This window comes from Scatophagus argus, chromosome 9 (assembly GCF_020382885.2).
Source record: "Scatophagus argus isolate fScaArg1 chromosome 9, fScaArg1.pri, whole genome shotgun sequence".
Lineage (NCBI taxonomy): Eukaryota > Metazoa > Chordata > Actinopteri > Scatophagidae > Scatophagus > Scatophagus argus.
Window position 1 is genome coordinate 8,836,089 of NC_058501.1, and position 139,154 is coordinate 8,975,242.

A 139,154-nucleotide genomic window follows, 5' to 3' on the forward strand; every position below is an offset into this window, starting at 1 on the left:
GTAAGGCAGGCGCTTTGTGGTGATGTAGATCTGTGACAAACATTAACAGAAGAAAAACGGTCAGGGCATTCTGCAACCTATAAGCCTACAACACGGAAAATAGGCAGAGAGAGTTGCTGAAAATCAATTATTATTCCTCAAACGCTAATCACATTGTGTGTAAAGCAACACCCATAATCTCCAGACCTTGTTCAGTGGGTTGTGAATGCCAGCAGCCTCCAGGTGGGCAGTAATGTCATACAGAAGAGTGTTGTCCTCTTTAGGGTAGGGCAGCGATGGATCCTGGTAGTGAGCTTCAATGTCTGCCAGCAGAGACCTGGCAAGGTCACAATAAGAGTTGACATATGTGAGGTGAATAGAAGAGTTTGAAGAAAATTTTGAATTGGAGCAACAATCATTTTTCAAATTAGAAAAGGTCACATCATATATTTTCTTCTTAAATCCAACAGCAAGAGCATTTACATGAAGCTAATAATATACTACTAGAATAAAGAATTAAGAGTCTCTCTATCTCTCTCTCTTATACACACACACATATATATATGTACACACATATATGATGGCTTTGAGGTAGTAAGACTGGACTGACTTGTTGAGGTTTTCCAGGGCAGCAGCCAGGTGTTTGGAGTCAAACTTGCAGGAGTAGTTCAGCTCATTAGCAATCTGCTGTCTGAGAATCTGCATCTGACCCACCTATAACAAACACATACTGCATAATTAAAGGCATCATATGTGAGAATTGTTGGTTTAAAACCAGCCATTCAAAGTTGCTCCCCTTCATGACTAGACTGAGAGCAGCAGTGGTCAAGCAAGTTAGACAGTGAATGAGGAGAGGGTGCAGCATTAGCGTGAACCAAGCTCTGAAGGGATTACTTTTGTATGAGTCTATACATTGTTCCTGCATTTTATGCCTTTAACATTATTTTTACAGCACTGTGTTTTTATTGGCACTGACAGATGGTCTACAATGAAGAGAAGCACGAACATAGAGGAGACTGGGAGGGGGTCAAGATGCAAAAAAAAATTGTAAACACAATTTGAGCTCATGTTTTGAAAAACGAAGCATGAATATTAAGTATACAGTATTTATAAGTATCACAGTATTAATATATTTACAATATTAATGATTAATTGCTATTCATTGAAAAGTACCTTCATGATGGCTTCCAGGTATGCACCCCAGATCTTCTGAGTTTTGGCCACAGCACTGGCATACACTTTGCTGGCATTAGCTGTTGCAGAAATAAAATAAATAAATAAATAAATATATCATATAATAATAATAAATATATTAATGTTTCTCAAGAAATAAAAAGATCCTGACAGGCTGTAGGATTTCTTAAATAAATACCTACCCACAATGCCCTGGACTGGGTTGACAGCACCCAGTATGGCTTTAAAAACATCCACCACAGCTTTGTCCCTCAGGATGGTCTTCTGAAGCATTGTCAGGAAGTTCTGATGGGAGAGGCAGGTAGCAAATGTGCAATACAGTTCGGTCCATATATATTGGTAAAACTAAAAGTTTTTTGGCCTTTGTACACCACCACACTGAATTTGAAATGAAACACTCAAGATGTGAGCAAAGCAAAGACTTTCAGCTTTAATTCAAGGGGTTTGTTGCCACACTTCTGTCAGACCTTGAATAAAAGCTGAAAGTCTTAACTTTGTAACTTTTGCCCATTTTTATTTCAATAAGAGCATAACCTGAGATATTGTTATGCTAATTACCTGAAGTTCCTTGACAATCATGAAGCAGAGAAGACGGTCTAATCCGTTGAGACCAAATGTTCCCAGGGTGTTCTGGATCTCAGAGAACAGCCTCTTGTTGGTGACCTCTTGGTGGCTCTTAAGGTCATACCAGGTGTTCATCTGGTCGATGTAGGCCGTTAACCTGTAAAAGGGAGCATTATTTATCAAGAAAATAGTTTAAGATTCAGCATCAGATAAGGTCAAAGCTTGGATCTCCATCTTCAGATTAAGGCCCAGTTGTTCTGACAAAAAAAAAAACACTTCCTAAGATTTTAATAACGGTTCTATTTCAATTTCACTGTTATACTTCAGTGCACATACTTGGGGTCAGTGATTCGGAGGATCTCCCTGCAGAGACGACCAATGAAGGTGGCAGACTCATCCACAGGAGGAAACTTTGGAATGGGGATGTGGGTGGACTGGTGCACACTTTGCCAGTCCTGGATCTGATTACAAGCAAAGAAAGAAGCAATCAATCAACTCCAGTCACTGACAAACGGACAAACAACCAAAGCATCTCATATTGATTAAAGAAAGATGAATGTCTGTACTATTCAGGGATGTGGTCAGAAACAGTAAAAAGCCTGCTAATGGGATGAGCCTGACCTTGGACCTAAGGAAGCTGTTGCATTCCTGTTCCACATTGTAGTTGATGATACGGGACACTTCCTCCTGCCAGATTTTAAGGCCATAAATGCTGACGTAGTCCTGAATGTACTCAAACGACCTGTAGAACCCATCCATGGTGGCTGCCATCTCCTTCAACTTGGGCATCAGCTCACTCAGCTAGGAGAGTAGAAGATTCTTTAATTTCATCTTTCCATTTTTCAGAGATTATAATGAGCCACTAAAAATATGTTCTACACTGTATTCTGGCCAAAACCTATCCTGTAGAAACTACAGTAACAAACAGGCAGTAATCAACATATAGTAGATCAGATGTCTGACCTTAGCCTTGGGGTTGAAGATCAATCCCTTATGTAGAGCATAAGCTACCCTCTTTACCAGCTCCTTCCTGATGCCATCCTCCAGGAGCTGCTTAGGATCCACCTAAATCATCACACTGTGTTAGTAAAGTAAATTTCACTACAGTAACTTATTTTGGACTTCTCAGTGGCTGATGTCAACACCAAATCCTTGCTTGCATTTTGCCATATAGGCAAAGGTGTTTTAATATTCTATGATAATGGTAAAAGTGAAGGTAGAAGACTGAAACAAGTTCAAATAACTTAATCACATCATTTACCTTAATGATCCCAACAAGAGTGGTCTTCATCATCAGGATCCCCTCAGTGAAAATGGAGATGTCATGGGTAAATTTGGCTACCTATGATCACAGGAAGCAGAACGGCAATTAGGCATACAAACGGCACAAGAACCTTCAATTAAATGATTAGTGTAATCTAAAGAAAAGATATTCTACATTGACTTGACAAAAGAGATGCCAGTTCATACTGTACTTTAACAGTATGTGAAGAAATTTGGCATGAAATTCTATTCAAAAGAATAATCGCTCTAACAACCGCTTAATTTCAGTGCATTTGACTCGAAAATATGCCGTGTCAATATCAGCCTCACATATTCTATATAATGCAACTCAAGTGTGCACAATCAGTTTTCATATAAACCTCCTTTCTGAATTTCTATTTCACATCAAAAGCTGCAAGTGAGATTGAAAAATATTCAGAAGTGCCAGCTGGTGTGATTGCCTCACACTCACATACAAGTCGACATCAAAACAGAGCAACTCGAGGCCTCTCTTTCTGCTTTGATTTAATATAATATTTTTCTTTTATTCTGAACGTGCCCAGAGCAACACACAAATCGCAAAGCGTGACTGTTTCAACCGTAACAATTGTTTTACTTCATAGCGAGCCCCAAGCTGGGAGTAGTCCTTCAGCTTGTCCTTATCTAGCCGTGTGGGCACCTCCATGATGTCATGAATCTGAAGCTTGATGATCTTGGCCAGAGAGGTGAACATGCTCTCTGGGATGATCTGCAGCACCTGAAAAAAAAAGATTACATACTCAAAGCTGAGCCCCAATATGAATTTAAAGTACGTCTGAGGGTTTGTTTTTTGAAACAGAAGACTTGAGATTAGTCTTCAAAAGCAGACGGTGCACAAGGCTGAAAAGTCTTATGTACAGCTAGGAGAAGTAAATCCTCTGGTATAAAGTAACATGGCATGTGGCTGATGAAACCAGAAGGTAATAACATCTTAAGGTATACATCCACTAAGTAACAGTTTTGGGGTAAATTTGCCAAATAGTTTGTAGAATAGTTGTAGAAACATTAATCATGACTGCAGCTGTTACTGAGCAACAATTTACAGCATTCAGAGCTCACTTGTTAAAACGGGGAAAGCATTTTAAAACCAAGATCATATATGAGTGCCACAGGAAATGATGAAGAGTGCATCCTCATATCTGAAAGGTACCGTACCTTTCTTACATAAGCCACCAACTCCCCAGAGTAGAACTGTGAGACACTCAGCAGGTCAGCACTGTTGGCCTGGTTGATACGCAGCAACGGAAGGTCCAGTGCAGATGCCAGCTGGTGACACACACACACGCATTATTATTTTATCGTCACAGGTAGTAACTCACCAAATCAAGGCAAACATACAGAAATAATTTATAATCTTTTGCCAATGTGTGAGCATGTGTGCAGGGTAAAAACCTTCAGAAGTGTGGCTCACCTTGAGAAATGTAGCTCTCAGTTTGGTAACCATGGACGGATTGACTCTGATGCTCTCCTGCATAATTGATGTGAAGCTGCAGAATAAAACATAAGACAGAAAAAAGTGGTGAAATCTGCTATACAGACAAAACAAAACCTAAACACAACTTAGTTAAAAGTCAAAACAAGAGCAGCACTGCAGCCCTATTGATATTTTATATGAGAGGCTTAACAGACTGTCTCACAGACTGTCTACTGCTACTGAGGAGGCTTCTAAGAAAAAAAATAACACGAACTACAAAGAAAGCAGTTCCTAATATGGCATTAAGCTAGTGTGGCTTTAATGTTTATAAGTGATTAAGCACCTGTCAATTATCTGCCACGCATAGGACAGGTCTCCAACTATCTGCATGGTTATGAGGACCTCTTCTTTGATATTGATGGTGCGGATCATTTGGTGCAGAAACTTCCTGGTGTCAGCCAGGAACTGACACACCTGTAGGTTGGACTCCAACTGGTGGAACTCTTGGACCTGAAGGCCATGACAAAAACATTGTTAAAGACACATGTAACTGTACTGCAAACACATAGCTGTGTCCAAGGATTGAAGGTACTTCCATGGGAGTTCTTGATGTTTAACAAAACAATTAACCATTAAATTTCTGTCTCATGTGGATAATTTGGTACTGGCACAGAAGACCATCACCATGGACTAAATAACTGTGTAAACAGTTATTGGTGGCTATATAAATAAACATAACCCATTGACATTTGACATTTTTTAAAAATCACATTTAGGACGTATCTTATTCCATAAGAAAGTGGCAGGATTAACAGGAGAAAATGAGGACACTAAGCAAAACAATATGAAAAGATTCAAATAATGTTAGAAAATTTAAATTCTAAGGTCTTCAATGAAGTGTCAGCAAATCAAATATTAATGATTAGCACCAGCATCTGTTGGATGTGAAAATGTAAAGTTGCCATGAAATATGATCCATCTTGCTCACCTCGACAAGAGCCTGAATGAGCTGCACTGTCTTCCTCCCAGCAGCTGTTGAGTCCTCGTAGTTCAAAGACTCAATCTGCTTTGAGATTTCTCTGAACCAGGCCTGTAAGTTCTCTGTGAGGAGTAATAGAGCTGTTTAGTACAAGTGGAAAGAGAAAGTTATCAAAGTATTCTTCACAAGTGATGGTTAAGAAAAATGGGTCTCTCTAGTGGAGCCACAGAGTCGCAATGATAGAAGTAAGTATGACTGATGTAAATTTAATATGCTTCGTCCTGAATGTGTATCCCTGATGCATTTTGTTCCTACCTCAACATTTTTCTCTAACCTGCTTCAAGCCTAAACTCTTTTAAGCATCTGTGTGCACAAAATGCTGCACGGCTGAGGTTCCTTTCAGTCACTGCCACATCTTTGCTGTGTGTTATCCTTCATCTCACCCACCCTAACAGTGTAACTCACCATTTTTCTCCACCCTGGTAAGAGGTTTGACGCCAGAGAAGACTTCGGCCAGTTCAGTCATTCTCTCTGACCCCTCCTTCTTGTAGCTCTCCCATTTGATCTGCTTCTCTGACAACATCTGCTTAAACATCTGGAAGAGGGACAGCACAGATGCCGAGTCGATGAGGAGGGATCAGTCAGATGAGATGTGTAATGAGAACATTAAACTTGTGTCCTCTCCTCGTCATAAGACTGACTAGCCATATGCTGTCTGACTGTACGCTAATCGACGACACAGGGGACAAAACTAATGAGAAACACAGTTGGCTGGTTCACTTTGGAATTATTCTGGCATTAATTTCACACTGTCACACTCTCTACAGAAGAGAGAAGCCCGGTGTGTTGCTTGTCTTTCCATGTTTTCCCTGTCATTGTTCACATTATTGAGCATTGAAGAGAAGCTCTCACCTCTTTGAGTGTGAACTCAAACTGAGCAGTGTCCAGCAGGAGCTGGAACAGGATCTTGGGGTTGTACTTGGAGTCGTTGAGCACTTGGTCTTTAATCTGACGCAGTCGCTTGTTGTTTGGATCATAGGCTGGAGGATAATGACAAAGTGAGTAAACTGTAAATTAAAAACCTATTTTTATTGACATTGTATTTCCAAAGATTCACAAATTTGGAGCTAATTTATAATATGAACCTTCCAGCTCAACTAGAAATGGACAAAATTGTCTATGTTTCTCCAAGCTACGTTGGATTCCAAAAGGAAAATAAGATTATTGGGAGAGATCATTTTCTTTTAAATCTGTATGTTGTTTTCTTATTGGAAACTAGTGCATGTTGTGCCTCTGAAGTAAAAAGCTGCCCAATATTCTAACCTGACTCTGCACAGTGCAACATCAACCAGCGAATAGCAACATTGCAGTCCCTCAGACAGTTGAGTAGTTTGGGAATGTTGTCCAGGATGATCTCTTCCCTGAGGAAACCTTCCTTCAGCAGCTGCTGCACCTGAGGCCTCAGGCTCTCCATGCCTGCTGCATATCGAGTGGCCTAAACACACAGTGATGGGGTGAGGGTGTGGGTTGGGAGAGATGAGATTCAAAGCATCTTTGACCTGAGATGATAAATAATACATTCATTCATTCACTCGTACTAGTGGCTATTAGGAAGCATGGTAACGTTTGCAGATGACACACTTGTTCAGTTGCTTCTTCCTGCTACATGTGCTGACCTCTTCAAGACTACACCTTAGCACATGTCTGCTCAGTTTCAGCTCATGTACATTCACCATCAAACTTTAAGTTTAAACACGTCTTTTCAAAGTCACAGATTTGAGTAATACTCACGCATTTCAATTTATATTCTGCACAGTCACATTGGATGACTTACAATTATGCGGCCGCAGTTATCAGTACCTGCATACAATAGTGTGCCATACTGAAGGACTATAAATTGGAAAAGATGAAGACTGTGTGACACTGAAACCAATACAGACTGATTAATACCTGCTCTTTAATGTTGGCAGAGTCTAAGGTGTAGTTAAGAGCGGTCTTAGCAGCTTTGTATGGTTCCCAAGCCTCCATCAGGTTCACTGTGATCCCCATGTAGATACTGATAACCTGCAGACACACAACCCAAACACTTCAGCGCAACATTCAGCATAGAAAAACAGTGGCAAGCAAGACAGTGAATGGCAAAATGCAACACAGTGAATACCATAACATTTCATTAACGTGTTTATATCAGTTTCAACATGCACAGTTCTACCATATAACAAATGCCTTACCCAGTTGTCAGGGAAGTACTTGTCCACTATCTCCCTCATCTTGGCCTGCTGGGTGTGCAGTATGGGTGGGCTGAAGTAGAGGCACACATACAGCATGGCTGCCTGGTTTGCCAGCGCTGTGCTGCGATGCTCTGGTAGAGGGTATGCAGACACCTAAAGGAAAGGAAGAGATGTGATTTTAGGTGCAGATCATGACAACTGACATGGTCTAAACCCACTCAAATTGTAACAGTCTCATAAAATTTGCATCAAAGGAATACTTAGCTGTCATATGAAAGAACCAAATTTTTTCATTCTGGTTTCTAAAAAGTTCAGAATGCTGCTTGACCCAATGTTTCTCACTTGGTTGTATATGTCGTCCGAGCGCAGCCTGCCAATGACCATATTAATAAAAGTGGTGCTGATGGGAACTCTCTGGAAGTAGCTTTCTGGGTAGTTGGCCGGCCGTTTGGCTCCTGGCTGACTGGAGTAGCCGGTGCTGCGCAGGAGCTTGCAGATGTCATCCAGGTTGGAGTCTGCTGATGAACGAGCAGCACTGGACAACATGTGAAACAATAAAATAGTTGGACACGATTTAAATAGTAGTGAGGAGAAAAGCAGAGTCTTGCTTCTTGGTATTAATTATTGGTATTGGTAAAGCATATTTTGATTCTACTAAATGATTTTGCAAAAATGAATTGAAATGTTCCATCTTAGACCACTGCAACAAGAGAAAAAATAAGTGCATCTGCATCTTTATTATAGTACACTTACAGGGGTGATATATGAACTTAGATGCAGATGAAGATCAGGTACACCAACTATAAGGTTCACTTTGTCTAATATTTTAAGCGAATGCAGGTAGTCAAGTAAAATGACTCAACTTCGCTCTAAGCGAGGTAAAAAGTGAATCGAGCACTTCAAGCCAGTGAGTCAGCAAGCAAACATGGAATGTGTGTGTGTGTGTGTGTGTGTGTGGGTGTGTGATTCACAAGCGCACCTGTATCTATAGTAGGAAACAAGCATCCTCTCTCTGACCTCCCCTTCAATTTTTTGGTCAATAACCAGCAGCATGACTCCATAAAGGTAGAGAGCCTCACACTGAGTGGAAGAGAAAACATGCACAATCAACTTCTGTCGTGTCTTGTCGGTTAGTGTTAATGTGGAATATTAAGGACTAGGAAATGAAATCAGTTCCCGTTTTGTTACAAGACGAAAACTGATTTGCCTTTGAGTTACTTACTAAAAGCTGTTTCCCATCCTCATTTAGAAGCACAGTCTCCAGGGTTTGCTGAATATAAACACCCTCATGTAGGTCATCCAAATATCTAGAGAGGAAAAAATAATAAAACAACGCCTTATAATATTTATCATGTTTGGTGTTTGAGAAGAGTGTGAATCAAGGTCAGGGACTATGTTTTCATTACTTATCTCAAAAGGCAGCTCAAAACATGTTTTCACATTCTAAAAAACTTTTACTTTTGAATTGATTGAACTGAAAGTGAACTGAATAATAAACAATCAAACAAATAAATAAGCATGTCTTGCCTGTTAAGATCAACTATGTATTTGTGGACACTCTCAAAAGCCAGATAGAACCTTGACAGAATCTCAATATTGTTCTCTCTGAACTCTTCATCCAGGTCTTGAAGGTCAGGTTTGGCTTCCAGCTTGCTTTCATAATACTCTGGACCCTGACGAAGACACGACATCACGAAACAAGTGCACTCAAAACTGCGAAAAATGTAAACACAGCTCCCAGCAATGGTAGAACTCTTTTCCAACAAGAAAGCAATTATTTTGATAAATCTTACACACAGCTAAACTGTTCATGTCCTGAACTCTAGAAAAACCCTACAGCAGGATAATGACTACATTACCATGAACATGCATCACATGCTTCCTTTCCTCTCCTTTACATGTTACTGAGTTGTCACTTCAGCACTTGTATGTTCATATTTGGCCCAGGGACTAGACTGTATCTAACTGTTCAAGTGCCCTGATGAAATCCATACCTTAAAGTAGCTGAAGTCACAGATGATGTCTCCATATTTCTGCTGGTCGCTCTTGTCCTTGAGTCTGAACACTGCAGGGATGAAGTCAGAGAGGCGCAAAAGCTCAGCAATGATGGCATTCCCTCTAGAGACTATCCTGAGGATGGCCTGGCCACACAGGTTGTTTTCTGCCAAGAAGTCCACCATCTCGGCTGGAGGAGGAAGAGGAGGATGGAAACAGTTGTACTTGATCCTGTGTTTGTGCAGCAGACTGACTGCTTGAATACGCCAGCTGATAAATGAAAAGCAGAATGTTTTAAAAGGAAGGAATATTAAAAATGTTTAATGTAGTTTAGATTTTTTTTTTTAGTTTTAGTTTTTTCCAATTGGGAAATTTTGTTCATCCTGCTGAGGGGAGGCTTAGGTGTTAACTTACATTAATATTACCTTTACTATAGCGTTATAAGAGCAGCCTACTTTGCATGAGACCGCAGATTTTCTCACTGGAAATACATTCGACAACACTAATGTTACTGTTAATCCTATTATTTTTGTAGCGTTTTAACACCCCTGGGTTTCACAAATTCCAGGTTTCCCGAAGACACATTGAAACTCAAAATCAAACACTTTTGTTTGGTTTCTAAATGGAAGGATTCGAGGAGTTATTATATGGTCATACACTGCTAACTACCATTAGCATATAGCCTCCTAGCTACTTTGATTAGCTCTGATGCAGCAGACTACAACATATGAAAAGACGTAAACATATCTTGGTACGCTAACGTTTTGCGTCTGACTTATTTACTTTAAATAGTCGCAATTTTTAAAAGTCAAAGACTAAAAAAATGTTATCTCTTTTACCTCCTTCTACTCCCTGTTTACTTCCTCATGACCAACCACATGACTCTGAGGCTGGGTGTGTTTGATTCTATTCATTCAGTGCGCCGGAGAAGAGCGCTGAATGATCAAGTATGGCCCATGTTTTGCCTTCCAGCTCTGAAAATATATATGTTCTGTTTTAGAAGTTAATATTTTTTATTAAGTAAATGGCTTACAGTGATTCTATCTGCTAATGTAAATCAAAGACATGTATACTATCCTGAAATTCTGGGTTTACCTCCACATTGCACATCGAAACTCTTGAGTCCTAAAACTCAAGTTCTATATGTTCCGCTAGATGGCGACAGAGATCCACTATACGATCAGTTTCTCTATCTCACCGCGGTTCCACTGCACTGAGGGTCTGTGCAGATTTCTGGCTCCACGGGGATGTAGTGATTTGCAGGGATTGAGTAGTGAGAAATAAGCCTGAACAGAAATTAAACCAACCTACTGTGGAAACTCTTAGAGATAAATCCACAGGGAAGAAATATATCATCCTACAACTATTTTTGTAAAATATATTTTCTTGAAGACCTCCAGTGTAACTTTCCTCTTACTTTAACCGAAATCCACTCGTTATCTCTGCACTAAAAATCATTTGGCTGTAGCAACAATGAACCCTGCTTAAAAATACTGGGGTCTAGCACCCACTGTGTCTGACACGGCTGAAAAAAATGACAATCTGGATGACCAACATGTGGTCAACATGGGTGGATAAGCATAAGCCCCCGTGTTCCCTTCAAATTCTGATGGAATTGGACTTTTATTGGCAATAATTCCAACACACTGGCAGGCGCTTCCTTTAAGCAGTGTGAACCAGAGGTTAATAACAGTCCTATGGAGAGAGCTGTTTATTTGACCTGTCACCTGTCTGCGTGGCAGGGTGTTTTATCTCAACCCTGATCCAGTTTATGTCTCTCTGTGATGTGGTAGATTGTACTCATCCTTCAATGTTCATATGGTGAAACTATTGTAAATCAACACTGGTGCATCACTTTAATTGTGTTTTATCTTTGATATGCAAATGATTCTCTGCTGGAGGGTGTCTTTACAGATTATGTTCATAATGCTTTTACTTTATTCATCAGTGCAGAGAGAGATGATTGACAGGAAGCTGGAAGACAGAGGGCACGACATATGGCAAGGTGAACTGCGTTTAACATTCTGAATAACAAGCTTCTGATCTCGCTGAGCCAGTGGAGCAGCGTTACTTCAATGCATTTTATAGTGGGGACGAGGGAGAAAGAGAGACAGGTGCAATTTAGATTCATAGCTCGCCTCTTCATTGACCCAGCTGTCCACAAACTACACATCTGTGTCCCTGAGGCCACTGGATTTATTACCCGTTTTCTATCACGCCAAGGTCACATTCTCAGCGGCACCTGGGTCAGCTATATGGGCTTCCTGGGAAGCATCATGAAAGGTTTTCACTAATGAGGTCTCTTAGTACACATCGTCTTTATTAACCTTCTGGTGCCTTCAGGGTCCTCACTTCTTGTTATCGTGATTAGTCTTTGTAGATCTCATTTGAGAATTACTTTTATCATAAAATACTTGATTGTTTGTGATGGATCAGTTGTATATGCAGGTAAAGGACACTATGCATGCACGGCAACAGTGAAAAGTTATCCCTTGAGTAATAATCCAAACACATATTGTATATTCATTTAGCCATCCACTGGAGAGTGACCAATGACCCTCATGTCTCTGCCTTTTAAGAGAATTGACAGATTTAGTTTTCATTCTCTGAGAAGGCTGGCGGCTGTTGAGGGGTAATTATCATTTGTCATTGAAACCCTTCAGTTAGCTGACAAATGATGACCGCCTCTTACTCCGCTGGCTACTTTCTGCGCTAACAAACTCACCAAACTAGGGAAGCTTTACCCTGAGATTCGTAAACTGGTGGTTATTATCAGTATGTGCCAGTCATGAGTGGCTGATTTTAAAGCCTTGTGTCAGAATGTGTGCAAAAATTGCAAGGATGTCCATCTGTTTTTGCATGTGCCTAAGTACATTAACAAAAGCATGCATGTGTGTGCATGAGCCCCCATATGCTGTGTGTGCCCTTTATTAGCGACAAGTTGACTCTTTTCAGGTTGGCTAGTGATTAAACCTTTTCATGGCGAGAACTTTCACACTACTGTGAACTGTGTGAGGTGATTAAAGGCTGCTCAATTTGCAGTCAAGTCCCACTGCTATTCTTCCTCATTGATCTTTTTCAGGCCCTTGAAGTGAGAGCTGCATGCAGCAAGCTTCTCTCATTGAAATGCTCTACTCTTTCTGTCTCTTCGCTCTCATGTCAGAAAATATTTCACAGACACGTATCAAATCTAATTACAGCTCAAATTAGCTGCCATGTAAACAGGGGGTGTTTAATCATGTTGGAGAAAGTTGCTGTGTTTCATTTGATATCATTTAATTAATTTTGTTAAGTTCTTTTATCTTGAACAGTATGCATGCAAACATACCACACACAATTCCAGAAATGACATGTGCTCCAGAGAGCCGATCTTTATGATATTTGATATATAACTCAAGTAAAGGTGCATTAAATCAAAATTGGAGCCCTGTGGTCTTCTGAGAATTGCATTGTTTTACTATCATTTCAGGAAAAAAATCTACTATATTAACCACCTAAAACATTTAAGGGAAAATATTTTTATTTGACTTTCCTTTCAACAAAGAACCAAAAAAAACATACCAAATATTAACCCCCACTTACCAACATGCTCACAGTGAAAGTTTTAGAGACAAGAGGCTGATGAGAATATCATAAGTTTTGCAGGTAGCCAAAGCACTGGAATAAAGCAAAACAATTTGACCTGATGGTCGTAGGCTAGTCTATGAAAAATCAGGGGATCACCAGAGTTACTAAGATTCTTCCTGAGGGAAACATGAACCAGAAAACTAACCAACAGTTACTGGGACATTTCAACAAATGACAACCTGGTGGTGCTCAGGAAAAGTTACTGAAGTCATTAGGACTCATCATTGTTGGAAAATGAACATCTGTAAGTTGCCATGGTGATCAGTCCAGTAGTCGTTTTGATATTTCAACCAAAGCAGTGGACCAATAAGACCAATAGAGCATGAGATAGCTCTAACTTTCCATAGAGCTATCTCATGGCTAATTACAATTTTTGACTGGGACCCAAGGTTATTATTCTTTTATGTTTTCACTAATACATCTTCTATCTCTGTCCTGGAACAGGGACTGATCCCTCCTCGTCTGCTCCTCTTAAAGTGTTTCCTCTTTTTTCAGTGCAAAATGTTTTTGTTTTTGTATATTTTTTTATTTTTGTGGGAAGGAGGTTTTCCCTGTCCGAATCAAGGGTCTTAGGATGAAGAGTGTTGTACAACGCTCAGGTTTTAAATTTGTCATTTGGTCAGTATATATAAGACTGATTTGACACTGCTAAAGCACAAATATACTTTCACACACTGCACAGAAACAAGAAAAAGCCAGGAGGAGAGTTATTTCATCACCAATACCAGATGCCAAAACACTTCCCAGAAGGATTTTACAAGGCTAACAAGTGGTTTCAGGGCAAAAAGCAAAAGCTGATTGTGGTAATGCTCTAATATCAGATTTGATCAAGCAGCAGATGTTACATTTACTGCAAGTCATTGCTGCTGTCATACTTATTAGCATACAAATGGTTTCTCGGCCTGTGGAGACCTAAAAGTTATTGCATGTGTAATTGAACCTGATCTCTACTCTGTGATTGAGATGTTCCAACACACTTGCCGCTGTGCACACAAGGTGGTGAGCATATTGTGGAAACTCACGAACACACCTACACACACACAAGTGTCCTCCACTCTTCATCTAATTTTGTAACTTTGCTTTTTTCCAATAAATACAAACACTAGAAGAGAAAGAAGAAGAGGAAGGGGAAGAAAAAGATGATGATAGTCATGGCAACTGTTACGGTGATTATGATCATGTCATCAATCAAAACAGTAAACTCCAGTCGTCTGGTCCTGACAGTTTGTTTACAGTTTAACATACAAATGATGAAAACTGTATTTTTTGACTAAACAGCATTAGTGGATCTCTGAAAGCACTAATACACATATGATCCTAATAATTATAATAATAATAATGATAATAATCACCATCAAGGACAAGTAATTTAACAAATGTTCTACATCCACACAATGATGTCTCAGATTTTTTTCATTATCAATAAGGAACAGAATTTAAGTCTTTTATGATCTTTCACTCTGAATTGTAACAGTCATGAGGGACTTCATTGCTACTTTAGTCGCTGCCATTCAAATTCATGTGACAGGTCTTCAGAGATGCGTCACCTTGGAAAAAGAGTAAAAAAGTAAGAGTAATACATAATATGATGAACAGTAATTATGGGAAATACACTTGTAGGTGTAAAGGTAACAAAATACTTCTACTGGCACCTCTAAAGCTCACTAATTAACACATTATATCTTGTTTACTTAATCCATACAAAAACTGAAAAATGAAAGCAACAAGCTGCAGTTTTGGATGTGGGCTTGTTTGGTGTAAGTTATTCTGCTAAGCTGAACTAACTGGCTGGGTTCATATTCAAAACATACAGAGTGGTATTGATCCTCTCATGTATGTTTTAGCAATAAAGCAAATAGGCGTATTTCCCCAAATATCAAAAACTATAAGACTAAACTACATGGCTGCTAGACATGACTTATTCTCACTGCTTGGACCCATTGAGAGTGATCCTACTGGATCTTTCTCCACTGAGACAGTGACACGTCCATTTGCCACGTGAACCCTTCATTTCAACGTTCATCTTGTTGCACTCAGATGTGATTTGTGCACTTCTGCATCAACACAGATGGATGAGGCCTCTCACCAAACCTGTCAGTCTCAGCCAAGGAGGGACGTTAATTTACCACAACCAAGGCTATGCTCTACATGTGTTGCACACACACACACACACACACACAAGGCACTTACACAACCACAAATGACTGTGTATGTATGTGTGTAGTATGCATATGTCTGCATGGCTCTTGCACATATTCTACATTTGTATTTTTATGTGAACATGTGACTTGAATTTTAATAACAACTGTGCATTGAATAACTGTTATTGGCAAAAAGCAAAGTAGTGACCTCAAAATGTATTCAGAAGGAAATAATAAATCTCCATTTGGCTGTTGAGTTGCTTGGTTGCTGACTTGCTGGCTGGCTGGGAAAACTATGCTGACCTGGGTGCATCCAAATTAGATATTGGCATGGCTGCATGTATTACACAGTGGGAGAGCTGCTCTGGCTCAGTCACCCTGCTGCTCTAAATCTGGCCAGTGCTCAGCTCAGCAAACACAATGCAACAGCAGGGAAACTGCATCTCCACATTCTCATTAAGCTGCAGATAATAGCTAGACAAAAGCAGAACCCCACAGATGTTTTTAATGTTTTTTTTTCTTTGCCATCATGTTTGTTTTGAAGTGAGGCATCCAAATAAGCCTACCACAAGTGCAATTCTAAGTTTCAGACAGTAAAGTGAGGGACTGTCCCAATTCCACATGAATAGTCCACTTTAAAGAGCTGGAATTAAAATTCAGTGACATATAAACAATGCACATCTGATCACTGTGGTGGCAAAAGCTCAGGAACATCCATCTATTCGCAGGCGCTGGCGGCACACTCCTCGTAAATTAGTTAAAGAGATGAAAGAGAGAAGAGTTGGAAAAAAATGCCAGAGAAGAGCAGAGGGGATGATAGAGAGGGAAAAGGCAGAAGGGGTGGGTGAGACAGAGAGAGGAGAGACAAAGACAAAGGGAGGAGGTAGAGAATGAGGAGGTGGCCATCATATCCCTCCCTGTCTTTGATCAGTGGTCCATGGGGAACTGAGGCAGTGCAGATAGCTGGTCCACAGCTCCTGAGGAACGCAGCTTCACATTCCTCCTTGCTCTTTCCCCGCTTCTGCAAAATCACTTCTAGTCTTTCAGACCACAGCAGCTGTGAAAACACATCATGGCTTACTACATGCCAGAAAAGACCTGGCTAATGCACTGCAGTGCCATTGTCCTGCTGGTCCTCACTCACTGGTGCAATTCATCTCATGGCAATCTCTGTTCTCTTACCAAGGGCTCATCAGCAGATCAAAGGTGTGCTGATGAAGAAGCAGCACTGTCCAGTAGAAAGCATCAGGAGGTCTTAAAATCCAAGAACCAAATCTTACACAAAATCAGCTTTTTGGTATTTAAACAGACATAGTCAATCTCTCCTCTGCAGAATCATTTGTTTATACAGGGACCTGAACACAATATAATGATGAGCAAAACAAATCTGTGCATTTTGCATCATTACAACCCTGCGGTCAGTCTAACTCCAACTATATTGTAGTGATATGATTTGTTTTGATTGAAGTTATCTCAACGAGCATTGAACTTTTGACTATAAATACAACTACCTTATGTGATCAAGCAGCCTATTAGTGTGTCTGTAGGGCATTTCCTATAGTCATCTGGAGTTAATATAAACACATGCTTACAGTAGCCCAAGAGTTATTTAATTTATGCTGAAATCATTGTATATTTTATGTGACAACTGGATAAATTCCACCTGAAGACGCAAGGTGAGACAAGTAGGCCCAAGTATTTCACTGTCATGCACCAGTTATTTGTTACTATAAAAATGTACTCCAGATGGTTCCCCATTTAACTATCATGGACTTCCAAAGAAAATCTGTAATGAAGAATACTATATCAATACTATACTATTTCAGTTTCTGATATGGTTACAGTTTCTCTCAACTGCATTGGCTCATCTTTTGAAACAGCCTTAACATTCTCTAAAGTGTATTTGCTGTTTCAGGGAACATCACAGCTCCATTGCAAGCATCAAAAAGTAGTAACTCACCCCAAACTTTTTATTCATCCTTCAAAACACATTTAATGTGTGTTTAAAATTTTGCAATCTAAACATTGTATGCAAATTTGCATGCAACCTTTGAGAATAAATTAGCCAGTGTTAATAAAATGAAAAGTTGTTTTGTCATCATGTGAAATGCATTAGTCAAAATGTTTAGATGTTTTTTTTTTTCCATCACAGCAGTGGAAATGATTATACTTATATACAATTCTCTATTCTCTGTAGATTTCAACAATAGATAAAAGTTTACAGACAAAAGTCAACACAGTAAAAGACCGTAGTACCCAAAAAAGGAAATGCATATTTGTATATACACAGTAAACACAATGTTTAGCAACGCGTTAAATGTGCTGTAAACAGAAAAACAAAGAAACAGTAAACAGTTCTTTATTGTCATTCGAAAGCATTTTGCCAATTTAGCAGACATCACAGACAGTTCATATCGTAGATATTTCTGGAATCGGACAGCTTTTGATAACTGAATGTATATTTTTTATATATATATTGCATATTACGGCTCAAAAGATGAAGAATGTTCAGAATTTGTGAATAATATGAATTTCACTAAGAATCAGCTCATAAATCCTTCAGTAAGCCATGCGAAATTGATTACTGTGCAAACTGTAGACAATCCTCAATCGATTGCACACCTGTGCCAAAACACCCGCACTTTGCTGGAATGGAGGAGAAATCCCAATCTGTTGTGAACAACAAACTATCTGTTCAGAGATTTGAAATTGCTGTTTTGAGGGCACATAAACTTTAAAACTATAAATAGGAAAATCAAAAATATGAGCTCGTAGTTCCCTCAGGTAAATCAGTGCATAAACTGCTCTATCCTCAATCCCTGCTCGGTTCTGGACTCTGGATATGAATGGGTGAAATGGAAGCCCCGCCCGCCTCGGATGTGACGCGAGCCAATGGTAACGTATCGTACGCCGTGGAAGGACGTCACATCATCATCAGCAGTCGTCCTCACTGCTGTGCTGCTTTGCTTGGCTTGCAGTCTGCACAGCACATCTTGTTTTTGTGTGTGTGTGTGTGTGAGACACCACTTGAACACTTTACACGACTGGAGAAATTTGTCTAGGAATTAGCCTGTTCGTTTTCCGGGAATAGCGAAGGATAATTTATGCGAATGAAGAGACATGGTTTTTAGGGGTAGAAGACAGACTGCCTGGCTGTCTTTACTTCCAGCCAGAATTAAAGCTACTTTGATGCAGCGGCATAGCTAACAAGCTAACTAGGAATGTTTTCAGAAACTAGCCAGTTTGTTAGCTTTCTAGCTAGCTAAATTGACCGGAAAATACGCTGTCGAGATTTAGCAAATAGTTCCAAAGAGACTTTATGTTTCGACAAGTCCAAGAACTGTGGCAACGTCTCAGAGTGGGTATGTTGAATGTTTAGGGCTCTAGTGCCCGCTTGGTTGCTAGTTCCCAACAGGGACAATAGTTAACTGTCCAGGCAACAAGTCTGGAACACACTGCTGCTTTAACGTTAACTTACTTAAGTTTTTAGATTTAGATTAAGATTTTTGTGCAGTGCAGTTATTTGGTAGCGTTGGTTGTAGTTGGCTAGACACGAACATGCTGTGGTAAAGATGAGTGTTTTGTACAAAGTAAATGTAATGTTATTGAGAGGAAAGTAAGGTGTCACATAAACGCTGATCCCAGTATTTAAGTGGATCACTCTGTAGTATAGGAAAAACTCGTGTCAGTTAGTCGATAAAACTGTTGACGAGGAGACGAGGTGGATGAACATTATAAATCGCCCACATGCTTTGGATTAGTTCCCGGACTTGTGAAAGGCATCTGAAGCAGAAGGTGGGAAACGTGATCGCACAACCCTTGCAGCCCGGGGGAAGATGGCGGAGCGTTCCCGCAGGAGGTGGTGAAACCAAAACTTGGGGACTTCTTGGATTTATCGCCAGACATCTTATCCCAGACCATAGGACACATGCAGGCCAAAAAACGGTATTTAACTCTGTTCTCCGCCGGTGCGTGTCTTATTCTGTTGTTTTGTTTTGGGGGGATACAAGTCCCGCTATCCAGACGTGGTCCCAGCCGGCGTGATGACCGCAGCCTCACCGGTTATCATCCAGGGCTGCGGTGGCGTCGCTTACCCGGCTCCCTGCAGCCTTACAGCTCTTGGGAGGAAGACGGTGATCACAGTGAACACATATCTCCTAGGCAGAAGAGGGACGCTAACTCAGGCGTTTACACTGGAAAACGCTGCAGAATGGAATCCTGTTTTGATTTCTCCCTGTGTGAGAGGAATGGATTTAAAGTTTATGTCTACCCCCAGCAGAAAGGGGAGAAGATGTCAGAGAGTTATCAGAACATCTTGTCCTCTATTGAAGGATCCAGGTTCTATACACCTGATCCAGGACAGGCATGCCTGTTTGTCCTGAGTTTGGACACCCTGGACCGAGACCAGCTTTCGCCCCAGTATGTCCACACCTTGAAAGCAAAAATCCAGAGTCTTGCTCTGTGGAACGGGGGCAAAAACCACATCATCTTCAACTTATACTCTGGTACCTGGCCAGACTACACGGAAGACATTGGCTTTGACATTGGGCTGGCCATGTTGGCCAAGGCCAGCATTAGCACAGAGAACTTTAGGCCCAACTTTGATGTTTCTATCCCTCTATTCTCTAAAGAGCACCCGAGGACAGGAGGGGAAAGGGGCTTCCTGAAACATAACACCATTCCCCCTTACAGGAAGTACATGCTTGTATTTAAAGGGAAGAGGTACCTAACTGGAATAGGTTCAGACACAAGGAACGCTTTATATCATATTCATAATGCAGAAGACGTGGTCCTCCTCACCACCTGTAAGCATGGGAAAGACTGGCAGAAGCACAAGGATGCACGCTGTGACAAAGACAACGCAGAGTATGACAAGTAAGTACTAATTTACAGCAGCAGAGTGTCTCATTCGTTTTAATTTCACACGAAACAGTTGTTGGACAGGTCTGTTTTGTTCCCTTCCCACTCTATCTTGTCTTTCCATCTTATCCTCATGTTTTTGTCAGCTTGGTGATTTTATAACATGTTTTTCCTGGTTCGGCTGAGACTATTAGCCACTCTGTCCAAATCTAAAGAATGGTAAGTGTTAGCATAATTTGTCATTATACTTCCTAGAAATGAGGCGGTATAATGATAGTGTTGGTGAGTGCAACGTTGTTTTAGGGTTGTCTGGGTTTAAGTCCCTGATTTAATTATTTTTCAGTTTGTGCATCTTACTTACTCAACAGCAGTGGAAATGCTTTAGTGGACAACAGTGACTTGCTGCTTTTAAATGGTCCTCATATGACATGACTTTATTTACCAAATTACACATCAGGAGGCGCAGATAAGTAGATTAGCTTTAATGTCAGCCACAAGAGCTTCTTTATTAATGTAATTCAGTTGATGTCCCCATCTGACTAAACAGCCGGCAGTGGATGAATCTGCCTCTCTTTCGACTTTTCCACTTTTCCGCCCATCAGTGTGTTATAAGTCCTGATCCTCTCCAGCAGAAATTGTCAACACCATACAAGATTGCACACATTCAGCTGCTCTCATGTTTGACATAGGTAATAATTTTATGAGTAAGAAAATGGGCAAATTTGGTGCAACAGCAGAAAAGTTATATGATGCTCAATAATACTGTCTCTGCAACAAATCTCCATTCCTGCAGAAGGCAATATTGCTTCTCAGAAAGTTGTTCTGTGGTCATCACCCAGTCCTAAAGTTAAGCCACACTGTTTTCTGTGCCCTGTCTGATGAGCAAACTGGCGTCTGTCTCCCTGCTTTGGCTAGTGGGATTCATTTCGTGTCCCCCCAGACTGTGCTGTGTTGTTACTGGTGACTGTGTGGCTCTGGGTGTTTGACTGTGGCTCTTTGGAGTGGATTAGTGGGGACAAAGCACTGGTGCCAGTAAGGGGAAGCCACTCTGGCCCCTGTTTGCTCAGTCATTTCCCAGACAAACCCAACTACATCAGCCAGGAATGCCCTGGCCCCAACTCATGTCCTGTGTGACCCCTATGTTGTTTGGGGCCTGCTGTGATTGACCCCCTTGTCAACTCTTTACCTTGCTGGTGTCATTTGTTCATATTGGATAGCAGATGATTTCATAGTATGTTATCAGGTCTGCTATGAAACCAGGCTGCACCGTGGATTACGGTCAGAATGAGCGAGAGTTCTTTTCTCTGTGTCCTTGAATCACAAACTGTTCCTGGTGTGTTTTATATCATGATGTCTATCGTGTTCGCCCAATATTGATCTTCAGAGGAATTTCATGTTTGTGTCTGCTTCTGCAGGTAGGTATATCAGCTTATGAAGTTCATTCTTTGGCTCAGCAGAACACCCTTCTCCATATCACTCTTAAAATGTGAGCCGTCTGACGTCTCGCTGCCCTTTTCTACCAGCTCACTACTTGCTACCAAGCACTGCCAGTGAGTGATTTCACACAGTGAAAGGGGTGGCATCAGAGCCATGACCCAAAGGAAAAATTAAACCTTCTATCATTAAGTAGCATTGGGAGAGAAATAAGCTTTGGGTATCTTGCTAGCCCTCACCGGCTTAGCTTCATTGCATGGTTACAGTATGTTCAGTGATTCTCAGTCTGTACAGCCTCAGTAAGCCACATCATTATCAGCCAATAGGCTGTGGCTTGATTCCTAGTCCACTGCAGAATTCATGTTAAATTGAATAAAATTGCTTTATTGACCCTGTCCTTACTTCCTCCCTCGTCTAACGTTGCCAGTCTGTATGTCACTTATATATAATGTGGCTACAAAAAGTTTTTGCACTTAAATGGTGAGGAGCAGACATTACTGTTATAAATACAAGACTTAGCATTTTCCTGTGACAGTTTGTGTGGCTGTTATCAGGGCCAGGTCTTACTCACATTAGATGTGATCATGGATCCAGTTAGCCAGAACACAGCCTGATGTACTCTCAGTCATGTTTAATTTGGATCCCTCAGTAGGCATCATCTGGATCGCTGTCCATATCATGGGAAGCACAGTTGTGCAGTTTTACACTGAGTGTAAAGTGTTGATAGTGTTGACTTTAGATCTGTTGGATCTAATCAGACAATAGCAGTGGCTCCTCAATGTCACATCTTTGGATTTTCCAACATTCGGTCAGTCATAGACAAACGAGGTTGTATCATCAGATAGATAAAGCCTTCTTGACACACAGTCACTGCAAAGTCTGAAATTAGATTTAAAAGTTTTTGAAGCAGACAAATTTTCCATGGTGTATGTACATAAAAGAGACAAAGTAAAAAGTGCATCTTTCAACAAGTTGTACATTTTTTATGAGAAGTTTGTTTGGACCACCCCGGGAAACAATATCTTGTACTGTCCAGTGATTTTGCAGAACAAAGCTTGAGGCTGTTCGTAATCATTTGTTGCACACTCTTTTTAATGTGTGTGTGTATGTGAGTGTGAGTGTGTGAATGATAGCCCACTCTCACATTTTACTGACTATTTTGACTGAACTATGATGTCCTACCTGTTGTGTTTAAAGGTTGTGACAGGCTGAAATAAATGCTGACTGTCAAACAAGAGCTTATGTATAACATTTAGTATTTTCATAGATTGCTTGGCATTACCCGTGTGCAATACTGATGGCAATGTTACATGAATTATTAATCATATTTAATACCTCCAGATTTTTTTCAAACAGATGTGGCTGGTCCTATAATATCAGTTGTAATCGGTCTTCCAGAAAATGTTTCACATTGTGGTGTCATTACAATAAGGTTTTTACTGTGTCTATTCGGAGTGTAAGTTGGATGTGCATTTGCCTTTTTGCGGATATCCAAATGGTTAATATTATATCTGACAGAACTGATTCATCAGCCCCCAAAAGCTGAATTATTTTCAGTCAGTAATCATAACCAGACCTGTTCTATATCCCTGGCCTGGCATGCAGCCTTGCAGGGGCTTTTAAGGGGGTGAGACTCGAAGGGACTAAAGAAGTGAATGGGAGTGATGCCAAGGAGATTAATATTTGTTTTCAGATCAACTAACTTTCAACTATTCTAACAGCACACTAGTTCAAATATTTCCCTGGTTTAAGCAGTTATTCAGTTATTCAGTTATTTGTACAGCTCTAGGTGTACTATGTTTTTGCTTATACAACACAGTATCATTTCACGTACATAAAACAGGGATCAAAAAACGGTCTTCAGGTTTTGCTGAGATTAGGTTCAGATGCCACTCTGTGGGTAGTACTGCAGGATGATACGTACAATTATGAGTGAGTGGCACTGTTCCGTTATACAGCCCTATGGGTCAGACAGTACAGTCTGTGGTCTAACTGGGTGGAAGTAATAGTTTCTGTGCCTGGCTGTGGCCCTTTGTGCAACAAATCCCTCTTATCCTCTTCCACAGACAACAAGGAAGTTGTGACAGACTGAATGCAGTCCTCTCACCATAATTACCATGTAATGGCCATGTCATTTTTGTGTGATAGTTCAGACTTTTTTTTCCCAGATGTTTTCTGTAGAAAGTACAGTGTAATACCAGTTTAGAGGAAAATTCTGTTACATCTTGATGTTACATGCTGTGCTGAATGTTTTGGTTGCAATTTTAGTTTATTTTTGCTAATGTATAAGGTTTAAAACTCTTAGTCTTGGATCTTGAAATTTCAGCCTTTTCACAGCTTAGATAACATACTAAAACTAAAAGAAACACAGCAATCTGTCTTTTGTACTGGGGATGTTTGATATTTATTTGTCTGATAACAGGAAAATTTATATCACTAGCTATTGAACAATAATGAAATTATAGCCCATAAATAGAGCCGAACACATGACTATGTCACCTACACATTCTCACACAATGGGTGGCAGTATGCACTTTCAAGGTGTATTTGCAATCCACCAATAAATACACAGAAAGAAGAAAAGAAGAAGTTACAAGCACAGCATGTTCTTGACATCAAACTGCTGCACCTGGGTAGAGCCACTCAGTAAACTAGAGAGCCAAACGTGACATTACCAGTTAAGATGTTTTTATAGTTTCAGGGGAAGTCTGCAATTTGCAGTATATGTTTTACAGGTGTTAAGTTAGAAATGAAAATGTCAGAGTTTTGATACAACAAATCTTGCAAGAGTTCTGCAATATTAAATCCATTTGTGCTAGCTACATTTAAGCCTTTCTTACCCTCAGGTGTGCAGTAAAGGAGTTAAGTTTTTTTGTTTTTAGAATTACTGTACACTGCTGTTTACTTGTACATTATATATGTGGGAAAGATTGAGTTGAGGGGTATTATAAAAAGATGCCTCTTTTGGTCTTGTGAAAAGTTGTAACGACATTGTTGTTTGTATGTACATATCTTTTTTGAAATGTCTGAAATGATCATAGGGCATGTTATTGAAGGAATGAAAATGATGAGTTATGTTCCACATGTTTGTGTTTTGCAGGTTAGCTAGAGTGTGTCTCAATTTTTCTTGTTTACTTGTCATATCCCTGCTGTTTCAAGCCAGTGGGTACAGTCAACTTTTTGCTTTCCTCTTCACCACACTCTGTTCTTCAGACATCTGCACTCAGCCACTGTGTACAAGCCTGTAATACAGCCAAAGGAGAGAAGAAAAGATACAGCAGGAGGCAGGTCAGATGCAATTTTAACCTCAAACTGAAAGCCCTCTCACAGCTTGTTTCCAATTAAGAGGCCCTGCCAAGCGAGAGAGTAAGAGAGGGATAGAGTGAAAGATGAGGGGAGAAACACAGAGGAGTGAGAGGCAAGCTGAGAGAGTAAGTTGGAGGGAAAAATAGGAACACAAAGAGGAGAGCAGTAAGAGTCTGAGAAACTGAGAGAGAAAGTAAAAGCAACAGAGAAGCTGAAAAGAGAAAAAAAAACACATGCCAGCCATCCAGCAGTGAGAGGTGAGTGCAGTAGCTGGTTGCTGACGTTGGTCTGCTAGGTGTATTTATAGACTTGCAGGGTTTTAATCCTCAGTATTGGCCAAAGCCCCTGGCAGAGGGCTGCTAGCCAACTTGATGCAGGCTGCATGGGGCTTGGGGAAAATGATAATCGTTTGGGGAAGGATGGTCGATGCCTGAGTTCCTGCACATGAACTTAAAATGCCGTATTTTGCTGTCTTGTCTACTATTTCAGTATACTGAAATGGAAACTGAAAAACTACCTTGCACAGAGTTATACTGTTTATTGTGTGGACATTTTTTCTGAATAACTGTATATTCTTAAACGTCCTTTTTTTTTGTTCAGTGTGCTTCTAGCCAAGCACAGCTAAGTAATATGAAAGATTGCGTTGCATCATGGTGTTGAAAAATCACAAAATATAAAGCTCATAATAGAGATAGACTTATCAATCAATGCCCATAGGACGGTTTACGAACTATTGGCATCAGTGGGACTGGCATCCTATAGCAGCCAATAGCTGCGTAGTCTCCACTGGGCAACTTAACTGGATCACAACTTAATCACAGAGTAGTGGTATTACACGATAATGGGTCGCTTAGGTTTATTTTTGGCATCTTCAGTTTTTTTCTTTCATCATGTATCTTTGTTACTTTCGATCTGCTTAATATATTATCCATTTAAGTAGGCTAGTAGACCTCTGAGCTTCTATGTAACGAAGGCATCTGAGGAGATTTTCTTTTATTATTTATGTGATAATAGTCTGTTTTCTCTGACTGAAATGGAAGTATCATTTGGAAAACCTTGTAGATGCTTAGTTTAAGTAGTGCAGTTTAAAACACACATGTTTACAGGGGACCGATTGCTTGGCCTTGGCAGCAATCGATGATGCATGGTGTAATGAAGCTTTACCATAACAGCAGTTTTGGAACATTAAGAAAATTGGAGTGCGGTCACTTTTGAGAGAGCTACACATCATACACTTAAGCTAATATTGTTTTTTTGAGGTGAACCTTCTTTTAGGTGTCTAAAAGGTGTTTAGCTGCTCTTCCCGCCCACCACAGTACATTCAGTTATCAGCTTCCTATACCGATACTCTTGCTGTTTCTCAAAAGTAAACTGGGAGCGTCCTAACAGCTGATTACTATAGGTATCTGGTTTTACTCTACTCTTACCATACAGAGTGCTGTTCTCTGCTTGGTTATTCAACACTCACACATTAGTATTGAACGTGTTGTGTGCACAAATTGCACCAAATTTGACGTTGCACATCCTTGGGTCCACCAGCCAGGTGTGAAGTATATTCTATAAACAGTTCTCAAGCTATTATAGTTAGATGACATTGCTTTCTGTATTTAAGATGGTCGCCTTGTTTTTGGGTTCCCCATTTGTCTGCAGTCTGTGTCTATTATGCAGTGGTTCTGTCTGATTTTATAGCAAAAATGTCATTCTTTAGTGAATCAAGTTTGTGAAAAGGTCCCTTTTCCGGAAGGCTCCTCCAATTTCCACCCTTAATAACTCAGCTCTGCCAGTAAACCAGTTGGCCCTGCTGGAATGAGCTGAATGATACAACAGACAGTGAAGCAGGCTGGTAAACCACAAAACCACTCTGCACAGATTTATATGTTTGCTATTCATCGACATAGACCTAGAAGTGACACTTGTATAACCACACAATAATTTTGGAATGGTCAGTGTTTTGTATGCTGTTTCAGATGTGTTGTGCCAGTCCAGTTTGTGAAAATGCAGGCTGTTGAGCAAGTGAATGGCCTAAGATATCTGAAGATGCATTTAGTGTCTCAGCTTGGTTTTTGGGGTTTTGGTGCTGCTTAGTTCCACCTATAATGTGTTGAGTCCCACGAAGAAAAATGCTGGCACAATCAGCCACCGACAACAGCGAGCTGACATGAGCTCTCTTATGAGTTTCACGTCTGTGGCTGCTGCTGTTCATCTTTTCCTAATGATGACAAACAGGGAATGTATGTCAGCATGACTCACTGAGCTTTGTCTACTTTATCTTTACCTCTGCAACTTTTATAGCATAGTCGCATTAGTGAATGTGTGTGAATTTTAAGTAGTTTAATGACAGTTGGATGTTTGAAAGATTGTTTTTTTTTTTTATAGTACTGTTTCACAGTACATGAAATCCATCCACCAGAAGATGTATAGTGGATCTTCTGACAGATGAATACTTTGAGGGGATTTATTTAGCCTATATGTCTAATGGCCCATACCCATGAAAGGCTGAACTAGATGGATGGTGCACGGTTTCCTATAGAGCCTGGGGATTACAGACTGCTCATATTTAGAGAGCTCATGGTAAGTGATAGCTATGGAAACAAATGCAGGAAAGTGGATGACTGAGCAGGCAGGCTATCACACAGCCATATGATATTCATTGTTAGTCTACATAATGGCGTCAGGTCATGCAAAAAATTACTAAACCCACTTCTGAGTGAAGACAGAAGGCACGTGGGGCTGACCTACTGAGTTAAAGCTCATTCTGTTTACTGACAACATCATTGCTTTGAGTCATGATGATGACCTGTGCAGAATGCCACCACCTTGACCAGCTGTCATTTTCTACTGAACCAGCTATTTTTCAATGCTAAGGGGCCCAGAGAATGATGATCTATGTTTGATTTAAATATATCAAAAATTCCAAAAAAAATTACTAAACTGCAGATTAGAGATGCACTGGGACTTAAGTAAGTGAGCCTACTATTATAGTGTAAGAACCCTATAAAAGTAGTAAGGTAGCGCCTTTCAATAATAGGGCAGTGTGTAATATGTAAGTTTGGGCAGTGTGTGATTATGAAAGAGAGAGCGAGTGACAGGCCCTCTGCCAGTGATTGTTTCCTGGCATTTTAAGATACAAATGAATGCGGACATCACAGGCTTCAAACATCCATTAACTGCTGGATATTAGTGAAGTTTGGAGGAGGCTAAAGTCTGCTTTTACATGCATTGAGGGGAGAGGTGATGAATGGAGGGAAGGAGACATGAAAGAGATGGCATCATTAAATTAACAGTGCAGGTTATAGTTTGTCAGTACATAAAGGCTGTGGCATCTCAGTTCAGGACTAAATTGAAGTATGTTGCCTCCCACCTGCTGGAAAGGTGAAAGGGGGCTAGTTCCCAAGCATGAATTGACTTCGCATGTCCTGCAGTGCCACAGCTGTACATGTGTGACATTCATGCTGAAACGATATATTGTGCAGCACTAGTGCAGCCTAGTCTTTATCTGCATTTTGAAATCCTGGGTTTAACATAAAGAAAAAGAAGATGCACAGCATTTGGATGTTGATTTTACATTTGATTGTCAACATTATGAGCAAAGCTTTAAATTATTCAGTACATCCCTGCTGTAAATAAAACAACACGCATTTTTTAGATGTTTCATGTTCGTCAGTTGTGAATAAAACAGGATTTGTATTAATGTGTTTAGGCAAGTCTGCTTATGCATTTGTATTCTTTATTTGGATAATTTACAAATGTCTGCCATCTGTAATGCATTTAACTGTGTCCTTACATGTGTGTTTGTGTGCTGTGTTCATATGCGCATCTGCTTAATTCCAGAAACTCCAGAAAGTGAACCCTTTCCCAGAAGGCTTCACTCAACTAGCCTCTCAATTGATTGCCATCTCATTTTTCACTGCCAGGATTCATAAAGGGAGGGTCGAGGGTGAACAGTTGGTGTTATTATCAGTATTCATGTCCCATCACTCAACACTATTACTAGCAGTGCCTGTGAAGTAGTTAGTTCTACATTACTTTGACTTAAGCTCCAGGTCAGTGACATCGTGTGACCTGGTACAGCCTAATTTAAGAAGGGTGTAAATCTGCTAGTTGTGGCATCATTTTAGTCTTGTGTACTTGAGCATGTGCTTGAGTAGTTGCAATTGTTTTCTGCACTTTCATTCTGTTTCACGCACAGTCTCATTCAAATTCAAATGCTTGAATAGGTTTTGACCATGCTCTTACTCTTTTCGGAAGCTACTGTAGTTGTACAGAACAGGAGGCAGTGCCCTTTTTTTGCCTTGCCAACCATGTCTTGTCCTTGCCAACCATGTGCAGGTGATGTACTCCACTTGGAATGTCAGAGTGCAATAAACAAAAGGGATGTCGACTGAGTGAGTGAGTGTGGTCCATTCCAGAAAGAGGTTTTCTGTCATCATGTACAGGCACATATCATTTCCTTGCTCCTTGTCAGATGTGATTAAGTTAGGCTGGATGAAACAGTAAGGCACAAAACTGGGGTTGCGACCTAACAAACTTGTATCTGGGAGGAATAGGATGTGGAAATAGTGAGACATAAATGGTAATGAAATACAAGCAGCACTTTATGGTGATGTAGATGACCTTCGTGAAGGGTAGTAACAGAGTATTGATCTAAAATCCATTTATATAGCGTTTTGACACTTGGCCCAAATGGAGAGGGTTGCTGGGCCTCAAGCAGCTTTTTTTTTGATACATTTGCTGTTTTGTTAAAGCTGCTGTTGTATTAGGGGGCTCTCTGATCCACCATAAACTTTTGGTCTTTGAACTGTTTTTTGCTACCTCTGGTGCTACTTGCTGATATGAACAATGTGACTGGTTGATTGCCTGTGAAAAATGTCAGTGCCAAATCTGAACATCCCTTTAGTGACTCGAAATGTGATAAAGAATCTAAAAAATGACAGAGAGGATTTAATATTTGATAGGTTTCTCTGCCAAAGTCATCTTAAGTGCCACTGCTGGAGCATCTAGGGACAAAGGAATTTTATGGAACTGACGCATTATTCAGCAAACCACTATTTGCGTGACCCACAAGGCACATATAACTCGGATAAGTTGCGTGCTCGGTATGACAGGGGCTTTCTCAATTATCCCTCATGTACAATGAAATATGTTGTGAGAGCTACATGCAGAATTAAGCGGCACTCTAAAAACCAAGGCCAACCAAATCCTATGGGCCTTTAATCCTTCAGTCAGTATGGAGAGTAGACCTGCCAAGCGCATGGACATAGCTTCTAAATCTCTGTAACTCTTGACTCAATGCCACAAAATATTTTTTAATATTTCATTATTGTTGAAATTCAGGAGGGGGATTACAGTACAATAATAAATAAGATTAGTATTTCTGTTTTAGAGATTTAGGGAGAGGAACTGACTGACTATCCTGAAGAGTTGAGCCCCATGACAGTGATTGTCTTTGTATCTTCTCAAAAAGTATTTTGGCAATCTAACATTGTCACTGTGTGTGACCATGTTGTGCTGTGTTAATGTAACCACTCTTGGCAGCATTGAAACATTACCAGCCACCATGTTGCAGGGCTTGGCTGGATAGTAACTTGGATCATCAGATAAAACTGGCACACACACATACACACAGACAGAGAGAGACAGATATGCTCTTCCCCACTGTCCTCTTTGGACTCAACGTCAGATAAAGGCATCAACTGGCACTGTGAGAGGAAGGGAAGCTCAGCAAACATGATGATAACCCCGTGTATGTGATTTTTAATTCCTCTGTGAAATGGTGGCCTTTATTCAGCCTGTTCTTTGTCACAATCCAAGACTAAGTGGCCTTTTAGACTCACAACAATGTCAAACACACCAAATTATTTAGAGAATAAGAGCAACAGATTTAGTTGAATGAGAAAAAATGTGGAATTGGTGGAAAACAAATAAATATTTACTGAGGTTCTCAGCAAATGTGAACCACTTTTCTGTGTGGAAAAGTTGCTGTGATTCAAGCTTCCTGTTGGCTAAGCTTCATGCAGTTTCTTTGCTTCTCTCACCCACTGAAATGTGTGACTTCTGCTTGTGAGGTCACAACCACAGGGCAAGACAGGAAGTGTTGTCTTTGATCTTTCCCACTGTTCAAAACTAATTACCTGCCTGCAGCAGCAAATACTGCCGGCCATGGAATTCATTAACAGATGGTAAACCTTTGTTCTGGGCCAGTGTGTCTGCGAGGATACAGAGGAATTCAGATGCTTCAGAGGTACTGTTGTACGGTCTAATTCAGGTTAACTTGTCCTTGCGTGTAACATTGAGAGGCCAGTAATGATGTGCGCACCAGCATTTTCCCCATCGATCTGATGGCATATCCTCGTAAAAGTAATAATTGGTAAAAGTAACACTTGTTGGAAGGAAAAGGTTACAGTATGTAGATGGAGGGGAGAAAAAAGTAAGATGAACTGTGTAACTGATGTTTACAGGCTTTTGAAAATTGAACCATGACTGTACAAAAGCAGTTAGAACTGAATATTGTTTACATGGTGGTGTGTGTGTCCTGCTGAATAAAAGGTAGTGATTGTCACAGGGTATGACAATGCTTTGAGTGAGTCATTGTAATTACAACCGTTGTCAACCCATCTCATCCTCTCTCTGCCCTTACTCTGACCTCACTCATTTCTGAACACTGACAATATAACCCATTTTACATCCTGTGTTGGGCAACAGTTTTGAATTTGTTTTTAGCTTTCACCACATTTGATTTTTACAATACTTTTATAGTATGTTTGCATTTAGCCAGTTAAATTGGTTACTGTGTCTGTTGTACTGATCATCTTGTTCATGATGAAGTCATTTGAAAGCCCTAGTAGTAGTTCCTGCCAGGAAAAAAGTGAGCACATGAATATATAGCCAAAATGTGTCACATAGTACTGCTTTCTGAAACGGAAACCTGTTAAAGACCTCTGTGGATGTTGATGTTTCAGCGCTTTGAAAAAAATGTAATTCAGCAGCAGATACTCAATGAACAAGGCACCCCCCGTTCATGTTTCATTTTGAAGAGCATTGCCATGTGTTAGCCAAGTGCTGCAAATTTCTGCTAGTTGCTGCAATTTTGTGTATCCTTTAGAATAAACTGCAGCATTTTTCCCTTTTCACATCATCATTAGTGCTGCATCCACCCTGTAATCTCTCTTTCTGTCACCGAGGCAATGGGGCTTCTCTCTCCTCTGTGGTCTCGTAATTGTGAGGTAATCATCTTTTCCCTCTTGAGAGCTAAAAGACAGTGTTTACACTTCATTTTTGGCGGCTCAACTTGGCGAGACGCTAATTTACTCTCTCAGTCAGCAACAGAATGAAGCAGCTCCTCTCACTACTTCACACTGGCTTTGCACTTATAGCCATTCTTTTCCTGGTGCTTTTCATGGCAGTTGATGATCAGCAGGTTGCATAAACTCCATTTCTGTCTTTTTCATGTGGTATTTTTAAAGGGCTGTTTCACCCATATTGCGAAAGTAACATGTTTTTCACTTGTCTCTAATGGTATAGGTTCATGTATTGTCATTTTAGTTGTTTAAGTTTTGATCCGTCTATGAGATTTGTGCCTCTTCCCCAATACCATTAGGAAAATGGTTTGTTTGTGAAGATATTTCTGGAGGTAAGATAACAGTCTGTCAGAGGAAAGTGAGAAAAAAATGTCTTTTAGTAATTTGAGTGTTACTGAAATGGGTGCCCATTTAGTGATCTTTAAAATTGTTTCACTTTAACTTTGGGAGAAAAAAAAATGACATCATCACTTGCTTCTCGGTTTGTGTGACATTGGATGGGGACAGTTAAAATAATCCAAGCTGGCTTGGCAGTGATATCACCTCTACTGACCTCATCTGTCGGCCTTTGGATATTCATTTTTTGCATTATCCCTTGCAGTGTTTTCGGTCATAGCTGTCACATGGACACACACTTATGGTTGCACTCATACTTTGTTCAAAAGTACAGACCCACTGAGATGTAAACAACTAGCATGTGTAAACGACACAAACTCTCTTCTCTTTCCTACCCCTCAGGTCCTACTTTCTCCCTGGAAACACTTGGATAAACTTAACTAATTCCTTTACACATTTGCACATGCAGCCACAGTTTGGCTGCCGCATTGCCCCTCAGATATTGTCCCAAATCACACCCATACACAAATAAACACAAAATGCTTCAAACTGACTTTTCAGTCCAGACAGGTTCTAGCCTCAGCAGTCAGGCTTTATCTAAATCCCTCTCCTGTCATGATGGATTGGATCAGATCAGACACAGCCCATGAGTCCATTTGATGTTGCATTGATAGCAAATTTAGTTGATAACATCCCATATTCTGAATTAAGAAAGACATTTCAAAGTCCCCTTTTCCTTGTCATGGCTATTGTCACAGTTGCTTTGTCAGTGAAGGACCGAGGCTGCCTGTAAGCTGACAGGGTTTTTCACCCTGTTTAAAAAAAAACAAACAAACAAACTGATGTTTGAATAATCTGTCCATGTGCTGATACATTCACAGCACTCAGGTACACAGACTTGCAGGGATGCAGGAGGCAGTTCTGATTACATTGCCATATGTATTCTGATCTGTTTGTTTCCATCTTCTTTCTGTTTTTTTATCCTCCTGTTTCCCATCCATTCATCTACCTTCTTAAGTCTTTCCATCTCTTCCTTCATCCGTCACTGCTTGGCCCAGGAACAGAGACATTCCTGGCCTTAACTTATCTCTCATGCAAAATAGCCATTGCAATAGTAGCACCAGCTAGGCGTGACCTGCTTCAGAAGTCAGTTACTGACTGACTGACAGCATTCCTTCAAGCACAGGGACCTCTCAGATTAATCTGCTCAAGTTCCATCTGTCTTCCGTATGAGACATGTATTGGCCATCCTGAGATTTTTGTATGGTGCATATTCTTTTATTTAGATGAAAGGTAGCTGGACCAAGAGATCTCTAAGTTTGTCATTGGATCTAGAAAAAAAGATAAAAAAGGAAATAAAGATATTTACTTGAAAATTCACTTCTCAGAGTGAAAGCCAGGCTATAAGCACATAAGTAGAGTTGCCACAATCAATTGAAAGGAAATAATTTGCCAACTATTTTGATTAATTTTTCGGTTTTGAACTGTTGGTTGAATAAAACATGCAGTTTGAAAATGTTACTTTGGGAAATTTGACACATTTTTTTGACATTTTAGATACTACATGATTACAGTTGGTTTATTATCTTGAACATCATCATTAGTGGCAGCCCTACACATAAGGACTGCACCCTGTTATTCAGACCAAATTTCTATTCTTCAGAATCCTTCTCAGCTGTTGCCAAAAGAGAGAGGGAAGTCTCTCTGTGGTGGTTGCAGTCAAATAATTTGACCTAAGCTGTCTAGTCTGACATCTTTATGTTGCGATGCCATTAGCCCTGACATTCCAGCACTAATGGCTGTTCCATTAACAACAATCATTTCATTATCTCCAGGATTCCCCTGTTCTGGTTTTTGTTGTCCGCAGAGCACTTCAAAGCATCGTTCACATCGACCTCATTTGTGCTGAAAGAGGACTGATTAGAGATGTGGGCAAAGCTTTCTCCAAACTCCTAAAGGATTCTGTGAAATTCAGCAGCTCTTTCATGGCCCCAACATTTTTCTGCATGGATGTTGATAAATCTGTGTGCTTTGGTCAGTAAGAAGGAAGGATATTTGGAGAGATGAAAGATTTTTGCATTTTGGTTCTCCTAGTGAAAGATGCTGTAAGCTGGATGGAGACAGAAAAAGACTGCAAGAAAAAGAAGAGTGTTAGAAGACTCCAAGCATAGCAATTAGGTGAATTAACCTGTGGGTCATGTCAAAGTGTGGTAGAGCTTGAGACCCCACCCTGTGTGTCTGTAAATGTTTTATAAATCTGGTTGGGAACTTATTAACCAGAGGAAGGTGAGTGAGCCCAAAGGATGCCTTAAGGAAACGAGTAAAGGCGTTTCAAAAAGCTGTATTTTATCAACATCCTCTTTTCTCCATTGACTAGGTAGAGCAGATTGTGCTCCTTAAACGCTATTAGGTAGCAGTCTTAGTTCCTTTGGAAAAGAGTCCTCTTTGAGTCTAAACAGCCATGAACTTCGATCTGTCCAATATGTGTAATGAAAACAAACAAATGCAGTGATTGTAGTAAAATTAGTCTACTTACTGCTGCTCCTTTTCTCAAATATGGCTCAGAGAAATAAGGTAGTTATACCTGTGTTTGACTGCCTCTCATTTTTCTTTTGCCCTGTCTTTATTCAGAAAATCAATTCAATTTCTTTGCTATTCTCATCTTGACTAGCATGTTTAGACTTTACTTTGATTTTTCTTTTGGATCACCATGGAAATAAAGACTATGTACTGGATATTTCCCTCCAGAAGGTGTATTCACCAGTACGCAACTTAGTGTGACAACATCCGTTTATTCTTGAAAAAATTAGGTTAAAACCAAAACAATAATTAATTAAGCTCATTTATCCTTCAGGTATCATGACACAGCCAGGCTTGTTTAACCATGTATAGTTTTTCTTTTTAATTAATTTTTATTTTCCCTGAAGCTCTGCTGCTATCTACTTTTTCTTGTCTCAGCAGTGTACTTATAGCCATTCTTTTCCCAGTGAGCAATCCTTACTCAAAGCAATGTTAGCCAGCTCCATTGCTTAAAAAAGTTGCTCATCAGTCATGGCTGCAGGTCAAACAGTCAAGATTAACTATGCCATTAAGCACAAGATAGTGCAGTGAATCTCATTCAGAATAGTATTGGCCATCAATCTCCGACGTGCCTAACCTGAGGCCACAGGAGTATTTTAATCTCCATAAGTTCAGGCAAGCTAGTGTCACAGTCCTCACTGTTGCTCTGGCCACTAAAATGTGTGTCCTCCTCTCTTAAACTTTGTACATATTGCATTACATTGCATAAATGAAAGCATCACTGAGTACACACGCGCACACACACAGAAATCAAACATTCTGTGTATCGGATGGATGTACCAGATCCCTACAAATATAATAAAACTGTTGCTAAAGTATAATTTTTCCATATTCTTCGGGGATCACTTTCTACAGGTGTCCACACACTTTCTATACGAGAGACCAGTCCGATTTCTCATATTTATTTTGAAGGTTAATTAACCCCATGTAACATGAGTAGTATTGTGTTTGTTTTTATTTGAAGTCGGTGTGTTTTGTGTGTGCATAAGTAAGGCACCACAGTCTTCCCTCTTTGAGCCTGTCACTGTGGGTTATACATGTCTGTCTTTTGGTGTGCGGTCTTGTCAGGGGAAACAAAGCAGCTGGTTGTACGAGGGTCTGGTAGTGTCTTGAAATATTGATGTCACTCTGAGATCAAAATGAGGCTTTGTGTGTGTGTGTTTTTTGTGTGTGACATTCTTGCCATGGGTGGCCCTGGATGTGTTGGGCTCAGATAAAGCATATGGATGTCACTGCAGTTTTTTTTTTTTGTTTTTTTTTTTTAATTCTTCTTTCGCTTTCTCATCCAGTGATACTCATTTTCATTCGGTGCTTCTCAGGCTGAAATTCCTCACACAGTGCTGGCAACAGCCAACTGCCCATCATCTTGACTCAGTCGTGATAGAAGAGGAAGCAGAAAATATGACGTCAGTATGGGATGTTAGTGGGGTGAGAAAGTGGCATAAGATTAGAGCTGTCTTCAGTTTTTCCCTATGAATTTCATTGTAGGGAATTCTTGGATGCTGAGGATTCCCCTTGTGACTGAGATTAATGATGACTACGCAATCAACAGGAGGGAGTGTTTTTTAAAGAGCCCATGTTGTCTTTTGATTTTTCAGGTGGCCATTTGAAAGCATTCTGTTCACCTCATCTAGACTCCTGGTCCTTTTGTGAACCTAATCATACAGATAAAAGTTCATGCAGTAAATTAGATCAGCCACGCTAGTATATCTGTGATGATGATTGACAGAATGAGGTCAGTTTACTTGCTCTTTCCGCATTAACTTATGTTATATTTTTTTCATTAATTTGTTTGCTCTTGTGTGAGTATCTTTGAAATGATTTTCATGTATTTTATTTCTTCTTTTATTTTGCAGGGGTCAGGACAAATTTGTGCGTGCACGCATGTGTGTGTGTTATTTTTAATCATTCCAAAAAACAGATGAAGGGAGGAGGACTGCAAAGTCAGGGCCATATAAACGGAGCAGTCCCTCTGTGAGCAAGTAGCAAAAATTCCACCCTCTGATTCCATCATCTTATATCCTGTAGTGAGTAATTAGGCCTGTATCATTTTAAAAATACTACTAAGAGATGCACTATTTCATTAAGATTCATTTTAGAAAAAAGCTTCTGTGACATGGTGTGTAGTGGGTTAACAAACAAATAATTAAAGATGTTGTTCCAGCACATGAACAGTTTGACTTGTCATCGAGAAGCTGAAGCAAAGGCTTCTTTGATTTGAGGCCTTCTTATGAGTTATGTGGTAAATGTGTATAGTCTATTGCACAGATTATGGGAGACAGACACATTTGCTGTTCTCCTCAGGCACTTGACAGAGTGAGCCATGATTTTTTTTTTATTCCACACTGTCCTTTCTTGTTGCTAGGAGACTGGTTGGTCTTTTTTCTTTACCAAGCTCACTTCCTGTTATTCTTTTCACTTTCTATGAATCTCGCAGTCCAACTTTCCTACAATATGAATAAATGATATTCAGCTACGTCCATGAATGAATGAGATTATGCAAAGATAGCATAACAGGAGATTTCCCATAAGATTAAAACAAATGTGTTGGTATACCTTTTTACTGCTGGGACCTTTTTGCTTTTCCCAATGATAAACCTAGAAAATTGAGACATGCCAGTTTTAGACTTTGTTATTCATTATATGACTGAGTAGTGATTTGCTGCATCAGTATCTTCTGATATTATTCTCTCACCTTGCCTTTTGTAAATGTGGGGAATTTTTTGTATTGAGATTAAAATTTGGTCAAGCACATCTAGCTCTATGAGTAGGTGCTTAGACCTCAAATGTCCAGTACATATTATGTATTATGTCCCTGCTTGTATGATATACAGTATTTTCCATCTGCCTGTCTTCTGATGAGTGTTCAGATCAAATGCATGGAAAGAAAAGAGTTAGTTGTTAAAGTTTCTTATGTTTGCTATAGAGATATTGAGGATGAGTCTGTGAGCAGTAACAATTGATTTATATCATCTTTGGATTACTTTTTGTTACTTCTACATTATACTTGCTACTTCCAGTCAGCGTTTCCAATCAACACAATTTATGACAATTACTTTCTTATAGCATTGGAAGTGAAGCTGTTAGAGGCCATTACCCCTCTGAAACCCACACAAGACTTTAAAGTTCTTTTTTATTTCTCTCATTCCCCTTCACTCGCTCAATCACAAACAAAGCCATCATGTAAAATATCCTTTTAACATCTTTCTACAAGATGGTAGTTTCTAACCAAGAGCAAGTGGATGGTTAGAAAACATTGGTGGTGTGTGTGGTCCCTCGGATTGAACAGTTGGTTGAGGTTAAATCCTCAGTGAACATGTCTGTGTCCACCACCATGTGTTCTCTCAGGCTGAAGCTTGCTGCAGTAGAATACATTGTTTTGCAGCTTGTTTTGACTATTTGCATGATCTCAATTATTTAAATGATCAAAATGTGACATGTTAATAGATTTTGATCTATCAATTTCTAATTAGTCTAATGCCAAAATTGTTTTCCATTGTATTGTGAAATGACACTCATAATAATGTGCATATGTTTTTGTAATGATAGTGCTACAACAGAGTATGATGGTTCTGTCTCATTTTTATCACACTGTTTAGTTCTGTATTATTCTTGTGTATTTTTTGTTAGGACCCCCATAAGCTTCCACAGAGTGGTCATTAGTCTTCAAAGCTCCACACATAAACAATAATAATGTGAACAAACAGCAATTTAAAATCATACAACACTAATAAAATAAGAAATGGCAAAACAAGCCTAAAACAAAACGCAGAATGTAAGACAAGTGCTGTATGAAACAAAACAAAAACCTACAAATGCAAACAAAACAAAATTGTCACCTCAAAAAAACAAAATAAAAACAAACAACAAACAAACAAACATCCATGTGAGATAACAGTCTTGACAGTAATTCTGAGTTCTCTTACAGCATTTATTCTAGTGTTTTGAATACAGCAGTCACCTGCATATTGGGGCATTGAAAATATGGGCCAAGGCAGGATATACCTCATATGCAGAGTTCGTTGCTGATATCATTGTGAGATGAAGGTTGAGACTAACTCCCCTCTGACATCTATCCTGATTTTCTTAACTTTTTTTTCCCAGTGAGACCTGCTGAACCGCTGTGTACGTGTACCCTTTCAAAGTCTAAGGGAGAATGAAACAGAAATACACACCAAGATGAGAGTTGGTTTATGAAGAATCTATTTTTTGAACACTCATCTTTAAAGTCTCCTCTGACATGTGGTAGCACACTGTGAGACCTCTTCTCCCCACAGGCAGCCATCTGGAAGAGTAGAGAAGAATGGAGGCAGGGATTGCAACATCTGGTCTTTTTGGAGTTTGCACTGACAGAAAATGTGATGGATGGGAGATTTACACCCAGCCTAGCCCAGATATAGACCTATACTTTTGTTGTTATGGGCCTGCAGAGTGGTCAGTTATTACATACCTCTGTCTGGATTATTTGTTTGTTGTACTTCGTGATAGTCTGTCTGTGATGGAGTCATAATCGAGCTGTAGTTTCATAATGGATGTACAGATCAGAGCGTCATCTCTAAAAGCTATAAGTCTGTAGTATTATTTTCTACAGCTTACTGTGTTGATAATGGACTTCTGTGTATATTAAAGTGTATTACTATAGATGGTATCAAGCTTAACTGTAGCTTTTATGCTTTTGTGGCTGTTAATCTCTAACTACTTTCCTGTAGTTGTTAATTGTAAATGTGTTTAAAGTGGGATTATCTATTAGATATTGCATAATCACCAAAGCTGATTTCAACATTGCACTTGATATTTTACACTGCACTCATTTTGATTTGATATGATAGTACTGCAATTACTTAGAGTGGCCTAACAGAATTCCATCATCTACACTTTAGGCCTCACAGAGAACAAAAACCAAAGAAAGGATGATGTGTTGCCCATCTTAAATTAAATTGATTTTCTCATTTTTTCCTGAAAATAATACATTGCTGCTCATTTTTTTTCTTTGAAAATAAGAAAAAGAGGACTAGATAATTAGTGTTCTATTTAACAAACTTGTTTGTAAAATTAGTATTATTTCTCTGGTTTCCACATGTGATAATGCCAGTTGAGTTACTTCCAGTTTCCTGGTTCTTCGGTAAGAGTTGATGCTGTTAGTTCACCCGACATTAAACATGTTGAAATCAATATATTAGTAACAATGTCATTCATAATGTTGTTGTATTCATAAGTATATACTGATCAGACAGCTTTTCGGGAGGCATTTTACTCAGCTTAGAGTGTGTTACTTGATATCATAATAAGCTGTATAATAATATAAGTGAGAACTACATCTGTATTGCTGTGCACTACGTGTACATCATGACATGATACTGATGTGTGTCTTGGCTGTGTGGAGACAGTACAGTAAAGTGGATCAGTTCAGGTCTGCAGTGGTAGAGGACTTTACCTTAACACTGACACTCAGCAGCACGCTTGGAGATGGATTCAAAAGATGATAAGGTCAAGGCAATAAATCTATGTGCACACATTTACAACAAAGAAGAGAGAAGGAGAATAGCCCCACAAATTATAATGCATGCAAAAATTATTGCTCACCCGTACATCCGTATTTGCATTCTCATGCAAACTGGGGGGCATCAATTGTTTTAAATACAAGTGCAAATTTACATAAATGCTTGTTTACAATAACACATAGAGAAATGAAATTGCACACTTTCAGTCCTATCTGATTAAACCCAGTCCAACATATGACAACCAAGCAACACACAAACATGCACTCTTTTGCACACCCTCACCGGCACTTTTGTAATACTGACACTGAAGGAATTCCAAGCAGCTCCTTAATCCAAGCAAGTGCTGACTGAGGCTTAGATTGGATGGAGGGAGTGAGGAAGAAAGGGGTGATGTTGAGATTTTCAGGTGAGAGGGCAAGGGGTTTAATGATGGGTGGGGAGAAGGGAACAGAGAGGAGTTGAGATCAAAGAATGGGATTTTCCCTGAAAATACCTGTGTTTTCCAGGTATTCCGTTGTTGGCAAAAGGAGGTGACTCTTCTGTTCTGTTTTCCATGCTGCACTTATATTCTTTTAGGAAACTTCTTCATATTTGCTGGTAAAGTTTGTTTTTTTTATGATGTATTGTAGAAGTAGACTGAAAGGTAAAGCTGAATATGCTTATTAAATATCAAGGTTCTGTATTTTAAATTGAAAAGTTACTGCAATTTCAGAGACTGTTGACCACCAATATAAGACGCACCTACTAAATTTGAAAAGCAAAAAAACTAGGGCCGCAATTGTCTATAAGCCTCAGGTGTCCATGTTGTCAGTCTCTCTTTCATTGTCGCTCTCAATGTCACTTTCATCTCGAGGCAAAATCCATAAATTAGCCGCATCATTGTTTAAGCCACTGAGTTCAAAACGTGTGAAAAAAGTAATGGCTTATACTCTGGAAATTACGGTAGTTATTCTGTTCTTTGCTCTCACCCTACAGGTATGACTACAGAGAGATGCTGTACAACTCCACATTCTGTCTGGTACCGCGAGGACGACGGCTGGGTTCCTTTCGCTTCTTAGAGGCTTTGCAGGTCAGTGATGCATGCAGAAATCCGGCTCACTATAAACTATTGAAGTGGAAATTTCAAAGAAGCATTTTGCAGTCACAGTAGGTGGAGCAGCACAGGTCCTACTATAAGATTAGGTCCCAATTAAACCCCAGTCAAAGGCAGACCCACACGTGCCCTGTTTATACCTGGTATTAACATCCATCTTTAGTGATCCAATCGCAAGTGGACAGCTCTAAGTACAGGTCTAAATATACCCGAGATGCACTGAGGACGCATTGACTGTAAATTTGTGAAATTTTATAAATACAGTAAATTTTAACACATATAGACTTCTGATTTGTTGGTCATGTGAAAAGTCCCCAGACGCCCTTCAGATAATCGCTTAGTGATGAAATCAGAGCTGTCCACTTGTGATTTGATCCCCCAGGATGGATGTTAACACTAGGTCTGAATAGGCTCATAGAGTCTTGTGTGCCAGTTTTCAGTTTTCTTAAGTGTGTAGTTTAATGAAACAGTTTTGGCATCTTTGGTTGGCAGCTGAAGGTATTGAGCAAACACAGCTGAGCTGGTTCAAGAAAACTTGCAGTGCGTCATCAGTGAAGCTATGGTTTTAATAATAAAGCCTTTAATCAGTGATTGAGAATGGAAAAAGTGATGATCTGAATTACTCCCAGTAGCCAGTCTTTTTTGTTATTGTACAGACAGTGTTGATCCAGCTGCAACTGACTCAGTGTATTGACTGCTCTATCTGCCATCTTTTCTTTCTTGTTGTTTTCCTCTTTACAATTCTTTCTTTGAGTTTCTCCACCCCCACTCCATGAGTCATCCCCTCCTCTTCTTGAATATTACATTTACTCTTTTTGCAACCCCACATCCAAAGACATTAGGACGTTGGTGCAATTTTGCAAACAAAGTGTTAGCCATAAACAATTTTAACATGTATTCTCAAGCCCATGTATTAATATCTTTTAGACAGTCATGCGTTTCAAATAGTAATTGCTTGTGAACGACTGAGCCATTAATAAATCTGGTATGTTGCATTTGACATTGATTTCTGTCATCATGGAAAGCCTTTTAAATGCCTTTTTGGCTTCACTTACACTACATATGAGTATGAGAAACATTTCACATGTAAGGTGTTCTTGTATTTTGATGAATATGTACAGGAGAATAATTTCAAATTGCCTCTGTACAATGAGATTTTAGGCATTTAATCATTTTTCTTCTTCAGTGACATACAGTACAATGAGTATTTCCCCAACAGTAGGGGAAAAAAGTTAAGGGAAATGTAGCTCTGGGGAAAAACCGAAAGAGATTTCTGTGCAATAAGAACAGTGACTTTTGAGTTCATTGTGATTTTTTATTGATTGAAATAGGAAGATAATTGCACCACTGGGGAGCTAGGAGTGAGGCAAGGTAAGACAGTGAACTGATGACCATGTTGATGCAGGAAGAGAAAGCAGTTCGGCTGCAGTTGAGGTAGTGAGCAGAGGTTGCCTGAAGTTTAAGGCCGGTCCAAAGCCTAGAGGCAGTAGTTCATTTTTCTCACAGTCTTATGCTGGAGGACAGCTGCAAATATGCAGACACTGGAGAATTGAGAAAAGGTGAAGGCAAGCCAGGAAGTGGTACAGTAGTCAAGAGTGGAGATGTTGTTGATGTTGGGGGAGGAGTAGTTGCCTGATTTGGCTGATGATGGAGAGTGAAACCTGTGCCCATGACAAGCAGTAGGCTAAAGTCACACTGAGGTTCTCTTTTACATTTGTTTGTAAAATGTAGTGGGTCTGTTGCACTGAGTTTTGGTAATTGATATTTGTTCTGCTTGTGTGTGTAATGTGATGAGTTGGGAGAGGATCGGGCTACAGTCTCTAGTAGATTGCTCTGTGAGAGCAGGTAGGTAGGGAAAGCGCGGGGCTGTTTCAGCAGATTGCTGCCTTTGCAGCAGGAGATTACACTAGCACTGCAGCACTCTAATGTGGGAGTGTTTGTGCCTGGACATGCATGCGCATAGTAGTGACCAAGGCCAATCAGTGAAAGGTACCCCTCTTAACAGATTAAATGGCTGGTCACTGCAGGCAGGACACAACATGTACTATCCAGCTCTTAAAAACGCACACATGCACACTTCAGCTTTCAGGATAAATGCGCATAAGCTTTTGCACAAACAGAAATGGATAACCGGAGTCACAAGGACATACACACATGGATACACACTTCAGTACAATTTCAGTAATCTCTCAGACACAGGGGTTTAATGTTCACATATGTTTTGAAGTGTATCTTCCTTAATACTGAACATAACACTCGTTTTGTGAAGCCTATTGCGTTTCTGTAGTTAATGAAATGTGTTACAAGATGAGTTGCCCCTATTGGTTAAATTGCCTGATTTGATTGTTTGGGAAATGGACCTTGGATAGTGATGATATGAGTTTGTAGAGCATAAGCCATTTAGTTTTATTTTTTCTTCTTTATTTTTGTCTTTATTGCCTGTAGATATACAAACAAAACACATTTATATTGTTAACTGACAGTGTATTTTGTCTGTGTGTGTGGCTTTCTATATCATACTTACAGGCAGCTTGTGTGCCAGTGATGCTGAGTAATGGCTGGGAGCTTCCCTTCTCAGAGATCATCAATTGGAATACAGCAGCTGTGATTGGGGATGAAAGGCTGCTGTTACAGGTAGAAACTTAATACAAATCTTATATTGGATTTCTCTGTTATTCATCAGACCTGATATTGATAAAGTGTTGGTAACACAGCAGCAATATTTGTGACATCTCAAATATTTTGGAAGCAAATCTTGGTCCGGTATTCAGCTTTCATACTTAAAATATACTGACATGTGTGTACGTCTATCTCAGATCCCATCAACAGTGCGCTCCATCCACCAGGATCAGATCCTGTCCCTGAGACAACAGACGCAGTTCCTGTGGGAGGCCTACTTCAACTCTGTGGAGAAGATAGTACTCACAACACTGGAGGTACACATGTACACTTGTGTGTTCATGTATTTTTTGTATATACAGTATATGCAAATATTTATGTATACACATGCATAAGGGCTATTTCATATTTCAAGTGGAAATAAACTTTTTCCTCTTATCATTTCCAATTAATAATATCATTTGTGCTGCTGTCACAAAGACAACCAGGTGGCTATTCGCTTGTAACAACTAGCATCAGCATAGGAAAAAAGCATGAGGTAGTTCATTCATTTAGTCTATGATGGAGATGCAAAAACAGGTAGAAATGGTGCTGGTTTTTGTGCTGCAAGTATTTCACTGGCACTAACCCTAAAAATAGTACTGGCAGCTTCTGAATAGGGCCGTGCGTAATATGTTTGTGATTTTGAGAGAGAGAGAGCAAGTGAGTAACAAAAAAGTGGAAGTGAATATGAGTGGGGCAGAGGAAAAAAGTTAGCAGTCAGTTGTCAATAAATGGTGCTGCTTCTCAAGATGAAAACAGGTCCTACCTAGTGAAGGAGAGGTTTATAGGAAACCAGTTTAAATACTAGTCTTTATTTTATAACCATTACATTGTGCAATCACCTTTTACTTCATAATGATACATTAAATCTCATTAATTAGTGTGCCAGTGTTTCTGCACTTTATAACAGTACCACCTAATATTCTCTTAAGGTTGCATCATTTACTAATATATCTGCTGCTGCAGTTGTCTGAAAGCATGCATTGCTGCTTGAACACAAGCATAAAAATACATATAGGGCTTAAATGTATTAATATATCATCTGTTCATATAATTTTTGGAGTGATTTATTTCTGGCCTTCCCCATTACTGAATTTATACCGACAAGCTTTCAAGTGCAGACTGTGTAGTTGCAGATATAACAGCCACAATAAAACTGCTCCAGACTAGATTGAAAACCAAAAGGATGATATATATTGTTAACTGTTGCTGTCATGTTTTTGAAGCTGTTTCTTGCTGTGGCTTGGCAATCAATCATGTCAGTAGTTTGTTCCTGTCAGAGTCAGTTTATCTGTATTCTTCCTGGCGAGTAGCAGGCTATCATACTGCTCTGGGGCTAGAATTACAAACAAGCAAAGATGAGAGCAGGGAGGAATGAAAAGGGATAAAAGAGCAAGACAGCAGACAGGATGTACAAGACTGGCTGTAAGTAATTCAGTATTTTTCACTGCAATTCGAAGTCGTGTGTTTATGCTTCCCTGAACTCACCATGCACTATTAGCAATGGCCAGCAATAGTACAGGTACAGGAGATAAATTTATCATACTTGTGGTTGATGTTTATTTCATGTCATCAATGTTTGAATCTCTTTGGTTTAATTTTTTTTTCACTTTTAAGCTACAAATCGAAATAGTACTGCTGATTTTCAGCTGTGTCACATGGAAGCTGTATTGCTGACTGCAGTTTATGCCATTAGTTGCTGTCTCGGTTTTAGAGAGGCCTAGTCCCAAGAGGTAGGAAGTCAGGGCACTGGAAGGTAGAGCTGGGAGTTCTCTGTCAGCAGGGTAAAATTACAGCCCCAAGAAGCTGATCTCCAATCTGTTTACACTCTCAGTAACCCTGTTTCAACACATACGATAGTACAAGACTGGAAAGAGGTCAGTTGGCTTCAAATTTAATCTGTTTGTGAGCTACATATTAACAATGGATTCTAGATACTCTTTACTGTAAACAAGGTAAAGCTGCACCTCCAGGATCTGTTTATTACTGCAGTAATCCTACACGAAGTAAACAGGATTTACTTTGCTCTATAGCTACTACATAGCTCCTGAGAATGCTCAGTATTTTAATAAGTTATCCTCTCACTTTGTAAGTCTTCCTAGAGCCTGAGTGGAGTGGGAATCAGTTGATGCTGTTAGCTTATAAACCCACTCACACTTGTATGTGATATTGCGTTAACAAACAAATAAACTTGTAAATTTATGGAACAGCCAGAGCCAACACAATTCGTTTTGAAAACTAAATGAAATAACATAGCCATTACTTAAATGTTATGTATTTTGATTAACCATTATAAAGTGTAAAGTGACTCGTATAATGAAGATATATTTGGCTGTAAAACATAAGCCAAAGAAGCAGATCAAATTTCTTCATGGCAGCTTGTGTTTTTCGGTGATTTCCCCAAATTCTGTCGTTTTGCATTATTATTCACAAAGTCAGTTAAGTCTTGTTAGCGCATGCATCTTTCAAAGCCGCTGCTGTTTTTCCCTGTAGTATCTAGACTTGACTTGCATGATGAGATTCAGCATTTTGAAAAGAACAGACATTACACCTGCCAACAGCTAAAAGAAAATGAATTTTTGATAAATGTTTCCTCAAATATTTCACATAGCTTTGTCACTGTTTCTAGTCTAAAGTCGGTATCAATGATAGCTTCAATCCAACTGATAAAAATCTTATGGGGATGATGTGAACTGTGATATGTTTGAATTTAAATGCAGAGACAAATATGAAAATAATACATCACAGCCCAGAATTAGCTGTCCAGAAGAAAACAAAGAAAGGGAAATTAAATAATGGGATATGAAGTTGCTGTTTAAGGGAAGACATGATGGCATAATAAAAAAAAGCTCATCTACAGTCTGCACATTTTTGTTTATTTGAAGTGACTCATTATTTCAGTTATCTTCAGAAGTGCTAGAGGATCTGTGTCTACATTCAGTTTCTAAGCAGCATGAAGACTGGGATTATTACTGTGAATTGACAATTCACAGTAGTTGTACAAATACTGTACCTTGGTCTCGTGATACTTTTGTCTATAAATCCCAAATAAAGAAGGAGCATTGCAGATTTTTGATTGATATTTACCAATTACAACTGAACAATTTAGAAACCTGACTTCTGCTCTCCTGTTTGCTCAGATCATCCAGGACCGCATAATGCAGCACACATCAAGGAGTAACCTCATGTGGAACAGTCTGCCTGGAGGCCTTTTCACCCTGCCTCAGTACTCCACATACCTGGGAGAATTCCCCTTCTTCTACGCTAAGCTGGGTGAGTTAATTATTCATGCACATGCTGCTATGTGTGAAGAACCGCATTAATGGAATATCCTAAGGTTCGATAGAAGATTTTGATTTTATGATACAACATGGGAACAGCTGGTGTGTGGCAGCTGTTGAATCCTCATAAACTGTCGTGAATCGGTGACATTGCCACAGGTAATGCAATATATGTTTATTAATTCATAATTTGTCACGGAAACATTCACCAATGTTGTATCTCTGCTGGGTTAATTGGCCAGCTTGTTGCTGACTTTGGGATTTGCCTAACTGGCACCTTTTCCTTTAGCCTAATTAGACCTTGTCAGTCACACAAGATGCCAAGTAAATACACTGTGAAGTAAACAAACACAAACTAAAAGATGCTCAAAGCTGTCAAAGAGGTCTTACTTACAAATGAATTCTACTTATAGATCATATAACTGCAGGTTTAATGTAAATTAAATTCCACATTCAAGTGAGTGCGCTAAGCGACTGACTGTGATACAGAAGATTATTGTCATGCTTGACAACCGGACTGATTTGGATACCCTTTCTTTTTTTTTTTCTTTTTTCTTTTTTTTTTAAATCTTCATTGTGTCTGGGCTGTTTTCAGGTGTTAAGCCATACTCCAAGTTTACAGCAATCATTCACGTGGTGACACCACTGGTCTCCCAGTCCCAGCCAGTCATGAAGCTGCTTGTGGCTGTGGCTAAATCCCAGTACTGTGCTCAGGTAATTTAAGACCCATAACACTACACTACATCGCTCACCTCACGTAAAACTGACAAGATCCATAGTGGTTACTACTTGACGCTGATGTGAACTATAATGTTATGCTGTTATGCTGATTAGGGAAATTTTTAGCAAATTAAAACACTGAGATTTTTGTACACAGTGTTTCAAGACAGAAAGCAAACTGGTGAAAGCTGCAATAGCAGAAAAAAGGCTGATCTGTTTGTTATGTCAGGTTTATCACATTGCTGAATGGCTGGTGTTGTCTTAAAACTGCATTGGAAACTCTTTCTTTTATTCATACTGGAGATGAACAGAGGTTGTCTAAATTATGTACATTGTACTGTACATTACCCATTAGTGTGGCATTTTTCAAATTCGCCAAAAATGTGAATTCAGTTTTCCTGGATTTAAACTGTATGGCTAGCAATTACGCGTCAGCACACTTTGTTTTAACTTTGAAAAAGATACAGTGTGTCATTTTCATGTAATGTAGGTGGTGTGACAGTTATGGAAATCTGCAGTAGAGTGAGGAAGTTGTTGCTGTGTCTTCCACATAATTTGGGAATAAATAAAAACAGGTCTTTGAGCTGAAACACACTGCATTACATTACATTACACTTCATTTAGCAGATGCTTTTATCCACTTTATTAACTTACAAAAACATGATCTTATGTGGGTTTTTGATCTGCATATACATTGAAAAATCTGACAGGGATTGTCAAACATGAATATACTTCAGTGTGAACATATTTCTCACTAGGTGTCCATGTGTAGGTATGTAGATGAATATGAATGTGTTCAGAAGGATGACTGTGCTATACTTGTTTTCCCATTGTGCAGGTGATAGTTCTGTGGAACTGTGACAAACCTCTTCCTGCCAAGCACCGCTGGCCTCCCACCACAGTCCCTGTCATTGTTATAGAAGGCGAAAGCAAGGTAAAAAAAAACAAAACTTTGCCTTATACGTCTCTCATTAGGAAGTGTCACATTCAGTACTGGAAGCCTTCAGCTGAATTCAGCTCAGACATGCTCAGACCCCCAATGTTTCTTACCAAGTTGTTAAAGTGGTCAAAGTCTGTGGCGAATTTAGCAGTTTCAGCCCAACTGTATGTCGCTTGAACAACTTTTCTTTCCAAATTGTCAATAGCACATAGAGTTTTAGACTCCTCACGTCATGGGATCAATGCAAAAAGCAAAGGCATTAAATGTCTGCCTCATGTGCAAGCTTCAGGCTCACTTTCACTTGTAGGAGTTTGACTGCTATAATTTATAAACTTACTATACAAAAGCATTTAATATTTCTAAACTTAAATTTGGAAATCATTAAGATAGTGAACACTTGCTTTTTCATTGTTTCTTCATGTAAACCCTCAACCTCCTTGCCTTAATATGGACGACTAATGTAATAGTGGCATTACATAGTCCATATAACCAAAATGTGCCCATCAGCTTAAACCTACTGCATGTTTTTTAACTATTGAACATGGTAAGGTAGAATTTATCAATGAGATCTCAAACAATTTAAGGCTAGATGAAACAGGACTGAGTACTAAGAGCAAAAACGACTTGAGTTTTAACCACAGTTGCACAGTTAAGTTGCCCACTGGGGACAAATAGTGTTTTGGATTGAATTGAATTGAATTGAATTGAAAGGTGTTGTGCTGCCAATCAGCAGCACGACAGCTATAAAATCAGAACTTTAATACTGAACAGTTTTCAAACCAACATGAGACAATTAAGTTCTGAAAAACTAAAACTGAAACTGAAAAATTATTTAATTTTTTAGATATGTGATTGGCATGCAGTATAAGCCCCATAGGTTGAGTGACTGAATGATGTTAACAAGGTTGGGGCTGACATTATATTTTGAAAAATTACTGGCAACAGTGTATACATATTTCTGAAATTGGAACCCACTTAATAAGCACTTGTAATACAGTTATTTGCATAAATAAATGCCAAAAACCACAGGATGTAGGGCTCATCAGGGAGGGAAACACACTCCACTGCGTTTTGATTTCTGTCTGGTTTTAGCTCATCGGTGAAACGCTGTAGTTCTGCTGTCACTGTTGTTGTATGTACTAGTATATTTGACTGACTCTGCTGTTAACACAGTGAGATGAAACAACTCTGCAGCAGAAACAGACATGAAGAAATTGGTAGTGCTGCTTGTCAGGCTGATGTACCTCACTTATGCATGTATGGGTCCTGATAATATGCTGACTTTTGAGCTGCATTTTAAAAATACTGCCACTCCCTTATAACAAGAAGTCACATTTTGCATTCGTGTCTGTGTTTTGAAAATCTTGCCAGGTTATAAGCAGTCGTTTTCTGCCCTATGACACCATCCCCACTGATGCTGTACTCAGTCTGGATGAGGACACTGTGCTCTCCACTACAGAGGTCAGACTACCAAAAAACTACAGAAGTCATTTACAGATTTTTCTTTTAATCAAGAATACATTCTTTAAATGTTTTTGTATTTATGTATGTTTTCAATACACTTCCCTGGAATAATGTGCTCCTGAATTCTTGGCCTCATGTCTTCCCTCCCTTTCCTTATCTCTGTCTGATCTCGGCCCAGGTGGACTTTGCCTTCACAGTGTGGCAGAGTTTCCCAGACCGCATCGTTGGTTACCCAGCCCGTAGCCACTTCTGGGACAGCAACAAGGAGCGATGGGGCTACACTTCCAAATGGACCAATGACTACTCGATGGTGCTGACCGGGGCTGCCATCTATCACAAGTACCGACACACTACTGTTTTTACCCATGCTTGCTTCTCTATTGTGTTTCACTCATCTTTTTATTTCATTAAAATTCTGTTTCCATTTACACAAACACAATTCATTCTCTCACTCTTAGATACTACCACTACTTGTACACAACCTACCTTCCAGCCAGTCTGAAGACCATGGTTGACCAGATGTCTAACTGCGAGGACATTCTGATGAATTTCCTGGTGTCCTCAGTCTCGAAGCTACCACCAATCAAGGTCACCCAGAAGAAACAATACAAGGAGACTATGATGGGACAGGTGAGGCAGAACATTTATCCTGTAAAACTGGTTCATTTTATTTCACACCTCAGTTTGCATAGCATGTACTCCCAGAGATGGCCTTGTTCCAAAGAGATGCAATACATTCTGTAATGAATAACCAGGATAAAGATGTCTTGATATTTGTCATAATTTCTGTGCACAATAAAAACCAAATAAGTGTGATTGCCCCTACTTGTCAGTAAATATTCTTTCATTGATACTGGGAGAACAACTGATTACTGTTTTGAAAAGAGACTCATGTTTTCCTTGATTATTAAAGGCGGCTGGCCTTTACAGAACTTGTCCCACTTAAACCCTAACAGTGTTAGGGTTAAAGCTGTTAAATCTGAGCATCCCTAATATGTAATTTTCAATTGATATTTATTTTCTTACAATAGAATACAATATGGCGTCCAATAAAAAATAAACCTCATGAATAATTACAACAGGCTCTGAAAGGTCAGAGTAATTTATGATGCATTATTCATTTTGTCTCTCTCTCTCTCTCTCTCTCTCTCTCTCTCTCTCTCTCTCTCTCTCTCTCTCTCTCTCTCTCTCTCTTTCTCTCTCTCTGCCTTGCACTGCCCCCCCCCTCTTCCTTTCTTCCCACTCTATCACCTCTTCACACCCATAGAGTTCCCGGGCATCTCGCTGGGCAGACCCGGACCACTTTGCCCAGCGTCAGACCTGCATGAACAAGTTTGCCAGCTGGTTTGGCACCATGCCTCTGGTTCATTCTCAAATGAGACTGGACCCAGTCCTTTTCAAAGACCAGGTGTCCATACTGCGGAAGAAGTACAGGGACATTGAGAGGCTATAACCCTCCAGAGCCCCCCCGCTCCCCGGACACACATAGACAGAGCGAGGGGGCAGGTACATAGAGAAACTCTGAGCCTTTGCATGGATGGATCAGTGCAGAAGCAAATGGGATTGGTTACAGGGGGAGAGGAGGAAAAGAAAGTAGAACAGATGTGGATGACATCACATTCTTTGGTCTCCTTGGTTGTGTCCTCCACCGTTGCTCTTTTCCTGCCTTTCTTATGTGTATTGGGGGATAACTGAGCACACAGGTCCCTCTACATACACACAAACTGAAGGACACCTGAGCACTTTAAAACTGCTCGACTTTGAACTGAAATGGTCAAAGTCAGAGGAAATCATAGCTCGCTGCTTCAGTGTCCCAACAGTGACAAACCACTCCAACCCACTGAAAAAGGCTGTCTTGCTCATTACGCTCTGTACAAGTTTTTGCAGACAGAACACTATTGATAATTATGACTATGAAGAGGATAACACTATTTTGGATTGTGTTTAGCTATTTTTTTTACACAGTGAAAGAATGGCCAGCACTGCTCTCTCTGTATTGTCTTAATTAAAACCAATAGCAGGGTGGGTGAGGAGAGGAATGAAAACTCCTCGATCACAGATATGATGATGGCTGATATTCACAGTGCCTCAAGTTTATCGAATGGCAGTGGGATCTGGGTTTGAGAAAAAGACTTGGTGCAGGATGAGCACCTTGATCCTGCTGCTTTTTTGTTCTTAATTTGTGATTTAATTGATGAAGCAATGATATTGGATGAAATTTTTCAGGTCAGCGTTCACATGTATTCCTCTCTGAAGAGTAATGAACAGTTTTTTTAGTCAAACTGACAAACACAATTTTCATTACGTGACATTCTGAACATTTTCTTCCTGGTTTTAAAAAAAAACAACAAAAAAAGGTCTGACAGAACTAGTTAATTTCACAAAATTTGCTGTGTGGGAATAGACATCCACAGGAACTGAACAGAAATGCACAAACATTCAATGAAATTCTTTATTTTCATTTTAGCTAGTAGTCTTCATGTCTCCTTTTTCACTCGTGAAGGCTTATATGACGAGCTAGAATTGGTTCTTGGATGTGTGCTGGCCTGAAGAACAATGCAGGATCTTGCCAAGCTTGCCAATTGAGCCAACCAGTGGTGTGTTTGAAACACTAAGCACTGTGAAAACCACGGAATGGATCTTTTTGGATTGGTTAACAGGGGATATTTATATACGGTTACTGTCTCGATGCCATAGACCCAATTTCGTTTTGTCCCGTGACCAGCTTTGGCAGTAGTCCAGACTGACAACTACTTGACACGAGCTTATGCTACTTTCATCTAGGACCATCAAACAGTGCATGATGTTGCCAGAGATGGCATCTCACTAAATAGACTACTAGCTTTATTTCCCCCCCTTGTTATGATCAAAATGACAAGAATCTCACTAAACATTTGTGATGCTGGCGTAGAGAATACATTAGTGTCTTGGAGGAGATATCCATTGTCATGTAATTATTCTTATTTGTAGTATTTCTTCAACATAAAATTTAAAGTGTAATTAGAAGCCTTTAAATTTCTGATATATTTGCTGAATGCCAGTTTGTATCTCTGATAATCACATATTTAAACAGCCACACATTTCTGAGAGATTCACATTGGCAATTTGCTGCTCAAGTATGTTCCATAATTCAGTATGTCTCTGTCTCTGTATGTTACTTTTCTCAATTGTAGACACACGGGGCAATTCTGTACTGAATGCCAGGTGTCAGTGGAATATGAAATTGGGTTTTTGCAGATGGATCATTAAGTTAACTTACGAAAGAATTTCTAAGTGTTTGGTTCCATTAACAGTCACCTGCACTGATATATCATATCGGGTTATCTGAAAATGTTAATGTAATTTGAAGAATCTAGAATGTGCAAGCATATTTTAAATCACTGTACATCATTGATACAAAGTTTATCTGACCGTTTAGTATCCCTGCAAAGCCAGCAGCATTTCCATCGAAATCTGACCACAGCTGCCCTGGCGCCACCTTTAGTAGCTTCAGTTTCATTTTTTGTGGAAGATAAATTATCTTTTTGGTAAGGTTCACCATTCTGCACCCTTGGTCTCAGTATGTGCCAATCAATCGTGTCATTTTGGTTTTATATTTTTTAATCTGATTTGTGGAATGCCATGCATTCCCATGTTTATTTGGTTCATTAAAAGTGTATCCTGTCCGTATAAGAAAGTACAGTGTGTGCGAAAGAGGAAGGAAGGAAGGGAAGAGCGAATGTGTGATAGACTGTGAAATCAGAAGAGAAGAAAGCTACATGGTATTTTACACTTCTGAGAATGTGCTATCGGCTTGACAGCAAATATACGATGCTAGTATTACTAAACACAGCGCTATCAAGACAACTGAATATGGTTGTAAACATTTCAAAAATGAACTTGGTGCAATATTTAGGATGACATTTTCTTTGTTTTTTCTCCTTCCTTGTGTTGTTGTTTCAGAGGGCAGGGGTTATATATTGATGTGCCTTCAGAAGAGATCCACTTATGTTCTTTCTGCCCATCAGCCTTGTGCAAAGAATAGTTCCCTGTTTTCATTTCACAGTAGGTTATTATTTTGTTTTCTTTGTCAATATCCAGTAACACATAATGGCTCCCTAAATGATACTGTTTAACGCTGGAATGTGACTTATCGCTACACATCTGATACTGACATTCCACCTTTTCTGTTGTAGGAACTCAATTTTATACATGTACTGCCTTGTGTTACTAAACTTGCAAGGGGCTCTCTTCCTGGTTGTCTCAGTTATAGTAATACATGTAACACACACACATAATTCTCCCATACATAGTATTAATCAGACAGGATTGTGTCTCATCTGAATTTCTGTCTGCTTCCTTCACTCTGTTCCCTAACCGAAGACCTAATTTTATAGAAATTAAAATGGAAAGACAGAGGAAAAATCACAATTTTGTAAAAGAATTTTATAAAAACAACACAAAAAAATCAGTAAATAAAATGTTTGATATAAACTGACTGTGTGTTTTTCATCTGACCATTCACTGTCATTCAACCTTCTTTGGTATGTCTACTTATTGTTAAAATTAGAACATTAATTTTCATGTTTAAAAACTACAGCACACTCTCAAGACATAATCACCTGGATATACATAAAGTAGTTCTTTTTCCCCCTGTTTCACCTGGTTATGCCTCTTCCTCTCTGACCTGCTCTCAAATCATTTTCAGGCTTCCCAAACATATTTTGCATGTTGCATTTATGCGCTGTGCTCACTGAGGGAGAGCCAAACTAAATAATACCTTTAGCTTCCTTCTTGTCCGTGTGTGAACCTCATCCTATGCCAAGAAACTGCTGTGTTTACATAAATCTGTGTCAGGATGATTGGTTTAGACACGCTGCATAAATAACAGCATCTATCCAGGATGATCCCATGGTGCATGAGAGCTGCCAGCTCAGCTGGAGCAACGGCTGCAGGAGAGATTGCTACCCCCAAAACATGCTCAGACACCAAACTGGGCTAAACTCTTAAAGCAAAAAGGATTTGCAATATGTAAAACTGGACCAGTGCCCGCACAGGATAAATTACCTAGTGGCACCAAAGGAAAACCATTTGGACAGTTATGTCGAGACCACATCCACTCTGTATGTTCTGGGGACGAAAACGGGAAAAACACATTCAAGGTCCAGATGTGTAGAGGCTTTGTTGTGTAGAATGTTTAGAAGTAAGTGATAAACCATCTGGTGAAGCTATACCACACTGGTGGGCCAACAGTCTGCTTGTATGATTTATTGGTATGCTAATCAGTTTGACATCTCTTAATCCTACTGATGAGATGTGTATCTGCAGTGGAGGCTCTTTCCTGCTGCTGGATTAAATACTGAGACTGAAGGCCAAGTTTGACAAATGTCCTTCAGTTCTGTCACTTTTTCCAAAATTCTCAGTTGCATTTGCTGCCTTGGTATCAGGGAAATTATTTCGTTAGGTGGTATTTGTAACTTAACTTTTTAGCATTGCAATCAAAAATACACCATATGATTATTTTGTCACCATATGTTCCCTGTTTCGTGCTGAAATGGTATTTGGAGCATTACTGCATAAATTGAGGTATATTTTAACTAAACCTCTTGATTGCAACTCTATCACCAGTATTAATCTAGATGATGCATATGAATTATATATAATTCATATGTGTGTGTATGCATGTATTTATGTTTTTTTCTTTTTTTTATAGAAAGCTTAGCATATAAAGTTAAACAAAACTTCCAGTGACAGTAATGATAGTACAACTGAATGTCATACAGTGCCTCATAGAAAAGGTCTGTTACAGAAGAGCAGAAGGGGCTCCCTGTAGCGATATAATGAATATATTAAAATGAGGCTCATCATGATGCTTTTATCCAGAAACAATTAATTTCACTGGATTAAAGGAATCTAATTCTTCAATCAGTGGTTGCCTGGATAAAAATCTGTCAGTTCTTTTAGCCCACATCTTTTCTGAATTCGTTTGTGTGTTAATGTAAGAATGCTTCAATTAAAGATGTTTCATTTCATACAGCTGCACAGATAATCATATACTTCTGTTCTGGTATGTGCAGATAAACAGATGTTCAGGCTTTGTGACTCACACCCTGTGCGTCAACAAAGTAACTAAAGTATCCAAAGCAGCAAAGCATTGGTGTATAGGTGGCTTGTTCCTCTAAGGCTGTTTAGATGTAGCTGTCACATGCAGCAGAAGCAATTGACTATCTGGATAAAATTATCTTAACAGATGGCAGCCCAAAAATGTGTCACCATGCTACATGGCTGTGCAGTATTGTGTTAAAATGAGTCATATGCTCTTTTTTGTGGATGCTGCACAAGACTTCAGATAAACTAGCTTGATTTATTATGATTCAAGATTCAAGAGTCTTTATTGTCATTATGCAAGCATAATGAAATTTTGTGCAGATTCTCGGCTTAAAAGCACACTTATAAATAGTCGGCAGAAAATTAAAATTGCACACTTAAGAAAAAAATATAAAATACAAAATGAGGTAGATAAAGTGCACTTAGTGCCAGTCTATGGTATGCTGTGTGTGTGTATGCAGATAGACGGGGGAGGGTGTATGTGTGAAGTCCTGTAGGGGGGTGTGACGTGAGTGTTTCACTGTATGGGGGTTATTGCTTTAACAGCTCTGGGGAAGAAGCTGTCCCTGAGTCTGTTGGTGCTGGTTTTAATGTTCCTGTACCGCTTTCCTGATGGAAGCGGTACAAACAGTTCGTTGCCCGGGGGGGTGGGGTCTGTGGCAATGCATCTTACCTTCTTCTGGACTCGGGCAGTGTAAACTGAGTCCAGATCTGGTAGACTGCAGCCCACAATCCCCTGTGCTGTCCTCACCACCCGGGCTAAGTCCTTCAACCAATGTGGCCCGTACGATTTATGGTAATAAATCGTACATTAATTATCGTCTCACTTACATCTCTTAGTGTTAAGTTGTGGAAATGTGTTTATTAATCTGGCTTCAATCAATCACTCATTAATGTCACAATGAGGTTGTTTGTTCAATGCTGAAATGTGTATAAGAATGATGACCAGATTGATAAAAGTGACACCTACTGCCTGTGTTATTATCATATTATGATGATGTTTCATTATGCAGCTTTTTCAACCTGCATTGTCACTGCAGAGAACCTGGCATTCTATTATGTTGTTTTTGCTATTTGTTGTTTTAGATTATGGAGACACCCCCTCAATTTCGTTGTACCATGCACAATGACAATAAAGACTATTCTGTTCTATTTTATTTTATTTTATTTTATCAGTCATTGTGTTGATGTAGAGAACGTAACCTCAGTGGGAAGTGAACCCTTCATAAAAAGTAAAATGAAGATTATCATTTGCATGAGTATGTTTGAAAACATATCACACTGTATTTTCATTAACATATTAACCGGCTTGTTAGACCAGCTCTGCATGAATCTAGTAAGCACTGTGCCACAGCGCCCCCTATCTCCGCTAGGCGTTCACAGCGAGCTGCTTGTAAAACTCCTCCTCCGCCATTTTTGACTGTAAACATCCTGCCGATTTTAAAAGGACAGCGGTGAGCGGGAGGAAGGCGACTGGCGCCATCTTGGCTGTTTTAATGAGTACAACAAGGGAGAATTCGCTGGGAGAAATAACTTAATTATTGAAATTTCACTCTATAAGGCGTACTGTCGGTAAGTGTGTTTGAAGCTGAAATATTTGCACGTTGTTTTGTATATTGTAAGAGACGAAATTAGCATGCACATTTGTGTTTATTTGATGCGGCCTCCATTATACAAGGAGCCGTTAGCCATCGGCTAACGATACAGTTGGGCTAGGAGAGGGAAAAAGTATGAGCAGGTTTTGATGGGCGCCTCTTTCCCGAGTGCTTTGCTTTCATTTCATGGGCAATTTTTGTCCGTCATTTTAGAAGAGCTATAGTTTTACTTCAGTTAAACTAGATCAGTATTAACATGTTTACTACACATTTAAGGCATACAATCTCATTGCTTTTGTAGTTCGCTGGCGGCTAATTTAGGTCGTCCCACTTGATGGTGCAGACTATTTACTGGTGTTGACCACCCCCTTGGCGTTTTTAACGAATTATACTGTGTTTAGTACATACACAACCACGCAAATTTCATTTCAGGCTTAGTTATGAATTTTTGCAATTTGGAAATTGGCAGGCATGTGGATTTCCAGTGTTTCCCTCCCTCACTTGTAAATAAGCAGAGTTCCAGCGAAGTCCGCGCTTGTTTTGAATGAAATCTCATTTTGTGAATATTATGCTCTTAGTTTGTGTTGTAGAAACAATGAGTCACGCTAATGATTAAGGCAAAATCACACAAAACAAGAGGGAAAAGGGTGCTTCGAAGGCGCTATATTGACTTTATTGTCAACGTTTTATGCCAGTTAAAAAGCTTTCGACATAAGGTTAATGTGAGCGTGGTGCTAAGATAACGTATAAACTTTCTTTAGTTATTTGACTCCTTGTCAAATGACTAATGGGTACTTAAAAACCAAAGGAAGGTTACTTTAAACCAGTCCGCATTTTGGGGGGAACTTAGCGTTTCTTTGCAGTGTTGTTACCTAACTTGCTTGAAGATCCCTGACTTCACATTCTCCACATAAGAATATCAGCATTGTTGAAAATAAGGATTAGATGTGATAGCCTGGTTATTCTGATCACTAATGTATCAGTATGATTTACCACTGGATAGCTTATGAATGACCCCTTGCATTTTGAAGTTGATATTTAGTAAAGCTTTATGTTTTCCACAACTGAAGTCAAAACAGCGTTGATTCTGTACAACAGTCAAGCTATATTTTCTTGGTAAACGAATTTGCCCTATGTTATAGCCTGACAGAGAACACTTCAGCTTCGTTGTTCTGTGCTGCACATTTTTGTTTTGCCTTTTGGTAATTTTGACTATTGTCCTGACCTTTTTTAGAGTGGCTTCTCCCTATACATGAACTAATCAATCATGCTTTGCAGGTAAACCTACACCACAGTGAGTGTGTGAGTCAGGCAAAGCCAGGGCAATGTTTTACGCCCACTTTGTCCTCAGCAAACGTGGGCCGCTGGCCAAGATCTGGTTAGCGGCCCATTGGGACAAGAAGCTGACCAAGGCCCACGTGTTTGAATGCAACTTGGAGAGCAGTGTGGAGAGCATCATCTCACCCAAGGTAACAAGACAAGAGTGTGGTCACCGCATTCTGATGGCTCTGCTGCTGCTCTGCTGAGTTATTGCATGACTTTATCCTGCCTCTTTGTTATTGCATTTGCAATATTAAAAAGTAATTATATTTAAAATATTTTCTACAAAAGAAGTATAATAAATGGAAACACAAATATCTTCATATAATGTTTTTCCACCTCATTGCTGACAGCGTTGACATGCACTGATAATACAGTTCATTTTTACTAGAAAAATATACCCCACAAACTAGATTTTTCTTTGACTCATGGTATTGGTTTCATTTTTTGGGGGGACCTTTATTCTCTTAGGTGAAGATGGCATTGCGTACATCAGGCCACTTGCTCCTTGGGGTGGTGAGAATCTACCACAGGAAGGCCAAGTACCTGCTTGCTGACTGTAATGAGGCCTTCATCAAGATCAAAATGGCTTTTAGGCCAGGTAAGGAGAAATGCTAAACCACATTAGTATTGTAACAAAGAACTTTTTGTAATTTTTCTTCTCAAGAAAGGCATTTGTGAACAGAAAACAATCACCAGAGTGTTGGGCTGGGAACCTATAAAATAAAATAAAAAATATATTATGAGTGCCAATACAGCACTATACACAACCCTACAAGGTTGAAATTAAAACAGAAAAGCTACTGATGTGATGGCTCCATCTTTAACCAGCAAGATTATATGAAGAAATGCTGTAGTATTTTTCTTAAATTTGTGATTGGCTTTCCCAAACAAAAATAAGTTTTCTTGTTCTTTGTGAGGCATAGGGTGGTTGGAGTACAGTTGTGTTATAGTGTTATAACATTATTACTGTATTATTGTATGTTTTCAGGTGTGGTGGATCTACCTGAGGAGAACAGAGAAGCGGCCTACAATGCCATCACCTTACCAGAGGAGTTTCATGACTTTGACCAGCCACTTCCTGACCTGGAGTAAGTTAACTACATTTGGTGCGCTCTGTCATTCCCCTTTTTTGTTTTAAACACTTTCATCTGTTGAATAACTGGTATGTATGGCGAGGCTCTTGCTACTATCACTCGTGCTATTGTGATTTAGTTTGTATCACTCAAACACTAACTGTTGTGTCCATCCCTAATGTTTTTTTTGCATTTTATCCAAATAGTGACATAGATGTGGCCCAGCAGTTCACCCTGAACCAGAGCAGAGTAGAAGAAATCACCATGAGGGAAGATGTTGGCAACCTCAGCCTCCTGCAGGACAATGACTTTGGTAAGACACTGTCATAGTCAAGTGTACACTCATACCACCACATACCTGTGAGAAGATTTCATTTCTAATCTAACTGTAAATGTTAACATGAGCATATCATATAGAAGAATTATTTTAAATGATAACATTTTCTATCAGAATAATAGAGTTGCTATGTTACAAAATACAGGCTTACCCTGTAAATATTTTATAATGACAACCTGCCTTACCCTTCAGCTGACTTTGGCATGGATGACCGAGAGATGATGCGTGATGCCAGCACATTTGAGGAAGATATCATGCACGGTGCCACGGCCTCTAACCTTTTGCTAGAGGCCGAGCCTGGTCCAGCTAATCTCCCTGACAAGTCTAACCACATGGAGTATGATGACTTTGGGGATGGTTCCATGGGCAACAGTGATGGGGGAATGCTGGGTGAGCAGATTAATTTATTTTACATCTCAGCATAGACTGTAGTTAAGTACTTTTATGGGTGTTCTGAGATATTTTTGATCGGGTGATAAACAAAATTATCACATTAATCCCGCTTGTTATTTTCCAGTTGATAAGCTACTGAGCTCTGAAGATGGAGGCGGTATTTTTGATGACCCACCAGCCATCACCGAAAGCGTCATGATGCCCCCAGATCATGGAGACGATGAGGACGATTTTGACAACCTCCAGTCACGTAAGTGAAGCAGATGTCTTTTGCATATGAAGCTTATAGATGGTCTTCGTTAGTTTCTGGAATGACGTCTCAATCAAATACATTTACGTGTTATGAACAGTTGAGTGCCTGTTACAAAGATCATCTGAAAAACCTGCATGGTCATGTGTCTTTTTATAAGTGGAATGCCCATTGTGTCATTATTTGCCTGTTTAAGAGAAATCTGGTTTTTTTTTTTTTTGTATGTAGCGGGTCCAGACAGTCCAGACTCTGGCCCAGCAGAACCACTGCCAGCAATGGCTGACCAGACAGAACAGACCACTCTGGTTCACAATGAGGAGGAGGCCTTTGCCCTGGAGCCCATTGACATCACTGGTAAGACCCTCCCTGTCCTTTGTGTAGTGGTGAATGGAAGTCTTTTCCAGGTAACCATTGTCTAAATGCTTTACTATTTACTATTTTAAGTTGTATTAAGAGAGCGAAGGCAGGAAATTGCCCACATTTTGTTTACATATTGAAAGCATAAGTTGAGGATGAACTGATATGATGGTATACACCAGCCAGCCACAGTACTGAAACCACAAAGTTTTACTGTTTGGGCTGGTTTGGGTCCTGTGGATCATGCTTGTTTCAGGGCATACTCAACATTGGTAATTGACTATTTGACCTCTGAAGTCCTTGCACATAGAATTGTTGGAAAACTATGGCATACATGCTGAAATGTTACCTTTTTAAAATGATGACCAAATAACAAAGAAGATTTATTCATCTATTTATCTATTTTCCTTTCATGTCTCCAGTGAAAGAGACCAAGGCAAAGCGTAAGAGGAAGCTGATCGTGGACAGTGTGAAGGAGCTGGACAGTAAGACCATCAGAGCCCAGCTGTCAGACTACTCGGACATTGTCACTACCCTGGACCTTGCCCCTCCAACTAAGAAGCTTATGATGTGGAAGGAGACCGGAGGAGTAGAGAAGCTTTTCTCTCTGCCCGCTCAGCCCCTCTGGAATGCCAGGCTGCTCAAGGTAACAAATACTTTTAATAAATATGCATGTTTTTGTGGATGAGTATGCACACATGTTCACTGATAACTATTTGAGAACAGACTTCAACTGTCAGCTATCTGCCTGAAATCACTTTCAAACAATATTACCACTTGGGGAATGGTAATGAGCAAGCCACATTGGAGGTCTGATGCTCCAAGTAGGTCAGACTCAGACACTGTTTAATGGAAGAGGAGAGAGTAGATTTGTAATATTGTGCCTTTCATTGACATTCAGTTCAGGTTGTGGGATATAAAATGAGAACAATGAAAGAACCAGAGGTGGGGGAAGTGATTGGTTTTGTGTGTCTCTTTTCCCTATTCTTTAACACCCATGTTATCCTTCCAGAATACTGAATAGAAAATGTTTGATACATAATTTAGCAGACCTCTTTTCCTTTTGTCTTGCAAAAGTCCTCCCTTACAGTCTCACTATGTTTATTGTACTACTGACTTAGCATAATAGAATAAAGTTATTTTTTAAGATTATTATTATTTTAATAAAACTTCCCTCTGAGTGAACTGTTGAATCTCTGATGTCAGATGTTCACACGCTGCCTGACGCCTCTGGTGCCAGATGAGCTGCGGAAAAGGAGAAAGGGTGGCGAAGCAGACAGTCTGGATGAGTTCCTCAAAGAGCTGGAGAATCCCGAGGTGCCTAGAGAGGATGTCATGGGTCAGCACAGAGATGTTATTGGTGAGTCTGTCTGGAAGAGATGAAAGGAGGTCATAATCTCTGGGCTGTGAGAGGGAAATAGTGTGATAGCAGAAAACTTGAGACACAGACAGAGCAAGGCTTTGTTCATGTTCGCATTTCTTTTTACATTGTGTAATTGATCTCCATTGTCTGACCTTCAGACCAGACTATCATGGAGGAGCCGAGTATGCTGGCAGCCTCTGCAATGGAGGGCAGCAGGACGACTCTGGATGAGACAGTCATGCCTCCTCCATCCACCCCACGTGGTGTCAAACGCAAGACCATTGACAAAGAAAGTACCCTTCCTGTGAGTACTTGTCAAAGAAATTGTATTTTTCTCTGTCAAAGCACTGGAATTTTCCCTCGACATTTCATGTGAGAGTTACAAAATGTGGAAAGTTAAAGCATTGTGAAAGTCCTAAAATGCATGACAAATTGCTTCGCAAGTCATGAACTGCTTGTTGTTACAGACCAGATTTGATTATTTCATTTTATTAATCAGGTCACAGTGATCTTACCTGTTACCTAATGGAAATATTGGGATTTATGTATTTTTAATTTTCTGAAGAAATAAACTTGAAAATCTTCTCTTTCCTAATGTGGTCCTGACTTTTGCATCCTTCCTCTCCTGTTTTCAGATGGCTCCCTTGGAGCAGCAACAGGTGGCAGACCGCTCAGTTTTGTCTCAGAGGTTAGAGATGCCTCAGGTGGACCTGCCCCCAGAGGAGAGCAGCGTCAACCTCACCCAGCTTGTCCCTGAACTTGATCTGCTTGGTGACAAGGGCAAAGAGAAGAAGGATGAGAGTGATGAAGAGGAGGTATGGAAGTGGGGCAGATCGCTCTTGTACACTGCAGAAATTTGTATTTGGTGGCACTCAGTTAAAAGTAACTCATTATGTCAGAATGTTTAAAAAAATGCCTGAAGCGCTGCAGGAGAAATTAGTAGTAAGTAAAATGGCAGACCAAAAAGAAATGAAGCTCTTTGCTTAAACTGGCAAGCTGTTAGGATTTAAATATGAAATGCCTTTCTGTAAAGGTAAGTTTTTATTTGATTGTACATGTGTTGCTGTATGATCCTGGGCCAATTGATGCTAATGACTCTGCTGTTTGTGATACTCAGGAAGAGGAAGGTCAGGCTGGAGACCAGGATCAGGAGGAGAAGAGATGGAACAAGAGAACCCAGCAGATGCTGCATGGTCTTCAGGTACAATAAAAAGTTATTACTGTGTTCAGATTATTTTACCAACAGATTTTGTGTAGGCTGAAACAATTTTTTTGTCAAATGTTAATTAGGTGATTTAATTTTGGTTTCAAAAATTTAAAGACATTCTTTGGTTTATCTGCAATGTACAAAATGGCTCTTTCTGTATAGGTATAAATCAGAATCACAAGTCTGGGGGAATCCAGCTTTCTTTTCAAGTGTTCCTTTTCCTCTCTTTATGAAAGGAGGGGAAGATTAAGTGTCACTTGCATGTTAATGATTTAATGATTTCCTCAGGTCAAAAGACAGAAATTAGACTGACGATCTGTTTGTGTCCCCATAGCGTGTCATGGCTAAGACTGGTGCAGACTCAATCAGCCTCCTGGAATTGTGCCGGAACAACAACAGGAAGCAGGCAGCTGCCAAGTTTTACAGTTTCCTGGTCCTCAAGAAGCAGCAAGCCATTGAGGTCACCCAGTCTGAACCCTACAGCGACATCATCGCCACCGCTGGACCAAGATTCCATCTTATTTAGACATTGAAAGAACAGACAAACACTCTGCTTGCAACAGACATACTTTTTTAATTACTCCACTTTTTGCCCTTTTAATTTTGTTTTTCTGTCAGCCCTTTTTTTTCAGGGGAAGGGGTGGGAATAGTGGGAACGGGTTGGAAACTTTTTAAAACAAGGATTTTACTGTACTACAGAATGGAAACATGCAGTATTCATTTGGTTCATATGGAGTGAGAAAGAATGTTAACAGTTATATTTATAAAGCATCAATTTTTCAGTCACCAATTTGTAAGCTTTGCTTTTTTTTTGTTTTGTAGGTTTAAATTTCCTTTGTCTGCTCATTCCATGTATTGTTCCATTGCCCCCCTCACACATGAAATATTGCAGATTTTAGATAAAGAGCCCGTATTTTCACATGGTATCCTGTACTGACCCTGTATATGTTCTGGAAAGGTACTGTGTTATTGGTCAGAAGTGTAACCTCTCCCACCCTGTTGCACTTGTTCTTTCATAAACAAAGTTGATCTCTCAAAAAATTGGTAAATCTTACTTGGCATTAAATATCATGTTGCAGATGTATAATTCAGGCCGTTTTATCAATTAAGTTTTATGTAATATTTTTTGTACCTTTAACATTTATGCTTGTTCACCTTTTTGCATCATGTAACTAGGTAATGTACTTGTTACAGTTAAGTTCAGTATCCCACCTTTTTAGTCTTCGGGTAACTTCTAGTTGTGATACATCTGTAAAGATTTGAAATAAAGTGTTTTAAGTACTTGGTATCTGGACATTATTCATTAAGTTAAAGTACCATTTTTAATAATAGTCTGTAAATCAAGACATGATAACAATTCATTGAATGAAGCAGTTCTAACTCATCTACTTGGTAACATCACTGACCCTCCATAATTTAAAGCAGTTGCGTTTATTGCATGTCTTGCAGCTGGGCCAGCGTTAGTAAAGATGGTGGTCTGATTGTACAGCAATGCAGAAAAGAGCTCCCATTCTGTAGTTGTGCAACGAATTGTAAGTAATTTTAGAAAATACGTGTAATACCTAAACGTTGGCGGTGGTAATAATAATCTCTAGTGCTGGTTCGACATTAATTCAGTAGAAGTGCGGGGTTAAACAGAGGCAGTTATGCAGTTTATGATACAAAAACGCTCTTTTATACGAGACACGTATCTATCGCTTGTGTTACAATGCTAATTAGTAAACATGAACTCCATATCCAACAATCAGATGTTGATTTTTTTCCTACTCAACAATGGTTGCAAGCGAGGAACGAACTAGACACTTAGCCTTTGTTTCTATACGGGCAACAAAACGGAAGCACCTTTAACGGAAACGTCCGTCGCCGAGACTTTCCTCCCTTTTTCCGCGTGTGGCGGCTTGTATGTGGCTTCTTAAAAAGAGTCTGATTCTGTAACTGTGATGGCTTCTACAGGCGGCACTTTGGACTCTCCTGTCAAACAGATTCAGATTGAGGGATTGGTAAGTGTCACTTCGGTTCTGTGTAGCTACATACTGAATGTTGGTGGCAGACAACAGAGAAACCTAACATTATGTGTTACCATATGTGGGGGCTAGCTAAAGTGTGAGCATCATCATGGCGGCTGGCAGACAACGAGAAATGCTGTCTTTTAACGTTGCTGTTTAATACCTTAGCCTGATGCTTGTGATGTGCGTTGCGTTCTTTGATCATTTGAAATATTCACGAATTTTGATAAGATTTGCTATTTACTGCCTCCCAACTGGTTGACGGGCTAATAATGGGCTAACGGTCCTTTAAGTTTTCATGAAGCTATAAAGGCGTTTAGTTTTAAAATCATTATCTGTGTGAAGGAGCACAACAGGACGCTGCTGCTTCCCGCATTCATCTCACACAAGTGTTGTTACTTCCCTGAAAACAGTGTAAATAGGAGGCATGCTCATAATTAAAAGTGTATTAAGTCTCTAGACAGTAGCTTACAGTCACTTCAGTGTGGTAATTAGTCATTGTGTAACCAAGTTTGAGTTAGGCCATTTGACTTATTCCTGATTGTAAATAATCATAGCTGCTACTTCATTGCTCACTGTATGAGAACAACCCTTTGATTAACATTTGAATGCACACAGTGGTTCATCTGTGGTCCATTCTGTTACCCTTTACATGAAAGACATCCAAATCAGTCAGATTTCTGAAAAAAAAGATTGTTTGTCAGGTCGTTGATCAGTCGTCCTGTTTGTACCAGATGTATAATAAATCAGCTTTGACTTGTATTTCCCCCGTAGCTCATTTTGATACGTTCAAACTCTAGCCAGTTAAAAATTTGAGGGACATGTTCACTTGTAAATTGAGAACCATTTTGAGATTTGGCAGGACTCTCATTACGAGGGAGTGTATATTAAAGCCTGTTTTTTAGGGTAGTTTAAACAAACAAAAGGGTTTCTGGCGTTATGATTCTTGGATGCGTGCATTTATATGGTTAGTTGCTCATGTTATTAGTTAGGTTAGGTTACCAGACCCTGTGTTTTACTTTTGCATTGAATATTGCTTCTGTGTGGTACTATTCTCTGACCAGTGATCATTAACGAAAAAAAATAATAATAAATAATGTCACCCTATAAATTTTAACTTAACATAACCTGAACGTTGTAGTATTTATGTTTTGTAGTACCTCTGAATTAACAGCAGAGGACAAACTTGCTTCACTGCAATGCACAGCTTTTCTCCCCCTTCCTGCCGTAAGCTGAACTGGACACAAAGCAGCTCATTCACCTGGTGTGCCTGAACACAGTAGCAGGACTTTAATTTGCCAGCTGCTGCCTTCTTTTTATCTTGCTCATTAAAGCTGCCCCAGAGTGACAGGCCCTAAATTCATATCTAAATATTTCACCTAATGAGATTTTCTTAATTCATTTCTCAGTCTTATCAACCAAACATTTTAATCGCGGCGGTTAAATTAAAAACAGTTGTTATGTTTGTGACCTCATTTGGATTGACTGAATGGTGAAAGGTGTCTATTTCAGGTAGAGTTATGAAACGCATTTCACCTGAATGCATTGAGATGCGGTAGTTGCTGCTGTGTTGCATCATGACCTGTCTGTCAGAGGTTTGGCTGGAGGGTTGCCCACAGACAGCATCACCACTGCTGTGTAATAGAATTGGATTGTTTCCTTGCTTTTGAAGAGATTTCAGTGGTTGATGTTTCCACAGCAGCGACGTGCTGCAAAGCAATGGGTTCCATTAAACGCCTACTGAGATCACACAATTGTCTGCGTGTTTGAAATAAGGCTGTATTCATTTATTCTGACATATGATGCGCGTCAGACACGGCTCTTATTCACGTACCATGAATTAAGGAATAGTTGGAGCGCATTTTACAGGACATTGCACCGTGATTTGAAAGGCCTTGGGACTAGAGGGGGCAGGAAATATGTCAGAATTAGTTTAATTTAACATTTCTTTTAGCAGTGACAGACATTTTTTCAATGAATATTTGACCGAGTAAGAAAAAAAAACTGTGCGAGAACAGTTTCTTTCCCACCTGAGGCTTTTTCTCTTGCCTCAGGTCTTTAAACCTGGGTTTGTTCACACTACTTAATGTGACACAGATAAGCTGTAACACACAGACACGGACACGGACACAAGAGATAACTTACTACTCAGAATCCAGGCATATGTCGCCATCTGTACAGTACAGATACTAACTATTGTGTTTGTTCAATCACTTATTTGTATTCTAGATCCTACAGGTTACACTGGTGTTTTAAAGGTGGAAGCTTTATAGTTTCTGCTCTGGTTGATTTGGTGACACCCGGTGTTGCTTTTGGTATCAACAATTGCTTTTTAATACTACATCAAATACTCCTTGAGCAAGCAAAACTACTGAACAGAGGGGGAACTGATCTGGTTGAATGCTTCACAGTGAACCAGGAGTGGTAGAAATTGTTGGATTTGCATGAGCAGCAACTTAATACAGCTCTGATTTGGTGTCAGGAGAGACAACAATAATCACTTAAGCTGTTATCAATAAAATGAAAGTAAAAACTATGTTACTGGATTACATGCTGCATTGTTCCCTGTTAATCCCTGGAGCACTTGAAGGCAATTAATGTGGAAATGCTGGACTCTGCCACTGACAATGAAAACTAATATAAAGAGAAGTAATTAAAAAATGTACATGTAATTAATGTCTATTGCTGAGGAAAATGCACCATGAGTAGTATGACAAACCAGCTTTGATTTCATAAAAATCTTAAGGATTAAAATGACACAAGAACAACATTGACAGTTAATTTAATGTGAGACATTTTTCACTTAATTTGTAATTAGATACTTGTAGTAGTTTGAGTCAAACTTGTAATCATTATGTTATCAAAGATCCTTTACGAGGGAAGAACCTCCACTTACCTTCTCTCTAGAAGCAAAGTTACAACATTAGCATTTCATCTAACAATAAAATTACAACAAAACCTTATACACACAGCACATGAGAACAATTGGAACTCAGTTCAGTTGGTTGAGGTTTTTCTATTTTATGTCCTTTTCAAGTTGGAGCTGGAGGGTGTGAACATAAATTAGGCTGCCGTTCTCAGCCAACTGAGACCGAATACTGAATCGAATTCAGTAAGTGGATTTGGTACTAGATGCAGACTGGACAAAATGCCACCACACTCCTCTGTTCTCTGTGAAAAGTATCATTGCCAATTCATGTTTCGAAATTCTTTGTTAATCTCACCACAGCTAAATCAGCTTGCCCCTGCATTTTGTGTGCACCATATGTTTAACGTTAAAAAGAAAAGCATTGAAGTGGGAATCTGCTGTGGTCTTCATCCGTGGCTTAACCTAACAGACGACTCGTACAACAAAAAAGTGTTTTTCTCCATCAAGCATTTTACAGCCAGTGCTGAGTGTAGGGTTCGTCTACACATCAGTGGCTCAAAAAGAAAAACTCATTACGGGATCGTCTCTCTTTCACTGTACTTTCTCATAACTTGAACCCCGTTGTGGCGGGAATATGAGCCCTTTTGTGTGAGTGAGAGAGAAGATTTATGATAAGAATTAAAGGCAGCCAAGGGGGGATTTGGACTGCAATTGATTTTGCACAATTCAATTTTAAGCTTGTTGATTTATAATACGCTGTCCACATATCAATCTTGTGCCTCTCCACATGAGGTGAGCTCACTGGGTTAGCTGCTGGTGAGCTAGATCAATAAAATTGTATGTGAACGTGTGTGTGAGAGAGTGAGTAGACAGAGAAGACAGTGCTGGAGAGAGAGCTTGTGTGTATGTGTGCATATGTAGACTTGCACAAACTTGGAGTTTTTCAGGCTTTGCTTACAATACCTGATGACATTTACCCAGCACCAGGAAGCCAACACAACAAATCCACTAGCTTCTCTTTCTCACTGATACCTCTTAAGTTCTCCTCTTTAAAGCACTTCTCTAAATTCTGGAGATTTCTTCAAGCCCTGGTCGAATTTAGCTTTATTTATTTGGCCTTCCCCCGGTTGTTTTGGCCAATTGTCCATCTTCTCACCTCCTCTTTTTCCAGACGGTTACTATTTAAGTGTGTGATGAACAGATTGCCAGGAGTTAGACAGTTGGAAGCACTGTGTATCTGTGCTATCTGCTCTCACTGATGGAAGGAGACTAGAAAAGCTATTTGCTGGCAGAAAAAGGAGCCAAGCTCAAAAGGGCGGGGGCCACAAGTCTGTGTGAAACAACCAGCTCTGTCGATTCTGAAGACTTCCATTGTAGCCCTCTCCTGTCTGCTCTCCTCGCACTCGTAGCCCCCTTCTTTCACTCTTTTATCATAATTTCCATCATGCTTTTGGTTTCTCTCTCCCAGAGATTCTCTGTTGCATGGCCTCCTTTCCTGCTTTTGCCACGCTCTAAAACTTTACCCTTATCACTTGTACATTTTCTCTCTCACCCCCCCCCCCCCCCCCCCCCCCCTTCCCAGATCTATTGTTGAGACCTTCTTCACCTCTCAGTCAGAAAAGCCAAGGGAGGGAATGAGATTTGTTTGTCTCTGCACTCTGCACCCCATATCGTCTCTCCTCTCCCACCCTCGAGCTCTTGTAGTTGTTGCATGACAGGTCCGGCACTCTATTGAAATAAATCATCTCCCAGGGCACGTGCGTATGTGTGTATGCATGTGTGTGCATGAGCCGGTGAGACAAGTAAGGGCTTCCTCATGATGGTGATGGGTGTTTTGTTGTGAGCATGGCCCCAGGACTACCACCCTGTTCTTGAGTGTATGTATGTGTATGTGTGTATTATTAATGCCTCTGGCTGTGACCTGCACACACTGTTATCAGCATGATTTATGCTCTCCCCCTCCACACTGTGCTTTCAGCTTCTCGTTCCCTTCCTGTTCATTTTGACATTTTGCCTTATTCTCTACTCCTTGCCTCGGCTGGTTTTCTGATTTTGCCGGTCGGTGTGTCTCATGATGGGTCGGTGCACCGAATGTGTATGTTTGACTCTGTGTGTGTATTTGTGTATGTATACTGTGTGTGTAGAAGTAAGCCGTAGCTTTTCTCTGCTGTCCTTGGTGTCAGTGAAGCGGCATTAGAGCTTGAACCAGCTCCTCACTCATGCAGAGGCTTGTCCCGTTGGCCCATTTTTATCTGGCATTAAAAATTAACTGCGTACGATGATACATGGACACCTTGTCCAGATGAGGCACGGCGACGTGGGATATCAGACTACAAGTCCAAATATACCCTCACAATGTAGAAGGGCAGCATTTTCTTTTTAAATTTCACTAGATTTCACTAGATGTGTGCTGTCTTTTCTTTCTCCAATGTAAATTGCTATGCTGTGCTAAATAATTCCTGGCCTTTGCTGCACACTCAAGATCACTAATGCACCAACATTGCATGCCTCAGGTGGTGCTTACCACTATTTGCCACTCAACCACAGTCTGTGATTGTATGAGTAACCTGTCCCAGAATTTCCTCTTAACAAGAGTATTTGGCAGTTTTTGGTTTTTACATTAGAGTGCAGTGACTGATGAGTAGTAGAGTAGAATGGTGGTTGAGGATTTATGATGCAGTTTTAATATTGGTGTAAGTGGTGTTTTAGTGAGGTTGTGGATTTTCTGCATCACCAATGTGGTCAGACTGATATTTGAGCTCACTTTTGTGTAAGGCCATATTGACTATAGTGATGCTGCAGCTATTGATTTTGATTTGCGGATGAGATGTCTCAGCTTCAGGCCTCAGTGGGCGGTTCCCTCTGCAGCGGTTGGCTGACATTTGAGGAATAGGAAACACACTGGCTGCACCTCATTGTTTTTTCACTCGCACTGAAGCTTCACTGAGCAAGGATTTGAGAAAGAGTGAAAGATGCAAGGAAGGCTACACCTGTGTTTCCTTACTTTAAGCTTCCCCAGAAGCATCCTTGTCAGACGATTATAGCTTATTGTAGATGTGTCAGTATCTATGTGAATGTGGGCGGATAAGATTATGGTACAGAAATGCCAAACTAGGTTTAATGATGCAGTGTCAAAAAGTAAGGGGTTTTTATGATTGTTGTTTATGTTAAAAAATGTATTGTCTTTTGGTTGTGGTTTTTTTTTTTTTTTTTTTTTTTTTTTTTTTTAATATTAGTTCAGCTCAAGAAGTCTCAGGAAGTGGAGGCTGGCTAGCCTGTCTTACTAATGTTACCACAGCTTTCCAGTAGGTGTTCAATTCAACATGTCCTTGACAGACAGCTGTGGAGCTGTCGTTATTTTGATTTTTTTTTTTTTTCAATTAAAGGTGTGGAGTAGGAGTTACTCTGTGAATGACAAACTTGTGCTGAAATCATAGAAATCCTCTCTGCGGCATTATTTCAACAGTCAAGACAACAGACTTGGTTTTGGTAAATAAACTCACCGGGATTCTGTCAAGACTTACTGATGCTGTATTTACTCATCGATGATGACAGATGATTCTTTACTGTCTACATGCCATGTTGAAACCATAGAAATAAACAACAATTTTGTTTATTTGAATTTTGTAGGCTATTAAATCACAATGATGTGATCAGGGCAGTAATTTCAGGAATTTGTCGACTGGGATTTCACTGTTCAGTACAAAGATTCAACTCGCTGAATCTAGACACAGCTGAACAGCCAACCATTCTGCCTCGGATTTCAGCGTCTCTCATCAGTAAACTGCCAGCACAAGCTGTCACATGGAGTTTTTTTAAACATGCAAGCTAATATAAAAATATATTTATTTATATTTCCTCAAAAATAGCAAGTAGTCACAATGAGGAAAAAACAATCATGTATCAAAATAAAAAAAAAAAAGATGCACCACGATGCATTGATAACTGCTTTATCATTGCATCATAGCTCTCTGAATCAGAATCAAATCATGAGGTGTCTAGATATTTCCACCCCTAAAACAGCATAGAGTGTAGAGAAACAGCTGGTGATCACGTGAACTCCCGCTAAACTCTTTATATAAACTCTTTATATTTCTATTATTTTGATTTTCCAATATTTACTGGCCTCACTGTCAAGCTGTGAAATGTGTAAACTCATGATGAAAATGATTTGAAAATTATGATTTTATCAAAATATCATCATATATCAGAACATTTAATGTTCTGATGTTCTAAGTTATTATCTTACAATACTTTTCTGTACATGAAAGGTACTGTAGTTCTACAGCAGGACGGGAGGAAAAAAACCCACGTGGCTTGTTTACAAAAAACAAATCCAGACTAACCCCAACACAAACTGATGAGCACAAATCAACATCGAGCACAGACGAGCACAGACACAACTGAATTGAATTACATAAATCAAAGGATACTAAAATACCATAACAAGAAGTGATGTAATGCCCACAGAATGCACAAAAAATGGGCACAGTAAATGAATTAACCCTGGTTCATAAAATTAAATAATTCTCCAGCAACTGTTAGTGAAAGGAGGGAAAAGCCTCCTTTCCTCCCTCTCCACCTCTTTTCTGTCGCTGTGCTTTGATACCGCAGTGATATTGCTCTTTCTGTTTTCACAGGTTGTTCTGAAGATTATCAAGCACTACCAGGAAGAGGGCCAGGGCAGCGAGGTGGTTCAGGGTGTCCTGCTGGGCCTGGTAGTCGATGACCGGCTTGAGATCACCAACTGCTTCCCCTTCCCCCAACACACAGAGGATGATGCAGACTTTGATGAAGGTAACCGAAAGCATTCTGATTGTTGTATCAGCGCTGTCCCGAGGCTGGAAAAATGTACACCCTCACACATGCACAAAACAGCATATCAGCTGTGTGAAATGAATAACTGTTCAGCTGTAAATGCCTGTAGCTCGAGTCTTTAGTGGATGGAGTGATCTGCTGTGATGACGGCTGGTAAATTTCAGAGATGATAGTATTTGAATCATTCAGAAACAAGGAGGCTTTGGCCTTTGCTTGGTGTCATTTTCTGAACCTCTAACCTAATTCATTAAATATTACTTTTTTGTCATTTAAATTCCACTGAATGTCGTGATGAGTTGCAAATTTTTTTAATTAGTGCCATATACTTGAGTTGACATACCAAGTAGCCCTGAAAATATGAAGTTGGAACATTTCTGTAAGAAAATAGCATATCATTTTGGTTGTAGTTAGTCGGTATTATTTCCTTTGTGCATGTCCCTGGTGTACTGAAAAGTACATTTCAGACAATGCGTCAAGGTAAAAATAAACATAAAATAACAGAAGCACCTGGTTCTTGAAATACCACAAATTTGTTGCTCAGTACAAAGAATACCTCCAAGCCCAAACTAAAGGTCTGACAGGAAACAGTATAAAGCTAACTTGTACGTTACTTCACATTGTGTGTTTCTGAGAGAGGCTGGGGATCACTGTTCTTAGCATACCAAGATGCCACAAGCCTTAAAGAAAGAACAAACTATTGAGGCAAGAAGCCAAAGTCCAATCATATCAACAATTTACTGAATGCTGGTGTGTGTTTTCATGGAGTTGTGTGTGTAAGATGTCCCCAGGCACGCTGTTAAGGACGATGCCGACTTTTAACTAAGCTAACTAGGTGCTGGGTGTCCTATGGTGTTGGTGTCACAGTTGATGTGTGAGGGCAGTAGTGCAGGGCTGCAGTGGCTTTAGTGTTTGTGTTACATGTGCATGGTGCGAATGTGCACAGGATTTCACTTAGTCTTTATCCACCCACATACACTTTTTCTTTTGCTATCCTGCCTCCCGCCAGCTTTCACATTAAAGGATGCTGTGTCCCCTGACCTCAGCTGTTGTGCTATCAAGCCTTGTTCTTGCCCGCTCCTTGTTAGCGCAAACAAATCCTGCTGCAAGCCAAACTGAGAGACGGGAAGGTGAGCAGATGCGGGAAACAGAGAAAAAGGGAGAAAATCCTGCTCTAACAGGCCTCCACTGCTAACGAGCAACTGTCAAAAATTCAGCAAAGATACACAAGCAGCGATGGTGGCTAAAGGTCGTTAGTGTCAGGAACAGCTCACTCGGTGAGTGTCATGGCCTGTTGTGTTGTTGACTTTTGATGCGCAGGATTCTTCATCTGTCACTCCCTTTAGCTTAACAAGGGCTTCAGTGAGTAGCACCTTGTCAGTGATGTTTGGAAAATTCATGGCGCTAAAACACAATTCTTCTCAACAGGGCTTTTGATTTTGCTGCAAAATATGACAGACTTCAAGTTATCTGTCACTATGGGACCAAATTCAAAATGGAAATGTGTTGGGAGTCTTCCATGTTGTGCGTGCTGTTTGTTGTTGAAATGATTTCAAATCGAGAACAGTACAGCATGAAGTAGACGGCTCTGTAGACTACAGAATGCTCGACAGGAGCGTTCTGCTTTCAAAGCGTGCGTGCAGAAAGGAGTTTATTCCACACTCAAGATCGATTTATCAACTATGAAAAGACATTTATTTGGAGTTGAAAAGTTATAACGCACAAACTTGAAAAGTGTCTGTACATTTGGTAATTTTGTTGTCAAACTTCAGCGTGAATTGTCGACCCACGCACATAACTGACCAGCCAGAACAGTTTTTCCTTCCTTTTGTCTCTCTCTGTCTCGTCTACTTTGTTGCAGCTAACTGTTAGTGATTCATCTCTGCTGATGTCAGGGCAGAAAACACAACAACAGTCTTGGAGTGTGAACTGGTCCTTTAGTACAATCATGTCTTCATGAAGCATCTGTGAATCTCTTCTTGAACTATCAATACTCAAATACGTATTCAGAGCCGAACTGTTTCCTAGATGACAGTAAGTAAATGTAACTACTAAATATTCTCATACTGGGTTGCGTATTAAGTTATATTGGCAGACAGGTTGAAACTTAAAATTGCACAAACCACATGCTGACAAAATAATGTTTACTGCCACAACAATAACAATGAGCAGTGACTTTCTGGGTAATGTTTTGAACTGTCTTCAGACAGGATTCACAGGGAGAACATGCAAACTCCACGTAGAAGGGCCCAGACCGGGATACTGATCAAAATGTTTTTGACAGTTGTATAAATTTTTGATGACTTTTCTGCTGAATTTGGTTGAATTTGTGTTTTTGTATCAGTGTACCTCTATCCCTGACAATTGTATTGAGTTACAGGTTAATCATTACACACTGAGATAAAACCTGAGATTCAGATTTAGGAAGACTCAGCAGAGCAGTGTGCACTCTTTTCAGCTCCAATCAGGAACCCTAGACACGTTTAGCTTCGAAGGTCTGCACTGTTGGATATATCTCTGTGTGCGGTGTGCTTGTGTGTTTTCCTGAGCTAGTGAGGTTGGTGTGTGTGTTTGTATACATGAATTATCTTAAACTGACTCATTACCTGCTAGAGGCCCTTTTGATCAGAAATACTACTCCAGTCTTTCTCTAAAGGAAAGATGGACATGATTGGCAGCTGTGTGTGTGTGTGTGTGTGTGTGTGTGTGTGTTTTAAAGCAAGCATGCCTGTGTGTATGTGCTATGCTGCTTTTTCATCAACAGGTGCCAGTGTGGAGCTGTACTTGCAGGACAGTCGGTGGCAGCCATTGTGACCAACATGAGTGAGAAAAAGATAGAGAAAGAGAGTAATTGAACGCGCGCAGCAAAGTCGGCCTCAGATAAAACCTTGGCTGAACCCCAACTCTCCTATTTCTCATGTCCTTGCACGCTATGTCCTTGTATCATCGACAGAATGTATGGAGAGAGATGCGTAGAACTGCAGGCAGTTATTCTCTAGGCATTTTTGCACCAGAGGCACACAAGTAGCATGTTAATAACTTGCTTTTGTTGTGTTATCAGCGATAATACAAAGAGACCTTGCAACGTAGTAAATGTGATCCTCCCCTGACACACACACAAAAACACACTTCTACAGGTTCAGGACAGGTGTTGCGTTCCTGAATGGTTTGTCTCTTAAAAGAAGAAACTGTATAATATTTCAGCCTTTTTAATGATGCCTAAAGCTACATTTAACATTAGTTTGATATTAACATTAAGTCTTTGAGTGAGGGTGTTGCTCGTACTGTCCCATTCCCATTGCCCATGATCCCATTAATAATCAACATGTAACTCTGGAGCATTGCGCTTATTGTTTCAATGTGCTGGCCCATATGGTCGACACCCTTTGGCTCTTACCGACCTCTTCACCCTGTGGCCACATAATTTAAGTTTAGTGAAAATGTCACTGCACCTCCACGTTCTGACAGCATGTGGGCGTTCATTTTTTCTGGTTTCATCCGTGTACGTTCTGCCTTGCACCTGTCTATTCTCATACAGGTTTGCAGAGGTTTGTTGTCAATTTTTTATATTTTCACCAACCTGCAGTCATAAAAAACGGAAACTGTGGGCAGCTGCTCCCTTTTTGCACTGTCATGCAAACTGACGGCAAACTGCGTCAGATTCACTGCCTGCATCCAAATAGCTTCAAAATGATGTAATTGAAGTAAGTGGCTGTACGGGAAGGGTCCAACATCAAGGCAGCCAGAGAGATCCAGGCATTTTTTTTATTTGAGGTGGACCTGAACTAAAATATGTTAAGGAAATTAATACAAAAACAAAGCAAAAATTAAATTATGTCAACTTGTTTTTCATTTTAACTCTTTAGGCTGCTTTTAATCTCAAGGAAATAATGATCAATTTGCTTATAGGGACTTTTGGTTTGGTTACGTCTAATTTACAACAGAGTAATGAATAAAAATCACCACATTGTTTCAGTCAGTTAAACAACACATGAAGTATATTTTTGTGCAACTCACAGGTTTAAAAAGCATGATTGGGCTGCCTTTCTGGCTGGTAAGGAGGGATTATACTCAGACTAACCATTGCTCACTACCACATTTGGTATGTGTGTTTGGTATTCAACTCATGTCACTAGTATCAGGCAGCAGGAGGATGTATCCTGAAGGTAGAACAAAATTAGCCTGCTCTTTCTCTTCCCACCCCCCTTGCCTTTTTTTCCCCCACTCGCTGCAGGTAAGAGACCTGCCTCCACCCTTCTGTCCAACCATTTCCCTTTACCTTCTCAGCAATCACAGACTGGCTTCCTTTCCCACAGTATTTTTTTCTTTCTTTTCTTTCTTTTCTGCACCACATTGTCCACATCTGCCTCCCACTGCCCCTGAATCCTCCTTTCGTGTCTGCCACAACCATAGGAGGATTAATAAAGCAACATACTGTTGGGAAGAGAAACGATTTAAGCACCAACCAGTGTCCTGTTGGAGTAATTATATCTCTGAAATATAGCATCCATTTTATGAAAATTGTGTTCCTTTTTTAAAAGTTGTTTTTTCAAGCACAATTAGACACCTTCTGTTTTATCATACATTATGTACATTTATTAGTGTCCCATAGAACATAGTCACCTTTCCTTTCATTGGAAATGTTTATTTTTCTAACTGTAAGGGCTTCATCAGATCTTTCAGTTAGGTTAAGTAGGTTTGCGTGCTTCCAGTTTAACAAGATCAATCTTTGTGCTAACAATGTGACAAAATGTAAAATTCCAATTTGGTTGTTTGACAGCTCTATCATAACTGTACTCGCTCAAATCTCTGTGATCATCTCCCCTCAGCTGAAAATATCATCAGTCATAAACAACACAAAAATAGTTATTGCTGGTTGTCTGGACAGCTTACACAAAGTTCAGACAATTACTTTCATGATTGTGTATTCTGCTGATTATTTTCCCAATAAATCAATGAATAATTTGATTTCTAAAACGGCAAAGTCAGTGGTGAAAATTTTTGGTCATAATTTCCTAGAGCCATCAGCTGACTAAATAAGCTGATGGTAGAAATTTGGACAACATTTGACTTCTGAAGCAGTGCTGATGTAGTTTGTATATATGATTAGAGGCTAAAATGATGTACATATTGAATATTAGATGTATGTTTGTGTACATATGTGTGTGGGTTGATTTGCCCTTGAAGTGTTTTTTTTTTTTAAACTGAACAGCATTTCCTTCTGGCTGTCATGCTACTCCATGCCAAGCTGCTCACTCTCTGCCCAACACAGGTGGTAGGGGCTACCCAGCCCCCTGTCTGGGCTCGCGTTTTGCTTCACATTGGCCGGAAAGATGGGAACAGTTGTCAGACTGGTGAAATTAACAGGTTTTAAGGGTGCTTGTTTCGCAGTGTGTCTTGATTTCAGCAGTTAGAGATATATTTTTTATTTTATTTTATTTTTGTACATGTAGACCTTAGATAGCACATGATGGTCTTTTCTTGGCCATAGAGCATTTCATTTGGATGTTTGACAAGACAACATAGAACAAGGTTGTAGCTACTCCAGTCCTAACAAGACACTTAATTAAAGAGAGCATGGAGAGTTACTCTTGATGTATAAACAACCTGTAGTCATTAACAAGGTTGATTTTGCTGATTGGCACCGTCTTTTTACTTTGTTATTTGTTGTTTATGTCACTCCTGCTGCCACTGTTTGAATTACTTAGCAGACCAATTAGGCACACATCTTCAGACTGAAGTGAATATGATTGGGCTGTGAGACAGAGAATATGCCTCCCTGTAAGAGAAATCTGGCTGCTGAGACGAGACTTGAGAGACTAGAAAAATCATTCCAAGGTTACCTGAGATTCTTCTGTTTTCATGAACGTTCTTAAAAAGGATTGAGTGTCATAAACACAAGTGTGTCTTATTAGAGACACAGAATATGTTAATATCTAAACAATTTTATATCTACACCGTATGGACAAAAGTATTGGGACACACCCCTTTATTTTTTAATTCAAGTATGGTATAGGGCTGTTTCTCAGGGAGTTGGCTGGGCCCCCTTACCTCCAGTGAAGACATTTTGGACAATGCTATGTTTCCAACTTTGTGGTAACAGTTTGGGGAAAGTCCTTTTCTATTCCAGCATGACTGTGCCCCAGTGCACAAAGTAAGATCCATAAAGACATGGTTGGATGAATTTGGTTTGGAAGAACTTGACAGACCCGCACAAAGCCCTGACCTCAGCCCCATCAAATACCTTTGGGATGAACTGGAGCAGAGATTGTGAGTCAGGGCTTTTGGTCCAACATCAGTGCCTGACCTCACAACTCTTCCATTGCATGAATGGGCAAAAATTCCCACAGAAACACTCAAAATCTTGTGGAAACTCTTCCCAGAAGAGTGGAAGCTGTTATAGCTGCAAAGCTGTCTGTGTATTTAGAATGCAATGTCATTGAAGTCCCTGTTTGTGTAATTGTCAGGTGCCCCAGTGCTTTTGTCCATACAGTGTATTATCTCACAGTGTTAAGTAACTGCCATCATATACACATTCAGTGATTTCACTAATGATTTCAGTAAATTTCAGTAAGAGTGTTGTCCTATATGAACACTGACCTCCAGATTTTCATTTCAATTCATGTCACGTATTGTTCTTTCTGAGGCCAGTTTAGCGTCATTGTTATGTCGTCACATCCACCTATGTTTTAGCCTTGTCAATCCTGTCTTTTTGACATTGGTATATAAGATTTGTTGGTACTTTTTAAAAAATTAGGGTCTCTCTCAGAATAATAGACATTTCTCAAAGCAGCCATCCTGACTTGTCAAATGCAGGTGTAACTACTGTGATAACATTAATCCTGGCTTCATTTCGTTTATAGGTGTTTCAGGTCCAAGGTCCCACAATTGTGTTCCTGGCTCACTTGTATGGTGTAGTGGAACGTAAATGGACCTGAGCAATCGTTAATGTTATTAGTTACACCAGTGCCTTTCATCCTGTGACAAGTCAAAATGTGTGCTGTGAGAATGGTCTGTACCTTGTCTTGCCTTGCCTCTGGCTGCCACATAACTCCAAAGTATAATAAATACACTCCATAGTTAAGGGTTCACAAGACCCCCCCCCCCCCCCCCCCCCAAATGCCCCTCTCTTCTTTGTCTGCCTTACATTTTTGTGATTGTGGCCAAAGAGTTCAATTTCAGTTTCATCGGTCTGCAGCACTTTGCTCCAAAAATTTGATCCAAGGGTTGTGTTGCATACAGACGGCAAGTGTGCCTTCTGATGGTTCTACACTGTAGTGAAAGCATTGCAGTACTAGGATTGTGCACACTTTGCTAAAAATATTTACATCTGTGTATCACACAGTAACACTTTGTCAACAACTACACACAAACACGCAAAATGGAAGACATGGAATGTGGTGTGTTCTTTCTTTCAAACAGAGAAGAGCCTATTCCAGCTGACAACAGGTAAGAGGCAGGGTGCACCTTGGATTGGTCACCAGTCGCAGGGACACACACCACACACACACAAACAGTCACACATGCTCACGTGAGACATGTTTGAATTACTGTTATATCTCACTTTGTCATTCTTCAGTCAGGTCCATTAATAGACATGACCTCTCATGTTAGGAAACATAGAAGTAATTTTCTGGGTAGAAAAGTCACTTCATGACTGTAGAAATAAATACCAAATATAGCAGCCTTTCTTCTTGTATAAGAAGAAAATGTTTTCCTTGAGAGAAAAATGTGAGAAATGTGATTGGAGAGGCAATTTGGGATTAAAGCCTTCTTTGTTATTTATTCTAGTTGTCTAACTTAACTAGCTTACTTACAAACCTTAGCTAGCTTTACCTACCTTGCCTAGCTCTTATACCACCTGCAAAAAGGATAACACACCAAGGCTGAGCAGTCATGGTATTCAGTAAATATTTGCAGCAGATATTTGTTAAGTAAACACAGCCTCCCTCAGTTTTTTTGAGAATGTCATAGTATTAATAGGACCATGATTGAGGAAAACATAGTACTCGGTGGAGAAAGCTTATTTAGCATTGCAGAAATGTTCAGTTTTGCCTTGATTATGGCTGGTAGAAAAGCTGCAGCATCTGCTTCACATTTTTTTTAATAGTTTGTCACACCTCCAGTGAATATTGCCTTCAAGATTTTGATGAGTACTGTCTTTTTGCCTTCCATATATCCTCCCTTCCATTGGTTTTCCTGTGGCCTCTTTGGTCTGCAGCAGGTGTTTTCATTAACTGACTACCTACCTTTCTCTTTGTAATATCAAAGAGACTAAATTTGAAATGGACTCATTACCAGGCTGAACTATGCTCAACCAAGTGTTAACGTGTTCCAGCAGAGCTTTGCTGCATGGATAATTAAAAAAGGTAGTTATCAATATATGCTTGGGCACCAACATGCTGTTTGAATTATTCAACAAGTCATTTTGCATTTATTAATTTGCCACTGCTCATTAAAAAGTCTTTTTTTTGGAGAAATACTTTCTGAAGTGTAGTTATGTAGTAACTGAACTGATATCCTTTATATAATCATGTCTCACAACATAGTGAATCTCAGCCTATCCTTGTTTATGAGTGACTGAGCCTTTTGAGGATGCTTCTTTCATACCCAGTCATACCCTTTCATACCCAGTTTGGTGGCGCTGTCCCAATTTATTTGAAATGTGTTGCTGGCATCAAATTCAGAATAAGCATATACTGACAAAAAAATCAATGAAGTTATGAGGAAAAACATTGAATATAGTCTATTTGTACTGTTTTCGGTTGCATAGATGTCAAAAGGGATTAGCAAATCATCAAATTCTCTTCAATGTTTTCATAGCATCCCAACGTTTTGGTTTTTTTTTTTAATCAAGATTATAGATTTTCAACTATTTTGCTCGAATATATATATGTGAATTGTTGGCTAGTGTCCACTGGAGGGGGTGCTTGTAAAAACAGCAACTAAAAATTCTTAATCTTCTTAAAATAAGGCAAAGCAATGGATGTGAAAGCACAAACAGAGCTAATTAAGGCCAATTACATCAGCCTCTTCCTCCAATTGAGGTCTGCAAGGTTAGTCCTTGGTTTTTGGAACTTTAATTGTCGTCTGTGGCAGACATTGTCACGGTGGGTTAATTGAAGTCAGAAGGATTAAAAATACCTCTGCCATGATCTCTCCGTTCACTACTCAGTATGCAGTGAGGTGTGTGCATGTGTGTCTGTGTGTATTTAGTAAAAAGTTAGCCCTCCCCCAGTCTGATAAGATCTTCCCCGGGGTTGGCCCTTCAATAGATCACTCTACGTGCCCCAAATGGGAAATTGATTTCCTCCGTTTTTCTTGCTCTCCCTCAGTGAGGCTAATTAGAAATCACTTGGCAGCACACCGTTAACCTAAATTTATAAACAACGAAGACATCATTTGCCCTCTTATGTTTCAGGATTTTGGGTAGCACCTATGGCTTTTCCAAAGCTTTAGAAAATTCTCACCGATTGTCTTTTGTTCTATGTCCACAGACTCTCACCTTGCCTCTCTCCCCATCTCTATCTCTGTCTGAACTCTGTCTTTCTGTCACTGTAGTGTAGATCTGAGACTGGCTGTTAGCAGCATGCCAAGGCTGTATCTGCTTTTGAATGCTCACCTAGCATTATAAATCAAGAGTGTGGGTCCCCCGGGTGCCGTCACCATCGCCATCAGTTCCACTGTTTTATTCATCCGCTCCTTTGTCTCATCACGATTCCGCCCCACATTAAATTTTGTCTGTGTCTTTTTGTGAGGAGGAGGTGGTGGTGGGGGTGGGGTCAGAATGCATTATCGCAGACTGCTACTAATCCAGGTGGGCTGTAGGGAGTTGGGAGAAGGTGAAAGGCAAGAAAAAGAGAAGAGAAGGATGTGACAAGGATAAGAGGACAAGAAAGAAATAAAGAAAAGGATGAGGATGGCAAGAGGGGAAAAGAGGTCTGAAGTGTAAGGATGGGGAGATGGAAGAACTGAGAGCAGCCAAGGACAAGATTGAGAGATATGGCAGGGAAAACTAGAGGAGAAACGAGAAGATGGACAGCAAAAGTAAACAGCTATGAGAGAGTTCCTGAGGTGTAGAAATAGTCTGCAAAAGATGGAGTAAGATAGGGAAGGAGCAAATGATGATTAAATGGGAGAGCAGAGCTGACCACTATGGGCAACCCCTAAGCACCCATCATTACCACTACAATGACAAGGAATTGTCATTCTTTTGACTTTTTATTAAAGAAACAGATTTTGTCTAACCAAGTTGCTCATGTTTTATATGAATGATTCAACTGTTTTTCTGCCCATTCAAGTCTTGGAAGTACCCCAACTGAGAGTCAGCTAACACTATGAGGCAAATGAACATGTGTTTTGCTTACAGAGGCCCAAATGCCTGGAATGTCTCTTCTTACTACTCTGTGTTAACCTCCGATCGGTCCTATGTTTCCTCCTGCAAGTCTGACAGTTGTAGTTTATTACAAAGGTGAGACCTCGTGGGGTATGAATGAGACAAATGATGTGGGTGCTGCTGCAATTAATTTCCCCTGTGTATATACTGAGGTTTGTATGGGGGGAGCTGAAGAGCCTACACCTGTGAATACATGTGCTGGCTGTAGTTGTTGCACCTGTTGTAGCCAGTGGGGAGGCAAAGGATGAATGATTGTGTTTAAGGAGAAAACATGGGCTTGACAAGCATGATTAAAAACAAGTTTTAATTTTTTTGTTTGTTTTGGATCTGTCTAACTGATGTACCAATTTTTGAGATGTTCAAATTCATTTTGAAGTCTTTCATATTTCTCCCATGTGTTATTGTGGCATAAAAAATAAAAGTGGAATAGGCAGTCCTTTTAACAGGCTGCAGTGGTAACCTACTATACATGGAGCTTCTGCACTTTCTAACCCTTGCGAGCAAATTGCTGATAAACAGACTAGCTGATCAAATGGAATTGTTTTTCCTTTGTCTTCCATTCAAAAATATAAACCAGGGTTTGTGCACATGTGAGCAAGCAAACAGGCACACGCCATTTCCCCTTCCATATCATCTCCCCATCTCAGCTATGAAAACAAAGCCCTGTGACAAGCGGTGCTGTCAAATGTGCATATGGTGAACTCGTCGGTGTGTTATGTACACTCTCGAGTGCCTCAGTGCATCACAGAGTGTAGATTGTGTTTGTGTGCCTGTTTGAGGCCTAACGTGTGTGTTAATATGTGCGTGTGCATGCAAGGTAGGCATACTCTCCGCAGGGCTTGCTTAACTAAGATTAATTGCATCTGATCCACTGTGCCAGGTGGAACATGGACTACGGTGGGTGCGTTCAGACAAACACACAAACACTCTCACAAATAGGCACACACATCCCATTAAAGCTGCGCGGCTGAAAATTAGCCTCTTACCTCTCCTGACACCCCGGACCAGACCACAACTCGATACCACCATTTACTTCCCGACAACTCGCACATTCATCACCGTTCCTCCTTCCGACAGACAAACACTTGGACAGACAAAATGCCATGACAGAAGGACGAGCTCTCTGCTCTCTCACATCAGCATCAACTGACCTTGACAATATACACGGAAAGTGTTCAGCCTCTTTCTCTTAAAAGGAGAACGAGGAAAGAATGTGCTTAAACCTAATGCCTCTGACAGCATCCAAGATACAGCATGTCTGTAGGAACACATACACACACACTATGAAGGCACAGCTGAGTTTTACTGAATTAATTTAAGTGAGAAAATGTCAATAAAAAGCTGAATTAGCAACAAACATGAACAGTAACCCTTAACTGATATTTGGAACTAGTATGCATTTGCAGTAAAACAATAAAATCTTAGAATAACTAGTTATGGAATGTGACTAATTCCAGTTTACTCACATACTGCAAGTGCAGTTTTGGGGTACTTGTACTTTACTTGAACATTTTAATTTTCTGGTACTTTTTACTTTCACAGATACTGGCAGACACTGTGCTTTCTACCCCACTAAATGTATTTGATATCTTTAGTTACTAGTGACTTTGCAGATTCAGGTTGTTCGGTGTTGACATGCTTTTACTGGTGTTATATAACCATGTGTTGTGGGTGGGACATTGAGTAAGACCACAGAGTGGTACAGACAGACAGAGGATGCTGCATCACAGCCTAATTTTTAAATGAAATAGTATTTTCGGCAATCAGACAAAAAAAAGATAATTGGAATAATTATGAAAATCAGACTTGATAAGCAGTCTGACTCTATTATATTCCTCTGTTCTGTGGAGTGTCCTTGAATGAGAACATGTTTGAATTGTTTGTGGACTGGCCTGTCAGGTTACACCTGTCCCTTTCACAGTCGTTAAAGGATGTTTAAAACTGTGTCAGTTTGCTGGGAATTACCATTTGCAAATTTATTTTAGAAACAACTTGGGTGTCATCTTTTCACAGTAAACCTTACCTTAGCTTTTGCTCACTTCAGCTGATAACTATCATTCGATAATTAAATGTTATTGTTAATATATATAATTATTCATTGGTATGAAAAATGTTTTTGGATCTACATTGTAGGCAAGGTCAAGACTCATCTCCTCTCTACATACTGAACCTTCGCGATCAATAGTCACAGCATAGGTCAACTGTTCCTCGTTGCAACATGCACGTGCATGCGCACACACACACACACACACACAGCTGTGTGCTCACTTAGGAAATTGCATTCACAGATGAAAGACACGCGGTCGCCCTCCTCACTCTCCTTCCACCTTTCATACTCTCTCCTTTCTTCTTCTGTGTATCCTCCCTTCACTTCTCCTCTCTTCACCTCTCTATTTCAGTCTCTCATGTATGTCATGATGATGTTGAGTGGTAGTCCTCATTAACCTTGTGGCCAAGTTGTCATGCATATAATGTATCTTCACCACTACTTCCCAGGCTTTCTTCTGATGTAGACTACCCACTCAGTGTTGTCACATAAACCTTCATCAACACTAGCTGCCATGTTGCAGATATGTTCATTTGAATTCATTTTAATTAACTGGATCATAAGTAACAAGGTTAATTAGTTCGAAATTGATATTGCCACAAAGCTGCATGTTTATATATTTGTCTCTTACCTTTGGCTAATTCCTTCAATTGTTTATCAATGGCCTTTAGTTATCCATTTAAAGAATTCATCCATTACTATTTGCTTACTGTTTCAACTGTCCATCATTTAGAAAAGCTATTTGAACTGTTTCTTAAGTTTTAGCTGGCTAGCTTCTTTTAGCATCTGTAGTGATGACACATACTGTTAAAGTTCGTGTGCTGTCTGCATTTGGAGTACATGTGTCAAATTCATTTGCTTGTGTTTTGTCTATTTGCAGTTGTTTTCTTCAGTTGCAGTGTGTTAAGCTCTTTCAGTCACCATAGAGCACAGTCATTTCTGTCTTATAACCACATGCCGATGTCCATGTGTCTTGCAGGAAGTGAAAACATTTTTAATAGAAAAAGGTTGAGAACAAATGAAAGAAATCAATGCAAGGCGGCACTTATGAGCACGCTCAAGGGCAATGCCTCTTAGCTTTAGGCCTGACTGGCATATTGTATTGTCCCACTGGGACAAAAGATACATGGCCTAATGAATGGGACTTTGATGGAACCTGGCAACTAGTGGGAGACCTTGTCTTCAGTGGCTGTTGTAGGAAAACAGAATTTCACACACCTTTGGCAGTGTTTTTATCATCTTAAATCTGTTAAACATGGCCCATGTGGTTGTGGTGGGAATGATATTGGCAATATTACGCATTTTGAAAACATCAAATTCTGGCTCAGCTGTGCACTTTTTTCTTTTACCTCAGTTGTGTAGTGTACAGACATTGCTGTGCATTTGCAGACATAAATAACTTTGTGTCCTTTTTTCCTTTCCATTCACTTTAGGTTTTTTTTTTTTTGGTTGTTCTAGCTTGAAATTATATTTCCCTCCAAATATAAATTATAATGAACCCAAAATACACAGGCCATGAATGAAATTAAGGAGGGTGTTCAGGATGTGATGTGTGATGTGCTGGATGGACACAGTATTGAATTCTCAATTCGTGTTCAGGGAATTTAGAGGAGTTGAGAGTTTAAAGGGGGGTGGGTAAACAGGAAAGCAGCAGTGGAACAACTTGTCTCAAGGCCTTCAAACGTCAACACTCACTTTGTTCTTCATTATAGACAATAGCAGATGTAGTGTTGCTTAAAAAGGATTAAAGGATTGACACAGGCGTTTAGAAAGAATGCAAAATAAATGTGTAAACACAGAGTTGGTAAGAACCAGTCTTCACTTTTTGTCTTACAAAACAGCTTGGAGTTTGTGTCCACAAGTAAATGAATGTCGGAATAGAGTGCAGAGGGGGTTGTCAGCTGTGTTGAAAGAGTGGGTCAAGAGTGTGTGGACTCATTAAATTAGAGTTGGTGCGTTTGAGTCCTAAGGGTAAGAGGAAAAAAATGTTGAGGAATTGCACCCCTCCCCACTTATCAAAACACTGGTAGGATAAGTTGTATTTAAATTGTAATGCGCCTCAACATTTATTCAGTTGTTGTCTTGGCTCCGAAGTATTTATGAAATGCCAAGATGCTCAGACTTTGCTGTCACCACTGAACACCACAGGAAAAAAGTGAGGAATTTGTCATTAAGAGCAGCCAGCAAAAATCGTGGTCCCATCAGTCATCCAAAATAAATGTTTTTGGTGTCTACTTTGAGAGGATTTTGATAGGTCAACACAGTGTGATAATATATATATATATGTATATTTAATTTGTTTTTGCACAAGTGAGATAAGAGCGCCTGTCTCTTGACTTTTACCATGCTGAACTCCATCACTACTTTTTAGACGGCAGTTCAATTGCAGCAGTGTATTTTTGTGTTGAATCCAAGCTTTGAAGAGCTTTTTCCCACCATCCCACCAAATGTCCTTAATCAATGGTCAAACTGAGGCTCATGATTCCCCCTTTATTGCGACTAATAGAGGGGAATCTTCTGACATAATGTAATCAGATTATTTTTGATAGAGGTCTGATTGGCCCATGTAACCTGATTTTAAGCCATTCACAGTTTTTATTCAACAAACCGAGGGAATAGCAGAGGTAAATGGAGGGTGAAGAAAATATAGCTCGCCAGCTTTCACACTTTTTACTTGATTTTATTCTATTCATCCGCTCAATGTGACATTAGTGGATATAAACTTCAGTTTGTGTGTGTGTGTGTGTGTGTGTGTGTGTGTGTGAGAAAGCCACATCAGACTTTCCAGGCAAGCCACCATCAGCCTGTCAAGGTGGTGATTAGAATGTGTTGTGACACACTATACGTGTGTCCTCACATTGGGAGACACATACACACTCGCACACATCTTCCTGCCCACGCTGAGATGTTGTGGCCTGCAGCAGCATGCAAGGTCTGATGCAGTTCACCTCTTGTGTCGTTGAGTATTAGAGTATGGACTATCTGTCTGGTTCATTGTAGAGACACACACGTACACACACACACTGGTGGTGCCTTGTTGATTTTGACTCTTAACAGTACTGCTAAAGGTGAGGAGTTTAGCTCCAAGCTGATAAATACCCCCACTCCACCACACACACACAAACGCACTCACACGCTCAATTTAGATGTACAGCATGCAGTACATGGCATCCTTAGGCTTTACACATCTCACACTTTGTCTTTCCCCCGTCCTCACATTTAAGCGTACATTCCCACTCTCTAGCATTTTGCACTTTCACTCAGAATCACTCGACCCTGTTTCCTTCTCCATTTTCTCTTCCTCACACTGATCTCATGGCTTCACACATACTCTTTTAAATACGCATTCATTTTGTCTCTCTCTCTCTCTCTCTCTCTCTCTCTCTCACACACACACACACACACACACACACACACACACACACACACACACACACACACACACACACACATACATCATCACATTCCCTTTCTCTGACACACACACAATCAAGAAACACTAAGGGAATGGGCAGACTCATTCCCTGTCTGGCCCCAGCATCCAGATTGATTGATTGATAGGAGAGAAAGCAGGGCAGCAGGAATGAGTGAGGAATAGCAAACAGTCAGCATGTTCCCTCCTCTGCACCCTGCACCCCATATTGTTAAATTATCTTTTTTTCTGGTTAATGTGCAAAAGCGTCCTGTTAGCGTTTGGTTACTTTTGAGCTGAGAATTTACAGAGCTTCTAAATTAGCTCATCATTTGGGGGCAGCCATGGCCTAGAGGTTGGAGAAGCAGCTTGTGCCCAGAGGGTCACCGGTTCAATTTCCCCGGACTGGCAGGGAAAAAAATTGGGTGTGGTGGAGTGATTAATCAATGCCGCTGAGTAGCCTCCTCACTGGGTCTGTGACCTGTGGTAGGTGTAAACATAGATGAAGGAAAAGCACAGATTTTTTTCTAAGATAGTATAATACCGTGTATTTTCGTTTTCTGTTAAGCCAACAGATTTTTTTCTACCAGACAGTGTAGGGGTTCTACTTCATTAAAACAAAACTATCAACCAGTTATTGTTATTATTTTTATTTCTTACGAAATGAATGTTGTTTTTAGTAGCCTGTATCAGCCCTATGAGCATCGTTTCGTGACCTCTACCTTGTGCTTGTTGTTATAATTGTTGTGTTGACATTATCAGATAAACACAAAATTTCTTGTTTATATGCTTTAGCGTACTCACAAGTGTGTGGCTTGACCTGGATATGAAGTGCCATAGCACATCATTATTTTCTAAAGATACAAAACAGAGCCCTCTCTTCTCGCTGCTAGGTGTACATAGGAGAAACACTCACACTTTGTGAGAGGCTTCACAACTTCACTATAATGCGGTGCATACACAAAAATGCATACATATGCCCGTCTATGTCAGATGGCCAAACAGTGTGTTTCGCCTTTTCTCTTTGCAGTTTTACTTGTTGGCCTATGAACAAACAACACAGATTGGCATTTGTGGCATTTCCCAGGCTCTGAGCTCTGTATTAGGGCTGTGATGGATTAGCTGGCTGGCCTGTTGTCTTACTCAGCTGTCCGAATCTCAGTTTAGCTATCAGGCTGCATGTCAGTTAGTCTGCGTGTGTCTTCTATCTATTTCTCTTTGACCTGGGTGCAGCATGTAGTAGTTTGTTTGAAGTCTCTCTGTCTGTTCGAGTCTCCAGTGGATGCCAAGCGTCATCCAAGGGGTTAGAGTACAAGTCAATCTCCCTACTGCTTTAAACGTTAGACATACATTTTGTGTTGTTCAAAGCTCTTACGAGGCCTTGAAATCCTTCTAAGTTTGTGAATATGAGGGGTAAAATTAAGGCCTTGAAAGTTTCTGAAAATAGTCATAAATAGACTTGGGTCATTGAAAGTGTTTAGATTTATATATTTTGTGCCACATTCCTCTCTCTCTCTCTCTCTCTCTCTCTCTCTCTCTCTCTCTCTCTCTCTCTCTCTCTCTTTAATTGTCTGAGCTTCTGTAAAGCCTGCTAGTACTCATTATAAAAAAATTCTCATGATTTTAACACCAATTAACCTTGATCCAATCATGCCATTTTGGGTCCTTGAATTTGATAATATTGAGTCTAAAATGTCCTTGAATAGTCCTTGAATTTGTGTGTGTCTAAGAAGGTGTGTGAACCCTGATTGTTTTAGACTTTAATGCTAATTAGTTACAGGCTTGTACAATGTCTTTGCATATTAGGAATATTTTTTTAATGGTCCTTAAATGTTCCTCAGAATCAAAGCTGGAAATAAAGTTCTCCAAATACGGTGGTAATCCTGATAAAGCTGATTCTGATTCTGATTCTTTCTATACATGAAGTGAAGAGCAACATGTTGCCATCCCTGCCGACTGAACTTTAATTTCTGCCAAGCACATCTATCTGTGTTAGTGTTCTCTGTTGGCTGCTGGTCACTTTTTAGCTCTTGGCTAGTCAGTTGACTTTTTGGATAAGGAAAATGCTGTGTGGTCTGCTGTTTTTTTTAATCTCTTTGGAACTCAGCACTTTTGAATTTATTACCTTTTCAGATGTAATTCCATAACTTTCCCTGGTTCCATATCTTTGAATTCAGTCTTTGAAATTCTTCACAAGCAGGTGGATCCAGTTGAACACAGTTGTAAAGACCTCAAGGACATTCATGTGTCAAAAATTCTGACACAAAAATATATACTTTAACATAAAACAATACGTTTGAAGTCTTTTGTAAAGGTTAAAACAAAAGCAAGCAAGCGCTGTTACTCTGGGTTAACAGGATTAAAATAAAGTCATTGTAGCCACTACACTGACAGAGAATGAAGGGAAGATGTACAGGTAAGTGTCCATGCAGTGATTATATTAAATCTGTAGGATTTAAGGAGATTCAGGGGCAGAAATGGAGCATCATTTATAGCTTTCAATAGTCTGTATTCACCTGAAACTAAGAATCACTATTTTTGTTACCTTTGAATGAGCATTTTATATCTACAGAGGGAGCTGGTCCTCTTCCACAAAGTCTGCCGCGTCCCCTCCAAACACTAGCTATACAGAATGCCTTTCGGGTTTTTAGCATCCACCATTGGGAAGGGCGACTGGAGGTGTGTTCAGTTGGCTACAATCTGCAGTTACATTGCTAGGTGCCGCTAATTCCTACAGCTGGACCATTAAGGCTACAATGAACTGGGAAGGAAGCTGGCGATTGGCTGAGACAGGAGAGGCAGCTGATTGTTTTTTCTGTTCTCAGACCTCGAGCCTTCAGCTTTCACTTCAGAGACAGATCACTTTGTGCACAATTTCCCTGTTAATGATGGGGTGTTTGGGCAGGTATACGCATCAGTGGCACTTGAGAGGTGAGCACACATACTGATCAGCATAGAAGTGCAGAGACAGATTTGGTAGTTAAGTGGCAGGCTGCCTTCCCTCTCCTCTGAGCTCTGTGTGTTTTGGGGTCCACTGATAGCCTGGACAGAACCACTCTCCCACTCTCACTTACAAACCAAGATCCTGCAGTGCTACCGAAATGATGACTCGCCATTACACCGGGCTGACTTTTTTTTTTTTTTTTTTTTTTTTACACATTGAACCAAACTACAGCGACATAATGCTTCCTGTTACTTATCTCACCCACTCATGTTTTATTTCTCACCTACTTATCATTCGTCACTGTAGAGTCAGAATAAATTAAGAACTTCAATCTCCTCCCACTTGCTTTCCCTACCTTCGTTTTTCTTTGTAAAATAAGCTTTACACGCATTTCTACAGTGTGTTTTCTATTAGGCTTCACAATCAAATCTCAGAAACACACACACAATGCCAGATACATTTGCTCCTTGAGCCGTTTGCCACAGAATTACAACAACAGTCTGCAATCCCTCTTTTCTTCCTCACACACCCTGTCTCCTCAATTCTCCTCCTTCCTTTCCATCTCCACCCCCTTGTCTTCTCCTGTCCATTTACTGTGGTTGGTTTTTGTCTGACCATGACCAAGTCAGTCGCTAAACAAAAAGGCTAGATTAAAATGTGAGATTAGGACATCTCCATCCCTGCTGACTGGGCTGTGAATGGGGCCTCTCAGCCTGTCTGTCCCCATCCAGTGCTGCAGTCCAGATGTTGTTAAAATTCAGTGAGACATTGTCAGGAAGAAGCAGCACCTTGGTGCTGCCCTTCTCCTCATGCCGAACTCCTGCAAGGGTTCAGTGTGTAATTGTGGGCAGAGTTTGTTTGTGTAAAATACAGAAGATGCGAGTGAGTGAGTGAGTGAGAAGTATGTGTGTCTGTGTGTGCTTGTGTATTTTGGGACTGCAAACTCCTGAAATGCCGTTCTGAGCCTCTTGGTGGGTGCTACACGAACTCTGAGAGGTCAAATGCCTTGAAGTGACTATTTGAAATGTTAATATATTTTGACTAAAGTCACGCCCTGCTTTACATAACATCACCGCACAGGGTCGAGTTGAGGCCATTAGAAGACGCCAAAAGAGAAAGGTCACCTTTGTAATAAAGTGACCTTACATTTTTCATCTCCTCTCCACCCTCTTTCACTGTTCCTTGTCTGGCCCCTTTGATCCTTTTTGATTCTTCCCTTTGTAACACTTAGTTCCCTTTTTTCTCCATCTTTTTCTCTTTTTCTCTGCTTTCCTCCCTTCTCTCTTTTCTGGCTCTTCACTTCGTTCTTATTAACAGCCAAACAGGAGAAGGATGTGCTCTACAGGCTGGGGTCTACAGGGCCACAGCTGCCCAATAACACCCTGATTTATCAACCTCCTCCAGCTTGCCTGCATGGAGATGCTGTTTTTGCTCGCTCACGTTGTTGTTACTTACAGCCGGCGAGGCAGGTTGTTTGTATTTCGGGCTGCGCGTCCTTAGGATGTGTCTGGGGTAATGAAATGGCTCTCCTCGTAATGTATCTAGCCTTCTCCTCAGTAGCTGATGCCTGTCTGCGTATCTATCTAGTTCTTTCCCCTCTCTCTACCAGGATATATTTACTGACATATTGAATGAAAGGGTGACTGGTGATCCCGCTTGATGTTTGTTTTATAAATCTCCACCACAACCACTTGATAACTGAAGATTGTTTTTCTCTGTTTCAGTGCATTTCTCCTTCACATCCTTGTTGCTTGTTTTTTTTTTTTTTTACCGATTTCTCTTGTTTTGCACCCCTTCTGTTCGTACACCATGTCCAGTTCCAGATGGAGCCCAGATAATCACAGATCCAAAGAAAACAAATCCCTAAACTGATTTGAATGAAGTTCATTCTGAATTTAAATGTTTCTCTCTCTCTCTCTCCCTCTCCCTCTCCCTCTGTCTTGTTTCCTCTATTTTTCACCATCTCTACCTCTCTCTCTCTGCCTCTAGTCCAGTACCAGATGGAGATGATGCGTTCTCTGCGTCACGTCAACATTGACCATCTGCATGTGGGCTGGTACCAGTCCACCTACTATGGCTCCTTTGTCAGTCGAGCTCTGCTTGACTCCCAGTTCAGCTACCAGCATGCCATTGAAGAGTCAGTTGTGCTCATCTATGGTAAGTAGTACTACACTCTTTTCACTCATAAACAATGTCCACAATATGGTAATAATATAATATTATATAATCAATTGAAGTATTGTCATAGCTAGCACCATTACTTTGAAAATATATTCCCTTAACTAAGTTTAGCCACATCGACAAACTTAGAACATGGTGGCAGTCTTGCTCAAATAAGTAATTAGAAGTGAGCAGAATTCTGTTTGTAATGTTATGCTCAGTTACACTACAAATGTACCAAAGCAATACCAGGTTTATATACTTGATTTATTGAAATAGTTCAGATGGTTTTAATGCCAAATGTATTTTACCTCACTGTTGAATTAATGGTCAACTAATATTTGTACTTGTAATCATTTACTGTGTTTGAATTGCCAAAATAGGTTCAATGATGGGTCAGCACAGGTAATACCTTCACAACCAGGGAATTTTTGATTGACCAAATTGTAAAAGAACAAGAATGCTGAGTGCAGATCCACTGCTGTATTGTTCACCTGTCACACGTCCATTTAGCCATTCCCAGACGACCATTAAAGGCAGGTTGATGTGGAAAGTGGTTCCAAGAAAGCAGATGGATGAAACCATCATTGCTTATCTACACAAAGCGCCACAAAATAAAGCTGAATTTTCTTGGGGGGCATAAAATGACTAAAGCTTGCTCAGGTTTTAATTCGTGGGAACTAAAATGGCACTGTTACTAGGGAGTTGATTACAGTAAGTTATGGTTAATATTCTTTTAAGTTGTAGCCTTAGTTCAACAACCATGAGTCAAATTCATTCTCTTTAATCAATGTGTATCTAACAATAGCACTGCCTCTCAGAAGTCTGATGATATTCTGCTCTGTTGGCACTCAGAGCCTCAGCAATACGTCAGGGTGACAGATGTAGGACAAGATTAGTTGAGGTTAGCATAAAGGTTTAAAAAACACTGCTCACTTTTCAAGATAAGTCATGTCACTGCCAACATTGACATCAAGTACATTTCAGATAAACCTAAGAATTTTGCATGCTGCAGAAGATCTAATTTTGTAAAACGCTATGAAATGCTGCTTTCAAACGACAAGGGGGTCACATGCATTAATGGAACAGTTTCCAGTCTAACACTGCATAGGTCTGTTGTTATGCCCTCCCAGTTAGTAGCAGGTGAAAGCTGTGCCGTCGTGTCTCAACGAGATAGCACATGTCTGTCTGCAGTGCTTGAAAGGCCAACAGAGGTGCAGAGGAGGCAGTGACAAGCACAAAAAAAGAAAAAAAATGAGAAAAATAGACAGGATTAATAAGATAGTTGGTGGGCACTAACATGACACTTATAGGCATGATGTGCATGCACCTGCTTCACAGTGAAGAGCTTTAAGAGCTGCCTGTAATTGCTGCAACACAAATGCTATTCCAGATGGTGTAAGCTTCCTTTAAATGACAGTAATATTAAAACGGTGTGCATTTAAATCTCCAGCATCTAAATAAATTATAATTCATTACTTCATAACCACCAAGTGGTCGTTGAATTCATAGGCAGTATATTAGTACATTACATAAATGGGTGCATATTTCAGAGAAAGACAAAAGTAATATGTGGAACAACTGGTTTTCTGTATATTCATGGGGCTGAAATGTGACTCACATCACACTTGCAAGTTGAAAGCATATAATTGTCAAAATACAGGACAGTATCAAGATACTATTTTCTGCCCACACTGCACACCTCAGTTTACCTCCTTCAGATTTATGAACTGAAAAATAAGTGTGTAATAAGTACAACCAGTGTGACATCAAAATGTCTTACAAGCTTGACTGACCATGAAATCACAGTCTTTGATTAAAATAGCTCAGTGTTTATGCACTCACCTCAAGTCAAGACAGAGGCAGCAACCAGAGTTGTCATTTTAACAAAAATGATGAAATCAGCTTTGAATTTCATCAATGTTTCACTACTGCTGAGTGTAAAGAGCTCCTCTCGGCCCTGCTCTTTCTCTCCAAAATCACTACTGAGTTGTCATGTTCTTACATAGTACAAATCCATGATAGACAAAAGATTAATTTTCCCCAGCTGACATATGAACTCCTCTGATCTAGTCCAGCCTGCCAGCTGGCCACTCAGGCAGGCAGGCAGTCAGTTAGCCCTTTCTCATTCTAAACGAGGGCTCCTGTTAATGTCAGTCAATAATGCAGTGCTTAATGGATCAAAGCACCTCAAAGGAATTGACATTATCTCTGTTTAAAGTCAAAGGAAAAGAAAATTGATTTCTTTTTTGTTCTCTCTGTCATTAGCCCACAAGTCGATTTATGCCGATGGATGAATCAATCCGAAGGCCAACTGGCGAGTTAATAGCTTCCATGCAATGACAGCTTGGAATTAGAGTGGGTTGTTAAAAAAAATTGGTTAAATGTGTTCGCCATGACAACAGTTTTCTTACATAAGAATGGTGAACAGTCTAAGAAGTTAAAATGGACAGGCACAGAGCTAACCTGAAGAAGCTCTTTGTGGGTCCACAGCTATCACAGCGAAGACAATAGGTTGGACGTTAAACGTCATCAGAAGCAAGCTTTTAAGTGTTACTGTCTTCCAATTCCTTTTCTTCTTTATTTTATTCTATTTGTTGTGAGTCTGCAACCTCATGGAACTGGAAGACTAAATCCCAGGAGTATCTCTTTTTTTTGCATGAGCTATATTTATATATTTAAGAACTGATTACAGTTCTTATTGCTGCATTTAAACATCTAGTGAGATGAGAAATTCTCTTGGATGTAAAATGGCATAGACCTGTCTTTTTCCTGGAGAAAATCTGGTTTCATGAATTTTGAAAAATATGATGTGTTATTCATGATTTTAGTTTAGTCACCAAATGTGGCTGTCACCAGCCAGTCTCGGCGGAGACTGCCCAACATGAATTTAGACTGGCTGTATCTTGTTTTGGGATTGGCTGTACTGTAGACAAATGGCTTGTCACAGTTGGCCACAGTTGGTCGGGTCACACTGAGATTTTTGGTACGCTGTAGTTTGGTGGCTGTCAGCCTCTCCAGTCTGAGCCAATATACCACTTTTTCTTTGTATAGCACGTATCATCAACAGGAAGTGGAGTGGAGATTAACAGAGCCATTCCTCTGAGTCAGTCTTGATAATTTTACCTTTTTCTGTCTTTTAACTGTTAGTTTAAATTGACTCTTCAATTTAAAGAAGACCGATAGCTTGTCTACTCACTTCTTTTTTTGTTTTCCATCCCTAAAATGGATCAAATATATTAACAGTCAAGAGATCTGATTTAAGGCATTTCCCCCGATTGACTGTTAGAGTAGCTCCTCTCCAGCAAGCTTCTTTAAATTTTTCTTTCTCTTTATTTTCACTGAAGACTGATTTTCAGATCAGTCAGACATCTTTAGATTTTTGTAAATAGTAACTAACTTTTGAAATAGCAACTTCACATTTGAATATGTTAAGGTTTTAAAAAAGTGCCTGTACCCTAGGGGTGTATAAGACAGTGAAACCTCTAATATCATCACGAGGCTCCTGGTGAAAAAAAAAATCTTAAGCCAATTTTGGCATAGTGTGAAAAAGATTTGAGTGAAAAGCATCCGGAATCACAAGCAAGTCCACTCTGGTAGTGAATGTACTCTTACTATGTTAAGTTGTTGTTTATAGCTGTTGTGAAAAACAAATATCACCTTTGACTGTTTTGGGGATTTTCTTTTCACGTGGACTATGAGTTACTTTGAGTTGCCCACAGGATCAAAGTGGGGTCTTGTAATGAGAACCTTGTTGGGTGAGAAAATGTGAGAGGGAGAACCAAATCCAGGATTTTTCTCAACTCGCCCAGTCATCCTTAAGGTGCCCCTGAGCAAGGGACTTAACCCCTGACTTCTTCAGTAGATGCTCAGAAGCCATGGTTCGAAGGTGTGATTGTGTGTTGCCGGAGCAGCTCTGACTCAGATATGTTTGAAAATGCTGAATATAGAATGTGTGTCAACAGAGAACTACAAAATTTTACATGACATGGTTTTCACAAAACCCAGGAAGCCACTGTTGTCTTACCTTTTTCTCTTTCTCTTTCACTCCTTATTGAAGACCCTATCAAGACAGCTCAAGGTTCCCTGTCCCTCAAGGCATACAGACTCACCCCAAAACTCATGGAGATCTGCAAAGAGAAAGATTTCACACCTGAGGGGTGAGTAGCTCATAAGAGAGCACTGACATGGATAAATGGATTGTAAGCACAGTGAAGAGTAGACATTAACAAAAAAATGCTGTTTTCATTTGTGCATATAAACACATTGCTCACACGGGCTCATATTGCTTGCAGGAATTGAAATTTTTGCATTCTTGATTCTTTTGATTCTGCATATTCAGTGGATGCAAATATAGGCTTGTGGATGCAAATATAGGCTTGTGCATCCACAGGGGAGGTATTTAGTAGCAGTCGGAGATTGATGCTCACCGTTTATCAGTTCGCCCTTGCCCTTCAAACAATGTTTACGTTTTTTTTTTTCTGACCCCAAGGCTTATCATAATTGCCTTTAAATTGCAACTAAAAATGAATGTAATGAGGGTACCATTATCCAGGCAGTTCAGGGTAGTCCAAGTGCACAAACTCACACATGCATAAACACACACATGCGCTGACAAATCCAAATAAATGCTATTGTCCATTCACAACCTTCTCAGATACACATTTTTAAATCCACTGAAAGCTTAGTTTATTTGCGTGGAGTTATAACTGCAGCATTTTGTTTTTCTTTCCCTGTTTCCTCTGTATTTCTCCACCTGTGCATCTCCATTTCCAGCCACTCGGTTATTGACCCAGTGTGTTTGGCCCAGAGTCAGGATCCTTCTCATTTCTGCAGCTTTTCATTAGTTCCTATGATTTATTACGGCTCCAATCTGTAGCTATCAGTGTTCCCAATAAAGGCTGTGATTGAAAGTAGCTAGCTCTGGGCAGGAAAGGACAATATCACCACAAAACAACAATCTTGTCTCTATCCTATTATTTTGAGAATAGACTGGACATCTGAATATCAGTAATGTTTTTTTTTCCCAAGACATGCAAACACACCATCCCAGCCACTACAATGTGCAGAAAAAACAGCCTCTTTCATGTTGATACATTTGATGTTATATAAGGTTGCATATATTGGGCACCTTTTGAAATGAAAGGCAGGAGCAGATGATTGCTAAATAGACCCGTCTCTTTGAACTGCCTTCCAAGCCCACTGGGCTATGGTGGCGGTGGTCAATAGCCACCACTTCAGCACACAATACGAAGCATCAGATTAGTCAGCCTGTGGAGTCAACCTTTGGCTTTGTCCAGCAGGGCTGAGCTTAGAAAGAGCATGGCATTAAGTGTACCAAAGTCCGCTAGGTTTGAGCAATTTGTCCTGCCTAGAATGTGTTGTCCTCATATTTCCTCATGGATGCCTTTTCAGATTGCTTTGCAGGCATTTGAAAAGGTCATAATATGCAGGACATATTTTAGAGCCCTGCAGATGGATAATTGTGCCAATATGTATAACAAACATTATTTATATCAGTCTAGATTTTCCATATAGACTGCTGTTATCCATACTGATGTTTGTTGACATCACTCGGAGCCTGAGGCAGGATTGTCCACTTCCTTTGCCTCAGAGTCTCCTCTTAAAGTTGGCCTGAGGTGATGCTCTACTTGGAATACAAAATATTTTATAAAGTGACCTTATCAGAATGAGATGATGCTCCACACTCATATTTATCACATAGACAAGCTTAACATAAATATTTCTGTTTCGGGTACACTGCACATGGTAGATTAATGTAGTGAGCGTATTGATCCCATATCAGGCAACTAACAAGCGAACATTAGAGATATGCAGACATTAGTTTGTAGCTCATGCGCTGTGCACAAGTGACAGGCAGAGCCAAGGCAGTCAGTCAATGCTATTGGATTTATGTGAAACATTAAGCACAGTTTGAACTTCTATTTTGTGTTAACAGGCCCATGTCAGAGAAAGCAAGTGAGACATATGTAGCTTTTAGCTCCTGAGGAAGAAGAGGAGGTGGTTAAAAATCAGTCAGTGCTTTGCACACTTATCAGCAGAGCCCATAAAAAAGTCATTTAGGCGACCGAGTCTAACATTGCTCGGGGTGGGCAATATGGACGCTTTGTATCACACCATTTTCAGATATCAAAATGCAACTTTCATAACGTTATTATTCACTTTGCTTTTATGTCGTTGAGATGCAATTTACTGAGAAGTACAAGCCAAGTGGTAACAGTACACTGCTCAATTTGCAGCTTTTCTTGTAAGTAAAACCTAAAATGCAAGAATATGTCAAAAGCAGACCTGAGGGGATCTCAGAGCAGAGACATGTTAAATGCATGGAGCTGCACTAGAACTATAGGTAGAACAACTGTTAACCACACGGACTGTCTGTTTACCTACAGTGTGTTCAAAATGACTACGGATCAGCTAAGATCTGGGGCTGATTTTTTTTTTTACAGGCAACTTTACACCTCTGATTCACACTCCTTCACAGGTGTTGTGTCATACATGCAGTTTTTTTGCACAGTCAGGGAAGGGGTCCCCGTAAAACCACTTGCTGTCTCAGACAGCTGGCGATAAAACATAGTGTCCCTTTTCTTCAGTATGGTTGTCCATATTAGGATATTAATGAGATTTTTCTAAAATCTAAACTAAAGAAATACATAGCAGTAATAGTTTATTCATATTAGTCAGTTTCACTGGACGCACAGCATATGGTTGGAAACACTTTCCACTTTGTTGGGGCTCTCATGTGTTGCTTTGTAGTGGTGTGGTCTGAAAAAGTTGCTAAACGCTTTGAATTTTACCTTAATCTCTCTTTTTTGTCCTTTGTCCCTGACTCTCCAGCTTGAAGAAGGCTAGCATTGGCTTTGAGAATATGTTCGAGGAGGTGCCCATTGTCATCAAAAACTCCCACCTCATCAACGCCCTGATGTGGGAGCTGGAGGACAAGTCCACGGTCACTGACAAGCATGAACTGCTCAACCTCTCAAGCAGGTCAGACATAAGCACATGTAACACATTTGGCAACATGGCTTCAATCAACACAGGTTTTCCTCAGGGGACCAGCTTGAACAAGATGTTTCTGCATGGTCTTGTGGGGCATTGAGTTTATCAACACATGTCCTCTATTAAAAAAATAAATTAATAAAGTGAAATAAAATGAGATAAAAATATACTGCTACATTAACTGCTGTAGATACTCAGTGATTTTGTATGCACACAATACATTTTTATTATTTGGTAGTTTCCTTTTGACAGAGTCTGAAAATGATTAATCTTATGTTACACCTGGACCTGCACCTGGAGTGTGATCATATTGGTAGCAAGCTTTTCAATCTTTGGACTTCAATGTCCAATTTCTCATTCTTTTTCCTGCTGCGTGGTTATATTACAGCGTCTACATTTTGGAAGCATAGTTCCTGTTTCATGGTGTTTTGTAAGCACATGAGAAAGACATGAAATAAATAGTTTAATCAACAGACCTTAGCGTGTCTCCTGAGCCTCTGTGTAGAAATCACTCTATAATCAAAAGCAGGAAAACAGGTTATTGATTGAAACTGCATCATTTCAAACCATCAAGCTAAGTGTCACCCTAATTTGATTCATTTACCGTAGCACTGTACATGCATATCTCTTAAAAAATACTGTTTTTTAGTCTGTTTTACAAGCTTACAAACATGTCATGGTATTTTTTTTTTAAGCTGCAGGCTGCTTTCACTGACATGAGTTAAAGCTGCTTCTAAATTAAAATTGATTTGACATTAGGAATCTCCTCTGCATTAAGCTGTGTTATCCACACTGTTCTAAACTGTACCAGATTGGTGGAAAAGAAAGGTCTATTGTTCTATTTTGTCTCACATTTACCCCCTATACATGGTTTTAGGGCTTTAGGGTTTATAAAGACTGATTTGATTTGATCATTTTATTGTCTCAAAAATCCCACAAAAAAAGACTAAATCTAGCAATGAATTTATGTCAATGAAGAGAATTGGTTGTGTAGCCAAAACTCACACTTCTGTGCAATTGTTTTCTAAAACCCAAATTAAAAACACATAAAAGAGCCACAGTATTCCACTGGGAGACATATTCTTTCATTACAATGAACACAGCCAGTATAATTTACTCTAAAACAACAACATAGACTAATATAACATCACCTGCATTTTTGATCTCTGGAGAGTAAGTGCTCGCAGCCACTTTTCTGTGTTCGTCCTACTTTACATTTATCGTCAGCTGAAGATATTATCATTAGAAATGTACAATGTCTGGGTCAGACTGATCATTTTCACAAGGTGGAATATGCAGCTGGCAACACTAATGAATGGAAGGATCAGATTCAGTTGACCTACAATGTCTTATCAGCTGGAGCACTCTGAAGAAAATACATCGACGAGCTTGTGTTTGCTTATGTCACATAGTGCAGCGTCACTGTGCATTTGTGTGATTTTTGAGGATAATGGACTTCTATGGCACATCAGCATGAGCCACACTATATGGACAAAAGTACTGACACTGACACTTATTACACTGACACTTATTATTACATTTTAATGACATTGCATTCTGAATACACACACAGTTTTGCAGCTATAACAGCGTCCTGGGAAGGATTTCCACAAGATTTTGGAGTGTTTCCGGGAATTTTTGCCCATTCATGCAATAGAGCATTTGTGAGGTCAGGCACTAATGTTAGACGAAAAGGCCTTGCTCGCAATCTCCATTCTGGTCCATCCCAAAGGTGTTGGGATCTGTGCGAGTCTGTCAAGTTCTTCCACACTAAACTTATCCAACCATGTCTTTATGGACCTTACTTGGTGCACTGGGGCACAGTCATGCTGGAATAGAAAAGGACCTTCTCCAAATTGTTGCCACAAAGTTGGAAGCATAGCATTGTCCAAAATGTCTTAGTATGCTGAAGCATTAAGATTCCCCTTCACTGGCAGTTAGGGGCCGAGCCCAACACCTGAAACACAGCCTCATATTACTACTATATATATATATATATAAATGCATATGATACTTGTTGGTAGGATGAATTCTTTGTTGTTTTTGGTCTTTCAGGGACCAAAATATTAAAAATAACAGCAAACCCAGAATGCATTTTGACAAGTTAGATACATTAAAGGTACATTATCAGGACATCTCAAAATGCTCTTTTCCACGTAGTTCCTACCAAAATACTGAAACAATCTTTAAGGCACCTGCCTTAAATTTTCATGCATTCATGAAAACTTTACTAGTTCCTGAAGTGGAAATGTTTGGCACAGATTTCCCTGAAGATCAATCCCCTGCTGCCGTTCACACTTGTCACCATGCAGGAAATGTTCCGGAAGATATCAGGGATAGTTGTCATGTGTGAAAGAGGCTAATATTTTTGTTATCTTTTCAGTCATAGAAATGTTCTCCTTAGAGTGCTGAAAAACGTTTCTGTTACGTGCGTATTTGTTGTTTGGATCCGAGTCGTAACGCAAACTGAAATTGCATGCGTTATGTGTTCTAGTTGGCAAGCATGCTTGACCACTGTTCTGATTTTAGGAAATTCTTCTTGTACCTTTGTGTTAGCATTGGATATCTGTTTAATAATTCAAGTCTAAAACTAAGTACAGCAAATGCCATGTCAAAATGTCAAAATAAATGTATTCAGAAATGTCTCCAAAAACAGTATATGCCACCAAATTTTGTTTTCCATCACTAATAAGCACAATATGTAAAAAATATCACCTTGACGTAGCAACTCACAGCCTGGCTTTTTAAGTCATTGCATTTAGATCTCAGAGGCTCTCAGCATCAGTCTCAGGAGAATTTATCAGCAATCATTTATGGAGATAAACCGCTTCAAGTGGAGCAGCAGCTGTGAAGCTTCCCATGGGCAGGTGTGAGAAATTAGCACAATAACAAGTCAAAGTGCCGATTTACACGCTGTTAACGTGCAAAAAACAACTGTGCTTACTTATACGTGGCAGTGCAGCACATCATGTGTTGTGGGGATTTTTCTCATCTGTGTACTGTAACACACGCAGGTCATGAATTAAATGAAGACCCCTTTATACAGTGCTCCTTGAAGACCTTGAAAAATGCATGCGCTTGACCAACCAAACTTGGCACTTGCACAGTCATCTGTGATCGGCGAGTAGCTCATTCTTCTTGCATATTATTCCATTTTCTAAATGACTACTCTGAGGTAGAAAACATAGCTTTTGACGTGCAATGGAGACAGAAGCAGCCTGGGCCCTCGCCATACGTTTCCCGGCAGGACCGTCAATGTGATGTCTGGCTAGATGAAATTGTTTCCTGTTGTCAGACTGTTGTGCAGCTCTGTATTGGATGGTAACGTCCGTCTCTCTACATCTTCTACTGACAACCCCACCCTTTTCTCCTCATCTCCACCCCTTCAAACAGGGTAATAGTAATGGGTTTTATTTAATGTTTTTCCTTTTGTCTCATTTTTCAATCTGCAGTCCCATTTGTCAATGTCATCTACGTCTAAGGCTGAGTGAATGCAGTTTCATTTCAGCAAACAGGGTTGTTCTTACTACAGATGATGATGTTGATCGTGGTGATGGATTGCATGAATGTAGATTTGTTTATGGAGCCCCCTTTTCCCCCCAAATAGCCTTGAAAGGCCAGTTTGCAGTGCTATATTACAAAGCAGCCTGTATTTATGTCAGGCCAAGAGCTTCTTGTGTGTGGGCCTTCTTACAGGGTCTTCATCCATTTTAAAATATGCCCACTGTGGAGTGGCTTACATGGTTCATTATAAATCATCTCTAAACCTCATATTTACTTTTTGTTCCGTATGAATGAGCAGCTTGTCAGTCCATTACCTGCCATCTGATTAATGTAATTGCCTTTCTGCATAGTAATTCTGGACAATGGAAGGATATGTAAACATAGCTTTCTGTTCTGCAGGAATACCCTGATGATATGTATTCAATATGAGGATTGAGAGCAGGGAGAAAAGACAAGAGCTGTGGGAGGAATGAGGAAGGTGAAGAGACATAACTGGAAACGGGGTCACAAAGGAGGTGGTGACAGAATGTTACTGCGAATGAAACCACTGTGGAAAAATGACCCTTGTCAGACGATCTACATCCATTGAGAGGGGTTTGAGAAGCCTTGGTTTTGATCAAGAGCCAAAAATTTTCAAAGTTTTCTCTGATTGTTCAATCTCAGTTTTAAGCACAAGCAGAATGGATGATAGGATATTTATTAATATTATTGGAATGCGTGTCAAACCCACCATAAATCTGTCTGAAAATATTGATTTCATGCCCACTTTTTAACTCAAGATAATTCTACAAATTTATGTTGGTACAACAATGTATCTGTTTTATGTCCCTATTGTTCTGTTCAGAAGCGGGTTGGGGATGCATCAGTTAAAAAGGCTCCACCAGAATAAAACACTCATTACAAGAATGGAATTCAATTCCTTGGCAGCTTTCTTAAACAGCTCTCCTATGAACTTTCAGTTTACTGAATGTTAGCCCATTTTAGCTCACACATCAGTACACTTTTAGAGTTTGTCTCCTTTTGTCCTGTGCAAATACAAACACACAGACCTGAACAAACATACATACTGCATGGGCTGCCATTGAACCTGACCTTAAAACAGAATCTGAGATGACAGGAAATCCCTCAGTAGACTTTGATTTCTAATTCAGGATTGATCGCAAGGCTCACTGACCTGTGTGAATAATTTAACCCTTGTGGAGTGTATGACCAGAGGCTGTGTAGTGCAGGCTGTTATGCAGCATGCAGTTTTTGTGTTGATGTTACACTTTGAAATGTTACCTTTTGGCGATTGTGCCCACAGAAATGAGCAGCAGTGTGTTTCCTTGCATATTTATTTTTTTAATCATAGAGTAACAACTGGATGCGCTCAAAAAACATGAACAAATTCAACAACAGAGCAATCTTGATGCAGTTGAGAACTCTTTTTTTCCAGTAGCTTCATTTTACTTTTGAAGACTTCTGTTCTCATTTCAGTTTTGCAAGAGTAAAAAACAGTGGCTATATTTATACGACCTTTCATTGCCAAATGTAATAAATTTAAAGTCACAAGAGAAATTATGAAATACAGACGGTATTGAACAAAACAAATCCAGTTCTATTCAGTCCAGCTCAAACACTTGAAACATACACAAACAGCAGATGTTTTCAAGGATCCTGTTCTGACTAAATGATTTCCTTTGCATATATAATGAATGCACAGCACACAAATAAGCTACCATATTGCTTGATGAAATAGTTTTAAATGGGCTTTCATCAGGGAGAATCAGTTCTGACACAGTCAGAGGGACACAGTGGGGAAGTGTCTTGGCGAGATTTGGTCCTGGGCCATCAGTTTTCGTGTTTACAGCCCTGACACCACAGTGGAGGGTTGACAAACTGATCACACAATAGTCCTCACAGGCAAGCATGGTGGTAGCCTTACACAGTGGAACAAGCAGTGAAATCTGACTGAAAACCCATCTGCAGTAACGGTCCACATACATTGTGTGCCTAAGCCTCTGAGATACGAAGGCAGCAGAAAAAGCATTTAGGCTGATTATTTGATCACTTACATTAACATGACTCCCATGCAATTGCTGGGTCATTAAACAGTATGCTATTGAAGCATGTGAGAATAGCATTGAAAATAATCAGAAGTGACAGTGGTAACATTTGTCTTCTGTCTGTCTGTATTTGTGTTTGCATGTAAATTAGATCATTTTATCTCTGATCACCCTCCAAACATCAAAAATACAAAATTCACACCATACTTGTTGATATTGTGCATCCCCTTGATATTGTGCACACATTGTTTTAAGGGACTCTTCAGAACATGCGTTCTCCTCACAGATGAAGCCTGGTGACAAAGTGAAGAAGCTCTTTTACATTTTCTGTGCTGTTTATGTCAATATATGTTTATGTCAACTGGCAGAATGCTGACGTTTTAAAGGAAAAAAAAACCCAAATTGGCTCAAATTGACAAGGTGAATGTGTTTGCCTTGTCAAGTCTGATTACACTGGAGCTTGTTTCTCAGTGGTACCAAATCTTAGTTATCCTCCATAATAATCTGAGACAGGTAATCCCAATCGATAGTTGCTTTAGAAAGAGGTAGCAGCTGTGGAGATGGTTAGTGACCTTTTTTTTCTTCATCTAAGACCTTGTAGAGTCTAGGAAATGAAGGGTGGATAAATTATTTCTTGACAGATGATTTTTAGCTTTCCGCAGGAGACGGAGAGTGTGAAGACAGAGTGATATTGATTTATAAAATCGCTAATTGAAAAATCTCACAGCAAAGAGGAGAGTAACTAAAATCACCCAAAACACTCTTCCTCCACATATTCATACAGACAATGAAACACACACAAAATAGTTACATCAGCACAAGCACACACACAGCCAAAACATACACAGTGCTGGCAGTCTTTGTGGATACGATTGTCATTTAAAGAAACAGTCAGAATCTGTTTTCCCACGGTTCCTGCTGCATTATGCAGCACCAAACATTTATAAATTAAACAATGTAATTCCACAGAGGAAAGTATGAGAGGAAGGAGGCCTGAAGTGGAGCACTGCAGCCTTGTCAAGGTTGAACTTAAGGCAGCAGTGAGACTTCCTGTTGGGATGGGGCTCATGGGGAGGAGAGAGAAGAGGAATGCTGGTAGAGTTGTGTGTCGAGTGTTGACAGCGTAGGGGAAAAGACGAGAGATGTTATGCCAGAAGCAGAGAGATGTGGCACAGGGACAAGAGGGAAGTGTCCCGTGGTCTGAGTAGTGTCCAACCCCCAAGAGACGTGTTTCATGTCAGATGTCTTTCATTAGAGATAGGAGGCTTATATCTGGAACGAGGTGAAGTCGAAGATTAGGTCAGAATTGATGACAAACAAAAGAGTGGTGAAAATGTGGATGTAGCTTTTACTTGATTGCAGCCACAGGTCTTTGAAGAGACAGCTTGGAACTGTGCATACCACTAGCCTCTGTTTTCCCTTTATAGTAGTTGCTACCTGAAGGGAAGGAGCATCCTGTGGTTAAGTGTCAAGAAAATCTGTCTAAGCTGACATTTCTGATATTAGCTAGCTTGTGAAAGTGACTCCCAAGACCCCACTGACACCTGGTATAGATTTGACGGGTTAAATAACGTCTGATCATAGATCTTTGCGTTTACATACGTATAGATGAGCATTCTGGTCTTGATTCTCCCCATATTGACATGTAATTTTGTGGCATATTCCAGAAGTCAAGTCTGCTCTTTGGGATAGAAGTTTGTTTGTTTGTTTTTTCCATTTTTTGCTGTATGTGCTTGTGAGGTATCAGTTCCAACACTGGTCAAGCTGTACACTAACGCCTGGATTCAATGTACACAGATTCATAACTCAGTTTAAGCCAGTTCTTACGACTAAAAGGCTCAAGGATTTTTTTGAGGGGTTGCCTTATTCAAAAAGAAAAGTGCAAGGAAAGACTATTTAAGTCATTACCATTCATGTGTACATGCTCACACAAGTGACACTCGTCACATTGCTCTCATTACGTGTTGACTCGCTGCCATTGCAACTTGTTTAAAAGTGTTAAATAAGTGCAGTGAATTGTGTTTATGAAATAACAGTGGTAAAATCACATTAAAAAGAAGTAAACATTGGTGTAAGCTGTAAGTTTAGGGGTGGATGAAATGATGTACATAGTTGCTGCTGCTGCTGCGCTGTAAACTGTGCAAAAACATGTGAATGACACCCTGACATTTTTCTTCCAGCAACCACTTGGAGAAGAGCCTTCAGCTTCTGATGGACAGAGTGGATGACATGAGCCAAGACATTGTCAAATATAACACCTACAGCCGCAACCTGAGTAAGCAACAGCAGCAGAAGCACCAGGTAACTCTCGTTCACACACACTGACATTCACACAAGCTTTCACTGACTAAAGCGCACACACCACCTACAGACAGAATGAGCAAGCAGAAGCAGCAGAAACATGAGCTTACCAGCACACATATAAGGGAAAGAGGTTCAAACAACACACACACACACACACACATACACCTACAGCCACAAACACAGCAGGAAAACAGCAGGTATATTTCTTTCAGCCATGGACACAATCAATTGCAGCTATAATCACAGCAGGCAAGCTGCAGATGCACCAGGTAGCCCAAACAAACACACAAACACAGAAATATGGTACTTCAGACTCACACATTAATGTACATGCACCCACTGAGGACCACCAGAAGTAACTACTGCAAAAAACAAAGGTTAAAAATATCTAAACATTTACTGTCACCTACAGCATATATATCTATCAACTGCACTCACACTGATAAACATGCATTTTTCATAGATGTACAGCTCAGTGCTGTAACACCATGTTCACACATACAGATACAAAGTAGCTGACAGTCGCCTCAATGTGTAGCTCTGTGAGTTTGTTGTGCTCTCACTTACATACTCTGCTCTGAATGTTTCTGATGTTGCTGGGAACACAAAATACAGTTACAAAGATTACTGCGTATCCTGTATTTCTGCTTTTTACCTCACACTTGTCATGAGAGAACATTATATGTGTGCCAGCATGATTATTTTCCAAAGCTGTAAAATTCTGTATAGTGTTTTTAGGTCACATGAGCTTTCAGACTTTTCATTCAAACTGGACTCAGTGGATCATATTTCATTATCTCACCAGCTCCCCCACCACCACAGTCCTTTTCACTGTTACAACACACGGCTCTTTTTGGTCTGGACTCCAGCTAATATCTGAGTGGATGTGACTGGTGCGTCATGACCATCACATGTGAACTGTAAAGTACATAGGGGGAGGGGAGACATTAAGTGGAACTCGTTTTTGCATTTTTCTACCCACCTTCCTACCTGCTTGTTTTGAATCCAAAAGACCTCATTATTTTCATCAGTATCTTTTGTGATATAGTCATTAATTATCCTTGTGGAAAGAACAGTAGGTTTGTAAGGTTAAATAACATGAGCCATGCTCATAAAATCTCCAAATACCATTGACACTCACAGAGAGCTGATGCATGTGGACCCTAAGCTGGGTTTAATAAATGAAGTCTTTCGATATTTTGATTAGAAAGAGAAAATCCTCTGATTTCTTTCTTTCTCTGTAGCAGTGAAACACAGCAGCAGCAGTAGCACAAACACATACTCCGTGTGCACAGATTTAAGATATACACACACCACCTACAAACACAAACTCAGCCAGAAGCACTAAAAAGACAAGAACCAAGCGCACACGGATGAAGAGTCAGCCACAAACTATCAGCAACTCTAACCTTTGTCAGATCCACCACAGACATGCTGCAACACAGGCAACCACGAAGGGTCACGCACTCATACACACACATAGCTCAGGAATATGGAAGTGTAGAGGTACAAGATGACACTGCTGCGTGGCTAGTACGTGAGTACAAACTTGCATTTATGTTCAGACAACTACAACATTCTGTCATTATTCTTTAAGTGGAGGCAAGAAATATCTGAAGCATGAATGTGAATGCGGGATGAGTTACCATCTACCTAACCAATAGCAGATGAAACCATAGCCAAGTCCGTAAATGTTCAGCAGACTTAAAGCAAACATGCTTCTGTGACCACAGGTAGTCCACCTTATGCACACAAAGCATTCATGCAACCTGGGTTATGAAGAAACACACACTCACCTAAGCCACACGTCCGCAGGCCAATCACCCACACTGCAGCCATTATGATACATCATCCTCTCCTACCGTCCTCATCATCACTTCTCCCAAGCCTCAAACCACTCTCTGTCTCTCTCTCTCCCACTCTCCCACTCAAACATAGACAGACACACTCTTTTCATACACAATATCACTTAGAAATCCCCTTTAATGGTTTCGATCTTTTTTCGTTTACATGGTTCTGTACATTGAACAAACGGTGGGCGCAGAGACAAAGAAAGTGAGCCTCTTACTACACCTTTCAGATACCTACAGTACTTGCTTCATGTAATCTTGTGCTATTGACCCTGCTGCTTCCCGGACAAATGGAACCTTATTAATCATCATTGAAAGTTGGAGGGGGAAAAAAGCATGCCGGGCTGAGAGGGCTCCATTTTTCATTTATAGCTCTCTGAATTTGGTAAATAGCAGGTTCCCAGGCACAGTCTGTAGCCAGGTTAGTCTTTGTACCAGAAAATTTATGTCTCACTCTCCACAATTTATTCAATTTATGTTTTCTTTTTCTTCTCCTCTCCCAACCGCAGAAGCAAGCAACACTTTGTAGAGCATCTGATATGGAGAACAATGAACTGAGGAATCATGATTTTTGGTTAATGATACAATTCGGCTTGCCGTTAGATGAATCAACAATATTGTCCATTGTATCATTATTTTTGATATATAAAGGGGGCAGCCGTGGCCTAGAGGTTGGAGAAGCAGCTTGTGATCGGAAGGTCACCGGTTCGATTCCCCCACCAGACCGGCAGGAAAAATTTGGATGTGGTGGAGTGATTAATGTGAAAAATATATGTATGTATATGTATGTATGTATGTATGTATATATATGTATATATATATATATATAAATATAAATTAGACCTGATCCAAAGGAGATCTGAGGACAATTACACCACATCAGTCGACCCGAACAGGCTCTGATAGAGAGAGAACACCAACACAATCACTTTGATCTTCTCAGACAAGTGCTTATTGACACTCAGACCTGACACAGCACAGGAAAATGAGCAAAGTCTTAATAAGACTAAATACAATTTGATCCCAGTCCAGTTCCGGTCTGGTCTTACCTCCTCAGTTGTGCCTGAGTCAGCCTGTCAAGACCTCTTAATCTAGAAACTGAAATTGGAATTTTTAACCACCATACCAGTGCCAAACATAGCACATTGTCAGAAACACACTCCCCTCAGCATGATGCATGGTGGTTCCAGCAGCATGCTGGGTGGATGCTTCTTCTGCAGCAGGCCTTGGAAGGCTTGTGATAGAGGGTAAAAATAAAACCCAACAAAATACCTAGATGTCCTGCAACAGTCTGTGAAAGAACTGCAACATGGAACAGCATTATTTCTCTCCAAAACATTTGTCAGACTCCTAAAACTCTTAAAATAAATGCAATTCAATTTATTTCTCATCAGTCATAAAACACTTCACAGTGAGAAAGCAAAGCAAGGTCTTTGAGTGTTTTGTTGTTAATTTATTTAAAAAAAAAATACAAGGCTGAAATATTCAATTTACATAGTTATGCAGAGCCTTTGTTATGACACTCACAATTGAGCGTTGATGCATCACTCCTGGCAGTGAGATGTTTCTACAGCCCTGAGATGTTTCTACAGCTTGATTCGAGTTCACCTTTGCCTAATTGAATTCAGTGGACATGCTTAGGAAAGGCACACACCCGTCTATATAAGGTCTCATAGTTGATGAAGTCTGTCAGAATGATAAAAGCAAGCCATGAGGTCAAGAAAATCGTCTGTCGACCTGCAAGCGAAGCACAGTAGTGGCAGCATCATTCTGTGGAAATGTTTTTCTGTGACAGGGACAGGAGACTAGTCAGGCTCGAGGGAAAGATGGAATCAGAATAATATAGAGCTGTCCACAGCAAAAAGCTTTTGCAAGAGTGATCAGGTTTACATTTCACCAACACAGTGACTTGAAGCACAGCCAAGAAATTGCAGGAGTGGCTTCTGGAAAACTTTGTGAAAGTTCTGGAGTCATTCTGGACCTGAACCCAGTAGAGCACATCTGAAGAGATCTCAAAATGACTGCAGTGAAGCTTTCCACCCAGCCTGCTTGAGCTTAAAGGATCATTGTAGAATATTTTGTGTAGATTAATGAGGAAAAAATGAATTGAATTCAAGAGTCTTAAATGTGACAAAATGTGGAAAACTTGAAAGGGTCTGAAAACTTTCTGTATGCACTATAAAGCCAAAGCTCCACAGGAATCCAGAGCTCAGTCCATTTGAGACTTTGTGCTGGGACTTTAGCTGCTGATTCTTCATTGTCTGCAGGCAGCTTCAAAGAGCCTGAGCAGTTTTGAAAGGAAAAAGTGGAGGGAAAAGGACTTCTTACTAAATGTTGATTTAAAGGAGTTTGTTTTATATTTGTACCTAATTTAGATCACTTTGATTTTTTTTTTTTCAACTTTGATATCTACTTCCAATATTAGTTAATAAATACTTTTAAGCATTGTATGTCTAGATATAGAAGGTGGAGCACAAAACTGTTTTTGTTAGCGAGTTTCTAAAATTTGCATACATTAGCATTTTGATCATGCACAGTCGTGCTGTGACACATTGGCAGGAAAGAAAAACTGAAGGAGTGACGACTCATTTGAACAAATAGTTATATTTTTCATTTATTGTCTGTCTTAGCCATTTTGACAGCTTCAGTCACCCGAACAGGTGCACCGTGGGATGTTTGGTTGAAAGCACTCAAGTTGCCCTTTTTTTTTTCCCTTCTCCTCTGTCGCAACCTCCCATACCGCCGGTCTGTGTCAGTCTCTCCTCCATCTTTCTAAATTAACAAGGCTTTTAGGTTCTCCAGAGACCCGGCACCTCACTGATTTACCGACTGTCAGCCCTCCACAAATCACTCCATCCCTGTCAGCACTTATAACTCTTCTCTCAGTCTGTCTCCCCTATCTCTTCTTTCATCAGCACAGTTCTTCATATCACACTTCCTGTTACTGTTTCCATTGCCTTCTTTTTTCTTCCTCTTCCTTCTCTTCTTCTGACTATCCACTGCCACTTTGAGCTCTCTGCATCTCTCTAACTATGTTTCTCTTTCCTGTTTCTCTGCCTTTTCCTGTTCTTGCCTTTCTGACTTCATAACCTTTTTTCTTCTTTTCTGTACTCCCACTCTTTTACCTCTCTTACCTCCTCACTCACTCATCGTGTGCCTCTCACCACCATCCCCCCATGCCTTCCCCTTCCCCGACCATTTTCTCTTTAACCATCTGTTCCTTTTCACATTCCTCATTCTCAGTACTTGTTGTTGTTTTTCCCTTCCTTTCCTTTACGGTGGTCCTTCATCTTCTCTTATGTTACTCCTCCTTCTCTCTCCCCTGCAGTACCTCCAGAGGAGGCAGCAGGAGAACGCCCAGCGGCAGAGCAGAGGGGAGCCCCCACTGCCTGAAGAGGACATCACCAAAATGTTCAAGCCCCCCCAGCCTCCACCACGCATGGACACACTGCTCATTGCAGGTACACAAACATGCTAACACAAACACACACCTACGGCACAGCACTCACCATTTGCGCCACAGAGTCCCCCGCCCCCCCCACCCCACCCATACTCCATCAGCCGCCTCTGCTCTCCTCACAGGAGCTCAGGTTCTGTTTTGTAATTATCTCCGCCATTATCTTGAAATTACATTAATTTAAAGTTTATTGCTGTTTCACGCTGTTCAGCTTTCCTCCGCCTTCTGACAATGTTCTGATCCTTCCGTTTACTCTGTTCCCCACTAATTCGATGTTTTGCTGTGCTACTGTTCCCCAACCCCACCCCACCCCACCCCACCCCACCCCACCCCGCCCTCCCTGCCTCCCCGTGTTTGTGTGCATATCTGGGTTCAAATGGTTGTACGCGTGTACGTTTGTATGTATGTATGTTTCGGTGTGTGTTTGTTTTGCGTGGGGGTGCGTGGATGCATATGGCTTGTCTCCAACAGGGCAAATTAACAACTACTGCCAGAACGTGAAGGAATTCACCTCTCAGAACCTCGGGAAGCTGTTCATGGTGGAGGCTCTGCAAGGCCACAACTAGAGGAGACAAATAGTGGAAAAGAAAAGTAACAGGGTTGCAAAATCACCTTGACGACCCCTTTGTTTCCAGAATTTATTCCTTGTTTTTTTGCCTAGGCCCAACTTGGATACAGAATTATCTTTGAAGGTTACTTGGTTTTGATTTAAATAAAAGTCTCAACATCTCTACATGTTTTCTGACTCTGTTTATGTCTTCACAGTCGTTGCTGTTGATGGTTATTGCAGCACATTTTACTGTAGACTTGGACATTGTTCTGTCTTTTAGTCTGCAAAAGTGGTTAGTTTTGTGCACAATATTAATATTCAAAATGGGGCTTGAGCACAATACAAAATAATTATACAGTACAATGGTATTTATACATAATTTTATTGCTACATGCTTTTTGTCTTACAGTTCAAACATCAAGCAGGTGGAACCAATTAACAGTGGATTTGCTGAAGTGTCAGTTTGCATCGTGGGAACAATGATATCCTGGTAAACAGAAATATCAGTGAAGGTTGAGAATTAAGCGAAACGCCAATTATCCGACTCAGCCCCCACTGTCGCCCTGCACTAAATAGACTTTTGATTGTGTCTTTTTTCCCCCCTGAAGTGAAATTACATGACACACCAGAATCTGCCTTTCCTTCACACAGCTAGCAATTAGCACCTGTTTATTTTTAGGATGCAAAAACAAAGTCCCAAAAAAAGAGATGTTGTCTTTAAACAAAGATTTCTTTTGTTGTTGAGTTTGCAAGACAACATTTGAAGGAGGAACCGCAGGTGTGCCAAGTGACAGACTGAGAGAAGCTGTCATCTGCACTTGGAGGCATTCCTTATTTAGTGTTGTTGTGTGTGTAGTTGCCAAAACCCTGTAAATTATTTGGTAACACAGTTTTAGAGAAATGAACAACAAGGGAAACAAAGGGTTTTTGGTTGTTCTCTGGAAGTGTCTATTAATAAAAATACACCAGGAGATTTTGAGGAATAAATCAAAGCTGTGTTGCTGTTGATGATGAATGTGAACCATGCATACAGACGGACATCACGCAGAGCATTATGCATGATGATGGAACATGGGCATATTGTTGGACTAGCTGATGGGGGATATAAACAGAAATGGCTGTCATGTGTTCACCTTCTTCAGAAACAGCCGTTATTACATTTATCAACGTTTCATCGAGTCTCTGATCTTTTTATTGAATCTGTTGGTTTGTAAGAGAAGAACAGAAACGATCTGATTGTGACCATAAAATCACAAATCACTGAGCATACTGAGACCTTCTCATTGTTGTCTTCAGGACCTTTCTATGCTCTGCCAGCCTGAAAAAGCAAGTGATTCTTAATCCTTTCTGCTGTCCTACTAATATGTCTTCATAGTTTATCTTTATGCTTTTGTACAGCTTCATTACTTTAATTCATTTTGTTTAACTTAACTCTTGAGGATACTCCTTTCTGTATACGTCCTAATCTACAGACATGCTAGCAGCTCTGAGGCAGGCTGTACGCTCTTAGGTTGTTCATCATGTTCACCATCTTAGTTTAGACATTAGTCAGCAGAACTGTAAGGTCACAACTTAAATTAAAAAGCGTTAAAGTTAAAGATAAATTTATTATAAAAATAAACTTTTAAAAATTTTCCTTTCCATATTTTATGATACAGTAACATCATATTAATGCCAGAGGGGAGATGCTGCACCCTTTGGATAAAAGAAAGTGTCATCCTAAAGCAAACTTTTGCTGACACTTCACCAGAACACAACTTGTGGGGCGATGCATCATCGAGCCTGTCTGTCCATAATCTTAAAATCCTTCTGCATGAGGACATCGGCTAAATACCTCACACTCAACTGTAAGCTGTTTTGGTGATGATCCCCCACAGAGTATCACATATCTCAGAATTACTCTAGTCATAAAAGCACAGCTCATTTGGGGAGCTTGTCACCAGCATCCACTCCACCCAGCAGCACAGAGCTGAAGGATGGCTCTTCTTGCTCCATTTAATAAAAGAAGCTGCCATTGTGTGGTTAATTGTGTAATTATTACGCTGCAGCTCTATCTCGCCGTTTGCTCTGTTGTTCTTCCTCGACCTGTGGTTAAACAACACCATCTAATTCGGCGGATGATGTTATTTGACTTGTCATCAGCATTGCTGAGTCGAGTAACTTGTAGTGCTCCTGCTTGTCATCGGCACAATGTCATTAACAGTAATTACAAGTCAACCAACATGATGAACGCTTATTGGAACAGAGACACTCCAGCCGGAAATGATTTCCTCCCCAAATCATAAGTTTCCTTGACGGGCTGGCAGGATGGGAAATATTAATTCACCACAAATGGCTGACTTGATTTTTATTAATTACAGTATCTGCTGCTTTGACAGGTAAACCCGTGCTTGCCACTGATATGTTGAATGATGTAAGCTGATTGTTCAGACACTGATTGGTGTTTGATTAGTGGCTTCGGCTGAAGATGAATCTGTGTTGTTTGGAATTCTGAAGCAGCACTGTAGGGTAACGTTGCCCTTGAGGCCTGACTGAGCCACAGCTTCCCCTGTCCCTAATCCTGAGATGTGTGAGGAATTACAAAACTTCAAATGGCTGAACAGAAGCACAAGCCTTATGTGAAGCTGCCGAGTGCAAACACAGTGACAGCGGCTCAGCTTGTATTTAAGGTGACAGTGTTTTGTTTGGAGTGGAGAGCAGTTTGGACTGAATCATGTAGTCACGGCAGGGCTCAAGGACAATAGAGTTGGAGGTGCAGACTGGTGTTTGGCTTTCACGTTACTCTGCAGTCATAAATCATGACATTAAATGTTGACTGTCGTGTTAAACATAGACAGAGATGATCAAGTATTAATGGTTTACTTCTCACTCAGCATATATAATAAATATTGTAATACACTAGAGTGCAGCTTTAAGCAGATATGAAGACAATTTATAACAATGCATGTGAAACTGGTGTTTTAAACAGTACATGAGTGTTTAAAATGGTACTAATTTCACAGGCAAATGTAAAATTCTTAAATCAATTTGTTCTTCCTCACACGAAACCAATCCATTTTTTTTTTTTTGTTTCATAAGTCTCTTATGAGTTCTGAAGGTTTCAGGTTTCACTATCACACTTTTGTGAAGATGTATGTTGGACCACGGCTGTTCCTGTTAACACATGCACATTAACATACACATACACGTTAAACTCAGAGTTGAGGTGAACTCAGTAACTTTCCTTTTCGCCAAATGGATGTGAAAAACAGCTGACTCACTTCTAGAGTCAAACTTTTCAAACTTTCTGCACAGTGAGGCCCAAACATCAAGTGAAATAACAAGCAAAACAGGGTTTGAGAAATATCATATTTGCTGGCCACTGTATTATAGTGTCTTATACTTTTACTCAACGTTCATATTCTACTTATAAATTCTAAACAGGGCATTAAAGCAAAGTGTTAGTTGCCATTGAGACAAGCGTTAACAAGAGTGCAGAAGTAGACCCATCATGCCATATTTCGTGCATACCTTATAATAAATTCCACATTAAAATCCTGCTGAAACACATTTTTGTCCATCCATCTGTCCAGATCAGACCTGTGCTTTTTGTACCCGCTCAAGGCACTGATGTGTAATTTAAAGTGCAAAGTGTCTTTTCTTCGTCGTGCTACTCAGTTTGAAATGCTAAACTGCTTGGAAGAAAGAAAGCTACAGCAGCAGCTACATTTGCGATTGTCTCTCCCACGCTATCCTGCTCAATTGACCGTGAGACTGCTGTGAGTCGATGAAAATGAGAATGGCATCCTCATATACGAGACAAAATGTTTTCACCCACGAACAGTGCAGACGTGTGTGTGTGAGCGTGTAGCCTGCTGTCTCTATACTTATGATTAAACTTTTCACCTCTTTCTCCAAAGTGATTTCATTTTGCTACCCCAATTATTATTTTTGTTATCACTTTCTGCGATGTCACTTTTCACTTCGGTATTTGCAAAGATTACCCAAAACTGTGTGTTTGAACTGAGCATGGGAACGGAATAAGGGCTTTAGCTGTGTAAACAGCCAAGCGCTTTGTAGGCTGCAATAGGAGGAAATACTTAATTAGGATTATGGGATTTGTCTTTGCACCTTCAGATTCCTGAGAAGGAGGCTCGTAGATGTCAGAGGGATATAAGTTTGGTCTCATTTAATCAGCGAGTGTGGCCTGCACAGCCCTGACCTCAGCAGTAATTTATTACCACTCAAACACAAACACAAGCTCTTTCAGCGGGCCTGCCGTCGCCCTGTCACTGGTGATAGAGAGAATCAGCTGGCTGAATATAATGAAACCAGTTATTTCCCTGTCAACTCTGAATACTTTTTCTTTTTTGCTCTCTCTCTTTCTCTCTCTCTCTTTTTCTTTTTTTTTCTGCCACAGATATTGCCATGGCAACTGTAGATCCTGTATGGAGTAGCTTTTGAGGATGTAAAGTAGTTCCCGTGGAAAAATAATCTTGCAAATCCCCAAAACAAGAGCAGAGAAGAAGGCAGATGCAGTTGTAGGACGTGGTGTGGGTACGGTTATGGAATTTAACATTTATGGGATTATTCACACAAGACCAACGCAGCCAACGTCAGAAAACATGTATTCACGTGCCAGTGCTCTACCTGTCACTGAAGCAGCTCTGTATTTGCCTTATCTCTGGTCAATAGATCTGCACCGTGATTGGCAACTGTATAGATTGAGCGATGTGTTCTAGTTGCAATTCGTCACTGCCTGCCACCCAATTCGAGGGCTGTCACCCGGCGGTGGCACAAATCCCACAGGCCATTATGAGGCTGGTTTAATCCGCACAACAACAGCAACAGAAGCCTTTCAAGAAGGGTTTCGGAGCATGATACCCTGTCTGTCACAGGCATCCGTGGGCTTCAAGCGAGGCTACAGTGCATTGTTGTCGTCCCACTCCATCACTTATGTCTTGTTTTATCCCCAAGCAACTAAGACAAATGTACTGGATGTCCTCCTGCTGAAGATCAATCACATGTTGCGTGTAATCTTCTAAAGGCTTTGTCTCTCTGTTACTGATTTGGCCTTGGCTGTTACACATAATAAATTATGGTTTTACTGATGTCTTCATTTTGTAGGTTGAGATGCAATTGTAAAAGAACTACTTGGTGTGTTTATTTACACCCTTAGGTATTTGTTTGTTTAGAATTTAATATTTTTATTGCTTCTTGTAAACTCCTCAACCCTTTTCTGGGACTTTTTCCATGGATTTTGGTAAGAGGTACAACCAAGAGTCGCAGCCAGTAGTAGCTATGATTAGCATAATGACTGGATACAGGTGGAAACAGCGGGCTTCGCTCTCTCAAAAGTTAAAAAATATGCCAGCACCTGAAGAACTCACTAAGTTGTTCCGCCCAACAATTGTCATGATGATGAAACTTCCAAATGTGACTGCGCTCGGCCAATGGTGCCCAGTTCCAGTGGATTTTACTTCTGGTAAGACTATAACTTTTTTCTGTTCATGTATGGATTAAAAACACAATATAACTTGTTTATATATAAGCTTTTTAGGTACTGGTAAGGACTTGTGACCAGACTCGGACTTGGACTCGGTCTTGTGCATTAACTGCATTCAGAATCGTAAATCGGATTTTTATTTTATTTTATGTAATATACCTTAGTACTTTGGCATAAGATAATATCTACATGTGGTTCAATATTCGATAATAATTATACAATAATGTATTTGCATTTAACTTGACTTCGACTTGACTCTGCAATGGACTCAACTTAGACTGGACTCAGATTTTTCTTAAATGACTTGGACTTGACTCAGACTGTAACACTGGGAACCCGAAACTGGACTCGGACTTGAAGTTTGGTGACTCCACTACAACACTGCTGGTAGGTAGTTATTGATTGAGTTATTGATCAGCTGTCTTTACACTAAACTGAGTTAATCAACTGCTGGCTTTATAATTAGTATGCAGATCTGAAAGTGGTATAAATTCAAGTCTCGGCAGGAACCTGAATAAGTATATTACCTAAAATGTCAGCTAATTCCTTATGAGCTGATGTGATCATGTTTTTTTTTAGATTAACAATTCCTCAAATGACAGCTTGTCATCTAACAGTTGCAATTTAGCATTTCTAGCTCAGTGTTTTGGTTTTCTGACTTGTAACTTCACTGTTGTGGTTCACTTTCAGCAGCATTTTCTTCCAGCCACAGCAGGGAGTCTTTATAAACCCAATGTAAGCTGCCTGCCCAGCAGTAAATCGCATACAGAAAAAAATAGCAGCTAGCTGGTGAAAATTGTGGCGCATTTAGCTGCTAAAGATGTCCTTCAGAAGGTGGCAAAGACAAAAACAGATCTAAATGTAGAGTGAATATTGGACTGTGAACAGAAATAGTACTGCAAATGAATGCTAATGTTTCCTGAGTATCAGCAGGATGTGAAAAAAAAGGGAACTGTTCAACTTCAGAGATGATAATATGTTAATGTGTTCACAGCTTGTCTCTGCTGCCCCCGAGAGGATTAATAATTCAGTCGTTGCATTGTTTTTAGAAGTGCAGACAGAACCCCAGTTGTAAAAGATTTTTTAAACATTTTCATTACATGTATGTTGGATCAAATGCATCTCATCTTGAAGTCTTGAATTTCATCTTAACTCATAAGGATTCTGTACCCCGAGGGTTTCAGAGACACTACAGGGTTGACCTATCAGGAGCACGATGAACCCTTTAGTTGTACATTAGATACCAGCTGTACATCAGTAAGACATCAGTAAGACAGATATTCTTGTTAAAGAATGTATATTTACTAGTTTGTATATCCTGAAGCACAGATAAAGTTTGTGACCTCTAGTTTCTTCTATTTCAATTTTTATGGGCCTGATGCTTTTTATTCGTTGTTATCTATCATCCTGGATGATTCCTGTTTTTTGGCTGTCTTATCATATTTTCTTTCTAATGAATAAAATGAAAAAATGGCAAGCTGAGTAATTTATTATAATTCATGATCAGCTTTGTACTCTTCCTTAAAGTCTGGAGATGCTAGCTTACCGCTGGTACAGTGATTGATGGCGTACTTGTGACCTACAGTAGTCAGACCCCCAATTAAAGTGCGTCTTATCTCCCAGCTGTGACTCTCAAAGATAAATGCTGAAAGCTCCCTCCCCTTTGATGTTCAATCATGCACTCCACACCTTGGTCTCAGCTTGTGTCCTTAGAATGACTGATGTGCGTTTAAATATTTCTTTCTCGCAGGTAAACATTAACATTCAGTTCACTTATTCTGTCACTCCTCCTCATTCTAGGTGTGAGGTAGCCTGTCTGTTTTACACAGACATTATCATGTAAAACCAGAACCTCATTTAAGTTTGTTTATTTTCATGCTGAGTACCAGAAAGATTGATGCACTGAACATCTTTTTATTCTGAAATTATGGACAATTTTTTTCTGTTTTTCTTCCTTTGTTTCTTTGAAACAAAGCTCACACTTACAACATGTTTATTTTTTTTCTCCAGTGGGTCTTAAGCCTTTGACCTTACTTGTTGTACTGATCTCAGTTTCATTCTCCATGTCCTACAGAACTTCCCCATTAATGTTGGTTGGTGCACCCATATTGGTGTTGACACATGTGATCGTAGTCACTGGATGCCTCTGATGATGTAAGTCACACAATCCTGTTGATCAGTTCTGATGGTTATTTGGAGTTTAAAGGAGAAAATGCGGCCCTGTCAGTTGTCTGACTCAACCAGTAACCACTCAAATAGGAAACTGTCAATGATTATACTTCATTCAAAGTGGTAATAAAACTGCTCTAGAATTGGAGAGTGCCGTATGATTTCAAGATCATATGAAAGGCTTTCGTGTGTCCTATGCCAATTGTGAAACTGTTCAATTATGTACATACTGTGAAAATTTGATCAGCACTCCTCCTTTCATTCTTAATTCTTTTTTTATTTCTCACTCAGCTTATTATCCATTTTTGACTGCCATCACACAAAGTTTGACTTTCCCGTATGAGCAGTAACATGTATATTCACCCATTGGAAATCATTTTTCTGATCTGTCCTCTTTGTGAAATGAAAACAGACCCCACAAAGCTGGCTATTAAAATTTTGAGTGTACTGACACTGAAGAATTTTTTTTTGTTGTTTCTAAATATGCATTTCAAACTTTTAATGCAGCTGCAAAGTATCAGAAAGATGTACAGAAAAGCTGTTGCTGACCTTTTAGCAGTATAAACTACCAAATTATCTGCCAGCTGATGACTGAAGAAAAATGACAACAAAAGTAAACAGTGAATGGTAGTTTTTAGTTTTATTGCAGTTTACACCTTCAGCTTTATTTTTCTTTTGCACGCACATTTTTGATTATAACAGATGTTGATGCCCGGGCCCTGAACCTTGTCATCGGTGCCTATTTATTTTCTTTGAGGGAAGCAGCAAGCCCACTGACATTCAATCACATTATTTTGGCACAATGATTCGCTGCCTCCACCTGTGACCTGAACCACAAATAACACATTGCATGATAAGTGCTGTGTAAATCAAAGCACCAGGACACGTATACCTGGATTCCTAACTGAATCTCATAGTGAGACCCTGGCCAACAATAGACATGATCACATGCACAAACAAAGAAGGCAATAGTGAATATCCTAGATTGCCTTTTTACCCCAACTACAATATTTTAATTCAGTTTCTCCTAGTTTGCAGGGTGATGCTCTGTCTGGATGTGTAACCCCTGAACTGTTATTGCTGGAGTGTGATAGCGAGCAAGCTTATAGCAGCCATAACAGGCTTTTGTAAGGGCATGATAGCCTGCAGGTAAGTGATTTAAAGAAAATCAGGTTGATGCTCTCCAAACCCTCTGCCAGGGATGCACAGGCCAAGGCCAAGCAGTTGTAAATTTTCTTAAAGTGTCAGCTTTTTCCTGGAATAAATTCTTATGCCATTTTAGAGCTGAAATTGGTCATTCCTTGTGCATCTTTTCATTTCCGAACCTCTAAAAAATTGTCTGAGGGTGCCGTTTGGAGGCTTGTCTCCCTGTATTTGCCGTGGCACCTGATCCGTATACTCAGTGAAGAGAACTTTCTGAATCTTTCACCCAATTTAGAAGGAATTGGCTATGCTGCACAGGGCTGATTTGACATGGTCTGTGCACAAGAAGGGATCGTGTCTGATGTGTCCAGGCTGACTGCAACTGGACAACTAGTCTGGGTATATAAACAGGTACCACGGTGCACTCTACTGGCTCCCAGGTCAGTGCAAATTTCTCACATCCTGTATAAAATTACACCATTATTCACATTCCATTATAATGCCGGATCATTTAAATGACAGATTACGACCGCGTGGAAACCCATACAGAGGTAATTGGTAGAATATGAAGAATATTTTTTTAAAGGCTTAAATCCAACATAACCTTATATAAAAAAGGAACAAGGAAGATACAGCTGTAAAGAAATGGCCACTACATTAACGTGAGTGAAATACTGTAGGGCTCTCATTGAAAACAATGTAATTTGAACAGTATATGTGACAGAATTTCAAGTTAAATGGAGCTATGCACTGAATGACAATTTAAGGGTTCAACAGCTAGAGGCTAAAGGCTAATGAGGGAAAAAAACACTCAGCTGCACCATTTTCTGTTCCGAACAATTACGTGTCTCCTGCGTCTTCCATTATTTCTGATTTTTTTTTTTTAATACTGAAAGAAACCATGCAGAGAGTAGGCGTTAAACGTGTTTGAGAATTAGCTGCTCTGAGGATTGTCAGTGCTCATTACATTTTGATGTGTGTCCTTCAACAGTTACACTGGCCGAGACGAAGGCCGGTGACCTTGTACTTTATGTCTCTCTTAATGCAAATTAGACAGGAAAACATAACATCTTAGTCTGTATGCAAACTGAGAAGTCTGACTGTCTTACAATATCAGAATGTCTTAAGAGACCATGTGACTGGTTGTGCATGTTTAAACCCATTTTCTACCATCTATACATGTAATATTGTTGAACATTTATCAGTTAGTTAGTAATTGTTCCTTTCCAACTAAGACACTTGGACAAATGGTAGAAAATGAGAATATGTGCATAACAATCTATCTGTATGCAGATAGATTGTTATGCCAAGCACACCTTTGAGTAAACTGTGAAACTAAAACTGCTTGCAATCAAGTACCTCCAAGTCATTACTTATCCTCTTGACTTCATATAAGCCAGTCAAAGTCACTCTGTGTTGTAAAAAGTCCCCAAAGTTCGTACTCAAGTAAAAGCAAAGATATTGTGCTAAAATATCTCTTTGGTCTTTGTATGTAAGTCTTAAAGTATCTGATATTAAATGTACTGAAGTATCAAAAGTACATCTGTACTATATATATTTAAAGGAACAGTACGTCCAAATGAACATGTAGACGCTTGTTACTTGTACAACCCGATTAAAATAAGTAAATAAATGAAAACAAAAATTCATAAGCAAACTTTGTTTACAGTCAATGGTTTTACAAAGAGTACCTTTTATACCCAATCCTGATACTATCAGTGAACCTGTTCCAAACAGGTGATTTTTGAGCAGTACACAACTTTTCAAAGCTTTAATTGTCCCTGTCCCAACTTGTTTGAAACTTATTTCTGGCATCAAATTCAGAATACGCATATATTTACAAACATCAATGAAGCTGATGAAGTAAAACACTACATATGTTGTCTTCGTTCTGTTTTTAAATGAGTAGATGTCCAAAAGGATTAGTAAATTATCAATTTTAATTATTTTTTAATTTACTAACTCAATTCCAATTCATTCTGTTTCATTTTTCTTATACACAGTGTCTCAGCTTTTTTGAGATTGGAGTTATACTAGCCAGCAGAAACAGCCAACTAAGTTCCTTGCTGGCGCATTCAGCTGTTGTTGCTGGATGAGCTGATATTAGCTGTGTTTCATGAAAAGGTTATGCAGTTTGTATTTCATGGTCTATAGGATGAAATAACTGTTGAACTGTCCATCTTTGCAAGTTTAGCATACTAAAGAGTTCAAGTTAAATGGCATTTTACAATATATATATGGCATCATTACACATTTAAATTACATTTAAATATCTATTTTAATAATGTCTACATTTGATCCAAGTTTAGAAAGCTTCTTTGGCCAAACGGCTTAAAAGTCCTTATATTGAGCAATAGTAAATTTGATGGCATAGGTGCTGGTGAAAACCCATAGGCTGGTGTTTATCGACTGATATGAGTGATGCTGATCTGAAAGTGGTTATTTCCTCTCCACCAGGTTGTCATTTGGCTGGCTGAGTGAAGCCAGCTCAGGCTTTAGTCTATTGTTACTTTTCTAGAAGTCTGTGTGATTAGTGCTGTTGCAGCTCTGTGCTGTTGTCTGATAAAGGGGTCAGGCTCAGCTACATACCCATCATCAACCTAATCTACCACTTAGCAGTCAGTTTCCTGATGGCCTGCTCACAGTGAACAGGACCAGCTCACTCCTTCCTACCTGGCCGCCTCTTCCTTCAAAGCCTCACTCTCCATTTTTGTCATTGCATTTTGCTGCAATGCGTTTCTACACCAGTGTAAGCACATCATCTGATTAATCTTAGTCACCATCAGAGCCAGAAAGCCAACAATACAGTCCACCTGTAGCCAGATTCTCTTCATTGACTGCAAAGGGATTGGATACCTCACAGAGGAGAGCAAGAGTTAGTTAATTGGATATTATATTGAACAGAAGTAGTTTAGAGCTGAGGGAGCAAACAACTTTTGTTGGTAACGGTGCAATTGCAGCAGCATGGGGAGATAAAATGGATGTGATTCTCCCATCAAAGAACAGGTTTATTGTGTCTAGAATGGTCTCCTACAAAAGATTGAGATTGGAAAAAGAGATGGGGTTTTCATCTTTTCACAAGATGATTTACTGCACTGATATAGTTTCTAATAAGATTTCGTTGGTATTTTAGAAGCTTTTTAACATCAAATCTTTACAAAAAAATCCACCTTAGAGTAAAATTCCAGTGTTCAGGTACATGTAGCTGTAAGTCCCAGCATTAACAGGTTTGCTGCTTTGAAAATTCACTGTTGCTTGATCCTGGTGGGATTATTGTTGGGGAAATGCTGCAGTGCAAATGTAAAATGAAGGAATCAGGGGTATCATTTTTTTAAAAGTCCACTGCTGCATGGCATTTTTGAGAATTTGAGCAGTTCAGTAAAAATCCTTCCACCTTAAGTTAATATCTTCAATTCAAGAAACAGAAATATGCTGTACAGGCAAAAAAAACACTGAAAGTTCATGACTTGATTGATTATCCTTTAAAAATGAATAATAGTAGATTTCGTATTTCATAACACAAAGGGCCCTCAAAATGTCGCACTTTGAAGTTCAAAATTTAGTATGTCTTTACTCTGAAACAATTCATTATTACATGAAGGGTTAGTTCAACAAAGCGTAACAGCATTTAGAAAATGAGTATTTACTGCATCTCTGGAGAATGTGCAGAATTCATTGTTGCTCACCTTGAAGGCTTCGAGAGGGTCAGCAATGCGATGCTTTTAATCTGTTAGTTAGTACTCATCTTTGACCTTACAGACACATCATGAATATCATTATGTGTGTCTTAGCTTTGACATGAGAATGACAGTTGAGCTGTTAGTTTCCTCAAGAAGTTTTCACACATCACACAAAGCTGGGAAATCCATCAACTTGCAGGTCCATTTACCAAGATAAAAATATTACTTTCTGTCCTGCTTTGAGATTCAAGGCTCAGTCAGGTGTGTCTCTTTTCAGAATTCCTTTTATTGTTTCATATTCTAACACACACACACACACACACACACAAACACAAACCTAAGCTCAGTTCCATTAGTTTGGCTGACTTTTCAGACTGCATTGCTAAGCATTATCTGAGACAGCCTCATGGTTGTCGCTAATTGATGCTGCAGTCAGTTCATTATTTTAGTCTCCCATGGCTGCTCAGATATCTGATTCATACACTCCACATTTAATCAGTCTGATCACACAGCCATGGAAACAAACATAAGAGGCTTTGATGAGAGTCTAAAGTCATCAAATCATGCATGTATGGGCGATAAATAATGTATAAGATGTATCACAAGTGCTAAGTCATTATTTTTTCTCAATCAAAAAAAAAAAATCCATAGATTTTTTTTCTGACTTTCTGTTTACCAATTAAAATGTATTACCTTCTAATTATCATTTACCGTTGCATCAGAGATTCAGTTAAAGCATTTAGAAATTTTACTATTATTTATTATTTAAGTTGTAATGATGTATGTGCATTCTGTGTTCTAATCATTGTTAAAATAGTAAATAGAGTGATAAAAAGAGTTAAAAAAAGACCCACTCTGCTTTACAGGAACAGTGTTGCTCCTGAAATGAATCCCAGTATTGTTAACCCTGGGCCCTGTGTTTACGTATTTTGATACTTAAATAACATAAGAGATACACATACACATATGGGATATCACAACATGGGCTGCAACGTAATCCTTTAGGGCATCACGAGCCACAATAGATTTGGTGCTTTTGTCAAGACGCAACAGAGAAAAAGGGAACCAGAAGGGTCTCTCTTGTGACAGCCTTTTCCTCAATAGATGAAGGGCAGTATGTTGTGGGATACCACTGTTACTGTTCCCACATGGTTTGCACCGCTCGATCATGAGGCTACTACACCCGCCCTTCTCAATGGCCAGATATTATCCCATTTGAGCTTTTACTAGCCAACATAAAAATGGAGTACCAAGATGATTATTCAGAATTATGATGGTAGTGGGGATAAAAATTGGCCTTGTCCACTAAAGTGGAACAGCTAACGGCAGGAACAGCAGCTATTACAGCTATAAATGAGGGAAATCCCTCCGTTGGTGGGATGACACAAAGCTTATCCAAAACAAACACTATTAAGTTATTGTGTTGATGGTTCACTCAGAACATCTATCAGATATTTAGGGGACATCTAGAATTACTCTTTTCAATTGCAGACCAACTGAAATGACCTAATTTGAATGAATATTCTCTGCATAATTCCCTCGAATGATACATTAAAATGCCACGATCAACACGTAATAGACCTTTTGCCACTAGGAAAAATTTTCTCATGCAAAGGAGACTGTATGCCTCTGATAAAAAACAGACAAAAAGAAGGACAATCGGGAATGTGAAAAAGAAATTACCAGCCTCATTGATAGGTCTGAATAGAGTCCCACAGGAGGAAGAAATAAAATATGTTACGCTTCGAGAAAAAAAAAACCCCAAAAACATAAATCCCTTCATTACTTTGAATATGATGACCCTTCCCTCATCAAATATCACACTGATGTGTGATGAGGACGATTTTAGAATTAGAATTAGAATTTCACAATACACAAATGGCTACATAGAGTCATTTAGTTTGGATATCTGAATAGTTCTAGCTTGTTTTAAACTACTACTACTACTACTACTATTAACTTCATGCATAAAAGATTAAGTCTACATTTACAAAGGAGGGGCAGTTAAGTTTAATGCATTGCGTGGCCTTCTAAAATGGTCGTTTATGGCAGTTACAATAAGTGATGTCACACTTCGTGATGGCACAGTGACTTTTCGTTAAAAAGCTACCATTTTAATTTCTTTTGATTGCATATGTGTCCTATATGGATTTATACAATGCTTAAATGTCTTTAGCAGAGAAGAAATTTCTTTAGTTAATGGTGCAACTCAATTTAGTTGTAGCTTGAGATTAGCTAGTAGGTAAGAAAATTGGAAAGAAGTTTACACACATACTTAGAGTAATAATGAATTCACGAGTAGCTGATGAAATCCTGGACTCAGTGACCTCAGTGTCCAAGCAATAAATCTCCAGTCTTATCCCAAAGGTAAAGCTTGAATCCCAATAAGCAGCTTGAAATTATTCTTAAAGTATTACTTTTCATTTTAATAAAGCCCTAAACTTCAAGTTCAAGTCCATAATTTGCTTTTGGCTGCTTTTGCCCTTCAATATTGAAACAACATGAAGTTTAGGGTACTTTTAACACATCAAGTACCATATTGATCACCTTGAAGGCAAATATTAGGGAGACATGAGGCAAAGTTTCTCATTACAGCACTCGGTGCACTGAATATAATTACCACGGACACTTGAAAAGTTATGCAGCAATTAAGCCAATTCGCATAATATGAGCTCAATTATCACACAGTGCGGATAGGTAACCACGTAGAGATACAGTGAAAATGATTACACTGCTGTATCTGTCCTTAACATTGGTCACGTTAAGAACAAGGCCTGCCGGGTGAGTAATTAGTGAATGAGTAAGCTTAATGAACAGAGGTGAGCACTTCAAATGTGAATCATGTCTTCACATGCTAATGTGGTAGGTAGTTCATTTCAATAATAAAGAGATGTATGTTCTTGAATCATGCTTCAGTTACGGAGGAGGGGATTTCAAAATTTGAATAGAAGCTAAGACAGGATGGTGTTCAAACCAATCAAATATTTGAACTAGTTGTATGAATATTTGATCTGTAGACAGTAGAAGTGAGTGCTATGTGGGTGGAAAGGCAGGCAGGATTTTTATTCTATTTATTGTTTCATTTCTTTTAACCGTTCATTCACTGCCACTGGAATCAAAGTACAAAGATGACACAAAGTATAAACTGTCACTGATTTCATGATAAAGAATGTTTTCTTATTCAACTAACGGGGAAATGAAAGAAGTAAAAGCCTTTTTTGAGAACATCATGCCTTTAACAAGATTACTATTCTGATGTATCTGAGTTCACCTGAGGATAATTTCAAAGCTGGGTCTTTTTCTTTTGTGATAAGCCAGCCAACGTATCAGGCTGCAGTGTGTCTGTCATAATCCTCTCGTACTAACCTTTTTTTCTTTTGCAGACTCAGCCAAAGCTCAAAATCTCCAGTGATAAACTGTTAAAGCCTCGACCAAAGTGTTGCCGAGCTGGTAGGGTTTGTGCACAATGGCTCATTGATGATGCTTTGAAAATTTTGTGACTCCCACAAACAGGATTTTTTTTGGGGGGGGGGCGATTGAGGGTAGTCTTGGTTCTATCAGTGACGATTTCTCTTATTGACTCAGTTCACTGGTACAACATCATGTGAAAACACCAAAATACCATGAAAAAAATCATTAGATTTCAGCTTTTGCACTCTCCAGTGCTTCTCCTGAGCACAGACTGAGTTCAAACACTTCCCTAATTGACAACTAGGCTCATCTTTATTTTAGGCTGGACTCTAAAGATAGAGGGAGGACGTGGAGGTAGAGAGAGTGATGGAGAAAGAGTGAGCTAGAGGAGTGGAGTGCCCCCATGGTCCCAGACACAGATGGACAAGATGAGAGGGGAACACAAGCACAGCTGAGGCCTTGCCGTGTGGAGTTTTATAAGACCAGGAATCAGGGATGTCGGCTCTGCACTGATGACACTGGCTTTACCGCCACTCAGTCATTCACTGCTCTCACCAGGAACCCCAGAGACGCGACTCACTGAACACAGTTGCATCAAGATCAAAGCCACTTCTCCCTTCTAAGATCAAAAGTTTGCTGAGCTATGCCAAAAGTGTCTCCAGTGCAGTTAACAGTTACAGTTTCATAAGTACACAAATGCCCAAAGCCATTAGCAATGGGGAAATGAAAATTGGCTCAAAGCATATCAAAAGTGATGTTCATATTCTTTTTAACCTGAGTTTATTGAATATGTTCTCCATCTGTTTGGGCAGAAGTCTTTCAGCTGCATTGACCCAAAGTTTCATCATCAACTCTAACATTTTGCTGCTCTAAATTACCTTAATCAGGAGACACCAGAGCCTTCCATAAAGAGTGTAGTGTATGGCAAATGGATTGGTTTGACTCATTATGACTGCTATTCTTTATGGAACATCTTAAGCTTTACGCATAAAATCATGTTTATCAGAACCATAGAAAGAGGGCAATGAATTTAATCCTTTAATGGAAAGATGAAGAATAAATGTAGTCATTCGTGCATGAACTGTTGTTTGTCCGAGTCCACTCTCTGCTTTTTGGATTCTGTGTTGGATGATGTATCCACTAAATGTCTTGAATGAATAGAAAATGTAGAAATTGTCAAAAGTTATCTCTCGGGTTTCACACTATGCGCGACGAAGTGCAAAGCATACTCTACCTGAACTCCACAGATTACAGAAAGACCAGTAATTTTCCTCCAGCTGCTTCAGCAGGGAGGAAAAGAAAGCACATAATAGCATCATCCACTTCTGATCCATTTTGTGAAGGGAGAAGAATGAGAAAAGAAAATGAACACATTCCCTCAACATGTTATGAATTACAAAATGGAGGACCCCAAAATTGCCGACACCAATACAAGGGATAAGGTGAACAAAGAGACTTTAATAAAAGAACTTAGTCAAAAAGAAACAGGTGCACACAAAAGGCAGTTGGGAATCCAGCGGCTATCGTCCAAACAAAGAAATAATCCAAAAAGACAACTCAGGGAACACAGGAATTAAAAAAAAGTATCACAGGAATCGAAAGCACAGGGAAGCACAATGAAATGGCAAAACACTCAAGGAGAACACAGGTATCTAAAGACAAGGGTAGCTTGATGAAGGTGAACACAATCAAGGCGAGGCAAACAATCAGAAAAGGAGGGAAAACAGACAAAAAAGGAAATGAAGAACTAAACCAGACACAAGAGGAGAAATATTGCAAAATACAACAGGAAACAAACTAAAGAAATTCCAAATGGGGAATTCTTAACCAACCCAACTGGTTTGTGCTAATGGGGGCCTTAGTTCATGTATTGCTACTGGAAAGTGAACTAGGAAGGTAGACTGCATGCTACAAAATATGTCAAGATGATTATTTTGTGGGGATGAATTGACATTTTTTGAACACGCAGTGCCACAGAATAATTTTAAATCCAAAATCATCCATCAAATAAAAAGAATAACCAGGAGGCAAAACTCAGGGTAGAGCAGTTCACAACTCCAATCCTTTGCACCTTCAACTCATCATCTTCCTCTCCTGTCACAGAGGGAACTTTCAGGTAGTCAACACGGAACAAAGTAACTCCACAGACCAGAGCTGGTTTCCAAGGTAACGGCGAAAGGGCCCCCTTTTGGATAGAATGGCTAATTTCCACACTTGTACCCCCACTATGACTGCAGAGCTATGGTATGTATATTTCAACATGCTGTAGGACTGCTCGCCCAAAGTGATCAGCTGAGACAGAGGTGACCACAATGTGCAGGCTGAAAAACCAGAACAACACAGCAGCACCTCATTAGTAGTATCACACTGATACAGATGCAGGGTTTTTCTGTCTTCAGCTCGGTCATCACTGCCATCTTGCTGTGTGTTATGTCACCCTGGTCTTTTTCTTCCTCTCTCTTTCTCACTATAATCCTCAGTGTGGCTGTTTTTTCAGTGTCTCTTACCTCTCTTTTTTCTTTGTCTCCATCTCTCATTGCAATCTATGATTGAAACTGTCCTCAGGTGGCTCTTTCATCGCTGTCAGTCTGTCAGTTTATCAAGCCTGAGTGCCCTCCCAGTCTCTCTCTATATAATTAGTATACGGTCCTGAAGAAAGAGAGGAGTCATCTCACACCAGCTGTTTTCAGTTTCAGTTTAACTAATTTAAAATGGAGATCTGATTGATTTAATTGGCCACTTGAACTAATTTGACCCAGTTCACATATAAGCATGCAGGTATTTGTATTTTACTTGAGTATTATTTGTGCTACTACTCCGCTACATTTCAGTTATATAAATGAAGACTTGACCTACAGAACATATGAAGCACTCATAAATAAGACGCCTTCTCATAAATTAAGCAACCCAACAGCATTAAAGGTTAGAAATGAAATGATTAACTGATTAATCGATGAGTCGATTCACAGAAACTCTTTCACTAAATTGTTTTACTAATATTTTATTAATTAGATTTTTTTTTCTTTTTTTTTAGGTAAAAACATTTGGTTCCAGCTTCTCAAATAGGAAGATTTGCTGCTTTTTACTATTTTTACAGAGCAACCAGTGTGAAGTATCACTTTGGGCTAAGGGTAAGTGGCCATTCTTTGTATTTCTGTATTTCACTGTATTTTTACAGTGTGGTATCACTATTTTTACTTTAGGAAATGACCTGCATACTTCCTCCATCACTGAAGTTGATTGAGAAAATATACTTTAACTTAGAAAGAATTTAGCCAAAAGTTCTGACATTTCAAACATTTGAAAATGAACTTTGCGAAGTGTTTTTGTTTAACTTTCCTCAGGTTGAGTCCCTGTCTTGCTAGGGCCAGTGGACAAACAGTCCAATAGCATCACAGACCTTGTAATTTGTGTGCATCCTAATGACTGTTGCTCCAAGCTATTTGCACAGTTTCCCAGCAAGCCCCATGAAGGTCAGCATGGCATCACAGCAGACGTTAAAGACAGACTCAATTGCTCGTACAATTGACAGCTCACACACACTCTCACACACACACACATACAAATACACAGCTGATGGAAGAAAGCCCAATGGAAGCACCACATGCATATTTAGGTACTGTATATCTGACACAGAAGTCTGTCATGGAAACTGAATATAGCTCCATTGCTCACCTTTTATCACAGTGACAGGAAGCACATCAGTGGATTTCTTTGTCAGGCAAATGAAAGGCATTTCCTTCATCAGAATGTTTTTAAAAGTCATTTAATTTCTCTGACACATTAGTAACAAGCTTTCATTAATGTGAAGCATTTGTCTTGTTGGCTGTTGGCAGCATTGTTCAGGCACTGTAAATGGGCTTTTATCTCCCAAATTTTGCAGTTAATGAAAGCGATGTAACAGTCTGATACAACACTCCACCCTGCATCCTTATTTGAAAACAAATGAGTCTGTGGTTGTTGAAAATAAAAGAGGGCACTGAATGTGCTCTTCAGAACAAGGCTGATAACACTCTAACACTTCTTTAATTTCAGTGCATTCTGCCACAATTTGGAGGACTTATGGAGTTTTTAAATATTCTAACAAGCTAATTTAGATCAAGAACATAAAGACAAAATGAATAACATAGAGCGCAATGTCACACATGGCAACCTAGCACAGACATCATGATGAAAGTTAATGAGTGGTGATATAATCTTCTGTCCCCTGGATCAAAAAATACACCCCTTTGCCTTAGTCTTAACTGAATTTAAACCCCAAATCTGTTTTGCATCAAGACACCCATCAACAACTTCGCTGAATTACTGGATTTTTTGTTTTCTGAAGTGAAGAGATATGATATTTGTTCAGTATACCATACGCATATCCCAGTATTGTAATATTATTTGTGAGAAAGAGAAAGCAAGTTAATTATCTAAAAACTATATAGTAGAATGTGTATATAGTAATGTTAAATGTATGAGACAGATTTTAATTTACACTCTGTAATTCAGGAGTAATAAATAAATAAATACGTAAATATACTTCAATAAACTACATTTTAAGAAAAGAATCAGGAGATGAACCTAACAATCACATCTAATCACATCTTGAAGGTTGTTAGAAAAATCTGGGTGTCCTGCTGGCCAGCACATCACCTTTTAGTTTGGATTCAGAAACCACCAGGGGAGCAGCATTTGAGGACCTTGAGCTATGGGCGAAGTTTCTCTGGGCTGTGATAAGTGATAAGTACAATTTCAAAATTGACTCTAAAACTGGTCAGCATGGTGGTGCAGTGGTTAGTGCTGTCCCCTCACAGCAAGGTACCAGGTTTGAGTTCAGGTCTGGGCCCGACAGAGTTTGCATGTTCTCCCTGTGCCTGCGTGGGTTTCCCTTGCCCGTAGTCAGCTGTGATAGGCTCCAGCACTCCTGCGACCCTGATGGTTAAAGCAGGTAGAGAAAATGGATGGATGGACTCTAAAACTAACAGGCAGCCAGTGCAAAGATGAAAGAATAGGTGTAACATGCTCTCATTTTACCTGTTAAATCCTGATAGCTGCATTTTGGATTAATTTTAGAGAGCAGAGAGACGTTTTGCTGCAGAAGGAGAAAAGTAGGTTACAATAATCTATCCGTGATGAAATAAAAGCATGACTGACTATTTCAAGGTTTTTTAGCAGACAGAACCGGCTTAATTTTAGCAATTATTCTAAGATGAAAAAAGCATCACTATATGACAGATTTGATGTAGCTGTTTTAAGTGAGGTTGCTGCCAAATAAAACACCAAGCTTTCTACATTGCAGAGTAATACGATGGGAGTATGAACCTGTATGTTTGTCATCTGAGTGTCGAAGGAGTCAAATAGAAGTATCTCAGTCTATTTTGAGATAAGTTTATAATTACCATATATAATTTATTTACAGTATTCTAGATGATGGACATCTTTTGTAAAATGATTCATGATGTATTAATTAACTTTGAATGAAAATAAAATTTCATGCCAGAAAAATATATCATTAAAAGTGAAAAAGTACATGAATGGGGCAACTGCAATATTTCTTACATTAACACCTTTTGAGTGACTAAATCCACAGAATCCATCCTGTTTGTCAGTGCATGTCAAGCCTCTTACACATTGTGTAGGCAGGTTCTGCTCAGCCTGTCGGCTCATTACAAGCAGCTGCTTGCTGTGAAAGGTTTTGATGGCTTTCATGGTATTTACCTTTTCAACTACTGTGAGATTGGAATTCTTCTCAGCCCCCTTCAATTATTCACTGAATCTGGTTGGACCCTAAAGTGACTGAGTGTGACAAAAAGACATTTTTGAGATTTATCACACCCTCTAAAACATTCTTACTTATTTTATACATTTGGGACTGAAACCATAGCTAAGTCTAGCATTTAATGGTTGTGACAAATATTTAATGCAGCTTTACAAAACCAGAACCTAAGAGCCCTTTTTGAGCCTTGGGAATTAACTTAGACACCAATGACACACCAAGGAAACACAGTATGCATCATATATAAGGTGCGACAAAAGAATTCAGATGAATAGACAAGATCTTCACTACAGATATGTACAATAAGCTCTGTGATTTTCAAACTGTAACTGTAAGTCAGAACATGAATTATATTTTTCAGTGATTCTCTTTCATCATTGTTTTTCTGAAAAGTTTGACAGGAAGTTTTAAAGTCAACATAGCATGTAGACATTAGTCAGTTCGGACTCATATTCAATACAGTATCACAAAAACAAACTGAAAACCTTAATCTTGGCCTTTGCAAATGTTGTACACTATTAGCATGAAACATTGTCACTGAGTGCAACAAAAATGTATCTGCTGAAGCACACATTTATGACATCAGGTGACCCTTGCTTGCATTGTAGTTCGGGATGAATAACAGATTCCACATCTGCCTTTAATGGTTTCAAAGCACAGCACAACAGTGTATACTGTGTAAAATCTGACAAAACATAGGCATTCAAATGTTGACCAGGAATAACTTGCTTACTGTGCCCTCTTCTTTTACACAGAAATTCAATAACCAATGGCAGGTAATGGTTTCTTTTACATTTAAAAGCTCTGTTTGTTGGTTGTGAAACCAAATAGACTGGAGCATTTGGGAAAGGTGTGTGTATGATACAGGGTTCAGATCAGACATGGCTGTGTACCAGGTGCGTTTACTTATGCGGGGATTGTAATTGCAGTGGGTTTTGGAGACAAGATAGAGAAAACGGCAATATAAGCAGGTGAATTGGCAGCTTTGCCACGGATGTGCTGAGCAGACTGCTAAATAAGGTTTTCTATTGTCCAGAGAAAAAGCTGTGACCATGGCAAAGGGAGAGAGAGAGGGAGAAAGACGGGACAAGGGATACAGAGGGGGAGTAAAGGCAACAGCGAGAGGGAGAAGGTGAGCAAGAAGGATAGAGAGACAGGGAGGTAGGGAGGAAGGGGGTAGAGAGACCAAGGGAAGACAGACAGCAAGCTAGGGGGAGCGAGGACAATGGAGGGTAGGGGAAGGG

At 39.7% G+C, this 139,154-nt stretch overlaps 4 protein-coding genes across 5 annotated transcripts in view; 3 read left to right on the plus strand and 1 right to left on the minus strand.

Moving 5' to 3' along the window:
- washc5 (WASH complex subunit 5) overlaps positions 1–10,639 on the minus strand; it is an 11,998-nt gene extending 1,359 nt beyond the window's left edge. The window contains exons 1-26 of one of the 2 annotated variants that reach the window (XM_046399099.1): positions 10,498–10,639; positions 9,658–9,928; positions 9,191–9,336; positions 8,886–8,970; positions 8,643–8,743; positions 8,006–8,198; positions 7,664–7,816; positions 7,383–7,496; positions 6,756–6,927; positions 6,345–6,472; positions 5,898–6,027; positions 5,442–5,554; positions 4,797–4,963; positions 4,451–4,526; positions 4,195–4,305; positions 3,617–3,757; positions 2,999–3,079; positions 2,701–2,802; positions 2,359–2,538; positions 2,074–2,198; positions 1,732–1,894; positions 1,356–1,458; positions 1,153–1,232; positions 590–693; positions 187–316; positions 1–30 (exon numbers count right to left, since the gene is read on the minus strand). The exon at positions 1–30 is cut by the window's left edge and continues 67 nt beyond it. In XM_046399099.1, coding sequence (XP_046255055.1) covers positions 1–30; positions 187–316; positions 590–693; positions 1,153–1,232; positions 1,356–1,458; positions 1,732–1,894; positions 2,074–2,198; positions 2,359–2,538; positions 2,701–2,802; positions 2,999–3,079; positions 3,617–3,757; positions 4,195–4,305; positions 4,451–4,526; positions 4,797–4,963; positions 5,442–5,554; positions 5,898–6,027; positions 6,345–6,472; positions 6,756–6,927; positions 7,383–7,496; positions 7,664–7,816; positions 8,006–8,198; positions 8,643–8,743; positions 8,886–8,970; positions 9,191–9,336; positions 9,658–9,843 — 3,114 coding nt within the window. In that variant the 5' untranslated portion in view covers positions 9,844–9,928; positions 10,498–10,639. The remainder of the gene's footprint in view (positions 31–186; positions 317–589; positions 694–1,152; positions 1,233–1,355; positions 1,459–1,731; positions 1,895–2,073; positions 2,199–2,358; positions 2,539–2,700; positions 2,803–2,998; positions 3,080–3,616; positions 3,758–4,194; positions 4,306–4,450; positions 4,527–4,796; positions 4,964–5,441; positions 5,555–5,897; positions 6,028–6,344; positions 6,473–6,755; positions 6,928–7,382; positions 7,497–7,663; positions 7,817–8,005; positions 8,199–8,642; positions 8,744–8,885; positions 8,971–9,190; positions 9,337–9,657; positions 9,929–10,497) is intronic. The other variant, XM_046399100.1, reaches the window with a different exon arrangement.
- A 7,704-nt stretch (positions 10,640–18,343) lies between these two features.
- Positions 18,344–53,235, plus strand: LOC124064684 (exostosin-1-like). The gene is made up of 11 exons (XM_046399335.1): positions 18,344–20,301; positions 41,717–41,810; positions 44,361–44,468; positions 44,651–44,770; positions 47,636–47,768; positions 48,372–48,490; positions 49,335–49,430; positions 50,808–50,897; positions 51,079–51,239; positions 51,359–51,530; positions 52,168–53,235. The coding sequence occupies exons 1-11, from the start codon at positions 19,355–19,357 to the stop codon at positions 52,351–52,353; spliced, it is 2,226 nt and encodes a 741-aa protein (XP_046255291.1). The 5' UTR covers positions 18,344–19,354; the 3' UTR covers positions 52,354–53,235.
- A 5,171-nt stretch (positions 53,236–58,406) lies between these two features.
- Positions 58,407–66,171, plus strand: LOC124065125 (double-strand-break repair protein rad21 homolog A-like). The gene is made up of 14 exons (XM_046400236.1): positions 58,407–58,559; positions 59,861–60,051; positions 60,374–60,503; positions 60,894–60,993; positions 61,185–61,291; positions 61,508–61,705; positions 61,833–61,958; positions 62,187–62,312; positions 62,738–62,961; positions 63,522–63,675; positions 63,837–63,982; positions 64,314–64,493; positions 64,796–64,879; positions 65,220–66,171. The coding sequence occupies exons 2-14, from the start codon at positions 59,908–59,910 to the stop codon at positions 65,409–65,411; spliced, it is 1,911 nt and encodes a 636-aa protein (XP_046256192.1). The 5' UTR covers positions 58,407–58,559; positions 59,861–59,907; the 3' UTR covers positions 65,412–66,171.
- Positions 66,172–66,712: 541 nt separating this feature from the next.
- On the plus strand, positions 66,713–116,444 carry LOC124064828 (eukaryotic translation initiation factor 3 subunit H). The gene is made up of 8 exons (XM_046399631.1): positions 66,713–66,885; positions 74,401–74,557; positions 95,364–95,531; positions 99,595–99,694; positions 102,390–102,539; positions 110,281–110,401; positions 115,583–115,715; positions 116,183–116,444. Exons 1-8 carry the CDS (start codon positions 66,826–66,828, stop codon positions 116,275–116,277), a joined length of 984 nt encoding a protein of 327 aa, XP_046255587.1. The 5' UTR covers positions 66,713–66,825; the 3' UTR covers positions 116,278–116,444.
- Positions 116,445–139,154: the final 22,710 nt, after the last annotated feature.

Excerpts from the sequence above, each read along its gene's own strand:
- LOC124064828 (XM_046399631.1), top strand. The coding sequence starts at position 66,826 with ATGGCTTCTACAGGCGGCACTTTGGACTCTCCTGTCAAACAGATTCAG. Across the intron at positions 95,532-99,594 it reads GTCAGTTGTGCTCATCTATG|ACCCTATCAAGACAGCTCAA; the intron begins GTAAGTAGTACT and ends TCCTTATTGAAG. Across the intron at positions 110,402-115,582 it reads AACAGCAGCAGAAGCACCAG|TACCTCCAGAGGAGGCAGCA; the intron begins GTAACTCTCGTT and ends TCTCCCCTGCAG.
- LOC124065125 (XM_046400236.1), top strand. The coding sequence starts at position 59,908 with ATGTTTTACGCCCACTTTGTCCTCAGCAAACGTGGGCCGCTGGCCAAG. Across the intron at positions 60,994-61,184 it reads CAGCCACTTCCTGACCTGGA|TGACATAGATGTGGCCCAGC; the intron begins GTAAGTTAACTA and ends TTATCCAAATAG. Across the intron at positions 61,292-61,507 it reads CCTGCAGGACAATGACTTTG|CTGACTTTGGCATGGATGAC; the intron begins GTAAGACACTGT and ends CTTACCCTTCAG.
- LOC124064684 (XM_046399335.1), top strand. The coding sequence starts at position 19,355 with ATGCAGGCCAAAAAACGGTATTTAACTCTGTTCTCCGCCGGTGCGTGT. Across the intron at positions 44,469-44,650 it reads ATGAAAGGCTGCTGTTACAG|ATCCCATCAACAGTGCGCTC; the intron begins GTAGAAACTTAA and ends CGTCTATCTCAG. Across the intron at positions 51,240-51,358 it reads GGGGCTGCCATCTATCACAA|ATACTACCACTACTTGTACA; the intron begins GTACCGACACAC and ends TCTCACTCTTAG.